The sequence below is a fragment of the Paramacrobiotus metropolitanus genome, unplaced genomic scaffold (genome assembly GCF_019649055.1).
Source record: "Paramacrobiotus metropolitanus isolate TYO unplaced genomic scaffold, Prichtersi_v1.0 Parri_scaffold0000059, whole genome shotgun sequence".
Classification (NCBI taxonomy): Eukaryota; Metazoa; Tardigrada; class Eutardigrada; order Parachela; family Macrobiotidae; genus Paramacrobiotus; species Paramacrobiotus metropolitanus.
This window is the reverse complement of record NW_026570279.1, coordinates 262664-403085: the sequence shown is the minus strand read 5'-3', so window position 1 is coordinate 403085 and position 140422 is coordinate 262664. Positions and strand designations below refer to the sequence as shown.

Sequence of the window (140422 nt, the reverse complement as noted above, 5' to 3'; positions counted from 1 at the left end):
CGTAACTTCGACAAAATTCCATAATTCGGCTCCTCTTCTAATTTCGATCCCATAATATTATTCAGCCTCCCGGCTAGTTGAAAATGCATTACGAACAACCACCCTGGTTTGCAGACTGCACGATTATGAAGTGCACTCGATCCAACTGCTCTTCAAATTTTTCTATTGGTCCTGAGTTAAATCGTGTACATACTGATGCTATACCAAGTTGAAGGCGAGCCGGAATACGTAATCTATCGAAGTATAGCTGGATGGTTGCAACTTGCAGTCGGACAATATGACGCTTCACATTGTGTCATTGGGGTATAATTTATTGATATATAAGCGAAATATAAGTGTCATGGGGAGAGATATTAGCGGACAACAGAACAGCACCAAATTCATGTTTCATTAATAGGAATTCGGTCATAACGATTAAAATAAGGCGACGATGTACCAGGGCATAACATCGCTCCATACGAACGGAGCAATTGCATTGGTAAATCAGCGGACTGGACGCACAGCACTTGTGCAGCTGTACTGAGCTTTTTGACAGCGTGAATTTCCGCTCGAGATTGGCGTATTCTTCGAAAATACAATGGCGCATCCCATGACGGTTGAAATATTAAGGGTATATGTTAATAATAGTGCTGCAATGCTGGTCACCCGTGGTATACTCGTAATATTTCTGACAATAATATTATATTATTATCAAAAATATTACGGGTATACCACGGGTTACTAGCACTGTAGCATATGACATGAGGTCACAATATGTTAGTAATCAGAACAGGTAAAAGTTTTTGGTTAGCTTACGATCCGGCTCGGGCGTGGAAATGGTTGAATATGATGCATTAAACGCTGCTTTCTTCGAAAATATATTGGCACTCGTCGAAAATATTTTGTTACAGCGTCGATTGCATAAGATTCTGCGTCGACGACGCAGAATCTTATGCACGCTGGACATTCGGCAACCATCTTTGGCACGATTGGCGGAGTGGATAGTTAAAATGAAGTTTTTCTGCTGTGAATACTATCACTTTTTATTTTTCTTACAGTGTCGATTAGTAATGAAAAGAGTGTTGCAACACCAACGAACTGCTCATCATCATTTCTGTAACATTGCGGATCTTCTTATCTGTAAGGCTATTGTAGATTAAGTGTCCCTATCGATTCTTTACGGCTTTGGCCACCTCCACAAACAAAGTAAATGAGCAAATCATTTGTTTCTTTGCTCCATAGTCGCTCACAGTGTTGTTTCACAGACTCGTTGTTCTTTTTTGCCGTCAATGCTTAAGCGCCGAATTAATAGTATTTTTTAGAGAGGCGCGAATTCACTGTGTCCTAACGCAACCGTTTACCGCATTTTCTACTATATGGAAGCAAAAGAAGCTCATTTACAGCTTCAACGATTATGCGTGCTTGCTGGCATTACGATGAATTTCGACTGTTCCTATAATTGTAATTGACAAGAAGAAAAACAACCTTACTTGTGCAGTGAAAGTACGGGTACACAGAACGTGCGAATCAGTCATGGATTGTCACCTCCATGATACTTTCATTGTTTGTTTTTGTAGCTATATTGCCAGGGTATAGTTGGGTCTTATGGCAGTCACAGAAGAAGCAAATCGGTGAATGGATTAAACGTATGATAAATTATTAGCGAACGTATTCGTAGAAAACCTTCTGCCGCTTTAACAGAACAACGCTAATCCCATCATATTTAATGATTTCAACGCTTGTGGCCAAAACGCTTGCAAAAAGATACCAAAGGCAATAAAGTGTTCTGAACTTCTGATTATTACTGACACTTTGAGACCTGGCATGCTTCTTCCACACTTGACTTACCACAGGCTCTTCGCACCGGGACGACAAGGTTTAGTGGTCATGACTCTCCTGCACTATTGTATACTTCCGTGGCACTGATTTATGACTGAAGCGAAAGCCCAAAGCAACACGCCGTGTCTGCACGGCTTAGTGCAACGAGATATACTGAATGTCGCAATATTCGTAGATGTCTTTAAAGTCGCCGCAACCAAATAGAACACTTTACAATCTCAAAAACAGTATAAATGATGCAAGGCACCATGTAATTAAGTTTACGGCAGGTGGTTACAGAATTCCCTGACGTTATTAACTTCATACCGGATATTAAATTTTTAATTAAACGTCATGTTATTTCCAACGTGGGCAGATCGTTGCTCGGAGCTTCCGGCAGTAGAACGCAACTTTCTGATAAACGTCTTCGGTTATTCTGCGTTATAGCTGAGCAGTCATTATGGTGCTTATACTGTTCTTCATGATGAACTATCTTGAATGACTTGTCCCCACGTACCAGATCATGATTATACGTGTTGCGGACAACCATTCTCACCCAAGGTTTTGCACTCTAAACTAACAACTAACTTGCTGTTTCTTGCTATTGACAGTGTGCCTTAGAATTTTTTTTAAGTCTTTCAGGCACTGAATAATTGTCTAGATTCCGCACTTTCGACGACTATAATATTACCTTGCTTTTGATAAACGATCTATGGCGTACCCGACAGTAAACACCACAGTCAACAACACCGCCTTCCTGGGCTTTACCCTTCGAGACAATGTGTCAAATCCGACCTTGGACAGTCAACGATTACGTGCAATTATATTACTACCCGAGTACTCCGCTTCCTTTGTTTTGTCGGTATTTGTGCTGGGATACTTCGGATATCACCGCTCCCTGCACACTCCCTTCAACATTTACCTCGTGCAGGTGCTGTTAATACAGGCAACTTCCATGGCCCTGGCAATACCGGGTACGTTTCTTTTGGCTGTTGGGCGTTCTTCCTACGAAACATTTACCTGGTGCGCGATCCACGTAATACAAGAATGGAACATCCAGACGATGACCTCCGTTGGACACGCACTCATCGCCATCAATCGTATCTGGGCTGTGACATGGCCAAGGTTTTACAGACAGCACCATAACAAAAAGATAGCTGTAGCTATCTGTACGGTGGCCAACGCTTTGTTTATCGTGTTACGCATTCCGGGAACAGTCGTGGGGCTCTCCAGTTACACAGGTGCTGAATCGTGCGATGACAATATGAGAGTCCTAGGACGCGTTCTGCCCATTTACTCTTCCGTGGTAAGAAGCCTGTTATATCCTTGGGTTTGGCTAATTCTGGCTAGTTTTCCGTATGTTCTGTGGAAAATATGGCGATCAAAGAAGCAGACAGTCGGTCTTGTCAGTCAATCGTTACACAATACCTTACCAGGTAATTTGATTTATCTTTAATTTAACCGTTTGGTAAGAAGGCCTTACAGTTAGCCATTTGTTTTCTAAAGATAAATGTGTTATTCTTGCAGCTGCACGAGGTAACTTGTGCTGCGGATTTCGTGAAGGCAGACATCAACGAAGTAAATTTATGGTGTACTTCTTTATGGTACTTACCATCCTTCTGACTTGGGTGCCTGGTGCTTTGTATAACTGGTTCTTTCAGCGCACAGCATTGGCAACTATGATGCTAAATATGCTCTTTTTTTTGTCTTGTGTAATTGACCCCATTGCGTTTTTCTTTACGGCCCGCCCCGTTTCTGTAAGCAGAACGAGAAACCGTCCGTCTCAATTGGGTGTCGTAGCAAACAGAACAGTTGGGAACTTCCTGCCGTGTCCGTAGCCGCCGCTTTAACCGAATCATAGCGTTGATCAATGATCTTGTCTACTCATGGTCAGCCTCTCAGTGCAGGAAAACCATTCTGCTTCAAAAGAGACCGTTCTCGCGTTGCTATTCTATTCACCTCGATTGATTATCTGTGGTAGAGTACTGTAGATGTTGTTTATTTCCCCACTGCGCTGATTTTCGCTTTTAAGTTCATTTCATTTATGTTGAAATAAAACATTCTTCAACAACTTTTGGTAATTGCAGACCTAGAAATCGAACGGCAACGCAAAACAAAACAAAACAAGATGCAATATTTTCACGATGCATTGTGATAAACTCAGCTACGAACAACCGCGCAAAGCAGGGCATTCCAGATACGGTTGTAATAGCAAAATCCACAACTTGACGAACTTTAATATTTGCCGGCGTTGCAGCGCATTTGAAACGTATACCGATTAAAAAGTATTGCCTCATATCAGGAATACCGGAATACAATGCGCAAAGGATTCACACTTTACAATATTTTTGCTGTATAGGCGTACCTACTAAAGAACATTTAAGCCAGTAAAGCCATCGCTCCCTTTATGGTATTCGAGCTTGCTACATTGACTGTTTTTACATCCTTGCTGTTTTTGCATCCTTTTACAAATTTCCATAATAACTCGTATCCGTTTTTCAAATTTTATAATCATTTTAACATTTTGAGCTCTGTTGTGTGGCGACACTATGGTCACATGCCGAAAAGGGACACATACCAATAGTACCGGAAATAACTTTTGAGATCCATGTCTGTGTACGTAACAGGCTTATTTTTTTCTCGGGTGATGAGTTTTGTATGGCGGCATTGGCGGACATTTATTTTCCGAGGTCACAAAGCGAAAGCGTCTCTGATATGAAAGCAGCATATCGTTCCCTTCTAAATTCGGTTAAGGTTTATCTGCTTAACTGGAATTCCACTGGCCAGACTGCAATGATTCATCATCATGTACGGCAGAAGTACCGCATAAGTGCGCCGGTTTATTACTGCAGTATCTGTATTTGTTGCTCCAGATTTTGTTAACACGATCATTTTTGCATCAGCAGCTAAGCCTTACTTCCTTCCTGCAGTTAGGTTCCTGTTACTTCGCATAAAGACAAAGAAATAATTTCCTGTTTTGATCGGTGCGCACTTGTAACGAACGACGAGCGTGAATAATTCATAAAAGAGAACAGACAGATTATGTATGATATCGCTTGCGCACGTGGTACGGCATAGACTCCGCGTACTGCGACGCCCTAGGCTGTGCAGCAACAAAAAAGAATCAGGCGGCATGACATCGATGCCCGTCGCGAAACGCCAGGATCGGGTCACGAAAAATCCAAAAATCTTGATGTTGATCGATCAGAGTTTGCGCATGAAAATGTAAATGGGAAGATCGTCTTTCTACCGTTCTAACTGTTTTGTTTTGATTTTCAATATGAACTACACCAACCATAAACTAAAATATAAAATCCGAGTTTCGAAAAGGTAGCGGAACTAGAAATGCAGTCCGCTATAAAAGAGATATATATTTATCCGTACCTCAGTATAAACGGAATGCATACACAGTAAATGTGTATCAAAGTGGAAGAGAATCAGTTTGTAATGACACTTTTGGAACACTTGTTTGAACATTTTTGAATGTTATGTCATTCAGAACCGAGCGCAAAAACCGTTTTCACGCCTGTAAAGGAAAACTGATTTATTTGGTTACGAGGCACAAAATGTGATACAACTAAATACCAAAAAAAGGCTTCGAAGTTCGAAGGCGCGAAAGCAAAAATTCTAGTCTGTATACGCATAATTCTAGTCTATATACGCGTATATGTACCAACACGCTTCCTGAAAGACCGCTTCTTGCAGCCTTTGCTCAAAGCGACAATTAGAATAAGGGGCAGTTCTTCTGCACTTGTAATCTGTTTTACTGACTGTGATGCGAAGGCCCTTTTGATTTTTACCGGAGATATTAGATTAGAATGCGACAGGCACACAGCACAACAGGCAAGACAGTTTCACCCTGACACAAAACCGAAACACATTCGCAATTATCCGAATGCAGCAGGAGATAGCGAGGAAGACAGCTTTCAGCATCCGATGAGCGGATGAACTTAGAAATAATATTTATGAGCGGCAACAAAGCAGGTGATGCAGAAGGAAGAAACACGACGCAAGCTGAGAGTTAACTGGGGCATTCTGACAGCACAAGAACGATTTATGCATATATATTAAATGCACCTGTGTGGGATGCAGCGCATAAATCGTTCTTGTGCTGTCAGAATGTCCCAGTTAACTCTCAGCTTGTATATATGGAACGTTTCGTACCAAAGAAAAAAATCGGAACGTTTTTTTCCGTCTTGTAGTCACTGTAGTCATCCGTAGACAACCTGTAGACAGCCTGTACACATCCTAAGGAAACTTAAGAAACCAGGTGGCTACAGTATGTCTACAGTGGTGTCTACATATGACTACCGGTGTATATAAGCAGAACATCGAGCTGAACTTAAGAAGGGCTGCCTGTATACAGTGGTAGACATCCGTAGACAACCCGTAGACACCCTGTAGACAGCCTGTATACATCCTAAAAAACCTAGCGACTACCGATAGGACTACAGGGTGTCTACAGCCTGTATACAGATGTCTACCGTGATTACAAGAAGAGAAAAAACGATTCACTTTTTTTCTTTGGTACGAAACGTGCCACAGGCGGTATTTACATGAGTCGGCAAACTGTCTATGCAGCTTGCGTGGTTGAAGTAGCGTATTATTAAAGTGATTTTCTGAATGTACTTATTTTTATGTATAAGCACATCCGATGAATATGATAGCTAATACAGGCGTAGTTGTGTAATTATTAAATCGTTGCATTTTAAATTTAACGCTTGATTTACTTGCAGTTGTTGTCTAAGTTATTTAGATCACAGCTGGAGGTTCCATTCTCCACCTAAACTGTTAGCAGTTCACCTTTCCGAAAACAGTTTAGATGATTATGTGGATCAGGATACGTATGCCTTTTGCATTATAACTTCTTCTTTGCCCAATTATACCTTTGTGTATATAGCGGGAGCGAACGAACGAATTCCCACTACCCACACGCTTAATCTCAGATTCGAATGTCGAAACCGACCACAGAGGTCGGTGAAGTATAACTTTACATCCGAAGGATAAACCAGAAGAACCATTCCGGCGACCGGATTCTTGAGTGGCAGCTAGCGACGATTCCGCTAATATGGCCCAGAACACGGCGCTGCGCGTGTTCGCTCCCGCTCCCTTTGTTGCCAAAGCTGCAGGAAAAAAGGGCACTCTGTGACGTCCTGGCAGCGCATTTCTAGCGGGTACCATGATGCCTGGTCTAATGTTGACAAATAGAATTTTTCAGAACGGGCAACGACGTCATGCTGTCTGGTCTCTTCTGGTCATCTCTTTATATGGCGGATGATCTCAAGATGGAAGAAACGTTAGCGGTACCACTTGACACTTGCGGGGTTGAAATCTCTGGTTACATGGCTTTTCTCTTTACCGTTAAAACCATGCCCATTATTCATTAGTCGCGTATTGCTCATAACAGGAAGTTATTTCCTTGCGTTATGGGAAGTAAAAGGATACTGGTAAAGAAAATGACCTTGATGCTGACGCCAAAACGGCCCAGTTAACTACATCAGTAACTCGGGATGAAAAGCCGCAATGAAATAGAGCAAACAACAGTCGTTACCGTTTCAGTCACAACAAATTTACCGTTTCAGTCACACAAGCCGGACTCGAGAAAATTTTGAATAAAGCTTAATAATATTATATTGATCTTTAACATTTTTGCTCTACCTGAAGGCTAAAGCAATAAACCAAACTACATATTACCTTCGCTGAAATTAGGGGCACTGTGCCAAACTTTTATCGTATCAAACCGGAAGATTGCACTCTCCACAGCTTTTGTTGAATTGCACGTGTAGTAAATATCAGCATTTGAGTGTCACCTTACAACGTGTGCAAGTGCCGGTAAATTTTTCTTTACGAATTGGATGGACAATTTTATTGGGAGTTGGGAATAGGTCCTTTAGGAACTGAATCTTGACGGGACTCAGAAATTGCCACTCTTTCAGCTCAATTTTATCAGCAGCGAAAATGTGGTTAGAAGGAAGAATGGTGTAATTTTGATGGAACATACAACATTAATAGCACTTGAAAACAAATCATCCTAAAAATAAAATAAAACAAATTAAAAAACTCCTTCCTCTTAAGAAACATCGTCTTAAAAAAAGTAATTTTAGGTAGCTTGAGGTTTTCATAATATTTAAGTGTCAAAACATTGAGTTTAAAAAGAAATTTAAAAATATTTGAGGAAATGAGGCGCTTTATCATTCAAAAAATTCGCGAAAACAAATCAGCCGCGAGCACAGCTAACGTTCGTGCAGGGATCATGTGCCTTCAGTCAACACCCGTGCGGACTTCAAAAGGTCACCCGTGCACCCAGCCACAATGATTAAAATAGTATTGTTATTTCCCATCTTTATGCGCGGCAATTTTTTGAAAAGAATGCAGCTTACTCCTGAATCTATATCAGCACAATTTTTCTCATACAATGCAGACCGAGATGATAGAATCTCCCACTCGAAACCTAACCAAGTTTTTTTTGAAAATATTGTCGAGCTCCGTTCTTCGCAGTGTTCCGCCATGACGACGCTTTTCTGACAAACAGGATGATTGCTAATATACTTCGAATTACCGGATGCAACATGAAACTAATTACAGGAAGCACAATTTGCAAAACTGGAGGAAACAATATGTAAATAACCAGGGAAACAAACCTGTAAAGACCAAGTGAAGCGATGGAGGGCGCAGTGTCTGATCGTTTCCTTTTAACAGTGACGTTCGTTTAAACGATTCGTACTACTGTTTGACCAGAATGTGTACTCGTGTTTTTGGTACTGACACCGCGCACTATCGTAGACTGCCCTGCAGTGCAGAATTGAGGACCTGTACAGCAGTTACCGAAAGAAACCGTGTCTAGTTCAAAATGTGGAAATGAACTGCAACAGAACTCAGTACAGAGGACTCAGGTAATTTTTTTATATATTAATGAAGCCTTTTATTTGAAATATTAGTGAGACGTGAGTATCTGTGACTAATTAGGTTAGAGACTTATTTATTAATGATGCTACAGTCTATCATTGCATGAAATACAAACTGCACATGCAGTTGACGGGTATATGGACGGGTTAGTCATTAGTGAAGAACGTCGACTTTTATCTGTCATCGACATGCGCATGATATTTGGCATGCGAACAGTTATCGCAGGCGGCTTAGCCATCGCAGCCAGCCAACTGTTATTCTTGAATTTTCCGCCTGTTCCTTAGCTTTTACTATAGACGGCAGTTAATTTGCCTTGAATGTCACCTTTGCTTGAATATTACCGGTTCAGTATTCCAGACAAGAGACGTATTCATTGGCTGTTAAATTGAGCAACAACATTCGTCGCACTGCTTTGTCAAACCCACCCAATCGGTAATGAGACGTAACAGAAGACGCACATAGTTATTGTGAAATTTAATTCTAGTATACACCCCTGTAATCTTTAAATTACACTATCACGGCTGACTGCAGCAGCTGGTTATAACAACTATAAAAGTAACGACAAATTGTTACAGACCCTGTTTAATGTCTACAGAATATCAATGTGCAAGAAAACATGGTAAACTGTTAAAACTGCGAGCCTGTAAAATGAATACCTTACTGTCCGAAAATTTAACGTGCAGTAACTGTAGTAACTTTACTAGCGCCATCACGACAGCTGCCTCATTGTCGCACGCCTTAACGGCTACTGTAAGTACCATTTTTATTGTTACGGTCACCTACAATCTTCTGTTCATAACAGCATTTCTCCAGTTTCCGAAAGTTCGCACGCCCTTCACGTGCTTCATTATCAATGTGTCGGTTTGTGATCTCGGTCTGGCGTTGTTCAGTATGTCGGGCTTTATCTGGTTCACTGCTTTTCCTGCGTCTAGCCCGAGTTACTGTCCCTATTACAACTTCTTCAATCAACATTTACTGGTGGCAATCGGCTACACAGTGGTGCTGGTTAGCACAGATCGACTTCTGTCTGTGTTTGCTCCCGTGTACTACAAACACAATCGTTCTCTGCGGTCGTCATCGATCATCTGCGTTGGTATGTGGATCTTTGTGATTGGGCTGGTGACGCCCATGGCCGTCATGGACAATCTCTGGTACAATACGATGACGTTGCCGTGCTTTATCAATTACGAAGCACAACCAAAGTATACACTTGTCATGGAATTTGTTGGCTTTGATTTTCCGCTGTTATTTGTCTTGTGCAGCTACATTGCCATCTTCACCAAGCTGTCACGAAGGCCACGTAAAACGAGAGTCGGTAAATTCGAAACTGATGCGAGATACATTAATTCTTACTACTACACATTTTTTTTGGTGTTCAGGTGCACTACCGACAGATGCGATGGAATCCGGAGCAACGGGATCAACCCAGTCCAGTATCGGCGTACCAGATAAACGACGTAACAGGCGAATGGCGGAAGAAGCTAAGAAATATAAATTATTCACGCTGCTGGCCATTTGCGATCTCGTCTGCTTCGTGCCGCCTACGATCTACTATTGGTCCGTAGAATTTTTTGATTACTGGAACGATAACCTTTATGTAGCAGCTACTTGTCTGCAGTATCTGAGTTGCATGTTTAATCCCATCATTTACCACTCCAGTTTGCCCAGCCTACAAAAAGCCATAAAGAACTTATTCCGTTGTTAATGCATATAATGCCCGATAGCGTTTATATGCAGAACTACTGAAGATAATTCGTGCGGCGGTGGCTTTTGGCTATGCCTACCACCTGGACACGCTTCTGTGTATCAATTTGTGATTTTAGTATTTTCAGTACAACAAATTAATCTTCACGTCGTCTGTCCTCGAGAACACATAATTATATATATATACGTTCTGTTTCTGCAGTTCAGTGCTGGACTTAAAGCTCAACGAGTTAGTCACAAGAGAAACTTAAGTTTATGCACATCCAGGTCATATTAGCAGTGCTTCGTCGCGATTACGCATTTATGACCAGTCCTAATAACTGGTTTGCTATTATCGGACGGGACGCGACATTATTGCAGTACGCACAATCTCCGTAATAAGCGGAAGTAGGGCATGGACCTATGAGGCTAAGCGAGGCAATTAAGAGCGCAGGGTCCATTCAGTTCCCGTTTTCAATGATATTCGCTTGTATAGCGATCCGTATTAATGCCTCCGTTGTTTGCATGACTTGCTTATCTTCGTATGATACCAGATGCAAAAGTTCTTCCAAGTGTGGATTATGACGAAGTACTTGGCTGACGGAGTGACGCCAAGCAAATAACCGCTGAATTCATCACAATCGATTGTACATCAACATGCACAGTTATTTTTTTGCGCTTCCTTCAGTCATCTGATCTAAGGAGAAATTTCCGAAGACTTGACTACCAACATAAAAACAACGTTAATAAGAGAACGAGAAAGTAAGCCACAGCTATTACAAAAAGGCGAGGCGGTAGATGAGTAACAAGCAGTCATACTGCGCACAAAACGATGCTTCTCTGCATAGTGAAAACATTGCTGCACTCTGATGCGTTCTAAAAAAGGTCATTAATTAATGTGCTCATTCGGCTACAGCGGCTCAAAGAGGGTGACTAAAAGAGCTGCACATAGTTATGTTCGGCTCGAAAACGGGGCTTTGCTGCATTCGCACGATATTCCCACACTGCGAATTTGAGATGCGCAGTGAAAAACTCACCAGTTTACGTAATCATTGGCTAAATCCAAGGCTTCAGACACGGCGCAGGTTTGCCCAACTTTTCTCTTTGTGTAACTAGCCATATGAGATCAGCGGTTTCTAGTTTGGCTTGCTTGGACAGGATTGGCCATGAAGAAAAACTTTGTGGGGTCAATATACATGACGAAAAAAAGATCATATTATGTATAATAGTTCCCAAGGGTTCGAAGAAGTAGTTTTAGATTGCACTTGGTAATTGGCATCCACGTCAGCAGAACAGTGAGCACCATAAAGAAGAACACTAGGAATTTTCTTGATTTATTCGCTGTTGCCCGCTTTTACAAAACCGGGCAATACCGATCTCCCCGGCCAGCTATTATCAGCAGCACGGCGCAGAGGCTCACAATAGTGAGGAAAATGAGACTTTATTGTGTGATAGCAATAAAGTACAGCACTGTGCGTGAGCAAAATCATGACTGAACAGGAATGAGCGGCTGAATGAGCCGTAACATGGAAAATGCCTATTAGCACTGGGCTGATCCAACACGAGCGAACGAACGCTGATTGGCCGAGACGTATAGCCGTATGCGTGGTAAGGCGTAGCCGAGCCAGAGTCGAGGCTGATACGGCGTACGAGAGCGAGTGAGACTCGGTGTGAGTCAGCACACCGGAAGCGGGACTGTCGCTGGCTGCCTACTCGTAGGCTGCCATGGCGACTGGCCCAACATGCCTCTGGGCGGGAGTCCGACCCCCTGCGAAGGACCGGCCTCATACCGCTCCAGTGCCCGCTCCGCACACGACCCTATTGGGGTCGGTGGCTGCGCCTCGGTGGTGTCCGATGAAGGTCTCTCGGTGCCGCGTTCTCCTCCGGACCTGTGGTGGCGATACAAGTCACGGCAGAAATCCGAAGGTCGGTCGGGTTTCTTGCTGGACCGGTTTAGGCTTCCGTTGATGAACATCCGTAACGGCAAACATGAAAGTAAAAATATAGCATTTATCTCTGTCTCTCTCTAGTTAACTTCTAATTAAACATCATTTCAGAATTAGCAAACAGTAAAACAAAATCAAAGTCTTTGGTCCGGGTGCTCATTCCGACAAGTAAGACGCCCGTTCCCGGGGTCTCCTGTCCTCAAGGTGTCCGGTTATCCAGGTCCGAGGCGTCGGTTCTTGGGATACCCGATGTTACCGGTTTAAACTTCGCCGAGGGTCGGGTAAGAAACGGGCGCGAAACTTACATCTGACCGGTTGACTTTGGGTAAGGTGTGGATCTCCGTGGCCGGGGGAGAAACGGGCTTGAAACTCACTTTCCGACCGGGATCCTCCGGTTAAAGTTGACTGGAACCTCCGTAGCCTTGTAAGACGGGCTTGGACTTCATCCAGCCGGGGCTCATAGGGTTAGCTGATGGGGGAGGCACTGTCGCAGTTTGCGAATACCGTAAGGTACCCTCTCTGGATGCAGGATAAGACCTATTGGGTCTTTTAATCGGTGGATCGTCCGGTGAACCGAGGTTCTATCTGGGCATAACCGTGATGCCGTGTCCTTACACCTATTGGGTAACAAGGACCGGTTGATGCCTGGTTTCCACAGGTTGAGTGGCTGGTGGACGTGGCTCGCACTGCACCGTGCAGTGTGAACCACGTTCTGGTCCGAACGATGTTATGGCCTCAGTGCGGGAGTCCGACCCCTCATCCGGTTGGCTTCAGAGTTTTGAAGTCCGACCCTCGGTGACCGAGGGTCAGGCCAGCTCCGGTTGCAGAATCAGAGTCCATGCTCAGCCTCGGTCGCTGAGTCTAAATCCGTGCTCAGCCTCGGTTGCTGAGTCTAAGTCTTTTGGCAGCTTCGGTACTCGAGTTAGAGTCCGGGTTGTGCCCTCGGCTGCACTGGCATTGAGGAATACTGATGTCCCGTCCGGCTGAAAATCCTAAGTTCGTCTCCTGTCACCTATTAGGTAACTCGGAGAGGATATTCGCCGGGCTTGAAGGGTCAAAGCAGCCTAGGTACTCGAGTTAAGTCCCGATTCACCCTCGGCTGTGCTGGCAGGTCGTGATTGCGCGATGTGCTGAATGTTCTGTCCGGTCAGAAGTCTCAAATTTGTCTCCTGTCACCTATTGAGTAACTTGTAGAGGGTGGGTATCCCAAGGTCAATTAGCCTCGGTATCCGAGGGTCGATTAGCTTCGGTATCCGAGGGTCGATTAGCCTCGGTATCCGAGAGTCGATTAGCCTCGGTATCCGAGGGTCGATTAGCCTTGGTATCCGAGGGTCGATTAGCTTTGGTATCTGAGGGTCGGTTAGCCTCGGTATCCGAGGGTCGATTAGCCTCGGTTGGCTGGCAGGTCGCTGTTGACGGTCTGATGGTCGCTTCATCCCGGCAAAACCCTTGTTATCGGTGTAAGTCGCCTATTGGGCAACTCTACCGAGGGTTTCACCGGTAAGATAAAGTCGCTACCCGGGACAGCTTCCGTGTCCGGGTTGCTTTTCTTCGGTAGCAGAACGTGGTAAGCCGCGAACTGCAGACAAATAGCGTTAGTTCGGGTGAAGGCCCCTTTTTGGGCCAATCGTGGTTGAAGGTCGAGGTTTGCAGGGCTGGTAGCAGATGTGGTTAATGACACGATCTGTGCCAATGGGTATTGAGCACTGGAGGATCCGAACATTCTGACGGATGCTGTCCGGAGGAAACCGCGAATAACGCGCCGGTACGGTGCGAGCTCTGAAATTCTGACGGCCGCACTCATGTTTACCGGGTCCATCCGGGGAGTCCGTTTCTTTGGATTCGGAAAATAAACCCTCAGAGGGTGCAGTTGAACTTTAGGCCACCCCACCAAGGGTCAGACTGGACTTGGAATTTTCGAAGAGGGTTGAGGTTCAAATACCGTATCCCTTATTGAGAGTCCAGTTGGGTAGCAGAACGTGGTTAATACGATCTGCGCTTCCGGTCCATTCTACCACTGCTTCTCTTATTGAGGGTCCGTATGGTAGAAGATGCAGTTAGAACGCGATTTGCGGGGGTTCTACTGTCGTGTCCCTTATTGCGGGTCCGGCTAGTAGCAGGAACGAGGTGGGTGCCGATAATCCGCGGTGGCAAGGTCCCTATTGGGGACATCGTCGTGACTATTTTCAGCTAGTTTTATGGTGAGCTTAACCCTATTGGGGTCCGGCTACCATTAAGTTCCAGTTCACCGAGGCTCTTTTGCTGTCCGATGTCTATCGGACCTATGCTGGGCTTCCGGCGTGCTTCGGTGGCCAGCTTCCGTCCGTCGGCGCGATTTTTCAGACGATGGTCCGGGGCCGGTTGAGCTTTTCTGGGGTCACTACCACCATCGGAGGTTGTACCGGGGGTTGTCTCGGTACGATATTCGGCTGAAGGCTGATAGGCTGAGGTGCCCTGTTGACCGGTAAGCTGACTGGTGGTGTTGACACCGGGGCTTTGATCCTTGTAAGCTGGGCAACGTACTGAGCTCCGTCCGGTCCGGTCGGTATGACCGTCGTCGGCGGATGAGTCGGCGCTAACTGCTCATTCGGGAACCTATTGGGTTCCGCATTGAGCGATGGTTGCCGAATATTTGCTTTTACGGTCCTCCGCCGTTCGTCCTCGCGGAATTCCTCGCGACGTTGTTCTCGGGCGTTAACCAACTTCGGGTTCTGCGGGGGTGGTGGGGTATGTTCCCAGCCTGGTTCATGAGTACGTTGACGGTAACGGTGCAGGTCCCAAAGATGCAACAGAGGCTCTCCATGCAACTGGTCTATCGCTTGTTGGTGACCAACCAGATACAGGTACGCGCTCAGGTTTCCAGCCACAACTTCAAGGAATAGGGTGTTGGCTTGATCGACACGGTGAGCTCTTCCGTCCGAAGACTGTTTATCCAGCCGGGTAAGAATGCATTCTGCGCAAGCGTGCCGGGAACCATAATTGCGGTTAATCGCGCCGCAACGTCTGCATTCCGGGTCATAGACTTCTGTCCGGTTCTGCGAGTAGAGCACTGAAGGGTTTTTGTTAGCCTCGGAGATCATTATGACACCAAATTCTATGGTTCTATACTATAACTGGTTCTATGGTTCTATTCTATGGTTCTATACTGTTCTATACTATAACACCGGGGTCCGGACCCCGGTGTTAGAGGTCCGAGCGTCGGTATCCGAGGGTCGATTAGCTTTGGTACCTGAAAGTCGGTTAGCGTCGGTATCCAAGGCTTTTGCAGGCTTCGTCCTACCTAATTGTCTGGGGTGGTCGCCTTTGGAGTCCCGATGGGTCGTTTCCGGTCCGGCGACGTCGATTTCCGACTGTTGTCCGAGGATTTAGGGTTGTTGCCCGTTAGTTTAAGGCTTGGAGCCAGGGTCGGTGGGGACTTACTCGGTGAACACGCTTTGTGGGTCACCCCCGCTTCGGTGATACCGTACCCTTCAATTGGCTCGGGCTCATCTGGCCTTGCCTCGGTTTCAGTCCAGCCATCCAGGTTAATTACTCCATTCAGTGGCGATTCGGCAGTTCCTACCCATGATGTCTGGCTATAATCCGATTGTCGGTGGTATCTCACTTTTAACCGACAAAGGTTGGAGTTTTCGCCGGAAAAATGGCAATTTTGCCCGGGCCAGACAAGTTTCCGGCCATTCTACTCGGTGAAATTGAGGTCAGAGATTCATCTCGTGGCTCATGTCCGAAAAATCAGGTCAGGGGGTGACGCCTTTGGGGTCACCGAAGGTCGCTTCTAGTCCGGTGAGGCCGATTCTCGGTTCTATCCGGAGAGACTAGATTGCCTTCAGGTGAGTTGAGGCTCTGAGTCAGAAATCGCAGGATTTCAACCGGTGAAGACGCCTTGTGAGTCACTCTCTGACTCGGTTAAAAGTCCGTCAGATTAATTATGGATCTATTCCAGCAACCATGTCACCCTATTGGGGTAACACCGGGTCATCGAGGTTTGATGACACCGCGGCAATTATCAGTGCCGGGTACATTCCTTCTTCAATCGCGGAAATGGTCGGCATGGCACCTATTGGGTGCACTTTGCCTGGGTCTGAGGCTTCAAACTTATAAAAATTTTCGGTTAGTAGGGCACCTATTGGGCGCTCCTAACCGACCTAAGCCCCGAAGTCCAGCGTTTTCTCGCCATTCGGGCAAGATGGGACCTTGAATTCGGTTGAGGATGGCTCCCGAGAAGTTCTATCCCGGCCATTCTTCAGATATCCAGGGCATTAATCGGGTAAGTTAGTTATTGGACCGTTGGTTCTCAAGCGGTATCCTCCGGCATTCAGCAGAGGTCGCGCATGTTGGCAGCTATTTAAGGTACCAGTCCAGTAAGCCCTTCTTATCGCCCCAGAGTGCTTCTACTTTGGCAGTCATGGCTGCAAATTCGGCCTGGCTCGAAGAGGGCATTAACGGCTCTTCTGTCTGCCGCTCAGTGCCCGATGCCTCTTGTATCGGGATAGACTTTACCGTCCCGTTTATTAGCTGGGCTACATCATCCTTCCGGGCTTCCTTAGCCACGGTGATCTTCTTTCCGTTGCCAGTTTGACTCGTTAGGGGTGCATCCTCCCTCCGCGCTTGCATTACTGCGACGATCTTCTGTCCGTTGCCAGCTCTATCCTGGCAGGGGATAAGAATTTCACCGGCGCACACATTCCGGTTTACCCGTGTATCCACACTGCCCGATGCCTCTGGTATCGGGATAGGCATTACCGCAGGGTTAGGCGGTTGGGTGTCCGATCAACCGAAGGGTCCGTTAAGACTTCGCATCTCGACCGGAGGTTCCTTTGCAGCAACTCCCCTATGCTGGTAACTGACGGTGTGGATTGACTTGCGCCGGATGCAGTTGAACGGGTAGCTACTCCGTCACCTTGCGCCCGAGCGTAAGTCTCCTTGTATTCGGCGACATTGCTTGCCTTCGCTGAGGTTCCATCCCTGGGCCCGTGGGAGGTAACCGTGTCTGCAGTTTTGGCAGACGATCCAGCCAAAGTTTTACCGGAGGATCCTTCCGTCCTTTTGACGGGCATTCCATACGCTGCGGATGCGGTGGAGGGTCCAGGAGGCCTTCTCGCATCCTAGGGGGTCGTGTTACAGTCTTTCACCGAGGCTCAAGGTCCGGTTGCCGTGGGACTTTAGTGGCGCCATCCGATGCGGTGGGTAAGGAGCCGTTCTTGGCACCCATCGGTCTGGCGACGTTTTTGACGTCCGACGTTTTGGTGGACGAAGTGCCGTTAATGTTACCGGAGGGTCCAAGGGGCACGGCGCCGTTGATGGCGCCGGCTGGTCTGGCGACGTTATGGGCGCCAGACGACCCGGCAGCATTGGTGCTACCGGACGACACTATTCCTTTTTGGGAACCATGTCGTCCTTTAAGGGTCTTCTGCAGAGGCTGAGAGCCACAGGAGCCTAATTTGGACGCCATGGTGGATCCTCGGGTCGGTTGACTCGGTTCATCCGGGATGCCAAACTTGTCCCGGGTGGTCACCGACCATATTCTAGGAGAGCCGACGGCGATATTGTCGCCAGTCGGCCTAAGGGTATCAGTCGCTCCGGAAGGTCCGGCAACGTTGTTGCTTCCGGATAAAAGGGTTCCGTTCTGGATACCATTCGGAGCCTCCAAGGTTCTCTTGTTAGGTCAGGGTTTACCGCGGCAGCTATTGGCGCCTGCAGTGATCCTCGTTATTGGTATTTTTCCGGCTCCTTTCTGGATACCAGGTTGTCCGACGAAGGTTCTCTCATCAGACGGGGACCCCTTGGCGCGACTTTGGGCGCCTATAGTGGATCCTCCGGGATTATTTTTATCCGGTTGATCAGTTGGTGGTAAGCGGTCAGCCAAGCCACCGGTGCTTACTGACCGTACTCGTTTCCCGTCAAGTGCACCGAGGCCGATCCACCGCCGTTATGGGGGGAATATGGCACCGGGGATACCGACTGTTGCATCTGCCCAGCGGGATTCTGATATCCGCCAGGTCCGAGGTAATTTCCACCTCCGTCCGGCTGGTTTCCGCCGGCCACTCGATTCCTTCTGTCGGGAGGCTGGTTCCGGTTGGCCCTTTTCCTCGGTCTCCCTGCAACTATTGGGCGCGGGGTTGCCAAGGCCGCACGGTTCGGGTTTGCCGCGCCTAATAGGCCACCGGCAGCATACTTTTGACGCCAATCCATATACCAGCGGAGGTTCGGGTTGAACGCCGGGTCGACGTTGGCGTACGCGTAGGTATTGCTGTGGTGATTGCCCACATGCAGTTACCGCAAGTAATGCCGTTCTCAAATGTCCACTGCTGGAGCAAGCCCTCTTGCCTATTCACGTAGGCATCCAGGGTCCGCTAGCTCTGATTGGGCCCGTGGTTTTTACCATTCTGGCCGAGGCTTCTCGCCTGATCATGGTTACCCTGCCAGAATCCGTTTCCGCACTCTCCGTTATAGCCTCGATCCTGGTCAGCAAATCCGATTCCTGGGTACTGGCCGATTCCACCGTAAGATGGCAGCGGAGCCCGGGGCTGCACGGTGAACATCCCTATTGGGGACGCAAGGTGCACCGCGTGTTGGCGTTCTGGGGCCAAAATCACGTTTCGAACATGATTTTCTTCCATCGGCGCCTTGTACTCCGCTTTTCCGGCGGTGAACTTCCGGATATATGCCAAAAAGTCATCGGTGGTTTCCGGCATCCTGATGTCCAGGGCCAGGCGTAACTCTGATTCGGTTACGTTCTTGCGTAAGTAGGTGAGGGCCAGCTTTTCCGAAAGACCACCACGTGCATTAATATTCATCATGGCATCGTAGTACTGCTCCTGTGTTTCTTGCCCGAAGCGGTACGTCCGTCGGTTGATCTCCGCTATGGCGTTGGCCTGCTTGTCACCCTCCGCAAACCGGTCGGTGAACTTATCCAGCCATTCACCGACGGTCCATCCTTCTTCGGGCTCGAAGGTCGATTGGTTTTCAAACCATTCGAGAGCCGGGCCGGAGAGATCATTTTCCAACGCGGTCGTGAATTTCACGTCCCGTTCATTCAGGTCACCGTCCGGTCCATAGATCCGTCGCATGGTTTTAACCCATCTATCCAGGCTTCCGCAGACCCCGTCAAACTTTGGTAACTGGGGCCGGTTGCTACGGTCGATCGCCCGACGCAATCTCTCTTCACAATCCCGGGCATTCCTTAATGCTGCTACGGTCGGCTGCGGTTGGGCTGCCATGTAGCCTTGTTGAACCACCGGGACGAGCAGCGGTTGCGCTGCTGGGTAGCCTGGTTGGGCCACCGGGAAGGGGAGCGGTTGAGCTACGTGGAAGCTTTGTTGGGCCACCGGGATCAGCAGGGGTTGAGCCGGCTGTAATTGAACTTGATGTTGAGCCGGGGCTGACACGGGTATGGAGCCGGATGGTTGCCCCGCATGTCTGTAAACCAAGCGGGTCGACCGAGTTGAGTCGATCTCCCGGTGCCAACGGTCTCAGATGTTCTGGGGCCGCCGCATTATGCGGCATCCGTCCGGCAATTTGCAGGCGGGGGTCAGGATCCGCCCGAGTTGGCTGATTCTGTAGTCGACGATAAGCCCCAGACGGGTCTCCGGGGGCCGGGCTGGCGGCTGATGACACTTGGTAATGTCTAATGGCCGGTTGGGATCCTCAATTAGACCTAATTGGGTCATATTGAGGGTCGGATGCCTCGGGTGCTGCTCTAAAAGCATCATCGGAGGCTGGTGTACACAGGGTGAGGTCCAGTCACCTCATTCTGAGGTGCGGGCCGGTGGATTCTTGGGTGTTGAGGTTGTGGCGTTGTTGGCTCCGATGCAGACTGCTGCTCCAAGTCGGAGATCCGCCGGTGTAGGGCGTCGATAGCCTGCCGAGTGTCCTTTTGTAAGGTGCCAAGGGCATGCCGGGTTTCTTGGTGCTCCCTCTGGAGTATGCCGACAGCCTGCAGAGTCTGCGCTTGGTTTTGCCGTAGGTTACCGAGCGCTTGTCGAGTTTCCGTTTTGAGGGCACCGACGGCTTGCAAGGTCTCCGTCTGGTTATGCTGCAAGGTGCCGAAGCTCTGCGCCGAATTCGCTTGCAGTTGCCCTAGGGTCTGCTGGAGAAGTGGCGAGTTCTGTTCGCGCCCTTCTGATGGGTTAAGTTTGCAGTCCACCGGGGTTCCGTACCGAGGGTCCGACTGAGGTGAAGCCCCGAGGCCGATATAAGGGACGTTCTGTCCGGGTGAAGGGGTCGCCTGTACCTCCACTAGCCTAAGTGGATGGTACGTTGCGGCCAGCTGGACTAACATGATGAGGGTCGTAGCCCCCGGTCTTCGTCGGTTCCGGTGGAGTCTGGTAATTACGGGTCTGAGCGCTCATTCTGACCCTCAGCTTCGGTAACCCTGGGAATGGAGATGTGATACCTGGGCCGGGACGTACAGACTATCCCTATTTGGGGACAGTGTGATGCCAACGGGTTCAGGTTGATCAACCTCGGTACGTCTGGCTTCGAGGGTCAAGGCTTCGATATGTCCGGTTTTGAAGGTCCGGTTGCGGTATGTCCGGGTACATTGGTTCTGGCGATCTGCAGAAGTCGGTCAGAGTCCCTAATTGGGGACGTGCGTCCAGCAGTATCCGGTTACCGCCGAAGGTGGGGGGCTTGAGCGGTTTTCGCCTCAGCCGGGTTGACCAGATATCCCTATTGGGGACCTCTGGTGCAGTCGAACCTCCGCTAAGTCGAGTCCCAGCCTCCGTTGAATCAACCGAATATCCCCATTCGGGACTTCCGGTTGAATCGAAAAACTTGTTTGGGATCAAAGCCTCCAAAGGTCCGGGGGGGCCCAGATCCAGTGAGGGGCAGAAATCCGGTGGGGGCAGAGGTTCGGTGGGGTGAAGGGTGATGTGGTGGGTGTGCTTGTACTACTTGTGACTCAGTACAGGTTGCGGTACAGTACGGTTACTAACGTACCTCCTATACTACTGCTAGTGACAGCTGTGACGTCACACGAATTAATCTTGTTAATTGCCGCCTACGTCACGATTTACGCGCCGCGTGCAAAATTCCAAAAAATCGGTGACTCACTACGGGCCTATAGCATAGGGAATTTCCCCGCTATCTTGATTGGTCAGATTTTAATATGTAAAACCGGCCGTCGTGACTTCACAATTATTTTTGAGTTAAATTATTTAATTTCCGCGATGGAAAAATTGCGGAAAAATCAGAAAAATTTAGAAAAATTAATTTAGCCGACCAAAAATTGATTTGGCCGGGGGAAAATTAATCCCTTAATTTTCTAAATTCAAGATAAGGTTCCGAGGGTGGTTCAGAGGGTGGTTCGGACCGTGGTTCGGAGGGTCTTCACCGAGGCTCGAGGGTCCGAACTGGTAAAGTTGGCTGACCCCTAATCTACCCAAAAAAGATGTTTTTAGGCCCGTTTCTCCGGGTGAAAAAGGTTTTTTAGCCGACCGAAACTAGTTTTTGTCGGTGGACAGTTAAAATTACCCGGCTATATCGGGTCTACCGAGGCTCTACACGGTTTACCGAGGGTCGGTCGACCCTGTTTACCGGTTTAATCCGGGTGAAACCGCTTGGTTGTCCGGTGAGTCCCGCGCGTTAAAGTTGCGGGTGCCACTTAAGCCAAGGGCGACCCCGATTGATGATGGTGAGAGGGTTCCGCTCCGTCCGTTCCGTCCGAGGATCCGCAAGGATCGTTCCGTCCGCCGATCTACCCGGGCGAAATCGCTCCGCCAGTGGTTCTGCTGGTCGTCCGCGCAAGAAACGTTCCGTCCGCGCTGGTGGGAAGGGTGCTCCGAGTCGTTCCGCCCAAGGGTCGCCGAGGGCGCGCTTCGTTCCGCCGCAAAAGAGACAAGAGAAACCAGACCGTTTTGGCTGGCGGCGATCAGATAGGGATGGCAACCATTCGGTTCTCCCCTTTCTTCTCGTCGGCCGTTACGGATGTAGCTCTACACCGTCTCTCAAAAGGTTCCACAGAAGGAAAAACCGAGATCTTCTATCATATCAGCAGCACGGCGCAGAGGCTCACGATAGTGAGGAAAATTAGGCTTTATTGTGTGACAGCAATAAAGTACAGCTCTGTGCGTGAGCAAAATCATGACTGAACAGGAATGAGCGGCTGAATGAGCCGTAACATGGAAAATGCCTATTAGCACTGGGCTGATCCAACACGAGCGAACGAACGCTGACTGGCCGAGACGTATAGCCGTAGGCGTCGTAAGGCGTAGCCGAGAGAGTCGAGGCTGATACGGCGTACGAGAGCGAGTGGAACTCGGTGTGAGTCAGCACACCGGAAGCGGGACTGTCGCTGGCTGCCTACTCGTATGCTGCCATAGCGACTGGCCGAACACTATAAAAACAAACTTATCGTTAAAACATAGGACTAAATTAGAACTTAGCTTGGGAAAAATTTCTGAAAGGTAGGTCGAATTACGTGGTTGATAGCTTGGTAACGAATGACGGACACGATCTGCAATCTTTTTTTTTACCGCCATGTCTTCCAGAGAACATATGGAAGGCTGGCCTGAATTACCCAGATCCACGGATCCAATAACTTTCTCATCACGGACGAGTACAGATACACTGGCAGTGTGCGCATAAGCACCTTCATATTGTCATCGTACGATTCAGCAGCAGTATAGTTGGACAGCCCCAAGAATGTTCCCGGGAGGCGCAACGCGATAAACAAAATACAGATTATCATACAAATAAATACAGCGACTTTTCTCGTATGGTATATAACCCTGGCCAGGCCACCGTCAAAATACGTCTGAATGCAATGAGGACGTGTCCAACGGAGGTCATTCCCTGGATACTCCATTCGTGGACTACGTGCACGGCACATAAGGAGAATGTTTCATAGGTAAAACGCCCAACAGCCAAGAGAAACGCACCCGGCATTGCCAGAGCCATAGAGGTTGCCTGTATCAACAGTACTTGTACGAGGTAAATGTTGAAAGGAGTGTGCAGTGAGCAATAATACCCATAGTAACCCAATACCAGTACGGCCAAAACCAAGGAAGCGGCATACAGATACTCTGGTAGTAATAATTATAATAGCGCGTAATCGCTGATAGTATAAGGTAGGGTTCGACGCATTATGGCGAAGGGCAAAGTTCACAAAGGTGGAGATACTGGCTGTAGGTAAGTAGAACGCTTGCAATCAAAAAGGCAGGAATTGCGCAAACCTGGCTGTTTATAAACTGCTTTATGGAACAGCAAATTAGACTTCGAATATCCCGAAACGTCTGGAAATTTTGACCGTTGTCTGTATCGTGCGGAATATTTGCGCATGAATCGTAGTGCGTCCGATCAACGCAGACGTGCTCACCGTCGCAATCGCTATTGTCAGGGCGGGCTTATGATTCAGCCCTTCTGTCATTGGTTGGTTTTGGGTTTTTTCCTGTCTGGGCATTTGCATGCTTTTTCACGGCCTGCAGCACAGCTGTGCTGGCTGCAGGATCCGTTTTCTTGGCAGTTGGTTTTTGGCTCGCGCGCAAAGCGCGGCGGTGTGTTAGATTTCTGCATTAAAGCCTCCATCCGGGTTTGCTTTTGTTCCGCTGTCGATGGAGGATGCGCGCTTAGCCAGCGCCATCTGATATGGTAGCAGCTCACGGAGACGTTCGTGTGTTGCACAGCGGGCTTGCCCCGCTCACGGGCCACCTCTGAGTTGTGGACCAGATCGCGTGATCGCGCCCTGTGCCAACCCCGGGTACGGAGCTCACCCGGATTTCCCGTCAGTCGCCGGAGCTGTGCCGTCACTCCCGCAGAACGCGGAAGAAACTGCCTCTCCCAGAAAGGGATGGAGATGTCGCCAAGCCAGAAGTGCAGCGATGGACGGACAAACCCACAGCCACACCGTACCGATGACGAAGGCCGACGGTGGACGCAACCCGGACCAGCAGGAAACCTGCGGACCCTTCACCACCACCAACAGCCATGCCAACCCCGATCCCCACGGCCGGATCGACCACCATCACCACGCCGAGAAATTCCCCCCCCCCCCACCAAAACCATGCCCGTCCTACCTGGGACAACAACCTTTCCCCCGGCGGAGCAGCTGATTTTCCCTACCCGGAGCAGCGTATTTTTGTGTTTGCAGGGTCATGGCCGTACCTGTGCCCCAAACCCCTGCGCGATTTTCCCCAGACGGTGACCTTTTCCCAGACGGATAAAATGCGGAATCTACCGATTTCCGCATCCGACCCTGGATTCTGGCGCGACAGTGCGTTGACCCAAGCACTGGACCGCCCGTGGCCGAACCCGAGCCAAACCGACCCAGAACCATTCCTAAACCGAACCAGATCCGAGCCGACCAAACCGGGACCGAGCCGACCAAACCTGACCGAACTGGATCCGATACCGGACCACGTGAGCCGACCGAACTGGAACCGAGCCACCCGGTAGTACAGTCTATTAGACATAGTACAGGGACCGTACCGGTCCCTGTATCCACTGTTCTTTTACGGCAAATCACGCCATTTACCTGCACTTCGCAGGAGCTCAGTGTTAGACCGTACAGGGATGTCAGGGCGGGCTTATGATTCAGCCCTTCTGTCATTGGTTGGTTTTGGGTTTTTTCCTGTCTGGGCATTTGCATGCTTTTTCACGGCCTGCAGCACAGCTGTGCTGGCTGCAGGATCCGTTTTCTTGGCAGTTGGTTTTTGGCTCGCGCGCAAAGCGCGGCGGTGTGTGTTAGATTTCTGCATTAAAGCCTCCATCCGGGTTTGCTTTTGTTCCGCTGTCGATGGAGGATGCGCGCTTAGCCAGCGCCATCTGATACTATCCCTGAAATTTTTGCGAATGCAGTATAAGAGATCCGGAAACGCGGTGCTCGGACAAGCCTATGCTGTATACATAGTACAAAAGTAAATCGTAAATTTGGTATCCTGTATGGAAATAACTGCTTTTGCAATTTCTTTTTTTCTGTAGTTAGACCGCAAAAAAATTGTAAGGCATTCTGCATTATTTACGCTGTATGCTTTCTTATGAAAAATCATTTTACTGCGACAACTACACATAGACTGCTGAAAGCTGAGTTGGCTAAGTGATTGCGTGTTAATGTTGTGCGCTTCGCTTGTTGTAATTAGGAGTAACAGGATGTTATTCATGGAAAAATAATAGGCAATAGGTATGAAAATAACGAAAAGCGAATCCGCGGAGACACTGCTGCACCGTTAAAATTTAAACACTGAGAAAACAATTGCATTTCTTTTTCCGGTTGTCTCGATAAGAGCTGCATGTTCTGAGGATGGAGAAAGAGTTTGCCGTACCAGTTGTGCTGGTAAGATTCCCGGCAACCTGGCTTTTCTCTGTACGGAAACAGCATTGCATGTTAGCTGTTACTTGTGGCCTTGTGGGTAACGTTAAACAGTTATCGGTTCTACTCACAGCGCAGGAAGTTATTTTCCTTGCGCTTCGGAGAAGTAGCAGGATGCTAATAGCATGAAATAAGGTCTGACAGCTGACATAAGAATCCTGTGTACGAGGCAAGCGACAACTCTTTTCCATCGCTTTAGTAAATTTTATAACTTTCCCTTCTGCGTCTTACCCGTCTGCAGGCGCTCACGTGATACTTGATTTCAGCCGTTTCACGTCGGTTTGCAGCTATAGTTGATTGTTCAAACTGATAAAGAAAATAGAGAAGAGCACGGCAGACGAGATTTTATCGCCGGCTCAGTAAGCGCTGATTACAGTGGATACGATATCAGTATCACGTGAGCGCCTGCACACGGGTAAGATGCAGCAGGGAAAGTGATAAAATTTACTAAAGCGATGGGAAAGAGTTGTCGCTTGCCTCGTACTGTTTTCAGCTTGATGAGATGGATTTTAATAAAACGGCACGTGCCTATGTAAATAAATATACTAAATAGTAAATAATGTAATAAATACAGTATATCGGAATAACCGACGTATTGCAGTTACCGTCAAAGAAACTACCGAAAGTCTATATTGTGCATTGTATTCGTGCTGTCTGTCATTGTTGTGTCTGCTGCTTCCTTTGAATAGTGGTAAATGTATGTATGTAAACGCAGACACACGCCTTTCAATAGCGACAAACTTTTCAGTTTTGCTCGTTTGTCCTTCCGGATTACTGGAATCTCATTTACCGAATTCACTGAAGCTGACAATAATTTTATAAAATTATTCTTCCTTATTACTCCTTTAGCATTTACTAAAATCAGCGCAGCATTTACTAAAATCACAAACTAATAACTAGTGTCGAGCGTTAAATGCGCTAAAATACGGCCGGAACGGAAGTCCAGACAAGAGACACATTCACAATTGTGCTGAGTGTGAAAATTCATTCATTCATTGGTATACATATAACATAGTTGAGAACAACATGCTTCGTATTGCTCGGATAAGCCCTTTCGGTGGTAATGTAGTGTAATGGAATACGAACACATGCAGGCAGAATGCAAATAAATCTCATACACACCCTGACAATTATTGAATTTCAAAATTATCACGCCAAACTGCATCTGCTGTTTCTAATACCTAAGAAGAAAACATAAAACCGCTACCAACTACACAAGCAGTGCTGAAAATGTTGTGATGTACAAACGCTGCAAAATCTTCGAACATGAATAGGTACCTCGAGCATCGATCATCGAACATGCAGCGACTGCCTTGACTCACTGTAACTACCAACAGTACGACCTTAATGTCCATAACCGGATACCGACATCAGTCAATGCAGGCTTATCAATACAACCGTATAGCCGACAGTGGCCCGAAACCAACGAAAATGTGTATTAAAAAAGTTATTGTATGGGTACGTGTATTGAAAAAGTTATTGTATTTAGCGCAGGACATTGGGGAACGGTAAACCAGATGTTCATCTGGTTTACCGGGCTTCATGAAGCCGATCATGCTGAGTATTGCCAAACCGAAATCGCAGATCGCCACGATGAGGAGATGTAAGAACGTTTGGACATCGTATAAATGTCGTCATAAATAGTAGATTGTACGTCACGGTAGAAAAAAAACAGTGCTAGCCTAATAGAATTTCAATGGAATCTTAATGACGACATGGAGCTACACTCCTGCTGGCTGCTCATATACGAGTACATGCCCGTCGATGTATTCCTACTTTTGTTGAACTCCCATCCATCAGAAAATTCAAGTTATTTTTATCAGGTTCGACGCGCATCAGACATGCCAAGCGCAAGTAAAGCGTAAACGCGTGGCGGGCCGTAATAGGTAATACGTATAAAGCTCATCGTATGCATAAATTGGCGTTTAATTTTTTGCTGCAGCTTAAGGTAGCGCATAAAATTATCTTCCTGACTTATACTGCAAGCATGTTGTTTGTTTGTTGTTTGGCCGCAAAGCTTCCGTTGTCGCGTGCACTGAACTGGCATTGACAAAATTAATTGTTACTACGTTTGTTGGCTTTTCTGCATATATTTTTGTACATCGATTCCGAGAAGACACTGCGCAACAACGACAACACCAACGGCCACGTACAGGAAAAATAATTTAACGGCATGTTTTGACAGCAGTAGCAAACAAGGCTTCCGCATGTTGTTTATTTTCCAGTGTGTTTTGTACGATTTATTCTTGTATATATACAATACTAGAAGCAGCACTGATTTTTAATCACAGTCCTGAACACAGACTACGAATTCATTGTGAATTTCTATTTCTGATTAGTATTCTCATTGTCGATGCTGAGTGCAGTTTTATCCTCTCGGAAGTGTTAACAATGAATTTTCTACGGTTGTTCTTGCTGTTGGTTGCGACAGCTTCGGCGCTGGTAAGTTATTAACTGGAATAATTAATTCGCCTCGTTTATATCTCCCTGTTACGACCATATCCGGTTTGAAAAAAGCTTGGTAAAAATGTTCACTCTTCGTTGCAGTTTGTCCATATCGATGCCAAAGACAATAAAGTAAGTATAACTATGCGCAACTAATTCCCTTTTGATACAATATCTTATAAGAATCTAGACCAGAACTTTTCACGGATGTGCAGAAGTAATATCTGACTATATAATACTGTCCGCCAGTATTATTCGGGAAAAAAGTTACCCGTCAGTTACGTGGTGCACTTTTACTCTCTTAACTATCATAATCACCTTTGTTGTTAATTATAGCAGCCGACCCAAGAGGAGATTGCAGAGCGGTTGGGACTAGCTTCCAAAGTAGTTTTAAAACAGAAACATTAAATGCCAAATGTATCACTATTCCTGTTACTAAGATATCGTCATTATTTTGATGTTATTGTCGTCATTATTTCGACTTTTCTGTACAAAATCTCAGTTTCTGGAGTAAAGTTACTGGTTAGCGTTGGCATATTAATGTGTTCTCCTGGATTTCGTTGTTGCAGCAGTGGTACTTAAAGCGAATGCACGGATGTAATGCATTCATCTGGAAAGGATTTCCGCATCTGTAAGAAAAAGACTACCAGAAAGAGAAAAACAAAATTCTGCCGGCAAACACTTTACCTTCCCACAAAACTTTTTTGCTTGTCGAATATGCTCGAAGAGATCGTTAGCAAAGAAAACAAGAAGACAAAATGACAACACCAGTCAATAACTGCCGGAAAAACAATTATAAAAAATTTATTGTCGACAAATCGTAAATTATTGTCCACAAAAAGACACATCAGTACTGTACAGGGAAATAAATCATGTTGCACAATACTCGTAATGTTGAAATTTAAAAACCGGTGGAAGTTAACCGCGGGGTTTTTGAATTTTTCGGCACCGATTCACTGAGTTATTGTACGTACAATATGTACACGAGCCGTGCACATACAGTACGAAGTACGACTGAGCGCTAAAGCGCCATCCATAAATTACGTCACGCAAGTAGGGGGAGGGGGGAGGTCCTGAAAGCGTTACTGTTTGTTACAAGGGGGAGGGGGGCTTTAAAAATTTTTTACGATTATGACTTCAACATGCTATATCGATGGAGGGGTTCTAATTTTGTTACGTAACGCTCAGGGGAGGGGATCTCGGTTTCCTGGCATTAGTGACACAGGGGGGGTGTCAAACTGTCCATTTTCGCGTGACGTAATTTATGGATGTCGCCTAACCCATTGCATGTACTGTAATCAGTTTAAAAACAGTACTTCGAAGTATACTGCGATCTTTTAAGAACGGTACACTGTACTGGTTTTTTAATTGCATATTAGGCGAAATACTAACTCCGTAGGCTTATAAAGCTTACGGGTTTAATTATTACAACATTGTTTTTATAAATTTGTCAGCTGAATTTCCGATGACAAATTTTCTTAGCTTCCCGATATTCCCCGTAATAATGAATATTTTTCGTTTGTTTTTGCAGTTGGTAATAGTAGCGTGTGCCCTGGTAAGTCTTTGTATCCAAGGCCAATACTGCTTAAAAATAGGCTACTGCATTTCTTAATTTTGACAGCAACGAATTGCACAATTAAGTCTATGCGTACCAAGGGCAGAGAATGGGACTGGAAAATGCATTTTCTGGCTGAAGGAGAACGCACATAATATTATACCAACATACTACTGTTACTGTAATGTTACTAGTACAATACTTACTACGTACATACTATTAACGTTGGTTCAATGGGTATAGGAAGATCTTCGATCCAGATGTCCTATAGTTCGCAACCCAATTTAATTTAATGCATTTTTTCTAGTATGCCTGTGTCGACGCCGGTGGAAAACGATGTGAGACAAAGGAGGCAAGCAACAGCTTTAAAAATTTTATATATTAATGCATATAAATATGATGACATGTGTGTAATTATATGAATTACAGGCCAGTTTTTTCCAGCCGCTAAATCGACTCAAATTACAGCCAGTGCCAGAGCTAACTTCTGAACGGTGGCATACAGAATGTCTATTTCTTTAAAAAATCTTTTGCTGCTTAATGATGAGTAAAAATGTCAAGTTTTCGCATTCCTTCCAGTACATCGTAAAGAAAAAAGTAGCTCGACATTTATGCATTTTAATGCGCAAATTCGTAAAAAGTTTGCTATCCCGCAGAAAGCGGTCAGAGAGATGAAACAACTGCGGCAGGATATGCATATAAGCCAGCTGGAGCTAGCGAACCGGATTGGTGTCAGTCAGGCAACAATCAGCAAAATGGAAAACGGACAGGACGTTACGGCGAGCCGCTTACTCAAAGCTTTTAAAGCCATGGGAAAGACAATCAACATTTGTTGAATTGGTTGTGCTCAACTGTTCTCACACCATAGCGAAATGAATGATGTAACGACTCGCACACTGCCTACTGTACTCAAATTTTAAAAAGATACTGAACGAAATGAATGTGTTTGTGTCTGATGGTACACTGTATTTTGATATTGGTTGCTTGCTGTTTAGTGATTTTTCTGGTTAATCGCATACAGTATGTTGTCAGCGGTACGTATAATCCGCGGCTGTCCACAGCTGCCTTTTGAACAGCTTTTAACTTGTGTACAATACTGTTCTGCGAATTTCTTCGTAATGCTGAAAACAACCCGTTAAGTGATCGAATTAAGTGTATTTGCAGTGATTAATCGATTTTTAAGTGTTCAAAACAAAAACTGCTGCACACACTACTCAGCAACACGCAACCGGCTTTCCACAAATTTAGCGGTTTACGGCCTCTGTTGTCTTACGCTCGTTAAGTCGTCTGTAAAAAAATAGTGCGCGTGCAAAGTATTTTAAAAATTTTGCACACTAAGCTGGTATCAAACCGTATCATCAGTATCAAGATTCAGATCTATATTGCAACGAATGGGATACACCAGAGCCGGCAAACCAGAAAAGACTGACCAAAACCAATTTTATATTCTGAAAGCCCGAAGTCGAAAACCCGGCCAGATAGTATTCATTTCTTTTAAATCCTCTCCCGCTTCGAGCGCCACAGCGGAAGAGTTTTGACTACCTTCACCAAATGTAACTAAATTATTATAATCCTATATATTAAAGCAGAGATGTTTGTTCGTCACGTTCCCGCCTCCAAAGTTTACTGATTGGCCAGAACCAGCCTTAGCTTTCTGACTGGCCAGAACCAGCCTTACGTTTCCGATTGGACAGAACCAACCTTTCGGCTTTCAAGCTTATAACTTTTACTAAGCTTTCGAAACCATAGTGTCTGTACCAACATTTACCTGATCAACCAGATCAACCAGGCCTACCTTCAGCCTTCGGCTTACTAAGGTTTCGAAACCTTAGTGCCAGTACAAAACTTTGCTTGATTAGCTTGAGCCACCAGATCAGCCAAAACTACCAGATCAACCAGAACTGCCAGATTAACCAAACTACCAGACCAGCCAGAACTACCAGAGTAGCCAGAGCAGCCAGATAAACAAAACTACCAGACCAGCCAGAACTACCAGAGTAGCCAGATCAGCCAGAGCAGCCAGATAAACCAAAGCTGCCAGATCAGCCAGAACTACCAGATCAAGCAGAAAATCCCGAACCACCAGATCAGCCAGAACTACCAGAAAAGCCAGAACCACCAGATCAGGCAGAACTACCAGATCAACCAGAACTGCCAGATCAACAAAAACTACCGGACCAGCCAGAAGAACCAGTGTAGCCAAATCAGCCAGAGCAGCCATATAAACCAGAGCTGCCAGATCAGCCAGAACTACCAGATCAAGCAGAACAGCCCGAACCACCAGATCCACCAGAACTACCAGACCAGCCAGAACTACCAGAGCAGCCAGATAAACCCGAACCACCAGATCAGCCTGAACTGCCAATTCCTCCAGAAGTGATGTTTCCAAACACACTAAGCCATCAACGTTAGTGAACGTAAGCTTTGGAAAGCTAAGTGCAACTAGGCTTTGGAAACCTAAGTAGAACAACAAACACAGAAAAACTTTGTAACTGTGAGCCACGCGTGAAAAATCCACGTTTTTGATCCTTTGGTCACCCAAGGCAACGCGTGCGGTATTCGCTTTATTTTGCCTTTGGTCAACGCGTAGGGTATCCGCCTTATTAAACCTAATGTTTTTTAAGCCTTTGGTAACCGAAGGCCCTTTAAGTGTTAGGTCACCAAAGGCCTTTTAAGCCTTTGGTCACCGAATGTCTTTTAAGCCTTCAGCCACCGAGGGCCTTTAAAGCCCTTGGTCACCAAAGGCCTTGCGTGCGGCACCCGCCTTAATAAGCCTTTCGTCACCGAAAGGCTTTTAAGCCTTTGACCACCAAAGCCTTTGGATACCAAATACAACGCGTGCGGTATCCGCCTTTCTAAGCCTTTGGTAACCAAAGGTTTTTTAGCTTTCGGTCACCGAAAGCCTTTTAAAGCCTTTGGTCACCATGATATTTAAAGCTTTTGGCCACCGAAGGCGACGTGTATGGTACCCGCCTTACTGAAACTTTGGTCAACGGAGCCTACGCGTGCGCCACCCGCCTTATTAAGCATTTAATCCCAAGAGCCCAGACGTGCCATTCCCGCTTCATAAGCCTTTAGTAACCGAAAGCCACGCGTGCAGCACCTGCCGTTTTGAGCCTTTGGCCACCGAAGGCCACGCGTGCGGTACCCGCCTTTTTGAGCCTGTGGTCACCGAAGACCACGCGTGCGGTACCCGCCTTTTTAAGCCTTTGGTCACCCAAGGCCACGCGTGCGGTACCCGCTCTTTTAAACCTTTGGTCAACGAAGGCCACGCGTGCGGTACCTGCTTTTTTAAACATTTGGTAACCGAAGGTTACGCATTATTTGTCCAAGCTTTTAAGCGTTTTGTAACAGAAGAATTTCGGTTTAGCACGTTTCTAGATACAGTAACTGTATTACCTTTTCAATAAGACTTACTTAGCATAAAAAACCGTATCACTTCCATTAGTTTAGCAAAATAAGCCCAGCCTACAAGAACCGCCTTTGCACTGCAGCGCGGCGCGTAAGCGCCGCGCGCTGTGCTTGTAATAATTGTCATCGTGGTATTTTTAACCAGGCAATGTTGCCACGTACACCAAATAAAATATAGTTAAAAAATGAAAGTATTTTCCAATAATTAAAATATCAGAAATAATTTAATTACAGTAGCAGACCGGTGGCGTTATTGCGACGAGAACGACTACATATCCAACGTTGTCATCGAGGACAATTTCTAAACAAGTGCCGACCAAGCAGCGACAGACAGAACTGCCGCCACTGTTCGGTGCACAAGCCCGTTAGTTGACCGAAATACCACTACATTCTAGTAAAAATAGCCCGCTGAGCCAGTGAGTGACCGAACTGCAACTGTGGATAGCTATGTGAGCGGTTGACCGAGCTCTCATTACTTTTCAGTGTAAACAGCTCGTTAGGGAACGAGTGACCGAGTTACCACTACTGTCCGGTGCAGAGAGCCCGGTAGGAGAGCGGGTGACCGCGCTGTCACTAACGTCCAGCGCAGAAAGTCCGTTAGCGCAGCGGGTGACCAGGCTACCAATGCTGTCCGGCGCAAAAAGCCCGTTCGGTGAAGGAGTGCTGAGCTGCCACTACTGTCCGTGCACAGATTCCGGAAGTTGAGCGGGTGACCGAGCTGTCACTACTGTCCAGTGTACAAAGTCCGTTAGGTGAGCGGGTGATCGAGCTAACACTGCTATCCGGCGCAGAAAGCCCGTGAGGTGAGCGGGTGACCGAGCTGTCACTACTGTCCGGTGCACGGAGCCCGGTAGGTAAGCGGGTGACCGAGCTGTTGCTACTGTCCAGTGTACAAAGTCCGTTAGGTGAGCGGGTGATCGAGCTACCACTGCTGTCCGGCGCAGAAAGCCCGGGTGGTGAACGGGTGACCGAGCTGTCACTACTGTCCAGTGTACAAAGCAGGTTAGGGAACGAGTTACCGAGTTACCACTACTGCCCGGTGCAGAGAGCCCGGTGGGTGAACGAGTGACCAAGCTGTCATTATTGTACAGTGTACATGAGTGACCGAGCTACCACTACTGTCCGGCAAACGGAACCGGTTAGCTAAACAAGTAATCGAGCCACCACTACTGAACGGACATACACCACTGGGCACACACCAACTTCCAGTGAAAAGAGCCAGTGAAGTGATAAGTTACCGAACTAGTGACCCAGTGCCCTATCACTGTTTTCAATTTCACACCTTATAGACTGATATTTCGGCTTTCTTTTCGGGTAGGGGATGCTTTATAGGTTGAGAGAATCATGAACTGACTTTCATATAAAATTCGTGTTTGCCCTATTGAATGTACCGATCATGTTTCGACGAATAGACTGATGTTAATCTAATAAATATTCATTCAAATTCAAATAAAATGGCCATGGACCACAAGAAACGCGGATGCGAAGCCGAGGCTGTTTCTTGTACAGCATATATAACCGGCGTACAGAGTACATACATAGCGCGGCGTTCTTTACCGGTTTTGCGGTTAATAATTCCAAACATGGAGCTGTATTACATGTTTTCAGTTTTTCTTGCCTACAGTTTGCTGGTATTGGTAAGAATATGAAATTTCATCAGATTTGTAAAAGCTTTACGTCATTTCGTGCCTGGGCGTAGCCTTTACAACAAATTAAGCGCAGTAATTTGGGTTGGTTCAACTTGATTGTATTGAACTTTGTGCTTTCTTTCCTCAGTGTGGATTCAACTTGATTGTATTGAACTTTGTGCTTTCTTTCCTCAGTGTGGACATGCCGACGCGAAAGGCAAAAACTGCAAAACCTCTCAAGTAAGGGCTTACCGTTAGTCGGTTCGTAGAAACACCTGCTCACGTTTAGTTCGGCAAGTTGTCCATTGGACAGCTACCGTGAAATGCAGGAGTGTTTCCATTTGTCACGATCAGTGTTGGCCAAGGTTTTAAAATATCAAACAGCATAAGTTAACCGTTTGCTGACTATCCGTAATAGCGGAAAATTTTTGTAGAATTTTCCCGCATTACGGTGGGGCCGGAAAACGGCGGCGTTTCGGTAAACGTGACGGTTAATGGGGCGGGAAGGCCGGCTAACGGGACAGTAACGGAGCAATATTTTTACAAATGGGCCACAGCCCAACATTGGTTGCTGAGTTCTTGTTATACTGAATTATGTGCATCGTGGCATGTCCGTTTTCATTATGTAATAGCACCAGAAGCCCTTCAGTTGTTCGCCAGACGGCAGACATACAGACTACGCACAGCTGTCATTTAAAATGTCAGCATCATGAGTCGCGATCTGCACTGAAAATCATATTCCTTCAGTATCCGCAACCATGCAGGGATGAATAGTGTGTTGCGAAAATTACTTGTTGTGGGGTAAAAAGACAATTCTGTCCAATCTGGCTTTTGGTAACACCGTGTGTCCGGGTGATCAGATCATGCCGAAACCGTGAAATACTATGCATCGACAATTACAGCTGCCGGTTTTGTTTACTGCAATAACTGAAGGCTCAACACTGCTAATTACCGAAGATTTGCGAAAATGAATGGGATTCATAGGATCAATCGTTTTATTGTCGTGGCGATAATAACAACTGCTTTGGTAGGTGTCTCTGAGTTTATAGTTGTCAACGCATTCTCGTAAGCATGACTGCACATATGCCGGTGCTGGGCATATTTTTGATTACCTATGTTTTCCCAGCTCTTCCCTTCCCATGCCGCCTCCATAAAGGTGAAACATCCGGTAAGGGCATCTGTAGTAGGTTTTTCCACCAATCTCTCTGACCGATACTAAAAAACAATAAGACCTTTATTAGGTGCCAGCTTTTCTTCTGTGTCAACATTTGACCTTTTATTATTATAGGATTCTGGAAAGCCTTCTCAGCAAAAATCACCTGGTCCCACACAGGAAGAGCTGACGAAGTTTCACAACGGAAAACCCATGACGCAGCAGAAAATTGCAAATTCCCTGCAGCACAGTGTTGGAGACCTAAGGAAGAAACCGGAGAACAGTCTAAATTTTGCCGGTAGAGATCAATTTTTAGGTACATTAAGGGCATTTGAAAGTTGAATTAATTGCGTTGTTAATCAGAAGAAATTTATTATGTCGTTGTCATTTTATTTATGACCGCCTCTGGCATGTACTTTTTCGGCACAAAGGCAAGGCTTCCTAAGTATAATTTGATTTTGGACATTCTTTTGTATTGATGTTGATAAAGATTAACGAGATTCAGAAGTTCAGTACGTTGTATGCACGCAACAGCGGCAGTCTCAAGCCGTACTAAGATGTTATCATGTATGTATTGTACGTGCGTGTCGATCACTCAAAACTGGACGCGTGTGTGAATTTCAAACAAACACTGCGTTGCGACAGCAACTGTCAGATTTATCACGTACAGTATGTATCAATTACTGTACTCGTATGGATGAAAATATATATATTATTATCAATACGTAACGGTTTACTACATAGTACCTTGTACTTAATAGTTAATAGTACCTACTTCGCGCAGCGGTCTGTCAAGGCATGCCAACGTTTCATTTTTTATGTTCCTAGTAATTTTTTGGCTGATTCAGGATTCGATTTTTAATATACGGATGTAAGTGTAACGGATCCTTCTTTGCGTGCCGTCACTGCCGTGTGAATGTAAGCCAACCCAGTGGCCACGCACGCAAAAATTTAAGTAGTACAGGACAGTGGACACAATGATGCAACCACAGTAATACGACGAACACGATGCGCACTTCGCTTCAAATCCACCGTTCGTTTGGAATTTTATAGTATACGGTAAAATAGGTATATACGCTCTTGCGTTCTTCATATTTTTACGGATTATCCACTGTAACTTCTGCCAGTTTAAATTAAAAGAGTATTATAATTGATAACTGTTATTTGGAATTTTGAAACGTTTAGCCTTGATTCTGCTTTATGAAATGACTGACGAAGCATTACTTATAACTCCAGCTTGCCTCCATCCTACGGCGTGGCTCTTCGAGATCTCCATCGAGCAGTTCGAGAAGACTTACCAAGAACACTCATATTCGACGACGTATACTGCCACGATCAGACTTGACACGCATCATGTCCAAAAATATTTTGGTGTTCCGGCATCATTTTGGAAGCTCTCGATAGTGACGAGCTATGGCAGTAGCAACGCGACCTACCAAATTGGACCAACTTGCGCGAAGCATTTACTTGCCAGCAAAGAATCTCTGCGCGTGGAATGTGCCGTCAGCGGATCAGGGTTCGTTCATCATTATTACAGTGTGGTGCTCAATACGTAATACAGTACACCCGAAGCAACAGCAGGAGCAGCTTTCGCTAGCTCAGCCCTGGTGCGATGCTTCATACTGCATTCCTCACTAAAATTAATTTTTATTTTGCAACAAGCCACGGAGACAATTTTTTCCGCGTATAAATTTTTTCTCCGTTATTATTGCACGTTTAGGCGCAGTCACTTTAACCTGCTTCATCCGGCTTATTTTTTTAATTTGCAGATTACACTTCGGAGATACATACGACGTGGTAATCGGTCCAGAAGGCTGGGCTCCTCAGTCGGATACGACGAAGCGTAACTTGTCGATTCCTTCGGAGCAGCGCAAAGCAAATGATGAGTATTGGCAAATAATTCGCCCGGGAAGCGTGGTTTACATGAGGTTGGCGTTCTACGCCACGGACACCAGCGGAGGTTCGTTGGGTTCCTGCCGGAATCATCTGGCCCAGAAATTCGGCACTTTACTGGACAGTGGGCGCGTGACTGACTGTACGGTGGTCTCGCGTGATGGCAAGCAGTTCGCCGTGCATCGTGCTGTTCTGGCTGCGCAGTCACCAGTCTTTGCTGCCATGTTCGAGAATAACTGTATTGCGGTGACTCTCGGAACGCTACATCTCAGCATACCGCTACATCTCAGCTCTCTGCCGGCTGATCCGAAAAGGCTGCGTTTTGAAAGAAGCTTGCGAATATACAAAGTACATAGCAGGCGTTTAGCACATCAGCACCAACAGATTTGATGTACAATAACCGCTAAAAGCGCGTGTAGAGCGAAGGGTAGCTGGCCTGCCCTTCTCTGTGACTTTTTTGAAAGGGAGAAGGGAGCTGCAGGACACCTGCCCTTCCCTGTGTCTTTTTTGAAAGGGAGCAGGGAGCTGCAGGACACGAATACCTACCGGTTGAAAAAGGCGATTTGGACCGTGCTGCAGGATCGTCGCAGAAGACGGTTTGCAGGGAGGAATGGGTCTGATTCAGACCGCTTGCCATTTTTATGGCTTTTGGACCGTTCTGCGAGGCTGCGATGTAGCGATTTGAGAGTCACCGCAATACAGTTAATAACATGACTGAGAAATCATCAGGGAACTGCACAATCAACGATATCAATGGGGTTGTCTTGGAGGCGCTCGTCAAATTTGCCTACACGTGTGCTCCGCTGGAGTTGCCGGCGGACCTTTTGCCGGACTTGTATGACGCTGCGGAAAAGTATGATATGGATGATCTGCGGAGCCACTGCGAAAGTGTGATGACGGGCGCGATCAACGTGGACATTGCATTGCGCTACCTCCTGTTTGCGAAGGAACGCGGTTTAAAGAAGTTGAAGACGCAAGCCATAAAGTTCCTTTATGACCATAGCAGTGAAATTTGAGCGCTAGTGGCATTTATATGAATTACGTATTGAACCATCGTGTGTTTGTACTTGACATCTTCATATCGATTCTTAACGGCATTAACCATCATCACTGCAATAACCGGACACTACTGCTTAAAACTTAATTTCTTATGTGTTTGTTGTAGGACTGCTTAACTGACTTACTACATGAAATGTGCGAACGCGATATTTTTGTTTCTATCCTCGTGTTCTTCGCTCTCGTGATCTTTTTAGAAATCCTGTTTCTTTTTCCTCTTTGTTTATGTTATGTACACTCCCTGTTTCATAAACTTAGTTGCGATTCTGACCAACTGCGGATACAATAAAAGATAAAAATAACAGTTCAGCCGTTCAGTTAACGTTCGTATTTCATACCATATTGATTCTACGACAAAATTTGACGCGCAATATCGCAAAAAGATCAACTACTTTTTTAATTTGCAAATGATAATTTTAACAACAAATAGCTGCTTGACTTTTTCTCAGATTCGAAATAATGCGTGACAAATTTCGAAAGATAAAGAAATTTGTGATTAACTAACAAGACACTTTGGAGTTTGGACTGGTGGAAGTTGCCAGAGGCGATGATTTCCTTGGCTTGATTGATAACTTCATTTCATGTTTGTTTTTTGCAATAATGATAACCAGCTGTAAAAGTAAAAAATCCGACACCATGTCTACGTACCTTCCGGTCACGATAAGACAAAATGTTGCTGATGGCAGACAGAATTTCTGTTTTACCGGGACCGTTAGGGTAGGAATGCGACAGTTGCCCTAATAACAGTACAGAGGCATATCCCCTCTACAGTGCATCAAGTTTCGTTTTGCAGGAAGTTTTCATTAGCGGTTGAATGCCCAGAACCTGCGGTTCGTTTCGAAACACAGAGTCAGAAACTTCCAACTGTACCTAAGATGATCTGATACTTATTTCAACATTTGCAAGAAATATTGAAATTCCGGTTTAGCTTAAAGCCCCATCGTATCAGCTGTACGACCATCTTCTGTGACAGCGGATCAGCCATCTCAAAGATCCCGAAGAAATCCCAAATTTTTTTTTAAAATGAATTTCAAAAATTTTGAAATTGTTATGCTCTTATGTCCTGGGTTCGATTCCTACTCTGCTAGTAGGTTTGATTATTTTTATCTCAGAAATCCAATCAGAAAAGAAGTATAAAAATTTTCGAAGTTAACAAAAAAGTTTTCCAATACCTGTTAAAGTCTCCGTTAATGAAGTTTAGCCACTACAGCTGCAGTACGAGTAATAATAATAGTCAATAGAAACAGACTAACAGCCATAGCGAGCCGGATTACGCGAAAGCAGATAATAAATAACGGAAAATGCCGTTTTTATCTTAATCTGCAAGCAGTATATCGGCTCATCACGTCATGATTCGAGCCAAATCAGCGAAATTTATTTTCGGTGACTTCCGCACTGAAAACACCTTCTCTATTTCTTTAACACGAATGACTTAGCAGCAGTGTTGAATGCTGCATATTTGAGTTAGTCATGGGATAGAAGCGTTTTTAGAAAATTTGAAAAACACAAAATAACTGGTATGGTTACTGACCTTTTCATAAAGTTTGTCGAGAATTGTCCAGTTGCGCAAGAAATCTTCGGGATAACCGACCATCCGCAGTGTATGGTTCAGCTTGTCCACCGCTGCGTCCTGCGTTGCGCGGTCCATCCATTCCGCTTTTAAAAGGACCGCATCGCGAACCCCTTTGGCAGTTTCCGATGTCAACGCTTTCGCCTATTTAGCAGAAATAACCATGAAGACCGTGTTTCGTAAATTAGCGGAACTTCCCGGTTTATAATCCCATCCCGAAAACGCTTCCGCAGTACTGCCATCATTATAGCAGGACTCCCACAATTACGCTTACGAAAAAGAACGGCCCCGGGTGACTAATTGACGAAATCTCGGAACCTAACAAATTTTCTAATGGACTTCGCATTTTGTTGTTAGAACAATCAGTAGACGTGCAGATGCCAGCTTGTCGGGTAATTTCCTACGTAAAGGTACAGTTAGCGATTAAAACCAGTGCTACGTCACTGCGTTTAACGCATTGTCTGATGCGCTCGCAGTTGGATTGCTCCTTACTGCACCGACCGTTTTCTAGCACATTCCGCCAGGCAGTTACGATTATGCTCATCAAAATATCTGGCATGCATCGTTATTTTGAATTTTTCGCTGTATTGAATCGTCAGAAATTACCAGACAAGCTTGTGCATTCGTACCACCCATTTATTAGCGATCGTTTTTCAGTAATTAAAAAGCCCTATGCTATTGCTGACCCTTTGTAGTGCGCTGTCTGGAATGTACGCCTTGAGGAACATCCCCGAGACGGTCAACGGCATGGCCTCTTTCACGAGCTTGACGCACTGGTCCGTCCGTTGATTGAGATAATGATGGACGGCACTCCACCATAACCAATCGGCCATTGTCGCCCGTCCAGCGTTGCCTTGCGCTTCCAGCTGCGCCATCGTTTTGTCCAGATGAAGAAGGTACGCTGTTCTGGTGTCGCCTAACGTTGTTGCCGTTGTGGCTTGGAAATTCACCTTGGAAGCTCTGAGCATGGCGTTGAAAAGCGACAGAAAGTTGGCTAGAAACTGTGAACGGTATGGCGCTGTTGAAAGGTCACTGAACGTTATGCGCTTCGAACCGTCTAGGTCTCCTGTTGCACCCTAAATAAAATTCATTAAAATGCCAAAGAACTATATCAGGAACAAGTGAAACAGCTTTTGATCAATCGACAAAAATCCTTTACAAAGATGATTTAATTTTTAAAAAAAATCAAATCTAAGGTGAAGTATAATATTTTCTTGAAACAAAATAATGATCATAATAATAATCGTAATAGTTGAAAACATAATAATTATTATGAAGAAGTAAACCCGCTGAATCAAGGCTGGCCTGTAGGCGCACCGCATTCAGCACGGCTTCTAACATGATGGCTCCCTCCAGCCGGCTTTCAACAGTGGACCATTGGACGCTCGTATTAGTGGCATCAATCAAACTCTGCACGAATGGAACCCAAGCTCGATATAGTTTAACAAATGTGTTATTAATGGTGTTGTTGACATGAGCGTTTTCCAATGCACTTGGCTCCCACCGTGCGGCCCGCTGCACAAAACGTTCGGGCGCCATTAGGTACAGGATCTGCTCGTCGCCGGACACGACATCGTCGGCAACGTACAGAAGGCCGAAAGTCTGAATGTTGTTCTGCTGCAGCCGAATGAGAGTGTCTTCCAGAAGAAAGGCGGTCACATTGGCATGGGCATCGAGGAGTGACCCTCCGCCCAGCATGTCGTCCACGGTGCGCAACAAGGTTTGGTAAGGGAATCCTGGGGCTATTAAATTGTTGATCATCAATTTTATCTTTTTGTGCTGCGATGTTTTTTCTGGCATCAGAAGCGTGTTTACTATACTTCTAGTATTTACGACGTCGCAAAAAAAAACGCCCTTGCTTGAAATGCCACGCATTGTAGTGTGCGGCTTGTAATAAGAAAGTTTTATGTGGACCAGGCGGTCCAGTGGGATCTACCGGCCGTAATACGTAAAAATTATTTCTGACATGGGACGTTGCTGAGGAAGTCCATAGCATAATAAAGTACACAAAGGTTCCGTCAAAACAGTATAGTATGGCGATAATTGAGAGAAATTTTTGGGAATTATATGCCGAATCCCGCCTGCCTCCAGAGTCCAGCTGTCGTTGTTTGCTATATTTTCTGTTTAAATTGAGCACGAGTTGTATAGCGTGCCCCAACCGTATAAGATACTTCGAAGTACTGAATTTCTGGCTCAATGTAACGGAAGAATACAGTAAGTAGCCGCGCTCTGGAGTGGACGGCTGTGCTTCTTATTCAATGCTATACAGCGGAAGCGTTTCTAATAAGAACAACATGGAAGTATGGAGTTTTTAATGGATAAATGATTAGCCAAGTTGACGCGTGCTTTGCTTACCAATATCGTGCGTTCGGTTGGTGCACTGGTTGTAGATATCTATTGCTTTCTTTTCAGTGGGATTGCTGTAGTTTCTACTTTCAAAGAGTTCTGAAAAATAAAATGAAGTCAGCACCAACACAATAAAGGCTTTTCTTGTATGCCACACGAACTGTAACAATGTTCGGTATTTTTGTTTTAAATCCGTTATGTCAGTAACAGAGTTAACCGATCGCCACCAGACCATAAAATACTGCACTGGAAACAAAAGCGCGATACTAAAGGTATTGCGTATCAGTCAGTGCCCAGTCAGCATACAGTGCACGCGTAAGCGTAGAAATCCACGCAGGGATCGACGGTCGCATCCATAGTGGAGATTATATCGCGGGCTGAAAGAATCGCAAAATAAATCACTGAATACCTGTCGACTTAGTCATTGGCAACCAAAAAAAATTCAAAAAGCAGTTTTATCAGAAATTTATTCTCGTATGATCGGCTCAGGAAATCACCGCTAACAATTGATCTCCGCATATTTACTGCATCTCCTGAATTATTTGCGGGTTTTATACGTACCAACGTTTTGGCATGGCTCAGATGTGCAAATAGACTTTGACGATTGCTGGTTGTCGGTTGTTGCTATGCTACCAACACCGAACCCGAATCCAATAACTAGCATGAGGAGCATTGTTTTCGTTTTTCTCCGTAACACATGGATAGGAAAATTGTTTGAGACTTCTTAAAAACTGATAATGTTTCTTCAGGGCTGGAAAAAGACTGAGCAGGTTCGGTTGCTAACATCCGTCGTTGCGTTGTAACCAGCAATAGTCACCAGAATGCTTTCGCAAAATGTAACGGTTCTTATGGCAGGAAGGAAGTACAAGCCCATACGGAAACAAGAGCACAACTATTCGTGAGAATTCACCGTTGAGATCGGCTTAAGCCAGATACGCGGCATGCAGTGATTTCTCACGCATAGTAGTGCTCTTGTTTTCGGATGGGCTTGTACTAACACGTATCTGCCACAGGCGATATTACTTCTTAGATTTGATTAATGTTTAAATTTCGCGAATGCCGTTCGTAACAGTACTGTCCATAAACCGTAAAAGTAGCAAAACGGGCACTATGTCACCCTTCTGGGCACGATTCGGCTGAAGGCAGACAGAATCTACATATTACCGGCATCGTTACGGCCGGAATGCGACAGTGGCACACTATAAACACGTACAGCATATCAAAAAATTCGTTTTAGATGGATTTTTTATGTAGCGATTTTAATGTCAGGAACACGTAATTCCTTTCGAAAAAGAACCGAGAACTCCAAACATTCTGCAAATTTTAAGAGGATTATAAATTTTGATACTGATACAGTGATATTGATACAGTGATACTTATTCTACATTTGCAAGAAATAATGAAAATTCGGGTCCGTTCGTATCAACTTTATGATCACTTTTTGCGACAGCGCATGGAACCCCTCCCAAATCCATGTAAAGTCCAATGGTATGTGACTGGAGGTCACGTTCGGCTTTAGAAGTCCATAAACTTTCAGGTTTTTGATGCAAGCGTCTTCCGTACTCGTATACAAGTTCGCGTGTCGCGTTAAATACCACTTTCGGCAATCATCCGGCGGGCCCGTCGAGTTCTTTATCTGGGGGTGTTTTGATTGTCGAAGAAAATAGCTGAAATTCTAAGGATTCTAATGTTACCAAGTGTATGCTGATCTGACGCGGACGTGTTCGGATATCTCCCTACTTGCAGCTTTCGCTACGGCATTCTACTGTCTTCCGGGCGCCGCTCCACGGCAACGTGTACATAACAAAATATAGAGACGAGGTAAAATGGAACCAGATGATACAGTTTTGTGGACTACGATTCGCAAGTTACTTTCGTCATTATCGTCCACTGAATTTGTTCCTTTAACACTGTTGTATGTAAATGTCGATTCACTTTTACTGTTTTGGTGCCGCTAATCCTTAACAGGACTGGCTGACCAGACTCAGACCAGGATCGTTTAACCGAATCTTCCGCTATTTGCGAGAAAGGTCAAGATTGTGAGTTTTGCATACCGACGTTCCTAACCGTCAGCTTACAACGTTTGTTTGCCGATATTCAACAAAACGATCTAGCGCTCTGTTAATTAAAACAATGCAATGCATCTGCTTATGGTGCATATTTGTCTAAGAATAAAACAAGAAGAAACGCCCCACCGTATTTGTTAACGTTCATTTGTGCAAACACACACGGAACCACAATTTCAACCCTGAAATGATCTGAAAAAAACATCGCTTGGTTCCGTGTTGCGCTGCTCAGTCAGCAATTAGCGAGTGCGCGGATGTTCTTGTGAATCGCGTTTTGCGTTCTTATTCGCGTTGTTTAAAATTTACTGTCTCACCAGGGCACATAGGGTCCTCCAAATTCAGAAAAATTTCATATTTTGTAAAATGGTAGTATACTATCGTAGTATGGTTAAAAAAATATTTTCATCTGCCATGGTCAAGAGGGCGTGGCCAGACAGCATTTAAAAGTTTGCATATTATCACATACTATGCAATGCAGTGAGTGGAGTTATTCGTAATTAGTTTTATATTAAATTTTTACTGTAGCACCGTGAACTTTTGAAACTGTTGAGGGGTGATGTAAACGAAGACCACGTGCGGCGACTCGTGTCACTGCTGCCTAAATACACATTTTCGAAAATCTGTTATGAAATGCAGTACGAGTACATATCTGCTAATTAGTAAAAGAAGTTTTTTGCACGGTTTACTCGTACATACAATACTAACTGATAAAAAATTTTCGAAAATGTGTACTGGCAGCAATGACACTAGCTGCCGCACGTGGGCATCGTTTACAAGACAACTGGACCGCTGCAAAAGTTCACGGTGCTACAGTAAAAATTCAATATAAAACTAAATACGAATAACTCCGCTCACTGCATTGCATAGTATGTGATAATACGCGAACTTTTAAATACTGTCTTGCCACGCCCCCTTGACCATGGCAGATGAAAATATTTTTTTAAGCATACTACGATAGTATACTACCATTTTACAAAATATGAAATTTTTCTGAATTTGGAGGACCCCCATGTGCCCTGGTCAGACTTGTTCAGTTAGCAAGCTACATATATGCGGCATTTTATTGTGTACAATGTTGAGCAACCGACATCCGATAGTTGAATGCGGTGTATTGTACTGACTGCTATAAGCATCTCATGAAACTTACAAGTATGAAGTAGTTAGAATCGCCGCCGTCTTAAACGACGACCGGTGAATTTGTGACTCGCGCTTTTGCTTACTAATGCGCGATGGTATTTTGCGATTACTCTGGCCGTCGATCTGTCATAACCCACGTCATTTCACTCATCGGCAAGAATTCCGACAAAGTTACAAGTCCTCGTCACTCACCCATACTGTTAATTAAGCAGCGGAACTAGGCGGCAAAATCATAGAAGACATTTACGCGTTCTCACAGCGCGTTGTACGTACTGCATCGTGCTTACTTAAGCTGATGCTTTTTGGATGTTTAGTGTTTACTTATATTTTGTTTATTGTATGATCACCATAAAGCAATTTCTCTGATTATTTCCACCATCATTCTATCGTTTATTGTCCATCGGCTGATTGACTTTCTTCTTGGAGCCAGTTGCTGTCTCTAACCGTCTAACGTTTGTTGCAGCAGTTTTCTCAGGATGGCTGACGAAACTCCAAAGGCAGCGCCATCCTGTCTGCATCCCACCGTCTGGTATTTCGAAATTCCGGTGGAGCACTTCGACAAATCGTACCAGGCACTGGTGACGACATATACAGCGATCATCAAGCCAGAAACGGTCAATGCCCACAAATATTTCAGCATTCCACCGACACCTTGGAAAGTGTCACTGGTGATGAACCAGTCTCTCGCAACCTCCACTTTCAGCGTTACACCAACATGCGAGAAGGGCGTATTATCCTGCCGGGAAAACCTGCTCGTTGAATGTACCGTTAGTGGCACAAGGTTCGTGTAACTCACGCAATTTTACTATTTATTTTGAACTTATTAACCGCGTTATGAGTCTGCTTTTGGCTCATATTGTGCAGTAAGAATTTTCCGTACACCGGACTCTGTGGTTCAAGTTCATCCAGCGGCACAGTAACTGCCTTGTACAGCAAAGTGCCTTGTACAGAATCTGTGATCGTGTGATTTATTTTGTCGCATTTTAAATTTTTAATTGACAGTGGTCGCCATGGAACTACATACAACGTGGTCATCGGCTCGACCGGATGGCATGGTGAGTCAGAAATATCAATCGGCCCGTCATCGATTCCGGTAGACGCCGCTCACGATCACGATTACTACGAAAGCACCCACTATGTTATCCGTCCCGGAACCGTGATTCATGTGAAGCTGGAGTTTTACGCGAAAGATTCGGAGAAACAATCGTTCGATGCTTGCCGAAATCGGCTTCTGCACAAGTTGGGCGACCTCTTACGAAGTGGCCAGCTAGCGGATTGCCAACTGGTTTCGCGTGATGGGAAATCTTTCGCCGTGCATCGTGTTATGCTGGCTGCTCAGTCGCCGGTGTTTGCCGCCATGTTCGAAGATCAGATAAAGGAGAAAATGTCGGGAGAATGCAGCGTCAAGGATGTGGACGGAGCTGTCTTGCAGGCTCTGATCACGTCTGCCTATGCGTGTGGCCCACTGGAACTTCCGGCCGAGAATCTCCCCGATCTGTTTGACGCAGCTGATAAATATGGTATGGATGATCTGCGGCTGCACTGCGAAAACGTCATGATCAGTGCATTAAGTGTAGACAATGCGTTGCGCTATCTTACATTTGCGAAGGAGAGAGGTTTGAAGGCTCTCAAGCAAAAGGCTGGAAAATTTATCGGTGAACATAGCGACAAAATTTAATTGCTGGGAGTTGATTCGCTTATGTATGGATCGCGTAATGTCTACCAGACAGTGGATGCATTAAATTATTTTAGATTTTCCATCGTTTCCTTTTTGTTAGCGCAGACACTTGTTGAGCGAATAAGTCTAGCTTACATTGTGTAGTTTTGTCGCTACAAATTTGGATCAAACCAGTTGGATGCAGTCCCAATCGAGCGTTTATTTTCTTCAGAAAACACCCTGTTTAGCCGTTTTTGATGTTGTTGTTTCTCCCGGTAAATAGGGAAAATGGAGAATTCAGAAAATAAATTTCTTCGGTACTTCCCCGACAGTATTGCAGTAGCAATTTCGAGCATAGATTTTTGCTTGTCGAGATAAGCTCGTAAAAACCTCGTTAGCCGAATAAACAACAAGACAATAGCAAGCAATAACTACCGGGAAAAAATGTGTGAAAAGTTATTCTCCACAAATGGCAATAATTTGCGCGTATGAAAATAAAAATATGAAACGAGTCTGTATGCCCTATCGTAATGTATGAGTCATTAGCACATGCCAACGTGCCATTATACGTGCCAACCTTGCTAGCCTTTTACCATTATTTAATACAAGCTATAGGTCCGCTTTCAGGGTGCACTCCCTTTTCAAATAATAACCTTCACAAAAAGGCACACGAATAGTGTACACTTTACAGGTATAAGCGTAAAAATCATGTTGCGCAACACTCGTACAGGTTGAATTTAAGAACCGGTTACCTGCAGGGGTTTTGTGTTTTTGGTGTTGAATTCTTTGATTTTTTTTTTTTTGGTTTCCTTCATGTTTAACAACAACGATTATACTACGGTTACAAATTCCAAAAACAACCAAAATCCTCCGATTTACTGTACTTCTGCCCGGCAAAGTGCCTAACACAGCGGCAGCATTTGCCTTCATTATCGCTAAACTAATGCGTTGTTCAAGAAGGCGGTCGATCGGCTTTCTCCAGTCTTTCCTTGAATCAGGCGTCCAATGAAGCTGACCATGTCTTTTGCGGCTTCTCCGAGCACTCCCAGCGTTTCCACCGCGAAAGGGTGGAGCAGATACTGTTCTCCGAGGGAGCGGTACTTTTGTCGCTTCCGATTTTCTGCTTGCCTAGCTGCTGAACCAGCTACTTTAGCTGTCCCTTTGAGGTGTGACTGTGCCAAAGTGTCTGCGCATGTGGCATCCCATGCCAGCTGTTTCCCGTCACGGACGGGAACCAGAGTAACTCCATCCGGCCGTATGCCACTATCTCCTGACATTCCCTTTGGCTCTAGTTCACTAGGAGTACCGGCCACGACTACGAGAAATCCCCGGTGAAGGATGCTGTTTACTTCGGAATGCATACCCCATCTACCTTTGTTGTACAAACAGGCCAAGCCGTGGTGACCATCCGGGGTCACTGGAAACGAGCATGCCTGACAATCATGATGAGCTACCACAGGTAGGCCAAACCTCAATCCGATGGCGATTCTTACTTGTTCATCGGAAAGTAGAGTGCCCAGGTTGGCAGCCGGTAACGCATATAACCAAGCTGCAGACTCTTTTTCGGAAGCGGCCAGCAAGAGTGCCATCTCCTTGTCGCTTCCGCTTTCCATGGTTTTCAGTCTCCAGCGTGAATAAGCCAATTCCACCACTGGCCAGTCCCAGTTCCTTTGAAATTTTCGAGAATTTTCCACTGGTAATTCGCAATGGTAGGTATCAGTCCATAGTTTGATGGCTTCGCTGAGACCCGACAACTGACAGTCAGGGAGAATTTCTGAGCAGATGGTCTGCACCGAGGAAGCCGAAGCGATGAACGCTGACAATGCTAGCTCCTCCGTACGCCGTATACCCAGTCCTCCTCGTCCTACTGGCATGGTCATTTGTGCCCACTACGTTTCACTGATATCCGCATTAGCGACTGAAACGTTGCTTTCTTCATTAAACTGTCAAACTCACGTAAAACATCTGGGCACATATATGTTTGACTTGTTCTTAATATGTACAGCAACTTTGGTGCACTGAGACAGTTCCGCAGTAAATACAGTGCTTGTTGGCACGGTAGCACTTTCAGCTTTTCAATCAACCTTTCGATTTCAGATATCTTAGCGCGTAGAAATGACGGAACTGCAAATACGGAAACCGGTGCGCCCAGAAGAGATAAATTCTCATTCTCACGTACTTCCCAATCCGGCCACTGCCACAGGAAACGATGTTTGTCAGCTGCACGTTCTTCTTCTGTTCCGCCAAAGAAAAATATTTCACATTTTTCATGGTTTAGAACCAAACCAATCGCTTTTCCCTCTTCTTCGATCCTCTGAATGTCTGCCATAACGACTTCCCTTTTCCGGCCAATGTTACGTCGTCAAGGAAGCCTCTTAGTTATCTTAGTTCGCTTCGAAGGCCGTTTAGCAGTGGCAACGTCCCCAGGCAGTATCCCAATGGACCAGCATTATCTCCTTGCTGAACTCCCCATTCGGAAGCAATCACATCTTCACCACATACCAGGTGGGAAACTGGTGCGTATGATTGGTGGAAGTAGGGGTAATATTGTGGTATGTCAGAGCGAACGGCTTCCAAAACTGCGGTCCTACTGATCATATTGAAAGCGTTTTTGAAATCCAGTTTTACCATGACGCGTGCCTCGGCGTGTTCCGTCTCCAGATAACTTCGTGTTGCATGTACGACAGCCTCAGCGCCTCCTTTTGTTCCATATCCTAACTGAACTGGTCCAAATTTTCTGCCCATTTCTTCCTGGCATCTAGCACTGACAATTTTAGACGCTAATCTACGCAAAACTTCACCAACTGCGATCGGACGAATTCCACCAGCTGGCTTTTTCAGGGCTACTAAATTTGCTCCAAACAAAAATAGACGCACGTCAGCAGGAACTTTGCCATTAACCAGAATATCCAACAGGCTGGTCATAGCTACACATAAGTCTCCTTCTACCGCATCTCTTCGCTCCAGCATGTCTTTAAGGTGCTGCGGTTTCATTCCCATAAACCCACCAGCTGAACCCGCTGGCATATTAAAAACGGCATCCAGCAGCTCTGTGGGGGTTACACGAGGGACAGGAAGAGCGGGTACAGGTGGCTCTGGAATAACTGTTCCAGGCGGCCGTGATGGGTGTTTCTCTTTTAGTGCAGCAATGGTCACTTCGTTCATTTCTGCCATTGATTCTTCGGACGCGAGGAACTTAATGATTTCCCTAGTCTTCCCGTTTTGAAACATCTGTGCAACGCGCTTGCGGAGGTTATCAGCGTCGCTGCGGTTTTCTCTGCGGTTCCTCGAAGAAGCACTGCGTGCAGGATGCCCACGCATCGCCTCTGGTTGGTGTTTCCCATCTGTTTCTGCCAAGCTCTTGAGGTTCCTCTTTACTACTCTACTACACTCAATGATTCTTTACGGAGGGCTTTCGTTTCAGGCAGGGCCAGGGCCTCTCTAGAGAAGAGCAACACAGCGCACCAGGATTCAGTATCATTCTGTTGAACACAGCGACGGACCCGCTTCAGAAACTCTTGTGTGCATAGGAGACGTGCTGCTTTGGGGATTCTCGCGGAAATGGGGACACGTGGGGTCGCTAAAATCTTGCTAAGGCGGGATACTGGCGGCTGTGCGGACATGTTTACCGTACTCTTCGTGGTCAAATGGTCTTTGGAGGTCTTGAAACGCATGTCGAGCGTCCCATCCTTCTTGCGTCTTAACGGTAGTTCCCCGCTCGCAGACATGGTAGAACCCAAAAAGAGGGAAACAGGCAGCAGGCGCACCACACAAAGCAAAATGTGGAAAAACAGGAGACTTACGAGAACTCCATAGGTGTGTCGCTTGATGTCTGCGGGACAGCTGCCACCACACAGCCTCTGGAGATTAGCAATCTAACAGACTTAGGTCCCGCAGCCACCCTCCATACTGAACAGCGGGAAATTTGCCATTCAGGGGCAAAATAAACAGGCCCAAAAAACACAATCTCTTATCAATAAAATACTTCAGTGTTAATACTATACGATAAAGTAAAATGTCGCTATTGAGTCTTAATTAGTACTTCACTGTTTTTTTCAATTTTCAATAACCGTTGGCTAGGCACTCTTTGATTTTTTGTACGTACTCTTTACACGAGCAGTGCAAATACAGTGCATATTGCCCGCTACATAGTACATACTACTAAGAACTAACCGGTGACTGCGATCAACTTTTAAAAAAAACAATGTTACCTCTCCAGTGCGATCATTTCTCTGAAATGCGATCTGTTACGACGGTAACAGACTTTTTCGATCACATATTAGGCGGAATGTTAGCTTCTGTAGGCTGTATTATAAAGAGTCCGGGTTCAGTAATTAAATTAGTTTGTTTAATTTGCTAGCTAGAACTTCTGTGGACAAATTTTATTAGTATCCAAATTTTCGTAAGGATATCGTAACAATGAGCATTTCTATATTGCTTTTGCAGGTCGTGGTAGTGACGTGTGCACTGGTAAGTTTTTGTATCTGTAATCGGTAATAATGTACAAGTGGGCCTGAAATGAAGTGGGCCGAGAATGCTAGAATGCAAGCATGCCGGGATACGAGGCTCCATACTGCGGGCCTGCTTGTATGCTGGGCTGCGGTATGCGGCGCTGTGGAAATGCCGAGCTGCGTATATGCTGGGCTGCATACTGCGGGCCTGCTTGTATGCTGGACTGCGGTGTGCGGCGCTGCGGGAATGCCGGGCTGCGTATATGCAGGGCTGCGGTCTGCGGCGTTGCAGAACTTGCGGTTGCGGGACTGCGGTTTGCGGGACTGCGGCGCTGCGGGACTGCGGCGCTGCGGGACGGTGGTACTGCGGCGATGCAAAATGTATTTATATGGTGTTGCTAGGTCTTGATATTGAAATTGATATGATGCCACTGGCTTTGAACTTTCGCGTATGCATTTTTTTCGTATGGTACTTTTTAAAGCAAAATGGCGTTAAAATTGAAAGAATTTTTGAATTTAATCGATGATTGCGATCAAAAAGCCTTCGAGTTTTGCATCGAGCACGGTCTTTTGAGATCGGAAATTGTATGTCCTGCTCATAGTGAAGAAATACTACGCATTACACGTAGAAGTGATCGTTCACTCTTCCCATGGACATTTCGGTGTAGTCAGCCACCTTACAGCAAGTATTCTGCGAAGACTGGCACTTTTTTTGAAGAATCACATCTTCCACTTCATAAAGCAGTTCAGTTGATGTACTTTTGGGCTCATGAAATTTTAACCAACGAAAATTGTGTTTCCATTTTAATTTTAGCGAACACACTGTCGTCCAGGTGTCATTCATGCTGCGAAATGTATGTGAAGCAAAAATAATTAAGGATTTGTCGGTTGCGAAAATTGGTGGCATTGGAATGACAGTCGAGATTGACGAATCGTTAATTTTTAAAAGAAAATACAATCGTGGAAGACTCTTGTCAAACGAAAGAAAACAGCAATGGGCGTTCGGGGGTATTTGCAGAGAAACAAAAGATGCTTTTATTGTTTTTGTCAATGACAGGGCTGCTGAAACATTACTGCCAATTCTACAAGCACATGTTTTGGAAGGCACACTAATTATGAGTGATAAGTGGCGGGCATATTGCCGCATTGAAGAAATGGGGTATGATCACCTAACAGTGAATCATTCTGAGAATTTCGTGGACCCGACTACCGGCGCATGTACAAATCGCGTAGAGAACATGTGGCGATGGCTGAAAGATTCTTTGCCATCAAATGGAACTACGGATAAGATGGCCGATTCGTATATTTGTGAATTTTTATGGAGAAAGAAGTATGACGCAAATCATGATGGTTTCGATAATATTATGAAGCATATTGTGGAATACTGTAATCATGAACTGGACGTTTCGAATGATGAGTAAATAAATAAAAGAAAGATCGTAAATAAAAGAAATATCTTTGTACTAGCGAATCCGATGGAGTGAGGAATAAGGTTAATAATAAATATAATCAGTAAAGTAGGAATACGATTTTGTACGATAACGATGCTGGCCTAACTTTTTTGTAAGATAAATTTTATACGTACAGTTATTTTCTTTTGTGTTTTTTGCGCTATAGTACAGTACGATTACGAAGTATCTGTATTGTGCATACTGTACACACTGCACACAACACGCATGCGTTAATAGTGAATACGTGAATATTTTATACGTACAGTTATTTTCTTATTTTCTTGTTTTCTTGTTTTCTAGTTTTCTTATTTTCTTATTTGCTTATTTGCTTATTTTCTTATTTTCTTATGTGTCTGTACATACTGTACTGTCTGTTGCCTGCATACTGTACAGACAACACGCATGCGTGGATAGTGAATACGTGAAGCATTATGTACACATAGCACGTACGTATGTCAATAAATATGCACAAGTAAATATGTACAAGTTGCATACTAGCAAAACTTTAATCGTTTAACTGAGTTTTGTACAATTGTTGTACGACGTATATGTAGCTCAAAATTAGTTTCATAATCCGATGTAGCAAAATCGAGATTTTTTTCCAAAATCCGAGGATTGATAATCCGTAGCTTATTGCCTTCTTTGAAAAATTGCGAATAGTCTGCGATTGTGTCCTGGAACATAACACCGCGAATTTTAGCACTTTGGTCTGCTATATCGAAGGAGAGGAACTCTCCAGCCTTTCCGTCTTTGAACCATTTCGTGGGTCCTTTTACATTTGAGATGACCCCATCGATCGTACAGCTAGCAATAAAAATATTTAGTCAGTTATCTCCAATCTATATTGTGGATCGTGCTATGTTCTAAACAAAAAACAATAATTCTTAATTTTATTAATAATTTCAAAGTAATTTCTGCATTGATAATAATAGTGATACTAATTAATGTTATGTTTTAACAGCAGTCGGTTAAGTGTATTGTCATGGTGCAGACCGACAGCATTACTTGGCTGATTCCAGATTCAGTTCGATAATCAACATTTCTTTCGACGTGCGAAAGTTTTCTCGTTTAATGCCAATCGGTTCCCATTCATCTACCATTTTTTGAATTCTGTCTGCGGCGGTATCGAGTAGTTGGAAACTTTGAATGAACAGAAATTTTCTAGAAAATTATAGCGGCCGTTATTATAGTTTCTGAACAGAACAGTTATTAAAGGATTGTAAATTTGTTATAGAAGTTTATTGTTATCTTACTCCGGTGAAGTGTGAATCACGCTGACGTTTATCAGTTTTGCGACTTTGGGAAGAACTGCTGCTTCGATTAAAGTATTTAGACTTCTGTCGATCTGGACATCTGCAGAAAACATGTCTGTGTAAATATTATCAAAAATACGAAAATCAGTAAATAAATATTATCAATATTGCTTCCGCACTCGATGTTAAATTAAATGCGTCCTGTATTGTTAACAGCCATGTTCCGTTAATGTGCCGTTTATGGCGTACGATGACCAGATCGCTTTGTAATACGTCCCCGTTTATGATTTGCTGCAAATACACATAATTTTAGTATGAAGGTGTTTTTCTTACGAGTATTCTAATGAATATATTTATTACGAGAATAAACCTGTATGACAGGCGTCTGGTTAGAAGGCAAAGCCGTGCACGATATGTCTTCTTCATCTGGTAGATTGATATCCTCGAGAGAAATATTCATTTTGGCAGCTTCATTCTATAAGTATATTTTTCCAACCAAAGATATGGTGCTTGAAACACTTCATAACACTTCACTTGAAACACACTTGAAACACTTCATGAAACACTTCCACTAGCATAAATTTCATGTAGATCATCAAGAATTCTATAATTTGTTGAGTGACCTTTAAGAACTAATTGTCAAGGTTACAAGGGAAGATATTTGAGTGCAGCGATAAGTACTTATATGAATACAGTAGTACTACAAGCATTACTAAATGTACAAAATGCACGTATTGCAATGTTTAAAGCTTACGTTAGGCAAAGCAGTTGATACTTGAAACGAAGAATGTATCAATTCCATGACTTGACGTTCCAACATTGTGATTGTGTATGTTGCAAATTTTCCACAGGAAGCAGATTTGCAAACAGAGTCAGTACAACGAAATTGCAGGGATGTGCTTCCATCCACGTGCACAAAATAAACATTGTTGTGTTTATGCCTCTTTTTGGCAATAAGGCAATGCTGTTGTCCGCGAGTAATACAAAGCAACACATCATGTTTTTTTGAAAACTGCATCGAACCAAGCAGTAGATTACGATAGTTTTCTGACCATTTGATTAATATCTGAATAAAAGCCTTACAAATATCAGATGAAAAATTCGCTTGTCCAAGCGCACTGACTGCATCAAAATGTAAGTCGTGTGTGTTTTGATTGCCCTGATATCTACTGCCACAAATCAAAGACTGCATAAAAATCAAATAATTACATTTGATTTGTCCACATTCTGTCGTAAGGTTATGGAGTACAAAATTATTGGTCGCGCCTTTCTTGTTGCACATGAACATGCGGAAATTTTGATTTCGACTGTAAACAGATAAATCCACGCAGTCGATGTATGTGATATTTAAAAGATCAGCTTTAAGTTCGTTCGCTAAACTTTTGTGTTCTTGATTTCCAGCTGCTAAAATGGCAGGCCAAATTAAATGATAGCTTTCTTTGCGATCAGTAGTAGCGTCAAGCACAATAACTTTGTGCGACTTCTTTTCAATCCGATGTATTCGATGATTTGTTTCAGTAAAGTAAGCAGTAATCTGCATTTAATTGTCTGCGGGTAAACAAGCTCGATATCCATATAAAACTTGCAGTAATAGCCAGGTAAAAGAATTTCATAAAAGATCGTTCGGACGGATTTCGTGATAAAAGTAATGAATACATCTCAGCTTGCGTACAAACAAGAAACTTTCTGCATCCGCTGGTCAGAATTTGTTCGGCAAATACGTGTTCGCCATCTTTAAGATGATGAATCGCATGTTGCAACTTAGAGTACCACAACATGGTTATTTGTCTTTGCGGAAAGATAAGCAGACAAATGTAGTGTAGTACTCGAATTTATTAAGTATTTTATAACATCATTGAATTGTCACAGCGCAACAGCTTAATCAGCTTCTGCTGTATGTACAATATGCAGCTGATCTGTGTATCGTACGAAGAAAAACTACGTATTTGCAGTGGCTATGATAATGTAGTTACTGTACGTGTAGCGTAGTCTAGCGGTTACGTTAATGTAGGATAGAGATAATGTACGTACTTATTAAATGAGGCGGAAAATCTGCTCCTTGATATCAGCATATAATTGTGCTTGTGGAATTTCGGCATTCATAGTCTATAATTCCAAAGTATAGGTTTTAGTCCGATTTGTTATTGACGTGCAGTGCGCACCACCGCAGGTCTGCATAATTATGATAATAATTATGATTTTCGTATTCTCTATGACGATATTAACTATGATTTCGTATTTGGACTATAGCATTTCGATTAATATTGTTATTGAATTACCATAATAATACTGGGAACCGGAAAGCACTTTCCACTGAGCCATGTATCGTAAAGTTCATTAAGCTTTGTAAGATACGCCTAAAATGGACATTCATATAATATGACCTTTTATAAACTTCCAATTAAATTGCTGTGCAGTTCGATGAAGCTACTAAAATTTGAGTGACCTTTGTGATGCAACTTTCTTCTTCTCGTCCGCGGCAAAGAATTCGTTGTTGCAAAGTTTCAACCGAAGCTTTGAGATAAATAATCATTGTCACTGGCAGGTGTTTAGCCGAGTAATTTTGAAATAGTTCGTCAAGCTTTTCGTACTCCACATTCTCCAGCAGTTCGCTTAAAAACGTAAAGTAGGTGTTTAAAATAAGTATGCTTACTACAATACTTTCAAATGTGTTGTACCTCGAGCGCAGACTTTCAGTAAAAACGTAACGCGCACTGAAAATTGATCTTTCAAATACAGTAATTGTTTCGGTGGCAAGATTTTTTTGGCGGTCCATCATGCTTTGCATAACCAGCTTTTGAAAGTCAAAGCCGTATTTGCGTGGATCTTTGTACATTAGATCCTGAAAATATATGTGAGCGAACTGAATTACATATTTATCTACTAATTATTTGTCTGCAGGTTAACCAGCAAATTTCGGTTGTCTTTCGTTTTCCAAATTTCAACTGGTTCTTCAAAAGCCTTAAAAGTAATGAACAATATTAGATTTACAGATAAAAAAATTACAGACAAATTAAATTACTTGAATACGGCAGTCTGCTCCCAGATATTTTATGAGATTTGTTTTCCCGCATCCAATATTTCCCTCGATAATAATCTGCATGGATGAGTTATATGAAGAATGGTGAAGTGCTTCTTTATGTTGATAACTTTACTTTAGTTACTTTTAGGCTAGTAAAACATAATACCTGTGAACTCTCCTATGTAGTACTCGTTTCTATGTATTGTAAATTTTTTTTTGTTAGATCGTTGTATCAAGGCAACTAGATTTCGTAAAGTATAAAAAATAATATAATAGAGTCAAAACACAGTAAGGGCTGTTTACAAAACGCAAATACTCCGTAATAATCTGTAGTAAAGTAGTTCTCTGTAGTACAGTATTAACGATAATTTGTAGTACGTGTAGTAAAGTATTTCTCTGTACCACCACTGTCCGCTACCACGACTACTGTCGTAGACACTACTGCCGTATCTCGTAACAGTCCATAAATTCAGGCCTGACCTTTCCAATACACATTTACACGCTTACCCTGTGTATAGTAAAGAAAGCAACTTCAAACAATATAAATACTGTATATAAATGGTAAGATAATAACTGGAAACGCATGGTTTTGTTGCTATGCAGTCAGTTATGTAAAGAACACACTAATGCTATGTAGTACTGATAACACTTTGTGGTACATATCATAAATTTGTGGTACTGATACAGTGTTGTCGAGTCAACTTGCCACCTTTTTTTTCAGTGAGTCGTATCCGATTAGCATACAGCTTACTGTAATACGTAGTACTGGTGGTACATAATACTGATAGTACCGATGTACTTAGTACTACTAATAGTACTTGTTGTTGTTGTTGTTGTTAGGATTTTACAAAGTATTCTGTATTTATTAATAGCCAAATTACTATATCCAAGGCGAAAGCCGCTGCGGCAGCTGCGACCTATTGTACCAATGCACACCAACGTGCATTTGTTAAAAGTAGGTTATAATTAATACAGCACTGGAAAAGGTTAATTAGTTTTCTTAACTACACCAGCAACTACTCGTTAACTGAAAATGAACTCTTCATTGAAAGGAAAGTTGTCCGCCGTATCGAAACATGAGGCTAAGTTCGTGCAGGAAGTCTGCATTAAGAATTTTAGCCACCAGGTTGAAGACTACGTGTCTGGTGATTTATTGAACTGCATAATCTACCATGCTCAGACCAACAGAACAAAAGAGATGGCTGTTTATGGTTCGTTGTTGGCTACAACAGCAACAATTTCCGCAGAGAAAGTTCTGTTGCAAATCACAGAGAACTACAAGAAACAATGCCCAGCCATTAACTTGCTTATTGTTTGCAATCCGGGGGGAGGAAAAAGCACAGCTTTGCAGGACTACTGTACAGACTTTCTGGATGCAATTTCACAAAAAAAGAACAAGAAGTTCTATGATAATCCGCATACATTTGGAGGTAACAGATTTGTGTTTATAAATGGACATATACAATAATTATCCATATACAATAATTATTATTCATCACAATATTTCTTTTAATTTTGTACACCATTAATTTTAATTTTGTACAGTTTAAACACGCCACTGTTTACACACACACTTCTACACTAACGAACGCACTTTCACAAACTATAACTTTGTTTTAGCTTATCGTACATTTCTTGCCGACACCAAAGGATTTGGTTCTGTCATAGCTGACGAAATAGCGGGAACACTCGGTACACTAACATTGGCAGAGGAAAACGCAGCAAGCCTGATGAACAAAGTTTGGGGAGGACAAAGCTTAAACGTGTCGTATAAAACAGCAGGATCGTTGAAGCTGCCTCGCAGTTCGTCTGCGTTTTTCGGTAGTTTGCATCCGCAGCCATTCTGTAATATTCTTAAATCTTGGACAGCCGGAAACGGCTTGGAAGACCGGTTGCTGGTCACTGCAGTCGATAACATCGTTACTGATATTCCGGAAAGCAGAGAAGCAAAACAGCGTCTGCCAAAGCCGGTGGTTGACTTGAAAGAAATGTTTATTAAATTGTATGAATATTTGGACAAACATCCTGGCTTATTACTCACTTATTCGGAAGAAGCTTTCGAATTTATTGCGAAAATATCTTCGGATGTAAAACGGATGCGCATTCTACACAACCAGAAAATTGCCAACGGTGAGTCATCTATGGATAGATCGGATTTTGTTTCGAAGTTGGAGGACAACATTCAAAAAGTTTCAATGCTGTCCCACATATTGAGCTCGTCCTATCAGAGTATGCTTACTATCAAGGCAATCATTATTCCCGATAAAGTACCATTGGAAACAGTGCAAAAGTCATACAATTTTGCTGATATCAGCGGAGGTGCCTTCAATGAATACGAAAACATCAGGCCGGCAACATGTGCTAAACCCACAAATTTCTCTCTTGTTCTTACACCGGGCGAATTTACAACATGTCGTATACATAATGACACATACGGATCCAGAAAAGCATTTGTGAGGCTGACAGAAACCGAGTTTTCTAATGCGGCGCTACAAATGCAAGAGGACGGTCTGGGCATTATAAAAGTTTTGTCATGTCCAACGGCAAAGAAGGAAACGTTCTGTATAAATGCCCCCTGCTGAAATTGACAAGCAGATTTTGATCGCTGCCGGGCTGATTTTCACGGTTTACGAAAGTGCCTACAACGCGGACTTTGCATTACCACCATCCAAGAAACGTGAACTCTCGGAAATAATTGAGCAACTAAAAAATCAAAATCCTTACAACCGCAAAGCTTCAACTGAACGCGGCACCAAACGAGTTGCGCCCGACGATGAATATCCGATGGGAGTAAACATCTATTGACCATCGATTCCTAATACTGTGCACTCGCATTAAGTTTAATAACTACACATTTACGCTTATGTTACTAGTCGTAACGAAAACGAGTCGTACCGTTAAAATTGCTTCATGCTGTTACCAGAATTCAAAACATGGATATTATTTAAAGGTTAAAACATAAAGATTAACAATAGTAAGCTCGCTAGCGAAAACCTACATATAACTGGAACGGGTGTTATTATATGTAGAAAATGTTTTCCGCTGGCAAATTTGTCAGCACATCACACATTCGCAACCTGTATCAGTTTCACAGGATGCCGCAGTTTCGTAGGCTACTGCAGTTTTGCGGCCTATCGCAGTCTCGCAGGATGCCGCAGTTTCGCAAGATGCCGCAGTTTCGCAGGATGACACAATTTTCAGATTGTAATGACTTGATATTCCAGGGTCCCACCCCCCCCCCACACCATAGACATTAACAAGTATCCATGCAACACTGTCCCACTAGTGCACTGATGCCCTGTAATCAATAACAACACTGTAATCAGTATTAAAATAAACGATGGCGTTCATCGAACTTCGCCATTAAGTATGTGCACGGATAAAACACCGAAAAATACATTTTGTTTTCAACAGTTAAAACACGTATACAAACTTGCAGTTACCCATGGAATATTGTTAATTCCATGATATGAGAGGAGCTGCTTCCCAGGGGGTGTCCTGTAGTTTTCAGTCTCATTTAATTTATTGCATTGTTCCTAGTGTGCCTACGTCGACGCGGGTGGAAAAGATTGCTTGACAAAGGAGGCAAGTAACAGTTTAAAAATTTTAATGACATTGTAAGAACTATACGTTAAGTATGTGTACTGATATATGTACCTGTATGTATGTATGTGTGTACACTTGTATGTATGTGCCGATATACATGTGTGTATGTGCATATCTATATACGAGTATGAGTGTATATACGTATAATACTACTACCACAGTATATATGTGCAAAGTTTCCTGTTGATAAGTCGATTTGAATTACAGTCACCGCTAAAACTAACTTTTTTGAACGGCGACACATATCGGTAGAATGGGTATTCCCTTTAAAGATAGCTGTCATTGACTGCTTAAGTCATGATGGCGTCGACTTTTCGCAATTCGTTTCGAGAAAATCTTAGTTTCAGAACATAATTTAATTTTGATCGCTTTAATGCGCTATACTGGCGTATGTAGCGAAACTACACTGAATTTGAAAATTTTTTTATCCTACAGAAGGCGGCCAGAGAGGTGAGCCAACTGAGGCAGAACTTGCACATGTCCCAGCTGGAGCTAGCGAAAAAGATCGGTGTAAGTCAGGCAACTATCAGCAAAATGGAAATGGGAAAGGACATCAATTTGAGCACCTTACAGCAAGCTTTGAAAGCGCTGGGAAAGACAATTAACATTTGTTGATCTGGTTGTGGTCAGGTGTTCGCACCATATGAAAATAACTAGGGTTGTGCAACGATTTCTACATTGTAAATTATTGTTTTGAAAGGCATCGAAGTTATTAAGCGCGCTGTGTTTCTGTCTGATGAAATTGTTATCGACAATTATGGGTTAGTGACAAATCTATGATCGGTCTGCATTTTTTTTTTCGAGATCAAAAATTCAATAGCGTGATAACAATATCAAGATCTAGTTACGGTTAAACAAAACAAAATTCTCAACGGTCCCGATTACTGAAGCGGCATTACCACGTTGAATTGCTAAAGAGATGTTCTGTTTCAAAAACTCAAGACTACGAATCTCGCCGGTTTGTTGCGAAATCCTCTTCCCAATTTCGTAAACAAATCGTTTGGCAGATGTACCAAAACTACCGAAAGTCTCGAAGCCGACAGCCGTAAATTCATATCGCCCCAACAGAAAAGTGTACTTTTTTGCTTTCTCAGCTTCAGCATGGTCTGCTGCCGCTCCGGCCTTTACACTGGTCTGATCTAAATACGAGCTGGCGACAGTATCAACACAAGTAACATCCCATGCCAAACACAGTCCTCTTGTCCATGGGAAAGTAGTGATGCCATCGGGACGTGTTTCGTTTTCATGATGCATTGAGGCTAATATCTTGGGAGTGGTACGTACTTACGATCCTCGGCTCTCCACTGTTTTATTAGAAAAAGTACAATACCGTTTGCGGACTTTTCAAAGAATGTGGAAAACAGCTCATTAAGTGAGTGAATTGATTACATTTCCAGTGATACGTCGAGTTATATGTGGTCACAACAAGAACTGCTGCACAACACATTCAACAAGACGCAACCAGCTTTTCTCAAACCGTTAAACCTTTGCAAGCGTTTATACAGCGTCTACGGACTGCATTGTTTTACTCTCGCAGTCTCGCTAATACCAGTGAAAATTTAGTGCGCGACGCGCATGAATGTTTTAATAGCAGTAGGCAGTACGCATTACATATTCTAGTATTAAAAAGTACGCTACTATACGAGCGCAACACAACGTTCTCTGCTGAATTCGTGGTTAATACTTGCAAACATGAAGATTTACTATGTGTAGTTTTTCTGGCATGCGCTATGCTATTAATGGTAAGTCTTGCAAAATAACGTGCCAGTTTTAAGAAAAGCCTTTTTTGTGTGATTTTCTACGTAAGCGTAGACATAGCACCAAACCAGCACAATAATTTTGCTCAAATGTATTGATTGTTCTTTTCCATTCTTAGTTTTGATATGCCGACGCAAAAAGCAAAAACTGCAAAAGCTCTGGAGTAAGCCGCAAGTTTTCCTTTGTAATGTCAATCGTAGTGCATGTCTCGTTCAGTTTGGCAATTTTTCGTTGGATGACTAACGCAAGATGCAAGAAGCTTTAAATTTTACTTTGTGAACCTTTAAATGCGCGCCGATTACCAATGAACATGCTACGCTATACAAAGTTAATAATCGACGTTGTCGCTTTTGGAAGAAACCATTGTAATTGGGTAATATGGTTTACAGGATGCCGCAAAAGATCTAGCGAAGCTGCGTGAAGGACAGCATTTAAGCCAGGCCGAACTGGCCAAAAAGCTGGGAATCAACGAGACCATCGTCCGGAAGCTGGAGAGCGGACGACCGACCGCCGACAGCGACCATCTTTTCCCCCGGGCCTTCAAAGCGCTCGGACAAACGATAACGATCTGTTGATGTCGAGTTTATTGTAGTTCAAGACAGGATGCTTAATGGGAAAATTGCTCGGAAAAGTTTCTCGTGAACATTTACCCCCGACACTGTTTGATTAACCTGCCGTTGACCGGTAGTTTTAGCGGTGCTATTTGTGCTAAAAGCCGGAATTTTAGGTTTGTGAACTATGGTCGCGCTTTACTTCAGAGCAATTTTTGATTCTGTGTCATATCTCATTCATGGGTTTGCATACGATGTCCTGCAAACTTGAAAGAAGATTTCAAAACCCCTGATGTGTAGTGTTCTCGCTGCACAGTAAAGATTTCCGCTGTGTTGAAGGCTTTATTTACTTTAAGGTAGTACAATAAACTTTATCGCTGCAACTGAATTCTTATTATAGTTTGAACATCGCAGGATGTTAATGTTTGCCGGTTAAAATTAAACATGTTCGTGTTGGAATGTTTCATTGTTTAGTACGTAATAAGGCCAAAAGCTTCAGCTGTTAGGCAGACGTACAGACTACGCGCTGTTGTTACTGTACTTAGTAGCTGCATCACGAGTCGTGGTATTTACTGAAGAATGATATTTCTTCCGTATTCGCACCTTACCATGGTAAACAGTGTGTTGCGTAGATCACTGACTGGTGACTGCGGTAATAAGCGACGTAATTTTGACCAGTCTGGTTTTTGGTAACAACACTGGTTTTAGTTGGCCAGAATGATCAGATCATACCGAAACGGAAATATTAAGCATCGACAAATCCATTGCCGGTTTTATTTACATTTACTGCAGGCTCAAGACTGTTAGTTACCTAAGATTTGGTACAATGAAGGGGAATCGTAGGATCAACCGTTTTATCGTCACCGCGATATTAACAACGGCTTTTATGGTAAGTGTCAGTGAGTTTATTTTGTCAGCACATGCTCTGCAAGCATATTTACAAATGTGCCAGTGCTGCGCAAATTTTTTAATTACCAGTGTTTTCTAGTTTTCGCCTACCCACGCCGCCTTCATAAAGGTCAACGGAGATCATCCGGTAAAGGCATCCGTGATAAGTTTTCCCACAAACTTCTCTGACTGAAGCCTAAAACAAAAAATCTTTATTAGGCTCCAGCTTGTCTTCCGTGACGTTCTCTCAGTTCTGACCTTTTATTATTGCAGGATTCTAGGAAGCCTGCTCAGCGAAGATCACCCGGTCCCACACAAGAAGAGATGATGAAGTTGCACAACGGAAAGCCCATGACGCAGGAGCAAATGGCAAATTCCTTGCATCGCACTGTTGGAGACCTACGGAAGAAGTTGGAAAACAATTTCAACTTTGCCGGTAGAGAGCAGTTCTTGGGTAGATTAAGGGCATTGGAAAGTTGAACTAATTGATCAGAAGAAACTGTGCGTATCGTTGTCATGCTGATCATCCATGACATGTACTTACTTTCGTGGTGCGAAGGTCTCCCAAGAAAAACCCGATTTCGAGCATTCTTTTGATTGGCGTTCGTAAATAATTTTATGTTGTGCGCACACAACATTGGCGCTCTCAAGCCGTTCATGGTCGTACTGAAAACTGGACACTTGACTTGTGAATTCGAAACAAACAATGTCTCCTACATGCCAGTTACTCGTGTTAATAAAATAAATAAATTACTAACGTACTAGACAGTCTATATATGACGATACCTACCCTTGGTAGTACTTTCTTCGCCTCAGTCTCGCTCCGGTCTGTCCGTGACAACCCAAGTGGTCTGACGCTACTGATATGACACAATGATCTCTGGGCCAAATCTCTGGGTCATGGTCCGCGTAATCGACGTAAAAAAGCATTGTACACCTAAATTTTCCGAGGAGTAAGGCCTGAAAACCTTAAAGCGAAAAACTGGTACGGTTACCGGCAAGCATATAGACGAAATCTGAATTGATGGGTGCGGCACTCAACGCGCACGGCGCACCTACTCGTAGTGTCTTCCGGTTTCAGTGCGCGGATATTTGTAATCTGTATGTACTTTGATTTTTTCTGAATCTGGCGCCTAATATCAATAAATCTAGATAAAAAATATTGAAAAAATCAAAAACTAGAAAATATTGAAAAAGTCAAAAACAGATATATGGAAAAAAAATTGAAATAGCTTGATTAAAAATCTCGTTCTAAGAACCAGTAATGAAAAAATATCTTCGCGAAATTTTCAATACGTAATTTTCAAAGCATTTCAATACGTATTAAAAACAGGTAAAACTCAGCACGTACCTAGAAGGCCAACTTCCACCAACTGAGGCAGGTTTGACGGAGACGCTTAATATTTGTTCGTGCGCGGGTGAAAGTAATCAGCATGCAATGGCATCCGAAAGAGTACTGTCGAATACGGCAGTTACAAAAGCATTACAAACTGCATTAACGCTACATCGCTCAAGTTCAGGATAGGTGCGTCCTGCTGTTTGACTAGAACACCGGAAGAAGTCACGTTATTCGCGTGCCGCCTTTGAAGTGCGCATTATAAAAACCCGTTCAAGCGTTCGAAGATACGCTAGCGTCTGAATCTAGAGTTGCTGACGGCCTAATGCCATGATATGTCGTTGCCGGTTTGTTGTATGCGTTTGTGTCAAGCGAAAAAGCAGATCCTTGGCGAGATTTGAGAGTATCAAGTCATTTTTAACATCGAAATCTGTCACGCAGCAGCCTCGTTTTTAAGAAGTACTAATTTGAAAACACTTTTGCTCTGCTCGCGACTTTCATTAATAAGCTAATAATAAGCTTTAATTTTATTAATAAAAGTCGCGAGCATAGCATTCATTTGCATTCAGTATTCACCTTTTCCAATGCCGCAGAGTGATGGTGACGGTGACGCAGACATTGACTTGCTACTGAACACAAAAATGCCGAGTTCAGCTCCGCCTTAGGGCAGGTTACGAGTACGCGCTGACTAAGCTTTGCACCTGCGTTACGCCACTTCAGTGAAGAGTCACGAGTGACGACCGTTCAAACTAATTTTAAAATAATCGTGTTTTTATGATCGTGGGGTCTATGTACCACTATGCGCTGAGTTACCTGATTTTATTGAATGCTTTTGAGAATTTTTAGCGTTCGGCATTATTCTGTCTCGTGAAATGGCCGGAGAAGCATTACCGATAACTCCAGCTTGCTTGCATTCAACCGCGTGGCTCTTTGAGGTCTCCATCGAGCAGTTCAAGAAAACGTACCAGCCATATACGACGACGTACACTGCTACGGTGAAACTCGACACAGAGCATGTTCAAAAATATTTTGGAATTCCGGCATCGCTTTGGAAAGTGTCCGTCATGACTACTCAAAGTTCAAGCGTTGCAACCTACCAGATTGGCTTGAGTTGTGCGAAGCAGGGGCTTACCAGCAAGGAATCTTTGCGCGTGGAATGCTCCATCAGCGGATCAGGGTTCGTTTCTGTAATTAGTGCTGAAAATGTATTGTACATGAAATAATTAGTGCAATGTAATTCCGAAACTGAGGAAACTGATGTAGGTCAGCAGCTCGGTCGTGGCTGTGCTGTGACTATGCATTGTCCGTACGGTGTTATAAATACGTTATGGCTTTATGGTCCGCGGTTCGTTAACTAGTTTGCAACACGCCATTTTGATTGTGTGGGGCAAGTTCAAAAAATTCTTCCCTATTATTCCCGCTTTAAATATTTAGTCGCAATAACCGTTTCAATTCGATAACAATTATTTAGTTTACACTTCGGAGATCCACTGGATTTGGTCATCGGTCCGGAAGGATGGGCATGTCATGATTTGTCGGCTCGAACATTGTCGTTTCCGCTGCCTCTGGTGAATACCTATGACTATAACAACCGGCAGTATCACTATACAATCGCCCCGGGTAGCACGGTTTACGTGAGATTGGCATTCTACGCCACCGAGTCCGACGGAAGCTCACTGGGTTCCTGTCGAGATAACCTGGTGGAGAAGTTGGGCACGCTTCTCGAAAGTGGACGAACCAATGACTGTACACTGGTTTCGCGTGATGGCAAACACTTTGCCGTGCATCGTGCTGTTCTGGTAGCGCAGTCGCCGGTGTTCGCTGCCATGTTCAAGCACGATATGAAAGAGAAATCCTCGGGAAAGTGTTTCATCAAAGATATCAGCGGAATGGTGTTGGGGGCGCTCATTAAGTTTGCCTACACGTGCGCTCCACTCACGTTACCGGCTGCGAAGTTGCCGGATTTGTATGATGCAGCGGACAAATACGACATGGCGGATCTTCGGGTACACTGCGAAAACGTGATGATAGGCGCAATCGACGTGAATATCGCCCTGCGTTACGTCAATTTCGCCAAGGAACGCGGTTTGAAGAAATTGAAGAAACAGGCTATCAAGTTCCTGTACGAGCATAGCGACGAAATTTGAGCGCTTCATAAATAATAGAATAACTGCATAGTGCATACAGTCTGAATGTATGCTCTGATTCTGATTGGATGGACGCTTGTAAGCTTTTATTGCGTGTGGCGATTTTTTGTCTTTACTGACTTTATGGGGAAGTGGACTTAAACTTCCTTTGGTTATCAAACTATTACGTTGTACTTTAGACATTTGTTGATGACTGGCATTGCTTGTGTTCATTAGACTTTTTATGACTAGTATGCAAAGTATTAAAAGCTCATTTTCAGGAGCTATCATCAATCATGACATTTTATTCGCCATTCAGATTGCAATTGCAAGGGAAAACAAGTGAATAAAGATACATATCAACTAAATGCTTACTTATCAAGGGCAGCAACGTGGCCGTCGGCATCGAATGTCGATGCGAGACAGCAGCGCCGAAATTTAAATTCACGGCATTTACCGTAATTTTCATTCCGACATACCGTAGCAGTATCTTATCAAGGTTTAAGATGTGCCGCATTTCATACCGACAGATGCCAACTCTTTCACGTATCTCAATCTTCTAAAAGAAGTGCATGGCAGCGTAAAACTCAGTACTGGTTCGTCCCGCATTTCAACGACTAATGTTCCAGTTGACAGATCGCCGTGGATAGAAGAATAAGATCTGTTATTCTTGCGATGTGATAGTTGTATTTCTACGATGTTATCAACGGTTTGGAAGGGTGGACCTATCAGTCGGAAGCTGAAGGGACTAACACTTTGGTGACCCCTGTGGACCAGGAGTATCATCATCAATACCGCTCCATCTATTTCGTAATCCGTTCCGGAAAAATACTTCGCGTGAGATTTTGTTCTACGACAGTAATCCTGACGAAGGATATCTTGGCCAGTGGTGGAATCGTCTAACAATCTAGCAGACAAATTTGGAAGTCTTACTGGATAGCGGGCGAGTGGCTAACTGCAACTTGTCTCACGGGATAGTACACTAAGTATATCGCAGTAAATACGTGACAATCAGTGTTGCGGAACAACTAAAACAAACGCCCACATAACTTCATTGATTGTATTTAGCTTTCTGTTCGTTCCCACTTCCATAGCCTTGATTCGCTGCTGGATGCGACCCGGTCCAATATCAGCATTTCACCTTTCTCTCAAGTCTCAGCTCTAACAAAGAAGAAAACAAACAACAACGATTTTTAACATTCAAAACTGAACTGTTTTTGGTATCCGCGATGCTCTGCTTTTTTATTCACGGTTTCTAACCAATAAAGAGGACAATAATAATGTTAGAAATGCGTCGTCTCTGTCAACGGTCTCGAACTCGTCTCCACGCTATCGGTTCGCCGCGGAGTACCCAGTTGGCAAAAATGGCAGGAAAACAGGGTCGACGAACGGGGCGGGCGATCAGTTCGATGAATCGGCGCCGGTATTACGGTTAACATAGTACAACATAGAAGTTCAGCGAATAACCCATGTACGCCGTCACGAATATGACTGGTCCCATCCGAATTTTTCAAGCTAGCATCGTCACGGTAAGACCATCGAACATCAAGCGGTGTCGCACAGGCGTATACGTAAAAAAACTTGGGGAAGCGTGTAATGAGATAGAGCAGTGCGCTGCTCTACAAAATGATGTTGTTCGCGTGTTGCGATAAGGATTTGCTATTAGCTGCTAGCGGACGTTCCACTCCGGGCATTCTGCACATGACGCATCTCCCGAATTCGGATCGTCGTTGGCGCATCAGGAAAACAATTAGGATGACAAGGAAAACGAGGATTAGTAAAACAGTCAGAAGGCACACCGCAACCTGCAAAGTGCGTAAACAATATTTTCGTGCTACACCAATACCAGTATTTTCGTGCTTTGCACCAAAGTGCAACTCCGTCTTGTAAAAGTACAAATAGCCTTTTGATTGAGTGAGTACTCCTGGGTAGCGGATTCGTTGCCAAAGTAAGCGGGACACCAAGTGCATTCACGGTTGGTATAACAGCCCACCGTAGGGGAATGAAATGAAAGTCAAGAAACGCTACCGACCCAATCGAAAGTCTCCTTCTATTCTAGAAGTACTGTAAATTCGTCGTTCTGAAAAAACCAGACGTACCAAACGGTGTTGTTTAAGAACTCCATTCAGTCAGCCACGCTGGGGGAGCGTAATGTGAGCCAGTTGTCCTTTGGAGGTCGAACACAAGACCAACACAGGAGGATGAAAAATTGAACATATAGTATGCGAGCGATAAAACGGCAAGAACGACAATAATAAAGCGCGCTGTTACGCTCACTGTAAGAATCCAAAGCGAATGGACTCGAAATCCCAAGCAGCCGTTCGCAGGAGAACATAACCAGAATCTGAAACATAGCACTCAAATGTAGTCTAGGTTGCTAACTTTCAAACTTTACCAATCGGATAAAATCATCGACGCTTCCGAAAACCGCGGAAGAATGAGCGCCTCCCTCTCCGTAAACCCGACCAATGTCCGATAAATAGGGAACCCAAGCCATCTTAAGATGTAAGAGTAAGCGAAAGCGAAATTTTCGTAAAATGTCTAAACCAGCTTGATATCATGAACCGGCAAACTTCCCTTGAACTAGCAGGGCCATAAATTATGCTCCATTAGAGGAAAGATTGTTCCATGAACATTAATTTTATTAAAAACTTGCTTTCACTTCTTTTGCATCGTTTTATGGCATTCTATAGCCAAATGATATGTATAAACCGGCGAGAAAACCGTTTGTGCGCGCAAAAGCCGGTTGGGGAGATATCAGTGAAATAAAAGTACAAAAGGTTGCGCGCACGGAGATGTACCAAAAGTGTAATTACGAGCCCATCCCCTTCGCAATTAGCATGAAAACGCACATTACCACGAAGGCCATTTTATGCCGAATCAGCTTTTCACCATGTTTTTTAAATCTTAGAATGAATTTCAAAAATTTTAAATGATATTTTAAAATTCAAAAAAATGGGAAAGAAAGTTGATTCGGAGCGCGCGAAAGCGAAAGTTTCGTCCAATTGCCGGGAATCGGTATCATGTACCGGCACATCTCCCTTAAGAAAAAAAAGTTAATTAATATCATTACGCAACGTAATAAATTAGGAAAAGGTGAATATCTCCAGCCGCCATGCTTTAGTCGCGCATGGAGGTGCATCTGTCCCGACCTCCGGCTCTCGTGAAGCATTTAGGTTATGTAGGATGAATGTGTCAACAGTGCAACAATAATGCTATCTGCAGACTTACAACGCTAACCAATTGGCAACTGCTGTACCAATAATGTAATGGCAGGCCGACGTTTTCCACGTAGACACACTGCGGGACTGACACCATGAGATTCAGCCCGTTACACACGGGGCACAGGATCAACAGACGGAAGAACACAGCGCGGCAGGCGAGGTACGTATCAAGAACTTGCCTGTCTGTGTAACGCTCCGTGGGCACCAAATTTTGTGCTGCAACCTTGTAAATGACTTGGATGGATGTTTCCATGGCCACTGATGCTTGTATTCGACGACCAGTTCGGAAGGCTGTCATTGAAGAGAGAAACGGACAAAGGCGAAACTGCGGTAGCATTCTCCATAACAAAGCCGGCAGCGTGTAATTTTTTTGACCACAGTAGTCTGATTCAGTGTTTTCGCGTTCAGTGTGAGCGTTAAAAAGAAATTGTTAAAAACTTAACAGATTAGGCTTGTTTTTCAGTCGTTTGTATGATTTATAGGCTGGTTTACTGTGTGTAATTGCTAGCACTTAACCGGTAACATTGCCCTTTGGTTAAGTAATTCTAATATAATATAATGTTATACAGTCGCGTATTAAATAGTCAGTGGTTTATTTGTGCAATCCCAACCACGCATGGAACATTAGGCAAATCCCTGTGACGGCTAAATCTGTTAACGTTTAAGCAGCGTTACTTTATATGATGCTTCCCGCGCCCGCGCTCGGCAAATGTGTATTGGAAAGGTCAGGCTTGAATTTGTGGACTGTTACGAGATACGGCAGTAGTGTCTACGACAGTAGTCGTGGTGGCGGACAGTGGTGGTTGCTCGGTCACTTACTCACCTACAGATTTTGCTCACGGGAAAATGGTGGTAGCTCACTTACATCCTACAAATTTTGCTCATGATTTTTGGTAGTTCGGTTACTCACTCCCCTACAGATTATGCTCATGGGTCTTCGTAACTCGGTCGGGACAGCGGTGGTAGCTATTTGACTCACATTGCCCTTTGGTTAAGTAATTCTAATATAATATAATGTTATACAGTCGCGTATTAAATAGTCAGTGGTTTATTTGTGCAATCCCAACCACGCATGGAACATTAGGCAAATCCCTGTGATTTGGTTGCTAAATCTGTTAACGTTTAAGCAGCGTTACTTTATACAAGGTAAGCCTCGCGCCCCGCGCTCGGCAAATGTGTATTGGAAAGGTCAGGCTTGAATTTGTGGACTGTTACGAGATACGGCAGTAGTGTCTACGACAGTAGTCGTGGTGGCGGACAGTGGTGGTTGCTCGGTCACTTACTCACCTACAGATTTTGCTCACGGGAAAATGGTGGTAGCTCACTTACATCCTACAAATTTTGCTCATGATTTTTGGTAGTTCGGTTACTCACTCCCCTACAGATTATGCTCATGGGTCTTCGTAACTCGGTCGGGACAGCGGTGGTAGCTATTTGACTCACTCTAGAGATTTTGCTTATGAGTCATGGTACCTCGGTCACTCACCTACAGATTCTGCTCACGGGACAGTGGTGGTAGCTCGGTTACTTACTCGCCTACAGATTTTTGCTCACGGAACAGTGGTGGTTGCTCGTTTACTCACTCATCTAGAGATTTTGCGCTCGAGACAGTCACTCACTCATTATTATGCCATCGCAAAAATCAGTCAGCGTACACTCTACACTCGAAGTACAGTAAAAACTGCAATAATGCATATTGTCCCAGATCCATGGTTACAGTTGTCCTTACTTTAAATGTCATACTTACTTAAATTACAGAGTTCTAGGCAATGTTGTTGTCAGGCTTCTCAAGTACTGTAAGCACTTAAGTAAAACAATACTTTGTCTGGATCGTTCCCAAATCTCAGGAAGACTATTTAGGGTCAAAATCTCACCCGTCCCCCACGGTGGTTGACATTCTAAGTATGTTAAATGTAAGGTACCGTAAATTTTTTCCTCCCCTCACTTCTTGATATGGTCCTTACGAAATTTCTGGATGACCTCGTATTCTAATCCATGGGGATTCATGCTTTCCTATACTTAAAACGACTAAGAGAGTTTTCAAACCTGGCAGTTCTAGCGACAAATAAAATTCAGCGTAAATACCTATGGAAAATAAGATTCATTTCAAGGCTAAGCTGGACTTAATCTGACCACGCGTTGAGTTTTCCATAATAACCCACGGAATTACGCTTTTTGACGGTAAGATTGTATGAATGTATAGATAATACTGACGAAGGCAGTCCTGGTGGAAATATGAATATTCCGGTATTATCGGGTGTGCAATGTTCGAGCTCGAAAACCCTACCAGTGAGGGACATCAAAGCATTGAAAACGTTGAGGTCAAAAGGTCACCCAGAACATGGAAGACAAATGCAGCTGCGGTGTCCCTGGTTAGCAGTTGAGCCAATATTTTTGCCCAGAACTTTGCATGTATTTGAAAACCGAAGCACTACGTTGTTAATTCGTGTAGGCGAAGCAATTGCCATGCAAACTGTGCGTTGCTTTTCGTTCTGTACAATATGTGTGCACTCATAAGCAAGCCGTCATTTATCAGGAAATCGCGCAAAGATTTGTCATTTTTGTGGAGACTTGGAAGCATACCAACTACCAAGTCATTTAGACGTAGAAAAACTCGCACAATTCACAAGCCTCGTTCTCCAGGTCTAAATACGAAAACGTTACACGCAGTTCTTCTAAAAGTTACTGTAACCTGCAATAATTTTAGCATGCCGCTGAAACAGGAAGAAGGCCAGACGCCGCACTCAAGCTGCCGGCACTTTACGGGGCTCTTGGCGCGTTCGACGCCGCATTTTGGCGCACCCCGAAAGGAAAGGCTCGTTACGCCGATGCATTGATGAGTGACGCGAGTCCGTCACTCGACTACTGCAAGCCAATCGTTCGAATTCTAAATACTGTAGGTACTGTAATGTGTTCGTAACTGTAGGTACTGTAATTATTTGTTCTTCTCTTTCATAACAGCATTATATTTTATCGTATTTGCCAACTTCTCCGAGACATCCGAGACATAGTGAACAGCAAAATCAACTGAGTACTGGTCAAGAATTTGCAACGGGCCACTTCATCCTGCGTTGTGAAATGGCTGGCGAACCGTCTCCGATCACTCCATTTTGTCTCCATTCCACCGCGTGGCTCTTTGAGATTCCCATCGAACAATTCGAGCAAACGTACCGGGCCTCCACAACGACGTATACTGTTACGCTGCAACTTGACGCGCAGCATGTCCAGAAGTATTTTGGAATCCCGGATTCGCTGTGGAAGATAACATTGATGATCAATTCGAACTCCGGTCTAGCAACATATCAGATCGGCCCGACTTGCGCGAAGCAGCTGCTTACCAGCAAGGAAACTCTGCGTGTGGAATGCGCTGTCAGCGGATCACGGTTCGTACTGTACCTGTGAAATATTACGATCCATAGTACAGTACATAAATACTGCAGAAACTAACATGCAAGAATCTACGCCAGCTTTCTAAGTTGCAAAACAGTGTTGTCACTTGTCATGATGGTCATGGCGCTTAATTCAGTAATTTGTTGGCAACCATTCTGGGGCTTCAGCAAGTCGTTTATTTTCTCCATTTATTACTGGTCATTGCACCCTTACCGTCTAATAACCTTGTTTCATACGCTTTACTCATGTATTCTTTAATGATTATGTATAAACAGTTCACACTTTGGAGATCCGTTCATCGTATCTATCGGTCCAGAAGGTTGGGCACATCAGTCGAATTCCGCGACCCCCACCTTCGCAATTCCAACAGCGTCGGAGCCAAGAACCGAGCAGAACATGGTGATTATTTCTTATAGAATCCGCCAACGAAGCATGGTTTACGTTCGGTTGACGTTCCACGGTGTCGAATCTGACGGAAGCTCGCTGGGTTCCTGTCGGAATAATTATGTGCAAAAGTTCAGCAGTTTGCTGGAAAACGGACAAATTACTGACTGTACACTGGTCTCGCGTGATGAAAAATCGTTCGCCGTGCATCGTGCTGTTCTGGCTGCGCAGTCGCCGGTGTTTGCTGCAATGTTCGAGCATGACATGAAAGAGAAGTCGTCGGGAGAGTGCGTTATTCAGGATGTTGATGGAATCGTTTTAGAGGCCCTCATCAAGTTTGCCTACACGTGCGCGCCACTGGAGCTGCCGGCGATCCACTTGCCAGATTTGCACGACGCTGCGGATAAGTATGATATGGATGATTTGCGACGCCATTGTGAAATCGTAATGATTGGCGCTATTGCTGTTGATAACGGGCTGCGTTACCTGAACTTTGCCACCGAACGCGGTTTACCGAAACTGAAAAAACAAGCCATCAAGTTCCTGTATCAGCATAGTGACGAACTTTGAACGCTCAACAGTTAGGTTGGTTTGGTTATGAGTTCAGACTGGATGGAATTAATTTGCGATGTTGATACATTTGGAGATTCGTGCGTGCTGTGGGTTGTTGACTTTAATTCGCTTTTATTAAGTCTGGAGTAGAATCTAGACTGTCTCGTTGTTATAATGCACTCTGATAACTACTGTAGAACTTTGGTGGTTAGCAGCATCGTTTTTTCTTTTTAATAACTACTGAGTAGCTTGTGTTGAAATGCTATAACGTTTCGCATTGCTTGTGTAGTAAATGTTGATACGAGTTTAATACGCAAGAACTGTTGATTACTAACAATAAGCCATTCTGATGGCGCCATGCGGACGTACAGAAATTTCGTGTCGAACGCATTTCATGGATTTCAAAGTTATTTCATGGATTTCAGTAACGGTCAAACTTTTGCGGAGCGCAGCTGGTTATTGCGATAAATTGTAGTGTAGTGAGAATTTATTAGCACAAGCCAGTCAAGACAGAGTTATTAGTGTAGTTAAAGAAACCGCATTCCAGGTTAGGAATTACTGCGCATCTTTGGGGGCAAACAGCCACTCACGCACCCCAGTGTTAGAAGGCCAGTTTTCCGCAGCAAACATCTTATCAGACTCATGAGCAAATGAACCAACACGAGCGAACAAACTGTTTTTGCCACCTTTTTTAGCAGTGTAAATAGACACAAATCGAACTGAGATCCCATTAGATTCAATGGCATTCTTGAGATCCTTGCTGTAGTCATCAAGTGCCTGGTGTCGGGTCGGATCCAAAGGGGGGATGCCATGTAGACAGAAGTCCTTTTTCTCTTTCTCCTTGTCAGCCTTGCTGGTGTAGTGGCAATCAATATAAGCGCTCATTACGCTCTACCTGTACCTTTATGCTCAATTTGTCGTCAGGATTCTACACTCTATTTATCCAAGCACTAACCATGGTAAGTAGTATAGTAATACAAAACAAGCATGAATATGAAATTACCGATGTTGTAGTGAGATGAGCAAATAGCTGATGATCTGCGGCTGAATTCAGTCGATGGACTGAATCCGACTGACTAACTGTTTTCCGTATACGGCACTTAATTTTCAGTCTGTAAACTACGTAGTTTCGCATTGCGCAGAGGCCGCTTACATGTGCAGACGTTAAATACTTTATACCTACATGTGCAGCACTGCAGATGTACATGTGAAGACGTTAAGGTCGTGCGTGCGAGCACATGCAAGGATGCAATATTAAACGATGATTGTCAAGAGCAGCTGTGCCGCTTGGTTTAGTGTTTTCGTTTAGTACCGTAAACTCAGTAATGTGCAGCCTACTCGGTACAGTACGTTGTTTTGCCCCAGGTGTACTGTAATGCCAAACTGCCGGTCGATGTGCGTGGAGGATCGCGGCTTAGTACTGGCGTCCGCGAAAGTTGTTACGTGTTACAATATTTCCGCAGTGCGAGCGATGCATTCACCGTCTCGGATATTACACCATTACACCGAGATAGTAATTACAAAGTGTTCTAATCTTACAATATAAAACTATGCTGTAATTTCAGCGTAATATTTAAATCTCAAAAGTCGTTGTCTGTCTGCATGATTTCGGAAATGGCTGCCACAGCATTACAGATAGCACCCACTTTTCTCCGTCCTTCCGTCTGCCTCTTTGAGATCCCGATGGAGCGCTTCGAGAAAAGATTTCAGCAGCTGTCTGCGAGAATGGAGTATACGGCAACCGTTAAACTGGATACGGATCATGTTCAAAAGTAGTCCGGAATGTCATCGACAATGTGGAATGTGACAATACACACTAGCAACAAGCCAGACGCCGCCACTTACACGATTTACCCAGCCTGGAAGAGAAAGCAAGGGGTTACTAGCAATGTTCCTCTTTCTGTTGAATGCGCCATCAGTACCACAGGGTGCGTCATACATAAAATACTCTAATTAATTGAATTCGTCGTCTAGTTATCGATTTTAGTTGCTTGCATGAGCGCTGATTTAATTACTAAATAGCGGTCGGTTGATTTTACGAATCCACATATTATTATAATACGCTGTACGGGATGACCGTCAAAAAGGTGGCAAACTGTACGTTGCGGAAGGACTGAATTACTTTTTGGTTTTTTAATGACAATAATGCCACCCATAATGAAACTTGCTGCAGGAAATTAAGGTTTCATTTGGCAGCGTGCTGGCTCATTATCATAGCAAAAATGTTATAATACTATAACAGATTGTAACTGCTTGGTTTTGCTTCCTTAGAGCTTAGAGAGCAATACGGACACCCGTACGACATAACTATTGATCAGAAAGATTGGGCTTATGAGCCTAAAGTTCCGCCCCGAGTGCTACAGATTCCACAGGATCAACTTCAAGGCCATATCCCCGACTGTTATGTCATACGTCCTGGAACCATCGTGTTTGTGCGACTGGTAATCTACGAAAAAGATTTCAACGGGGGCAGGGTGCTCTCGACCCCTTCGGATCACCAAGGTCTGGCAGAAAAATTCGGCCGTTTGCTGGAAAGCGGGCGTATGGCCGACTGCCAGTTGGTGTCGCATGATGGAAAAGAATTCCCTGTGCATCGTGCCATTCTCGTTGCGCATTCGGCAAAGTTTGCGGATATGTTTGAGAAGGAACGACAGAGCAGTCGCTGGAAAGGTATGCCATGGAAAATATTAGTGGAGTGGTCTTGGAGGCACTCATCCGGTTCGCTTTCACCGGCGCTCCGCTGAACTTGCCGGCTGAGCATCTGCAGGATTTGTATGATGCCGCGGACAAGTATGGTATGGACGATCTGCGGGGCCACTGCGAGAAAGCAATGATCGGCGCGATTAGCGGGGGTAATGCATTCAACTACTTGGTTTTCGCGAAGAAACGCGATTTGCAAGATCTGAAGGTGGCTGTCGCACAATTCGATGGTCAACATGGCCGCGAAATCTGAATGGAACGCCTGCAAGAAAAAAACGTTCGAGTGCAGTAAAAGTGGACTTCGTATTCAAGTAATTTAATGACAAAGTTTCTATAATATTTCTTCACTTTTACTCTGTAGTTGTTCATCAGAAATTGTTACACAAAATGAAAAGCTACGAAGCGCAACTGAATGAAAACAATTTTCAGGATTTTAAAAGCCGGCTAGCTCGACTTCCTGTAGTTTTAACGGGAAACTTTTATAACATGTAGCCGTTAAAAATATGTGCCAGCGAGATGAGATCGACTATTAAATATTTACAGTCAATCATTGACTGTAAATACTTAATAGTCGATCGGCTACTGCCAGGACGGTTTAAATGTAAACAGCTCATATGGGGTCGGGTGCTCATCGCAGTCCAGTCGTGCAGGCTAAGTTCATCAAGCGTCCTCGTAACGCAAGCTGCCGTAGCTTTAATACATACAAATACAATGTGTATTGCGTACAATACATAAAGGAGTAACAGGAAAATTAACAGGTTAAATACAATGTGTATTGCGTACAATACATAAAGGAGTAACAGGAGTAACAGAAATTTTCCAGGGAACAAAAATCATGGGTAACTTTCCACAGAAAGGTGAATGACCTTTTGCAAAAAGGGATGACTTCTCCATCTTTTGCTGCAGTAGACAGTAGTACGCACTGATTTGCTTCTATATTGCTACTCCGAATCGGATTTATGTCCTTCGTAAACATACTTTGTCTAATCAGCGTTCCCAATAACCTTTGTCATTTTTATTGTTTAGTAGTTTAATAATTATACGCACACGTGCCTAGCACAACCGGGCTGACGTACTTAGGGATGGTCTCATATCTGTAGCGTATCCCGCTACGGTACAGCACCGTAGCTAATTTCGTTACAGTACAGAAATGGGACAGTTTCTGGTGCGCGTCACCAAGATACAGTACAGGCTACGCACATCGAAACTGGACTCGTTATCGGTTTCCTGTATCGAATCTCTAGCTTTGGGCCCGTATCGCTGTATTTGTGTCCCATCGCTTCGATCACATATCGCACTGTTTACCAGTTTTTGTGTATGCTCTCGGTAAGAAATTCGAGGTTTATTGGAGGAAGTCTTTGTGTTGATTGTTTTTTATGCCATCATTATAGTTAGTTCCTAGTCTGTATTGTAAAGTGTTGTTTCCTGGATTGAAAGTTTTTGTTTGGCATTATCGTCCGGAGTGAGTCATGAGCCAGACCAGTCCCAAACCATCCCTGCAATTTGTTCTGGCCAGCATTCAGAATCCTCATTTTTCGAGTGCTGCTTCTTTCTTCTGTTCAGCATTAATTATGTGTAATGGACGGAAACAAATTTTTATATTCGTTAGCAGTCATAGCAGCGTAGAGTATATGACGGAGTTATATGCACTACGAGTCTACGATAGCACCTAAGCGAGCTCGGTATCGTATCAGTAACAATTATTGTTTTCACTTCCATTCCGCTTCTCTGTACCTGATTCTTAATAATTTTGTTATCTAAAACTTTTGTGCATTCAGTATGATTTTAAAATTAACAAGAAATAAAACAACGTTCATTTCATAAAACCTAAATAACTCACGAAAAGAAATCGCCACACAATGACAAAACTGAAAAATGCTCACATATGAACAAAAAGATACCAGGGAAAGCCACCTCTGGTAGAACTGGCTCAATCGGTACCAAACTTTTATCGCGCGACAATCGCGGTCATGATCGCGACAGCGCGATGGCCGCGACGCCAGTATATAACCGCGATGCACCGCGACGCGCCTTATACGGTAGGTGGCCATACCTGCCGCGACGCCGCGATGGCCCCGACGCCTGTATATAACCGCGATGCACCGCGACACGTGTTATACCGTAGGCAGGCATACCTGCCGCGACGCCGCGATGGCTGCGACGCCAGTACATAACCGCGATGCAACGCGACATGGCTTATACGGTAGGCGGCCATACCTGCCGCGACACCGAGATGGCCGCGACGCCTGTATATAACTGCGATGCACCGCGACATGGCTTATACCGTAGGCAAGCAAACCTGCCGCGACGCCTGTATATAACCGCGATGCACCGCGACACGGCTTATACGGTAGGCGGCCATACCTGCCGCGACGCCGCGATGACCGCGACGCCTGTATATAACCGCGATGCACCGCGACATGGCTTATACCGTAGGCAGGCATACCTGCCGCGATGGCCGCGACGCCAGTATATAACCGCGATGCACCGCGACATGGCTTATACCGTAGGCAGGCATACCTGCCGCGACGCCAGTATATAACCGCGATGCACCGCGACACGGCTGATACGGTAGGCGGCCATACCTGCCGCGACGCCGCGATGCCCGCGACGCCTGTATATAACCGCGATGCACCGCGACATGGCTTACACTGTAGGCAGGCATACCTGCAGCGACGCCGCGATGGCCGCGACGCCTGTATATAACCGCGATGCACCGCGACGCTGCAAATGCGCAGGTGAGCACACTCGAGCGATAAAGAGGTCCTCTATTTTTAGGAATTCAGTGTTGCTCTAACCGGTCTCAGCGGTAACACCGGTCGGGAACAAAAACTAACAGTCTCTACATGGTGTCTACAGGTTGTCTAAAGATGACTACAGTGACTACAGGAAGAAAAAACGCGTTCCAGTTTTTTTCTTTGGTACGAAACATTCCATGTATGCAACTTGATAATATGCATTAAGAACTCCAACTTGCATTATTAACAGCAAATTGCGTCAAGAACTCCAGGCTGCAGATCAGGATACTGTACTGTGCTAATACTGTGTTAATACAGTATCCAGAACTACAGTCTGGAGTTCTTAATGCATATTATTAAATTGTTTGCAAACTGCAATGTACTAGTAATGGAATAGCTGCTTTCTTAAAATAGCGCGCCTCTTAAAACTGGGGACTGTTGTACATTGCACGAAGCGGCATTTAACGCTGTCCTACAATGGGGTAACGTTTGAACTAAGGCTCCGCAGACCAAGGGGAGCAACGCAACGAAAGTCTGCGGCTGGTACACTTAATTGCCTGCACACGCGTAAAAAGGCTAATTATGGTGATAAGGTCAAGTTAAAGTGAAAAGGTCTTGTTCCAGTATAAAAAAATAGCGCGATTCTATTCGTCTGTACACGTACTGCGTAGAGCATTAACTGTACTGCGGTAACTCTCAGATCGCTACATCGCAGCTTCGCAGAACGGTCCAAAAGCCATAAAAATGGCAAGCGGTCTGAATCAGACCCATTCTTCCCTGCAAACCATCTTCTGTGACGATCCTGCAGCACCGTCCAAATTGCCTTTTTCAACCGGTAGGTATTTGTGTCCTGCAGCTTCCTGCTCCCTTTTAAAAAAGACACAGGGAAGGGCAGTCCAGTTAGCCTATGCTCTACACGCGCTTTTAGCGGTTGATGTACATCAGATCTGTTGGTGCTGATGTGCTAAACGCCTGCTGTGTACTTTGCTTATTCGCAAGCTTTTTTCAAAACGCAGCCTTTTCGGATCAGCCGGCAGAGAGCTGAGATGTAGCGGTATGCTTAGATCTAGCGATCTGAGAGTCACCGCAATACAGTTATTATCTCGTGCCAAATCATCGAAAAAAACCCTACCATCCTTTTTGCCGTCCATTATGAAAAACAAAGAGTCGCTTTCAGTTAATTCGCGATGGGTTATGTTGTTTCACAATTTATTGCTGCATTACGTGGACTTCTACAGTTTGATTTCACAATATTTACTTGGACTAGCAGCGAGTAGAAAGCTTAAAAAACTACTGGAGGAGCAAGTACAATATTTTTTAAATAATCTGCAAAATCTCCTGACACCACCAAAGGCAGAGCGCACAACCCCAGAGTCTCTGGGCACTGGACACCACTATTTTGAACGATTAATTTTTGGTTGTCACGAGAGGAAAAAAGCTTTTTCGTCTTGTGGCCTGGCTCGTCTTTTTTGATGCCACTCGGGCCTTTATGGTTTATGGGCCTTTATGGTTCGCGAATACCTCGGTTTTAATCGCTCAGCCGTCCAGCCAGTACGGGCTTTGAGTATACGTACATGCTTAGCTTCGAATGGTGTTAATACCCAGTGACTCACTCTCTCAAGGTTTTCCAGCCATATTTGTTCTGTAACCTGCGTGCGGTAGGTTGAAGGACAAACATGATTACATTTACAGGCGATGAAGCTTAACTGGCAGGTAACCTGCCATTTAGGCATCATCGCCAAACTGTAATATACCCGCACTGCCATTGCCTCGCGGCTCGCGATGCCATGATGCAGCACGTGGACAGGAATACGACCATTCACTGTATGTCTTTGAAACTCTTGAGTAACCGTATGAAGTGGTGTCCTGAACTGCCGGTATTCTTAGCTAGGAAAGTGCACCGCTGTTCCCTAGGACTGAAAGACGTAAGCGAAGCTAGAAGTATTTGGAGAAATGTCTATAACTGGGATGAACTGCAAACTGTACACGTAGGGATAGTGAGGTACCAAGCAATTGTTCCTTTCACTGGCTGTAATATCCGTGACTGGAAGGCTGCACATATATGTGAGATACTTTATTAGATATTCATTTGTAATATTTGCGAACAAAGTATGTACCCTGTGGCGCAACACAAGCATCATCAGCAGTTAGAAAAGAACTTTCGCGCCGGTGTGCTGGATTTTCTTCGCTGGGTGTGAAACTTTGGACAGTGCCATTTTTTATTTTTGAACGAGTCGCCACAGAGTCTTTTTCGCCAACAGTAGCATGGATTGATGGTATACCGAAAGGAATGGTTGTGTCAAAGGTAGTTTACTGAATAAAAGGTAGTGCGAGAATAGGTAATGCACGGAATGCAAGGTATCCTAGTGCAAAGACCGTGTACGGAATAAAATATATGGAGAGGTAGTGGTCACGTAAAGTATGGAAAGGTAGTGGTCACCTAGAGTATGGAAAGATGGGTCACCTAAAGTAGTGGTCACATAAAGTTATTTTTGGCGGCCACGATTACGCAATAATTCATCTGTGACCGTGACCGACGTGACAGAAAGTCCTGTTATCTTGAACTTAGAGGGCCTTCACTTCGCTTCGGTCGAGTACACGGCAGTGTCGCAAAAATGGTGGCCAAAGACAACGTGGTGCGAAAATTGTTGTGCGGAGCCTGGTGATGGTGAGAGGTGCTTGTGGAGACTTTGGTGGTAAAATGTGGTTTGCGGAGCTTTATCCAATACACCATTGTTTATTAGCCAAAGCAAAAGAAACACGCATAAACGCTGCGCTCCGGACAACCAATGCACACCAGTGTTCATTTCCTAGTTTTACCACAAATTAGTTCTCCTATATGACGTAAAAACGGGTACAACTGTACAAGTATAATACTATTCATGGTTCGGAAGTATATACGTTAAGAAAAGCGCCGGTACGAAGGATGTTGTTCAGGATTCACAGTTGTTCACCGTTCAGGGGGTTCGAAGTCGGAGTTTCTAATGTACATACGAGTACAATTTTTTGGCTTTAACTACTACGAACACAGTTAGTTCTTCATACAATTTTTGATGTGAAACATCCGATTAGTTTTGGAAATAAAATAAGGTCATGTCTACGCGCGAGAATATCTTGCAGAATATTTTCGACCACTAAGTATTTATGGCAAAAAATGGAAATTGTACGGTTTTTCTGTTCATTTCTCGAACATACGTCTACGAACGTCAAATTTATCATTTCTTGAGATGGCGAAGTTAAGCAACAAAACCGACAGTTATTGTAGAGAGCAATATTCGCAGCTAAACTGATCTGTATCCGCTGGGCAGATGCAACCGCCGGCGTATTTTTACAGTACTGCTGCTTTTGCTGTGCAGTTATGACCTCTCACCGTGGTTTACATTCAAGGATTAGAACCCTACGATCTGGGAAGAGGCGCCAATATGCCGGTTTCGAATATGGTTAAAAACCAGTGGCGCATTTCATCCTCCCTGGCGTAGTTGGCGTTTCGAATCTGCTTGCCCAATAACAGGTCGTAGGCAAAACGAGTATACATATTAGGCAGTTATTTCCTCCGGGTGATTGTCCGTAAACCGGGTCGTACTCGATGTTGATATGACCCTTGCTGTCCAGATGGGCAAACAGGAAATGCAACTGTAGTTTCAGCAAGTCTGGGCACTTGACCCGTTGAACAGTAGATCCGGACAAGACCGGGGATGTCACAGCTGTACAACGCGCAAACATAGTGGTTGACACCGTTAAACATGGACTGCACAAGGTTTCCTCCATGCATCCGCATGTGGAAACTTGACCTTGCGAAGCACTGGTCGTTATTTTAGCACAGAGCCAACTCTGCAGGAAGTTCTAGGCCGCCTTTCTGAGGAAATTGTATTGAGCAGCAGATAGACCCATGCGTTAAGTAGTCTTAGCTCCAAATCCGAGCCGCTTGTTTTCGGCAGGCTGATATCGTTCCTTCTTGCGGAGGGACTGTTCGAATAAGCGGGAGCCGGTGTGTCGGCAGGCTGGGGCGTGGCTTGGACTGGCTGCGATGACGTTTGAGCTGTCTGATTGAACCGTTGATGGGGCCTTCCTTCCAACAGCCGACAGCGGTGCTTAATGGTTCCGCGAGGTGTGACTCTGAACGTCGGAAAATCAGGAGCGACAACGTTGCTTACAGTAGGATGCTCTGGCTCTGGCAAATCGGCTTCCGCTGCGGCTTCGGGGATGTTCAGCTGCCCTGGTGAAACCCATCACAAGCTTAAGACGCACCATCGCCTGGCAGTCACTTTTCAGAGTTATCGTAATGCTTTTCTTTGTGGGAATTGAATTCCGCCAGTGTGGGCGTTAAGCGCCAGCTTTCTTTCAGACCAGCTTCACTGAACTGTAGGGGAACGTGTCATGAAGCGGATGCGTCGTTGATGTTTTGGCATTGCCGCCAGAATTTGTAAAGACTTGATGTGTTCGCTGGCTCCCTTGCTCCACTGTTTCCCACTTTAAGTTCTGACGCCATAACGGCTGAGAGTTGTGAAAACTCGAATTATCACAAAATGTAAAACGCCGGTTGGTCAGATTTTTGGTTTTACATCACTAAAAGGTGACCTTGCCGTAATTATTAGTTGCCCTGTCGTAATGAATACTCTTTTGTTAGTAGTTTTTTGTGCGTGGAAAAACTCCCGCGCGTAGTCAATGCTCATAGCGCGGGAGGCTCTCGCGCGTAGCCATTCGATAAAATATGTAATGGCGTTATCTTTGCTACGACAAGACGTAATTAGCCGGCAGTCGTTTATCGAGAAATAGTAGACTTCGCGAGGTTTCATTGTTTTCTATAGTGCCGGCCTGCCACGCAAGAAAACCCTCCTGACCCCCCATCCCTTGTAATTAAACTTAATAACGTAACAAAAATCGAACCACTCCCACACTTTCCTATTACGTAAACTTGAATCGCGCGTACCGAAAACACTATTGATCCCAATTTTACGTAAACTGCATATGCAAATTGCACGTTATATTCAAGGGTGCGCGTTATACAGCATTTTTTTGGTTAGGCATGCGTTTCGAATGCCTTTAATGTAAGCGTAGAAAAAATTCCATTTTTTATAATTTTTCCACAGACTGTCAATTTTAAATTGATCGTACCATTAGAATTAGTGACGGCCAGTTACTGAAGAACGTAAAATTACGTAGCACTAGAAGAGAAAACCCCCAAGAATAAATCAATACACCGTTTCCTGCAGTTTGTTAATAATTGCTAAGAGAAACGTATTGCTATCGCATAGCGGTATCAACGTTTTGGTTGGGTGCTGCTGCGACTACATACCGTAAGGATAAAAAATAACGGTGTCCTGGAAAGCTCCCTGAAACGCCCATGTTCCAACGGTTATTCTATCGACCGGTTACTTGTGTAAACTGAATAGCGAAATTACTTAAAAGTTAAAAATACTGCTTACGATTAATACCCAGCAGAAAATCGATTAAAAAGAAGGAGGGACAGACAGAAAAAACGGCAATAACAAGGGATAACCATTTATGTGGTGTGCAACACGCCCAGACACAAAGTGAAAGCAGTTCAGTGACACGATGCAGAATAGCCGTTGAGACTCGAGTCTCGAGCTGTCAGTCCCGTATATTTACCCGTATATTTACCCCCCGAATTGTTTTTTCAAAAAAATTTGTCAACTTTATTAACTGGCGGTATGCAAAAGTCACAATTTTTCTATCATAATAAAAATGTACTAATTCCACAGCCTCAGCCGACAGCAGGAATAGGCGGCCTAATTATACAGACCATTTCATCTAAATAATAAATTAGCCGATACTGGTGCTGTTCCCATGGCCGAGGCCGCATTCCCGCGTTGGATTTCAATGCTAAACCGCTGGCGCAGATAATCAGTTGCCCGTATTTCGCCCGTTTCTTGGCGTATCATCTGCCCGAGTTCGGTGACTTCACCACTTTATCCTGCTCTGAGCGCGCCGAGGTTGCTCCCGTTCGGTACTACAGTACTAGTAAAAAGTAACACAAAAATAAATTAATACGAATAACTTGTACTCACTGCATTGCATAGTATGCGATAATACGCAAACTTTTAATTGTTGTCTCGCCACGCCCCTTTGACCATGGCAGATGAAAATATTTTTTAGCCATATGCATAGTGCATACTACGATAGTATACTACGATTTTACACAAAATAAAAATTTTCTGAATTTGGAGGGGGAAAATGTGCCCTGGTGAGTAAGCCGAAGCCAAAAAGAGCTTCTCAATGTTTTGAATTCCGAGAACACCCTGTGCGACCGGCAAAGAAGCTTGCATCCATATGGCGTACAAAATTAAGTTTTAGTTGTAGAACACCTGTTTTTATTGTTTGCCAGTTGAACCCTTCACTGGGTCTTCCAGAGCGTCTTCTGCTTTTATCTTCTCTGACTTCTCAAGAGGGTTTTCAAGATGTATAGCTCGGCGCATGAAAACCAATACGTTTAAAAAAACGTTATGGATTTGTGATTTGTATTGGTACACGTACATCAGGGAGAGTGCGATCATGTAACTCACAGAAGAGCGGATTGATGATTGACAAAAAATTTAAAATCGTGTCGATGATTAGGTAACACAGTACCGTTTATAAACTATACGCAGTGGATTCCCGTAATGGCAAGAAGCTGCAAATCGCAGATAAAGCTGTATATCACATTCGCATAGGAAAGTGTGAAAGAAGCAATCGGTTGCTACTGTAGTGTAATGTCGAATTTAAAAACTTGGTGTACACGGTACACTAATTTGTTTCAGTTTTCTCATTCACAGTACGGATTAACTGGTCTTAGTGGCGGTATATTCCGCTCTAAAAATATACCAGGTTTGCAGTCTTGTATAAAACTACGTGTACTCGTATGGAATTCAATGATTCGACATATCGGTCGAAAAGAATGCTTATTTTTTCGGACACAATTCCAAAAGGTAAACAAGTGATCGTTTTATTAGTTTGTGAAATGCCTGACTGACTTGATATTTGCTTCAAGATTTGCCAAGATACCGTCTGACATCAGTGACAGTGTTACAATAGTGTACAAGTCCTTCGCGAAACTAAAAAGGCAACTTCAAGGTTAGTTATTACATGTACATAATACAGTTGCCAAATGATTTTGTTGATTGAGGTGTTACATCAGGCAAATATATATCATTAATTGTAAAGCCGCATCCGCCATTAAAAACCTGGCAGCCTCTCAAAGAGAGGCTCTCATGCACCTTTATATCAAGCGATTAGTTCAAACCTGCCACAACTGTCATTTTAAAAATGCTCATCCTGTCACCGCATGCAGATTCTCATTTTTGTGTTAGTATAATAAATAATATATCGCAAAGTTTTCGTTCAGTGAAATTCTGAGAAAACTGTTCTCCCATCCGCAGCGTTCAAGCCGTTTTCCGTGCGTTGTTATTACGAACTTTGCTTGTAACAAACGGGTTGTCTGTGGCCAAGAACTTGCTATAGGTCAAAGGACTGGGAACCGACTCTGCAACGGTCGACTACGTCATCACTGTCGCAAACAGAATGCACTGCTGTGCTATTGCTTACCATAGGTCCACAGATTTTCTGGTCCCTTTTAAAAGAAATCCTCAGCTCCTTTCTCCTCTAAAGCTTTCTGATATTTTAACAGATCATATTGAACTTAGAAACCCAAACATGAGGGGCTAGAAATAGAAGAGAAAACAAATATGCTGAGAAAATTGACAAAAACCGCAAAAAACGCGCATCTGTCACCATGGCAGCCGCCCTCCCGTGTATGCGAGAGTGGTGACGTCAAACGGTAGGTTACCAGACCTTCTCACACTATAGTAAGTACTTGCTGTGGCCTATAGAGATTTGAGCGATAGGGAGTGTTCACCGCAATCAAATAATGACCTGTGTGAGTAACTAGCAAGAAGCACTTCCGCCATCGCACAGATGTCTGTGACAATAACTTGCAAACCCCGGAGAAAATTAACACAACAAAAACTTTTGTTTTCTCCGTAGTGATCGTAAGTGACGTCACGGTCAGCTATGTCGGCTTGCGGTTCGGTCGATAACCCTAGAGTCTGAATGTGTTTGTTTCACTGTTGACATTTTGAGGTTTGGTATGGGGATTATCGAACTTTTATCAGAAAAAATCTGAAAAAGTCTGGAAACATAAAAACCTATTTGCGGCATATACAGTGTCACGGAGCATCGCGGTTATATACAGGCGTCGCGGCCATCGCGGCGTCGCGGCAGGTATGCCTGCCTACAGTATAAGCCGTGTCGCGGTGCATCGCGGTTATATACAGGCGTCGCGGCCATCGCGGCGTCGCGACAGGTATGCCTGCCTACGGTATAAGCCGTGTCGCGGTGCATCGCGGTTATATACAGCCGTCGCGGCAGGTATGCCTGCCTACAGTATAAGCCGTGTCGCGGTGCATCGCGATTATATACATGCGTCGCGGCCATCGCGGCGTCGCGGCAGGTATGCCTGCCTACAGTATAAGCCGTGTCGCGGTGCATCGCGGTTATATACAGGCGCCGCGGCCATCGCGGCGTCGCGACAGGTATGCCTGCCTACGGTATAAGCCGTGTCGCGGTGCATCGCGGTTATATACAGCCGTCGCGGCAGGTATGCCTGCCTACAGTATAAGCCGTGTCGCGGTGCATCGCGGTTATATACAGGCGTCGCGTGCATCGCGGCGTCGCGGCAAGTATGCCTGCCTACGGTATAAGCCGTGTGGCGATGAATCGCGGTATATACAGGCGTCGCGGCCATCGCGGCGTCGCGGCAGGTATGCCTGCCTACAGTATAGGCCGAGTCGCGGTGCATCGCGGCTATATAGGTGTCGCGCTGGTTGGTAATCTTGGTCCGAAACACGACAGTGACAACTGGTTTCAAGTTTGGTACAAATTGAGCCACTTCTGTACTGACCTCTGGAGGTGGCTTCACGTACCGTATCGTTTTTCTTTGTATTTCAGGGTATGCGTAAAAACCGCGCGCAAAATTTTTGATAGATATGAGACGCAGGGTTGGTACGGGTTTTGAGATACGGTTCGCGGGACACAATATCAGGGAGTTGTAAATACGGGACGCATTCGGATACGCAGCATACCCCCGTCCCGAATCTCTGCACTGATAACCAGGTGCGCGAATCGGAAATGGCCGTACCGTATCGGGTATCTGCTGTTCTGGGACGGCGGTGTACTGTACCGTAGCGAGATTCGCTACAGATATGAGACCATCCCTTACTTTTATGAATTAACTCTGTTCGTCGATGATATGCAGATAGACTATGTACCACTGAGAAGAAGCGATGATCGGCGCAATAAATTGTCTCAATGCATTAGATTATCTATGGTATTCCCGGCGACGCGCTTTTTTATGGTCTGAGAAGCTAATAACTAAAATATCCATCGACCAACACAGGCGTTGAATGGTAAAGATGTGCTCTATAGCCGATAGTATCCGGTGGACTGCCTCGTTGCTTAAGCGCTATGTACCTGCAGCCCTGCTCACAGCGAGCAAGATAACTTTGGGCGGAGAATACAGTACCAGTTCCTAGTTTGTGGTTTTAGGCTGCTGTTAATTATCTACGTATTATCCGCTAAAAAAATCCTGTTTGAATAAAACAAAACAATAAAATTAAACAAAACAAACGATAGAATTAAACAAACAGTCGCATAAACCATTCATCATCTTGTACTTTCTAACCAATGAAAAGCAGATGAAAAGTTTTAAAATGAGGAACATAAAGAAAAAGTGTTGCGCTTTTAATGCTGCTGCTTTAATGAGAGCTATGTTTTCTGGAAATTGACACGTGCAGAGCAAAACTATGGAAAACTGCGCAACCAGAACGATACGATGCAGCAATCTCTAACGTCACGTGAAATGATTGTGCAGTCGGTTAAGAGATCGCCGGGATTTCCACAATTTTGTTTCAATACGACGATTCTGCTGCATAGGTGTGTAACCGTCCAAAACGACCGGTCGAGGTCGTTTTGGAAGGTTACATAGGTGCAACCGCACACTTTAAATTCTTTATGTAGAGCGCCCGTTTGAAAGCGATCGTCCTTGCGCACGTTATTTATTGAATTCTGTTCATCAAGCAAAGGTTTCAATTAGTAAGGATTAGGGAACAGTAAGCAGCACGCTCGTGGCCCAAACCTCACTTTTCCGGACCAAAGGTCAAACGGGAGGGAATCTACCCAAAGCTAAAAGACCAGTTGCCAATAATTGTGGACACTGAAATATTGTAATGTTAATTATGAGGAATGCAGATAAAAATGTACGAAATTCAAATCACCGCTCTCATTGCTTTTCTGGTTCACTTTCGCCTGGGTCGTTGGTTACCCATTTCCTCTTTTTCCACGCGTCTAGACTTTTGTGGGTTTCATTTTATTGCCCAACGCCTATTACCGAAGCCTAACAAAGCGTGCCGGGTTTTATGCTTTTCGGTGATTACCGGAAAACTAATAATGGTCTTGTGACGGTTCTCTAGTCGCTCCGATTTTTATTACTCAGTTGTCTAAGCTAACAAAACCCACGCGTCAATACTGACGAATGTACTTTGGAAAAAAGAGTGAACAAGACAGGAGAATCATCCAATGCTGTCACCTTACAAAAATTTAATATTATCGAAAATAACCAGAGCATCATCTAATGGAAGTTTCTCCTCATTGTTAATAATCCCGAACAACAAAACATCCAGCCGTAAATGTGATCTCAGTCTCCAAACGCCAGCGAAAGTTCTACAGTATTTTGTGTTTATAAAAAAGGAACAGAAAAAGCAAGAGTTGACGATCGGCCCGCACTCAGTCAACAGTGCTTGGGAGGCCGTTCACGAATCCTGATCAAAGGCAGAAACCGACTCATTCGTATAAGTTCATAAATTTTTGCAGGAAAAATAACCATTCTTTCCGCACGGGCATGCCAATCCAAACCCATACACGTCATGGCGTCCAAGCGCTCAGATTTCGCCGCCATTCTCGCCGATGAACTTGGCGGCCGCCATTTGCAGATCCTGCAGACGGCGCTCTTTGGCATACAACAGATACTGCAGCGCATTATCCACATTGATCGCTCCAACCATTTCTTCTTCGCAGCGGACCCGAAGATCATGCATATCGTACTTATCCGCAGCGTCGTACAAAACCGGCAAATCCGCAGCCGGCAGCTCCAACGGAGCGCATGTGTAGGCAAACTTGATGAGTGCTTCCAGGACTGAACCATCGATATCCTTTATATCGCACTGTCCCGACAATTTCTCCTTCATGTTATTTTCGAACATGGCAGCAAATACCGACGAATGGGCAGCCAATACGGCACGGTGAACGGCGAACTCTTTTCTATCACGGGAAACCAGTTTACAGTCGGCAAGGCGTCCATTCTCCAGGAGAGCACCGAAGCGTTTTACCAGAGGATGTTGATACGGCGGCATCGTATCCTTAGATCCGCCATCGGAAGTTTTCGGGTAAAACGCCAGTCTCCCACTAATAATGGTGCCAGGATTGACCACGTAATAGTATCCACTTGGAGGATCAGACTTTTGGCTAACAGAAATCGTCAAAGACCGACCCGACATACCGACTTCATTCACCGCCCAGCCTTTCCGATCGATAGTCACACTGTACGGTTCTCCGAATTGTCCACTGAAAGGAAATAAATGCGTGTAAGTTGTACGGTACAACTTGTACCACCTTCTAACCGTAGTTAATTTTACTACTAGTTTTTGGTACAAATAAGCAGTCAACCAGACTTTGCCCATCTTTTGGTTGGGATGAAAATTTCCCCCATCTTTTCCAGCCCATCCCATTTTTAAGATGAAATGGGGATGGGATGAGGACAAGCAGCGGATGGGCTGAGATGGGCTGAGAATGTTGAAAGATGGGATGGGATCAAGAAAAGCGATTTTTAAATAAAGTTTTAGAATTTTCATAATCTTTTTCGCTAAAAACTCTAGGAAATTTATCTTTTCAGCCGAAAAAATCAAAAAATTTCCGCGCTCCGCCCGGATTTTAAGCTATTTGCTGTTTAAGCTTCTAAATTCGCCTGGAATTTTTGCGTTGCGCGTTGATTTCTACGAGTTAGAACTTCGTTATTATTCTCACTTTACGTAATTTTGAACAATTTATAGTACTGAAAAGTTTTTAAAAAATGGGCTGAAAATGGGGCCTTAAAGCTGGACAGGGCTGGTGAACTAAGGTGGCTGGAGATGGGCTGGGCTGGGAGTTGCGTGCGACAGATGGGGATGAAATGGGGATGGGAAAAGTCGAAGATGGGCAAACTCTGCAGTCAACCAAATGATTACGCACCCTGCTCCGCTGATGGAACATTCAACACGCAGCGGCACTTTGCTGACAAGCAGCTGCTTGCTCAAAGCTGGTTCGATCTTGAAGGTGGCGGTGTTCCGGGACTCACTGGTCACGACTGTCACTTTCCAGGATGCCGCCTTCCCAGTCGGAATACCGAAATGTTTCAACTTCCTTCGCGTCAAGTTTTATAGTTGCGGTATACATCATTGCCCTTCCGAGACGCGTTCCTTCGAAGCGCTCCACTGGGATTTCGAAGAGCCACGCGGTAGTACGAAGACAAGTTACGGATTTCTGCGATCCTCCGTCAGTCATTCTTGGCGATGGACAAGCGAGGAAATCTTAGAATATTAAACGAATCTCAGAATGTGCTGCACCACTAAATACTGTCGCCGTCCGACGTCCGTACTAAGATGCTGTTTCACGAGAATGACGAGATGCTAACTACCACAAAAAAGCAAAAAGTACTGGAATGTTCAGGCTTCGACTTCGCGAATCACCACGTGCCGCAAGTTTAGACTTAAGGAGTCATACAGACTCATAATCGTTTGGCGCCATAGACGGCGGCACGCGAGAAAGTATCCGTTTTTATTGGGTTACACAAATGAAAATTGGTTAAACGTTAAATACGCTAAATCACACAGTACATTATTTCAGCACATAATAAACTTCCTCCAGTCTTCTCTCGATGCAGAAGGTTTCCTGAGCGCAAAAAGCATTACCGCGAGAAAGTGACTCGCATCTGGTACGATTCGTACCGTACGAGTACCGACTACTTCGAGTAGGACATGCATGTGACCAGTGAGTAGCAGAGGGGAAGCATTCGGTGCTGCTCGGTTGTAAACAGAACTGTTGGGTGCCGACAGCCGAACGAACCTGAAATTTCCAGCACATAATTATTTGCGACGTTGAGACCAGAAAACTCATAACTTTTCGCATAAAATCAGTCAGGATTACTTTAGCTATTGCTGTTTGCGTTTTGTTTTGTAGCATATTTTGAGATTATAGGATTTCGTAGCTTATTGACGGTTTTGTTCGTAAGCGGGAGAAATGGCTGACCTAATTCGTCTTCGCCCTACCGCGTGGCTCTTTACGATTCCAGTGGAGCACTTCGAAGGAACACGCCTCGGAAGAGCAATGATGATGTATACGGCTACTGTAGAAATGGATGCAAAAGAAACTGAGAGACATTACGGGATTGCGGCGGGGACGGCAGCGTCTTGGAGAGTAACAATCGTGACGAATGAGTCTCAGATCGCCTCTTTCAAGATTGACCCAGCTCTCAGCAAGCATCAGCTTGTCAGCAAAGTGCCCCTGCGCGTTGAAGGCTGCATCAGCGGAACAGGGTTCGTCGATCTGTTTATTTGTACGAAAGCTGAGAAAACTTTTTTATGGTTACGCGTTGTTGCAAGCATATGCTTTACAGTGAACAATTCGGAGAACCGTACATAGTGAATGTCGATCGGAATGGCTGGGAGGTGAAAAAGACGCTCACATCGACCCGTTCTCTGTCGATTCCTTTGGGCCACATGTCTGACGAGTATGAATACTATTACGCAATTAACCCAGGGACGATACTGTGTGTCAGACTGGCGTTTTATCCCAAAACTTCTGATGGCGGATCGAAGGACCCTGTGCCGGCGTATCAACATCCTCTGGTAAAACGCTTCGGCGCTTTACTGGAGAGTGGACGCTTAGCCGACTGCAAACTGATATCGCGCGATGGACAAGAGTTTGACGTCCATCGTGCCCTGCTGGCTGCCCATTCGTCGGTATTTGCTGCCATGTTCGAGAACAACATGAAGGAGAAATTGTCGGGACATTGCGAAATAAAGGATATCGATGGTCCGGTCTTGAAAGCGCTCATCAGGTTTGTCTACACATGCACTCTGCAGGAGCTGCCATCTGCTAGTCTACCGACATTGTACGACGCTGCGGACAAGTACGATATGGATGATCTGCGGGTGCGCTGCGAAGAAGGAATGGTTGCATCGGTCAACGTGGATAATGCACTGCAGTACCTGTTGTTCGCCAAGGATCGTGGTCTGCGGGATCTGAAATTGGCGGCTGCCAAGCTAATCGGCGAGTATGGCGACGAAATCTGAGCTCCTGGATGAGGTAATGTGGTTCCATAAATATACCGTATGCGTGACTGGCCGCAATCTTGATATCTGTCCAAGCATAACCAAAGTTTTTGACCCGTTTTTCTTATCTTTTCTTATCTTTGACAGAAAACTGTGGACGCCACGTCGCCACCTTCAAAGGCCAAATGCTGTCGAGTTGCTGGTTTTGTTTTAATGGTCGCAGTTTCTATGATTGTCTTATGTACGTAGATATGTACATATTCGTATTTACTAGCTCGCGTAGTTTTTTGCTCCCGATTAAGCTGGGGATCACGGACGGGATTGTTGCGGCAATTATGATGCGATACTTTAATTCGATGATATTCATGGCAGTAATTTTGTGAGGCGTACATTATGCACATATTTTACTAGTAATTCTCTTTTCGAGGTGTATCTCACAACGATAGAGTTTTGTTGTACTTGCAAAAACAATGACAATCACAACGGTTTATAATGACGATGAAGAATTGCTACTGAAACAATACCTTTTATTCTTACTCACAGTACCATTGCTTTTCCAGTGTCGCCGCGATTTGAATCGTCCTTTTATAACTAAATTAACCAGACAGCAAACCGTTTAACGCAGAAAAATTCTGCATGGTCGCGGCATACTCGTACTGTAATAACACACCGTGTAGGCGTGTACAGTAATAATATCTATATAGTATATACTGTCCTAGAGACACATCCATACTACATTAGTTTATTTCAGTAATAACATCCATACATACTGCATTAGTTTAATCGATAATTTATTGATGCTGGGAATGGGTATTGGCTGCCGGCTGGTGGCACTGGCAGCTTCTGATGATGGTTAGCAATGCCACATTAAAGGTCGGATACGTGCTGAAAACTACAGCAGAAATCTGAGAACGGGAAGGCGCGAATCTACAGGTACCACGAACGAAAAGCTTTTTGGTACAGGAAGTAAAGTATAACGAGAAACAGCACAGAATGATCTTGACAGTTTTTTACAGAAATGACAGCACTAGCAAGTAGCAGCCACCGACAACGTAAGAATTTATACTGTAGAAAACAACACAAGCATGGTTTGCACGGCCACAAGTTAATGCAGTCTGTTTCCAACGATTTGTCCATCATTTCTCGGTATTGTCGCCTATCTGCATTTAATAATTAAACACAAAACAAAACGCGGCATTAAATTTACCGTGGCAGTGTCGCTAGCGTCTATCTGTACACAGCGAAAACCCTCCGTGCTTGGCCTCCACAAATCGGATCTGACTAAAAAAATGAGACGAACAGAGGCTATATACGTATGCAAGTGGTTACAGGCCATGTAAGGATAACTCGATTTTAATCAACACAGTTAAGGTGCACTCGATATATTTCATTCGGTAATAGGGCAAATTTTGATGTGAAATATATAAAATATACCAAGGACAAGGAGCCTGTAATAAACAGAGCAAAAACAAGAGAAAATAGTATGTTGTAGTAAGGCAAGTTGTAGTGTTGTAGTGAAAACAGCATGTTCGTTATTCGGCAAATGCAAGTGCACATATCACATATGCTTGCGCAGATTTACACTTATTACTGTAAAATGTGTAAATTTTAAACATTGCACAACACCTAAAATCGCTGACGTCATTTGTGATCTTCTGACGTGCATTCACTGCGCCCAAGACAACTGCCGCGTTTCCTCTTCCTATTACTACATTTAAACGATACCGTAAACAGGCCGTTCAGCGAGGCTCTCCTGTAGCATCACGGATCCTCCAGCCAACGTATGCAGTAATAATTATCCGGGGTTGTTAATAAGCCGTGTGAGGTCGAAATGGCCATTGCGAATACGGTCGAAACCGACCGAGTCCGTAGGCCCAGAATCTGGACGCGTTGGGACGCCAGACGCTGCGCGAACGGACTGGGTCAAGTCCGGTTGTGGACAGTGAAGGCCTGTACAATGCCTCAACGGTTCCTTAAATAATCCGGCCGTTAAGGCACCACATGTCTTTGGTTGTCCATGTTCATGCACATATTTTCCGGTATTTCCGGCTGCCGGAAACAGCATGATATTGTGTAACGCTCATCTTCGGCGAGCCTGGGTCACTTCATTAATGTCATCGCGGCGAGCATTAATGTCATCTTCTGGCTTACGTGATTGATGTTTCTGAAAATGAGATAATTCAATCTTCGATTAGAAATTTTGGACAAGACCATTGACTCGGCTGTGTGTATGTGGAATTTCGGATGGTTCGGTGCATTTTCTTTTGTTCTCCAGAGGTGCGAGTAGCCGAGCTGGAAGTTTCCTGGTTTTTCTTCGGTTTCGTAATTGCAGTTCTTTGCTTTATACGATATTCTCATAACTCTTTTTTGTCTCTTCAATTCTCTTTCCAAACTGTAAGTTGGAATTTTCTTTAGAACCGTATACTTTAAATAAATCAGTAAAAATTAATAACGCAGTGGATAAGCGCCATTAGAACAGATATTTAACAGCTGCTGCTACCTAACAGCAGCAAACGCATGTGCAGCATCGTTAGACTTGTGTAACACGAGTAATTCACTAAACTGCCGCTCCATCAAATTACAACACAAAATCCCTCAAGATAAAAAGGAATAAAACAACAACCGCATTCGCCGCATGTATCAAAGACATTCAGTCGTTCAACCGTCGTCCAGCGCCCCAATTCCGGGGCCGGGGCACCGCGCCCGCATTATTATCATCGGCGGGGGCGTCTGCCCGTGGGCGCGCCGGTGGCGGCGCTCCAAATCCTCCCATGACCCGGGTGTTGGGGAACCAGCGGTACAGGAAGGACGGCGTCCCGATCAGACTGGGACCACCCATATCCTGCGGGTACTTGAAGGTCAGGAAGTAGTACAGGTGGCCGACGAGGATGCCCAGCAGATCAAACACTCCACTGTAAAAACAGAGAAATCATTAATATTACTGTACTATCGCACTTCTGTAGCCAACACCATTAAAGAAGGTATCCTAACTATCCTACCAGGCGATTGGAAAATTTTCTGGTTAATAATTTAGAAACTTGTACACTTTTGTGGTTTGATTATGAAATATTAACATAGTAATAACTTATTTTAAATATATGTTATTATAATAAAAGAGAAAACACGGGAGAAGGATACGTACCCAGCGCCCAGGATGAAGTTGAAGCCGAAGAGCACCCAGGGCAGGTACAGGGCCTTGAAGCGGGTGCCGAACCAGAAGTTGACGATCACGTCGCGGTTGAGCTGGCACCACACGTACAGGACACTCAGCACCATCGGATCCATCAGAAACTAATGAAACAATACTTAATTAATGCGAATAGAAGTACCAGTGCTCCGATGTCAAAAACTCATGCAAGTGAAAATTCTTATGTCTGCTGCTTTACGAAAGCTGCATATTCAATATTTAGTAGAAACGTAAATACCTTTCTGCCCGAAAAAAGGGCGAAACGATGGAGCCTCAAACAATAATCACATGTAAGATTCGAAATAAATAATGGATACTAATTATTGAATTATTAACAGTATATAAGAATAATAAATCAGTCAAAAATAGGAAAATCGCTTTGTAAAAATTAACCGCACCATTCAGAATCGCCGAAAAATAAGTGATTTTCATGGTTGTATCACTACAACTACAAGATATTGTAAGAATCCATTCGCCAATAAACGAGTACCGTATTTACAAATGTTAATCCGCGTTATTTCAAAAAATACACTTTCGTAATGACATGTAAGTACTCGTGACACAATAATTACGACAGTCATTTAATTTCCATGGTAAACAGACCGTAGACTGCATAGTGCATACCACAATCAACAAACAACGTGACAATTTTTTTCCATGGATAAATAAATCCTGGAAAAAAACACTTACCCCAAGATCAGCGAATAATCCGATCAAAACAAGGCACGCCCAGTTAAATATCAGCATAAACAGATAATCCGCTGGTCTTCCAACAAAGTGTCCTGGAACGTTTCAAAACAAAAACAATCAATAAAATGATTAAAATTCAATTACTGTAATATTTCAATAGCATTAATTTTGTGATCTGAGCCAATTGTTATTTGGCATACTGTATGCAGAAATGAAAGAACCTTCATTACCTGATTCTAACTGTGAAGAATAATTGTACAGAAAATACAAATTGAGGAGATAATGGAATCCCGTGCGCGGTGATATGGGGAAATAGAAGAGCGCCGTGATGGGTCGCCATAACTGCAATCAACGTCAGTTTTAGCAATTTCATATTCAACAATCAACGCCAGCGCAAACAAGCCTCATCTTTCAACGCAGTGGTTACCTGAAAGTGGCGGAAGGTAGCTGCGAAATCCAGGAATAAATACTGCGGATTGATCAGGCCAAAACGACCGAGCAGAGGCAGCACCACGGATCCCGTGAACCAGTATTTGGTCATCTGCGGGATACTGTGATACCACAGTGATAATTCGTTCGTCGCCATTCTGCAGAATCCCGATGGAAGAGGCAGGAGATTATAAACCGAACACTCCTAAGATTCTACTTGTTTTAATCACGATCAAAAGGATAAACTTCCATAAGAGTTTCCCATAAAAAACAGAAGTGGAACAGCGGAGAAAGAAAATTTCATGAAGAATCGCTGAATCAGAAAATGCAAAATAAATCGTGTTGGTTGGAGGAGCGAGCAGATGTACACGTGGACCAATCGCACCGGATCACAAGTCACGTAACCGTACGCCAGTATGACACCCCCGCGTTACAACTATTCCGAAGTCCCCCTGCGTCGTTACACATTTGATACAGGGAAACCATACCAAATCAGCCGAATAATTCTGCTCAGTTTTTACCAGAATTTTCCAGTCAGAAATTCCAAGTTACGTAGTATCTTTACGAATTAATCAAGAAAGATTTTTTAATATCCTGGTATTTCAAAGAAACAAACGTTATAATATTTGGGAATTACGCTTGTAAATTAGAATGTGTATCACCGGAAATGCAAGGTATAAACGCAGCTTCCGGAAACGATTTCCCTGTACGACTGCCCAGCCGTGCGAAATTTTCCCGATCGTGATAAATTTCCATCAAGCTGCTGAAAGTGCGTTTTTCACTTTTTGGCACTCTGAACGAGAATTTGTTCGGAGTTTTCTGACTGGTCGATTTCTATCGTTTGTCTTCCTATTGGAGTATTTTTTTTAAATTTTGCGGTAAAGTGCCCGTAGCAAAATCTGCGTTATAATCCGACGGACTAGTGACTAGTCGTTATGTAGGTCATAGGTGAGACAGTGCCTGTCTTTATTGCGAGTTGATGCCGAGCTGTGATCTGCGTGGACTTTTCTGCAACGATGAACAAACCGTCTCCCGATCAGTCGATCCCGGGCGCCGTGTCAAACTCCGGCGAGCCAAGTTTAAACGGATGGAGCGGCACCCACCAGGAGGGTCGTAGCGTTAATATGGATACGTTTTGTGCGCATGGATTGCCTCCGCAACTCAACGGAGGATGTAATCATAACGCAGGTACAGCAGTAAAAAAATTAAACGTTAATTTGTGGTTGAGTCGTTAAACTCCGGTTTGCGGTTGAGGGGAGCCGCGGTGCTATACAAAGAAGTACCGCTTGCGCTAAGTCATCATACCTGTATTTTAAATTGATGCCAAATTAGTTTATGTTTGCTCGAATTTCGAAAGATCGATCGTCAGTTTACGGATTATCTAGAAAATAATTTGCTACTACTATTTAATAAATTTTTCAAATAATTTAAAGTTTGCGCTAATCTAAATTCTAGGAAGTACCTTCGCCAAAATACAGTCTCATGAAGCGATATTGGAAATAATTAATTATGAATTATTGCATGAGCACCAGAGCATGTGAGATCAGCTGTTGGATGTTTATCAAAAACTGCCATTTATTTATTATAATTTTGTCGCTTTATCAGTTTTCAATTTTGTGGTTCTTATCTTTTACGCCAGCCGTCGTTTTCGCGATACGTACTCCACTAAACAGATTGCCATTTTAACGCAAACTCGCGCTCTGATAGACCATAAATGTGGCGTTTGAAATTTTATCTATATTTTTGCTGTGTATTACAAAAAGATAAAAATTAATATCATGTATAACTTTCGCTTCACGGTTATACTTTACCGAATTTCTTTGGGATACTTTTGCCGTATTGAATGGTGTTCGTTATTGTTCCTAAGCACACTCGACGAAATAATCGTTTAAATTAAAAATTAATTTAATTTAATATTAATCATTATAACGAAGCGCAGAGTGCTTCTTGTAAATTTAAATTGTAAATTGTAAATTTTCTTCTTGTAAATGAGTTGAAATTAAATCATTGTATCATTTTGGATAATTCTGTAAGCGATTAAATAATGCACTAGTATTTTCTAATTTAGCATACGCGGTTATACGGAAAAATTAACAGATTTTCGCACATTTGGGTAAATAAAACAGGCGTCAGATTTTAACACGGCCGACTGTAAATTTTCTTCCTTCACATGTTCCGGCCTTTATATATGCTGAAAAATTCATTTAAATGTTAATGCGCTGTATGAGAATCGTATTAGCATTTTTGTCCGGTGAGAATCCGCGTGTTGTTGTGCAGTGTATCGCACTGTATCCTGCGGTGCAGCGCGTTCATAATTAATCACGCTTCACAAAAAAATAAATAACCGCATTTAATTTTCCCACCGACAAACATCCGGTTGGAACACGAGTGTGCGATAACAATCAGCAACCCGTCTTCATAGATCACCCGCACCAATCAGCCACGAAAAATCACCGGTCAGGTGACAGAGTGACGACTGTTGCCGTTGAATGGCGCTTTTTTCTCTTACAAGTTAATTTACTCTCGGTCATTTCACCGCGAAGTGTCAGCGTAACAGCGCAAGACAAATATTTATGCAAATAATATATCCAGGCAAGGTTGCCGCATTGTTTTTTCGCTGAGACGTTTTTTTGCGCCGTTTTCCGTGTATACTCGAACACATCAGCCGACACTGATGAATCGGCAGTTTCTAGCAATTGATAACCTGTAATCTCTCTCTCAGTGTGTTGGCGGTTTCTGACGAGTCATGCTCGAGCACAAATTATCGGAAGCAATGAAAATTCAGTTCCGATCGAGGACACGCCATCCACCCGTATGATTTTCGCCGACGTCATGCTGAACGGTATGCAGTATAGTCGCTATAGTGCCATTGCGGCATGACGATGCTGTTGTACAATACAGTGTACAGCAAATGCATGATACGTGCGTGCGCTGTGTGAAAATATGCTGATATTTTCACTCTGATTGCACCGCAAATTTTCGGGCATTAATAGCGTACAGTGTACAGAGGTTTAATAAATTGTTATGCGGGGCAGTTTGTGTGATAAGAGATTACTGGGCCGTGATTGCAGTGCGCGTCCCTGATGGAGTGTGCGATCTGCGTTTGGACGGGAGGTCATTTTTGTATCGTATTTGTTGCGTGAACGCTGTCTAGTTATTGGGTCTGCCTGCTCGTCTATGGATGTATTATTTCCGATTTTAATTTTGCTTGGTTAATTTTATTGTCTGATATGGGTACGTGCGGCGTAATTAAGGAATTATTGTGGGAAGTTATTGTAGCAGAATTTTTTAAGCATCCCGAAGTTTATTTATTTGTGGTTATTCATAGTTTTGTACCGGTAATTTTTTACGTTTTTTTCCTCTGACAAAATCTCGCTAGGTTTTTTGACCCGTTGAAATTTTCGCGTCAATTTCTTCTTGATACTTTAATTGTTTTCTTCGTGATCGTTTATTATGGTGTTGTAAATTCGATTCGATATTTTTAGTCTACAGTGATTTATTTGTTTTCGTACCGGCTTTTTATCGATCTTGATCTTTCAGATTATTGATTTGTTGTTAGTGTTTTAAATTTTAATATTTTATCATGAATTATCGATTTAAAACCTTTTTATTCGTTTGATATAATATTTTTTAATAGATTTTGCCTTTATTTAGAAAGCGTGTTGACTGGGGCAGTCCAAAAAAGCGTTAGTTTTGAAGCCTTTTTCTTGGATTTATTCAGTAGTCATTAAGTTGGCAGTTGTCGCGCAACGCGCAATTAACGGCGGACTTGTTTGGCTTTGTCGTTTTAGCTTCCGGCAGTTTCGATTTATTTCTGAGATTCTTTAAAAAATATCTGCTAAGATGGTACTGGCAGGCGTGATGTTTTAATGTTTTTATGATAATCTGTTTTGAGTTTAAATTTCGACATAACTTAAATCGGATATTCCGACAGCTGTAAATAAGCATTGTTGAGTGTTGTCGGTTTCTTTCGAATTTTGTTTATGCAAGCAGAATTCTTGATCGGCGTGTAAACACGCGTAATCACGGTTTCAGGGAGTTGTTTTTTTTCACATGTAATGACGTTTGTCCGATCTTGTTACTCACTGATCTGGCTTCGATGTATTCATGTGTAAGATTTCCTGAGAAACTTCAAAGGATTCGTTTCTCACGCCAACAGATTGTTGCGAATTAATGTGCGCCTCGTGCGTAGATTGCGTCATTACTACGATCGGGTTAACTGGAATAATTTTCGGATTTTGTTTCCCAAAAAATATTTGCTGAATTCTTTTGCCATTTACTTTAGTTTTTAGCACAGTGTAATTTAATGAAAAAATCGTTTAATTCGTTAAAATTGCCAGCTCACCGTCAGCCTACAAAATATCCAGTTCGTCAAATTTTGAATAGAGTGTAAAAATTCTGTCATTGTACTTCGTGCACTGGAATAATTTTTCTGACTATTAATTCTCTGCTCAAAAATTGCGGAACTCGGATTGCATCATGCGTAACATTTAGCTAAAAATCAAGTGCGTAAAATTACAGGCTTAGGTTTAAAAAACGCTTGACCTCATTGCGAATGAGTTCTAAGGCAAATTTCTCAATGTGAAAAAAATAAATTGTGAAGATAAACCGATTTGTGAAAGATGCTGTAGTGCGCATTGGCATAATTTGAAGGAGAACAAATCGATGCTAGATAAATTTCAGTCATTTGATTTCGTAGAACTGTTGATGATGCGAATTCGTACGTAATTGTTAGGTCGGAAATGCGAGCGTTCCACGGACGTGGAGATGCCGGAGCTGGAATCGCCGGCCGCACCCCACGGCTGCTCCCAAGACTGTGTGGCCTGCCGCGACCTGAACCACACGGTGGAGCTGCCGCCCAACTTCGTGCCGCGGCGGATTCCCGTGCCGCCGGTGGTGCTGGTCGGTAGACTCCCCGACAACACCGTCAACAACTGGCCGCCCTTTGGATGCAAAGGTTGGTAGTCTGTGTTTGCAAATCTGTGCACTTGGACCGTGTCATGTTGGAACTGGGTGATGGGGTGTCAGTGTGCGCGATCGTAGTGTAGGGTATAAGGAACTCCTTGTAATCTGAGCTTATCTCCCAAAAATTTTATCACATAAGAAAGAATAATAATCGGGAGTACAATATACATTCCCTTCAAGTTTTTTGTGGACGGTTTTATGGTTGTGTTGTAAGATTTTTTATGGCTTGAGCCGAAACGTTTTGAACTTCTTATTGGGATTTTTTCGCGAATCAAGTCGTAATTTCTTTCATTAGTGTGTTTGTTTTGTTAGCTTTAAAATGAATGTTTGGGATATTTTTAAAACTTCCTGATCGGTTTAGTGTTCTGGATAATTAACTGGTTTTAAAGGAATTTGTTCTCTGATTTTGGTAGCGTTAAATAATGTTTATTGCAGTTTTATGCACACTGAAAAGTGCCTGAAAATTTTAAAAGTCCCTGATAAAAAAACATTAGGACCAAAAATACTTGGTTTTTGTAATTTTAAATTATTTTGATTAATTTTAATTTAGGTAATAGTAATTTTAAAAATAACAGTTGAATAAAAAATAATAATCTAAATTAATTATTCAGTTTTTACACGATTTCGTTGCTCGTGAAAACTGGTTGGCTGGTTACTGTGCAAACGTCCCTGAGTGGCTGCGTCTGGGGGTGTGTTCCGCTTCTGCATTGGCAAATCTCTCGCGGCGCATGACTAACCCCTTGGCCAGTATCCAACTGACAGTGAATTGCAGTGCAGCAGTTCGGTAACAGTGGTGCCTCCCGCTGCATAGGTCGCGGCCTGCCCCGCCCGCCCTGCACCGGGCCCATCTGCTTCCGGCGCCGCGAACAGGCCGTCGGGACCGTCGTCAGCGAGCAGCCCCTCCCCCCGCCCAACACCCTGCACTGCAAGAACGTCCAGTATCCCGTGGATGCCTTTCTCGTCATGAACGAGCTGCGGAAGGCCGCCGGTGGCTCCCTCTGCGATGTCCGGCTCCAAGCCGGATTGCAAGTCTTCCCCGCCCACCGCGTCGTGCTGGCCGCCAGCTCCAACTACTTCCGCGCCATGTTCACCACCGGGATGAAGGAGGAGAAGGAGGAGCTGGTCAAGTTGGAGAATATTTGTCCGCGGATTCTCGGGAAACTGATTGATTTCTGCTATACGTCGGAGATTACCGTGGGGGAGAGGTGGATCTGTAAGATCCTGCCGGCGGCGGTCATGCTCCAAATGCCGCATGTAAGTGGCTGTTTTGGGTAAAATTCCAAATTCGAATTTGCGGGTGTGAATTAAAAATATTTTGCATTTGTAACTTTATGGCTTTTTCAGAAGGCTGTATTGATGTGACTGCTGATTGTTAATGGAATATTGACCGTAGTAAACAAACATATAATTGTTATTATATTATCACATTTCAAAATTTATATTATCGTATTAAATTATTTCAAAAAATATTTACGGTGATTTTGGTTTTCACGATGCAGCCTAGTTACATGTTTGCAACTTTGCATTGGCGCATAAATGAGATGAATCAGGCATCAGCCGTTGTACTACGAAGTCTCGAGAGAATTATGGGCTGGTACGGATCAGACTGATTGGTATTTCAAGATTATTTCGAAAAAGGTTTACGGTTTTTATTAGGCAGTTATATTTGAACATTTTTCAGATTTAGGGGCTGTTTATTTTTTGCTAATTTTGCGCGAAATTAGATCCATTCAAGCACTTGCTTGCTTTCGCTTTTTTAATTATTTCGAAATATTATGTTTTGGTCGATGATCGCTCTGCCGTTGGGTTGCAGCATTTTATTTTAATCTTTTGAAAAATGTTAGAAAAAAATTCACAAATTTTTTTTTTATTTTGTACTGAGATTGCAAGCCGAGGCTAGTGTTAAAGTTGCAGGTACATACTGCTTTGGTGAACCTTCAGTATGTTAAAAAATCTCGCAGTGTGTATACAGTCGCGAATGTTATACGTGACAGACACATCCGTTCAGATAATTTAATTTTTTGTTATTGTAGTTTTATAGAATTATGTTTAAGGTGATTGATTGCTGCACGCACTTTCTGGAGACACATTTGGATCCGTACAACGCCATCGGCATCGCGGAATTCGCCCATCAACACGGCTGTGATGCGCTGACACGGACAGCGCGGGAGTTTATCGACAAGAACTTCAGCGAAGTCAGCCAGAATGAGGAATTCCTCCAGTTGTCCGTGTGCCAGCTGATTAATCTGATCAAGCGCGACGAACTGGTCGTCCATTCCGAATCGGAGGTGAGCCGGCGAATTTTTGAGATTTTTCAGCATTTGTTATGCACATATTCAGGGAAATTGCTGCAGTTGAAATTGCTGTGATTTTCGAATTTGCCTTCAATTTTTGGAGGCGGTTTATTTAATCATGTATTTTGATAAAATTATGAACGTAATGGGAAAAACCTAGTGGAATGGCACTTATCTATCCCCCAGTTGGTGATTAATATTGCAATTTCAGTGCAACCTGCTAATTATGAAGGTGTGTTTCAGAACAGCTGAAGTAAGAATAGAAATTATTTAAATATTTAAAAATTGTCTGTGATTGAATTTTTTAGATCATCTCCAGAATTAGCTACTGAAATTCGGTACAGTTTCCTTAATTGTTTTCGTATATTATTAAATATTACTAAAGAAAGAATTCTTTTTCTACATTTTTTGTATAATTACCTGGAATGTTTACGTGCAAATGGGATAAAAGCGTTTTGCGGCTTTTAAACGAAAATGAATATTTCATGTCAAATTGTATCGATTTTCCCGGCAAACTCCAGCGCAGCCGGCTGCGTCGGATGATGCTGCATTTCTCCAGTGAGACAAGAGAGATAAGTTTCCGCTCCTGGGAGTATTGGCGTAATACGACGCTGAGCGTGAGTCGGCAGTAATCGGAACTCGCTGGATATCGCGTTGAATATTAAAAGGAAAATACATTTACCAGTAATAATAATATCGGCGATGGTTACGCCGTACTGATTAGCGCGCACAGAGTGATCTCAGCATAATTCTCTACAATGCCGGGCGCGGAATGCGCGTGTCTCGGGGGAAATGTAGACGGATCTGCCGCGGGCTGATCGGCCTGTCATTTTTAATAAATTGTCAGCCGCGCGTTGCGAGCTTTTCTTGGTGGGCACGCGTGCTGATCCGCACCTCGTGTTTCTTTCGGCGAAACGACAAAATACACGGTCGGGGCCGTTCACGTGAGGGCCGCGGAAAGCTTTCTTGGACAATGATGATTATTCAGTGAGAAGGAAATTAATTAACGGACCGCTGGTTTCTGCTGATTAATGGCGCGTCAGCAGTAAAATTATGCGGACGCGGTGTCTGATGACTGTGTGAGTTTTTCTGAATGGGGCGTTGTGATGCAAATTTGCAAGTTCGAAGTGCCGGTTTTGTATGCAGTGCAACGAGTTCGAAGTTTTCTGCAGGCAATTGGAGCTGTGATCCCTAACGAAATTCGTATTTAAAGAGAGTTGATATTAGCTGAATATATTAATAATATTTAACCGTATTAATAAAGAAATAATACGAAAACTGATATGGAAATAATGTAAAAATTTTTGAATTCGAGCGAGAGTTCGTATAGGTATTTGTGTTATTAATGCGTCAAATATATTTATAACGATTGAGACCATGCAGCTGACGCCGCTGTACTACGAACTCAACCACAATGTGACCAAATGCTGACCACACCGATGCTGAGTAGAAAAATTAATATTTAAGGATAGATTCAGATTGTCAAGTTTAAATGTCATTTAATTATTTGTTAATTATGTTTAATTTATGTGCAAGATAAGGCGGTTTTATTTAACAGAGTGCCGCTTAGGAATAACAAAAAATAAAAAAGAAATAATAAAAATAGATTTTTTGCTGATAAGTAGTCATCAGACAAAAAGCAGATTGAATACGAATATGAGCCGGGTTATTATATATGAAGTATTTTGTCTATCAGGTGTACGATGCGGTAATGCGATGGATTCGTTACGATGAGAAACACCGGCGTCCCAATCTGGAAAAGATTGTGTACGCGGTGCGCTGTTATTTCCTGCCGCCCAGTTTCCTGGAACAGCAGTTGCGCTCCTGTGATATGCTGCGTAGTTTTCCCAACTGTCGGCAGTATCTGGAGAAAATCGTTAAGGAGCTGACGGAGCACAAGAAGTGCCACATGCCCAAACGCCGCAATCCCGACCTGCCCATGGTCATCTACGTGGTCGGCGGCTACCTGCGCTATTCGCTCAACCGTCTGGACTCCTTCTGTCCCAAATCGCAGGTGTGGCGGGGATTGTGCAATATGCCCACCTTCCGCAGTGGCGTCAGTAAGTTGGCCAATCTTTTTTATTATTGCATGAGCCCGTGCGGAAATTCAAAATCAGCATTCATATTTTTTTTCGATTTATTTCCTTACTTTCATCAAGGTATATATCTTGCTTTCGTCAAGGCTTTGCGTATTGTTTTGGAATTTTTCAACAGTGTTGTTTTTGGGCTCATAACTATTTTTAAATCGGCTTTAAATTCCGGAACATTTTGAGGATAATCTGAGCTGTTTTTATATTTCTGCGTTTCAATGTTTTTCAGCATTGCGGTCTTTTAAGATCTGCTTTATGCGTACAAAACGTAGTATGATGGCAGATACCTTGGGTGATCCTGGCTGCTCATTATGTACAACTGCATCATATTGTTCAACAAGTTAATCTAACAGCTTGATTTAGAAAATCTTTTTTCCTTAAATTGAATTTCGGTATCTCATTTTAATATTTACAGGTATAAGAAACGTTTGCAGTAATTTTAATTATCCTTTTGTTATTGTTATTCGCGGAAATTTTTTAGTATTTTTCAACAGTGAAATTCTTTCTGGGATTCCGGAAATTTTTTCTTAGTATACTTAAAAATAGTTAAAATACGTTGTCGATACACTATAAAAACGTGCTAAAATAAAATCAGCCGTGATCTTTAGTTGAAAAAAAATTATATTATTTAGGAGTTGGTGCTTTTTCTCTAATTATTTCTTGCTTGTCATTATTGGCAGCGGCTGTCACGAGAAGCAGGTATCTCCGGGGCAGTATAAATAACGGTTAATTTTAACTGGAAAACAGTCAGCCGTACCTGTAAGCTGTTTGTTGCATGACAGCGTCATTTCTGCGGAATGCGCTAAACATGTTTTCCTTTGCGTGGCTACAGGTTCGGCCTTCGTACACGGTCTGTTGTACGTAATGGGTGGGCGGTGCACGCTGCCGGAGGGTAACTCCGACTCCAACGCGGTGGACGCGTACGATCCCTTCGCCGACGCCTGGCGCTCCTGTCCGCCCATGTCGGTGGCGCGGAATCGCGGCGGGGCCATTAATCTGGATAATATGCTGTACGTGGTCGGGGGATCCATGCAGACCACCTTCCATCGGTCGGGCGAAAGGTGAGCTTATAAATGTCGTCCGAAGTTATTTGTAATTAAATATTTATTTTTTGGGATTTCGGTTTATTATTTCTGTAATTTTGTTACATTTCGTTGAGTTATCTGATTGTTGCTGTTATTGTAAAACTATTGCTAAATGTCCATAGAAAAGGTAGCCGATGATTTCCTAACGATTTTGGCGATTGGTGGGATTGTATTTCAAAAAAGTTGTCAGGCTTCTTTTTTGCAAGATTTTCTTATAATTTTAATTGCATTTGGTAGGATTCTCTCACGCTGAATTTTTGCCACTACTCTACAATCGTAAGCGTAAATTAACCAGTATTCTTGCGCTGGTTGATTTGTGTAGCAGCAGTTCATTAGATTATTATAAATTCCCAGACGTATGAAAATAATTTTCATTAGACGGAAATCATTTTCTGCGTGTAAAATTTTTATATTTCTATGGAATTCCTAATTGTCCTTGGTCCGATTTTGTTTTTCAGAAAGATAATGTTTGCCGTCTGACGCAAACTTTTTCATGGTAATTTCCTGGCGATTTTTGCCTTTGAGAAATTTTTATTTATTGAAAAGTGTTTGTCTTATGCAAATAATTACCTTTCGCTTGAGAGGTTTTCCGCCTGGTTGTTTGCATTTGTTGGCACTGATTAGCACGGGTAGTTTCCGCGTATCCCCGCTGTTTTATCAGATTGTATTGACAGCGGTCGACGATAGCACTTGTGAATCGCGATGGCGGGAAATCGCCGCGAGTTCACAGGTTATTATTGTTCTCAGCGTTTCTTGTCGTGTGATATCTAGTGCGATGTGACGTTTGGCAGCCGAGTGTGTTGTTGGTGCTGAATCAGCGTTTTTGCGTTGATCGGCAGGTATAATCCGCTGGACGATACCTGGTCGCCCATTGCCGATATGTTCCGGATGCGGCTGGGATTGGGTGTGGCCAGTCTGAATCGGCTGTTGTACGCGGTGGGCGGATTTGACGGAGCGGAACGGTTGTCCTGCGTGGAGTGCTATGATCCCGATACGAATATGTGGAAGTTTGTTGCGCCCATGAATACGCAGCGCAGCGGCGCAGGTTGGTCACCGATTTTGTCAGTTTATCATCTGTTTCTTTGATGCAAATTGTGATTGCTGTTTACTGACTGTGATTCGTAACAATAAAATTTTATAAGTACTGTAGTTTATTTAACTGAAGAATTTAATTTAAGAAAATTTGATTTTATTTAATAAAAGAATATCTTTTTATTTTATGAAGAAAATTTTGAGCGAAAAATTTAGTTTTACGAAACGTTGCGAGTAGGCGTCGATATCGAACGCGGAAAATGTATTTCAAGATGCCCGTTACACCGTCCCTGCATTAAGAGTTGAGCCGCTGTACTACAAAATTTCACCTTCATTCTATGCGAATTCCAATTTTCCACTCAGAGCGCAAGTATCAGTATATATTTATTTTTTGGAGGAAGAAATTATTCATGCCGATTTAGCTAGGGTATTAAAAAATTTTGCAGTTTCAAGCGCTGTTTACTTATACTTGATTATTGTGCAAACGTTGATGCAATTATAAAAATACAATTAAAATATTTGAAAATGAAAACATGTCCCAAGCTTTTGTACATATCAGCAAGTTAGCAATATGGTCATGTAAAAGGCGCATTACCAATTTCTAGACTACATTGTTTTCATTAAATTAAAGTTATCTTTTTTATTTTAAATGTGTAATAAGCTTCGATTTCGTGAAGGCCTGTTGTTCTGTTATGCTGTGGACAAAACAGTATTCATGAAAAAAAGTTTTCCACTTTTCCACTAGTTTTGTTTCAGTAATTTTCCCGACTGCAATTGCGTTCCGTAGTTTGCGCCAATATGGTTATTCATTTATTTGCCTGTTTATAATTACTTACTTATCGCTGTTTATTAGTTTGTATAATTTTTTCTCTATTTATTATTATCTAATTTTATCTTTGTTTATTTTATCATTCATTTATATATTTATCTATCTGTTTTTGCATGTCGCTGTTAATAAATTAATTGTTTATTTATCTGTTAATTAATTTCGCTGTTTATTAATTTATCTACATTTTTTACCTGTATATTGATACCGCTTATTTATTACGTAAGTTGTTTATTTTGTATACCTGTATAATCGTTGTGATTTCTGTGTGGCTGTATTGATGTAATTTGTGGCTGATTGTGTAGGCGTGGCCAGTATGGACGGGTCCATCTACGCCGTGGGCGGCTACGACGGCCGCAACCAGCTGGCCAGCGTGGAGCGCTACGACCCCGAGACGGACCGCTGGGAGTTCGTTGCCCCGATGCGCGTGGCCCGCAGCGCCTTAGCCGTCGTCTCGTTAGACCGGAGACTGTACGCCATCGGGGGATACGACGGCCAGGAGTTCTCCACCGCCGTGGAGAGCTTCGACCTGGAGACGGGCGAGTGGCGCACCGAGACGCCGCTGCCGGAGGGGCGCAGCGGCCACGGGGCGGCGGTGTGGTGGGGCAGTTGTTGCTACGAGAACGCCGAGTGTGTGGGCTAAATGAAAAAGGGGCGGGGCGAAGGATGGTGCTCAAGGGGGGAGGATTCCAGGAGGACGTTGATGGTTGTGGTGGATCTCAGATGAAAAATGGAAAAACAGATGCTTAGTGCTTTCGCAGAGAGATTTAGAGGATTATTTTGCTGGTTTGTTGTAATTGGATCGGTTGGTCTGATTTTTATGCGCGGAGGTTGTGCGCGATTTTTTTTCCATAATGGAAACGATTTGAGCGTGTTGTTTTTAAGTCCCGGGTTGCTTTTTTTTGTCAGTGCGATGGTTTGATTGCTTTCAGGTTTTTATGGCGTTTTTTCCTGTAGTATACACGGATTAATTTCAGAGAGAGATATATATTTTGTAAACGAATTGGTATTTGGCTGTGTTAACTTTCGTTGAATAAAATGCGAGAAAATTACCTCACAGATGTGACGGTTGTCGCGATATGCCAATATTTTGGGTTTTGGGACATTTTTTAATAACTGTTTTTTTGAAATTATTTTGTTAGAAAATTCAGTAATAAATTTTTTCCACGAATTTCCTCTTACATTTTTCGCTGCGACTGTGAATTACCGAACGGAAGCGCCGGTTGGTAATTCCTTATTTATGAATGAGGGTTTGATTACGTATATTGAATTTTATTCTTTTTTTATGTGAAATGAAAGGCTCTCTGTTATGTGTGCCGCAAGACAGCAATGGGTAAACGAACTGCAAAAGCACTGTAATCTAAAACGTTTTTATGATCTGCAATATTTTTACTTATACATATTTTCATAATGTGTTTCTACATATACTCGTATTTTTTTTAGCTCTTCAGTTTTTTAGAAACCTTTTATAAACTAATTTAATTATTACTTCCGGTGCCGGCGAAAGCCAGTACCCGTAGCTTTGATGCAGAGTATTTTTGAAGCATTCTGAAAGTTTACTCCTAGAACCACCTTTTTACAACCTCTGGCTCCTAATACCACCTCTTGCCCACCACTTTGACTCCGCATACCATCGTTTAATTGTTTAAAATTTTAAGAAGTGGAACTTTGTGACATCAGGAAACGAGATCAAAACCTTTCTGTGTACCAGCTGGAAAAAGATTGTAAGTCGAAGGCATTTACGAGTATCGCTATACTACCGACGCTATGGAAATAACAGTACGAACACAAACCGGAAGTCCTTTTTCTCCCTGCAACCTACAACGCTGCGAACATCCGATAATGGATACTGGAGTGTTCGGAACAGACAGAACCCTTAACTTTAAAAGCTAGACGAACCGGAAAAATAAAAATTCAGCATTATAGGAAACACAGAGCGTCAGTTTGTTTTGGACGTGGCTGCACATGCAAACCATTCGGATGCCCTAGATATCACTATCATTTCATAATAATGCAATTGGGAAAACAATCAAAAGTTTTGTATGTGGAGTTAACAGTGGTGTACAAAAGGTGGTACTAGGAGCCAAAGGTGGTTAAAGGTGGCATGCGGAGCCTTCACCAGTAAGCTATTCCATTTTTTATCTGTCCTAAACTCAATCTCAGGTTGGCAGCTAATAAATTTGACATTTACGAAAGCAACGGGTCACGGGAGCGTTCTTCCTTCTACTCTCGGGTTTGGGTAATTTGGTGCATAAACCTTTGTGTCCGTCTGAAACAGACTCGGTTTAAGCGCTGTAAGACAACTCTTTAACAAGCGTTGGATTTCAGTTAAAACGAAGGAAACAAATATCGAAGAGATACGTCGACGATTCTTCGTGGCATTTTTTCGCTGTTTTGTACATCATATGTCGGGGGAAGGGGAGGGCTATGTAGAATAGCGGTTATGTAGAATAGGAAGGGGAGGGCTATGTACAGTATGTAGAATAGCCATTTCTGCCGTCGGGCATCGCGCAACAGCGGTGCTTTCTGCTCAAGGATCAACTGTATTGGCTCTGTACACGACAGTCGCTGGGCATGAATTCATTAGTTTATGCTACCATATCGATGGCTTTCCTGACTTACAAAATTACCAGTTTGCTACTGTTAGCAACATGAACCTTTCAGTCGCTAATCTGTCCATCACTGTTTCCGTCTCTGCTGGGAACACCACTTATGCCAGTGCCAGGCTGGACATTAAAACCATCGCTCTTATTGTCACTGTCGGTGTCATTTGCGCTGTTACTATGGCCTACAATCTGCTCTTTATCGTCGCATTTATAGTATCGCGCCGTCCGGACGCCCTTCACCTATTACCTTCTCAATATTTCCCTCTGTGATCTCGGATTAGCGGTCTTTAGTACTGTATAACAGGTTTCATCTGGTTGGCAGCGTTCCCTTTGTCGGGTGCTGCGTACTGTCCGTATTACCTTTTCTTCAACGAGCTCTTCTTAGCTGGGACTTGTTATACGGTGCTGCCGGTCAGTCTGGACCGGCTACTGTCGTTATTTGCCCCTGTATACCACGAAAATTACCGATCTCGGCGGTGGACATCCATATGCTGTGTGCTGCACGCTTTCGGTAAAACCGTAAAAGTGCATTGATTCCGTTATTTTTCATCTGGTTACTGTGCCATTTACCAAAATTCGACGTTTCGCAGAAAATTTACCAATATGGCCTTGCTCTTCTGACAGCGACCATCGCGCATACGTTTTTTGCAGTACATAATGCTTTTGCAAGAAAATATCCCCCGCATCTAAAGCGCATTGTTAATTTTCGCTAAGTGACTATCCTTTTTCCAAAAAAACGTCCATGTAGCGAGTAGACATTCACCTTATTGTTGCTTCCGCAGCGGTAGTTCCGCTTCTTACGTTTTGTTTAGAAAAATTTGAAAAAGAAGACGTAATGCATAGCTTCTCTCATTTAACATCGAAGGATTTTTTTGCCGCATGACTGCAAACGGAACTCAATTAAGGTTGAGATACACTTCTCCAAGTACATAATATACATGCATAGAATGTATGTAATTATGCATGGATTTTGATGCTACTTGGTTACTCGTCAATAACGTCTGTGTAAGAAAAACATCTTAAGCAGGAATCTCAGTAAATTACCCCAAAAATGCAATAAGTATTGCGATTTTAGCATAAGCAAGGTCGCCATTCACTGTAGTTGTCTTTATGGTCATCCCAGAAGGATTAGTCTAATCAAAGCTAGCAAAACCAATTTTGTACTGCAAAACATGGCGTCGTCAGATTCCTTGAGGTAGTTAACTTCAAATAAGATATGAAATCCAGGAACTGTTTTCGTACTATCTACATTACGGGTAATTCCTTGAAAAGCGCATCCGGCTGTAGGAAGAGACACTGCGACGGATAACTCTTATTATCCTGCCTCTTCGGCCTACGATAATCATGGTATGGACGTATACGCTGGGATTCGCAGTCGCATCTTTGCCGGGAAATCTTCCTAGGAATCTATCTTGAGCCAGCGCCCTAACGGTCCACAAGAAAAAATTCCAGTACTTTAAAACCAACGTGCTGTTGCATGTTAATGGAAGCCCATCTCGCATTTGCTAAATAAGTTACTGCAGCCGCTGCTTAAACATTTTCTAATTCGTTTTCTGGTTGTACTGTAAGTTATACCTGACGTTGTATATGGCGTGTCTGACAGTCAGCATTGCAGCTAGCCTAACTGTCTTTATTAAATCCTCCTTTTGCAGTACCGTCTCCAGACCAGTTTTAGATTTCCAAGGTTTACGTGTTATTCCTAATATCGACAGCTTGTCGTTTCCTGCCTCTGTCCGGGCTTATGCAAAAACACCCACGATCAGTATTACTAGTACTGTACTCTCGACTCACGATGTCTCCGTTTTGTATGGTCTTTCCAGGCAACACTATAGGGACTCACGTAATTCAATGAGTTCGGTCTTTTAGGCCTAATGAACCGTCTGAACAGCTCGAACCCTTCTTTGGGTACTCCAGTAATCGCAATCAGACGGTTCTTTGGAAAGCCAGACTTATTCTTTTTCTTAAAGTCCCAAATTTGATTTTTGTTTTGATTTAAATTTTAATTAGTTTTCTGAACTCGTTTCGACATTGCGAAATAAAATTCATTATTGTCGTCGTGGAACGGATTTAAGAACTGAAGTTTAAACTGTGATATCTGACGAAAAAAAACTGAACCGTTACTGTTCAACGCGCTCGAAAACCGATCGTTAGCCGTTACATTGACGAGTATTACAGTCAATCACGCTCATTGGTGGATTTATGTTCACCTGATTCAGCGAATTTTTTGAACCGCGTACAGTGCTTGACTGGCTATACTTTACAAAACCGGGACATATTGAGCCGAGAGTACAGTACGTAAATCCTAAGTTGAAGTGCTTATTCACTGCTTAAGTTGGCTTACGTTAAGCACTCAGTGTTTAAGTTGGCACTGGCAAAATTTGTTGCCATAGGTCAAGGTCAAACAAAACACCGTAAATTCATTAAAAACAGTAAAACGATATCTCGATTTAACTGAGAGCATAAAGAACAAGCGCAGTGTGGTATCGAGTTCCTTAATTAAGAAGGTGGTCAAATTTCGCGCGAAGCCAACGGTGGCGCTTTCTGCAAGAACAGTTAAGAAATTCACCAAAAACAGTAAACGATAATGCGACCTAATTGCAAAACAAGGTAATGGCAAACACAGCGAGGTAACGGACGGTCTGGTCTATCTTCACGAGAAAGAAACGTTGGGGTTTACTTAAGAAAAGCTGCGTCCTCTCGCAGAGCAGCGTTTTACTGCTGATGTTGACGGGTAAGGGTGCCTGAAAGACATCCACACAGACACTTGCAATAACGTGTGTAATAGTGCACTGACGGTGAGTGTGAAATGTCCAGTTGATTCCTATATTATGGGCATCTGAGAGCCAAACTTCAGCAGAAGTTGACTTCACCATAAAGAAAAAATGAAAAGGTCGCCTTCGCTTAATACTGCTTTGCGATAGCGATAGGTTCAAGATGCATTGATTCAGGCGTAACTGCGTCATTGAAATCTAATAACTTACTAACCGTGCTGTGATTATTTGCAAAATTCGAGAATCGGATTTTAGTTGTTTTGTAGCTGTCCAGCACAAATTTTGAAAACAACAACCGCATGAATGTACAGTTTTCTTTTGCCGCCGCTTGGGGAATTCTCGCGATCCTTGAGTTCGCAAAGTCAAGACTCTGAACACTGTGCGTCGAGTGAGCGACAGCATGATTCGCTTAACAGCAAACCGTGGAAGGTTGCCAATCTACGCGCAACCTCACCGTCAACCGTGGAAGGGTGCCCTGATTGACAGCGGCAAAGTTAAACGTGGATTGCCAGCCTTCCGCGGTTACCGTTAAGTCAACTGTGCAGTCGCACGAGTGTTGACTTTGGTTTTCAAAGGGTCTTTACTTGGCGAACGCGCTACCGATGTTTGCCCCATCCTCGTACGTACGTATCTACAGGGTGGATGCATATTAGGCTGACGATCTGCATGACTGGTCGTTAAAATTACGGATATGGAGGAGATGCGCAGCCTCACCGAATTACACATTATTGGATATCGGTTCAAGTGCTGTTTTTCGACTTTACGGAGTAATTACTTATTGTTGTATACAAGCAACGCTTTCTATTACAACAGCTCTATGCAATCAGCAGATGCATCATGCAACCTGCTGTAGTTGTGCAAACTGGAAGTTGTTCCAACATGACGTTTGGTATTGATCTTTGCCGTTACGTTACGGTTGCTGACTGTGCTTTTTCGGCAAGATCCAGCGATGTCACAGCATTCCGTTCATGGGTGATGTGATCAATATGAACCCGCGCCCTTAATAGAACAATACAGACATACAACAGTTGACATGCGCTTGCTGCCGAGTTATTTTATCCAGTTAAAGGGAACACTCTTATCGCTCTTTGCCAAGCACAAACCCAGTGCCAAACAGCGACAACTTGTTGTAGAATAACATCCACAAAAGCGGTTCCAGGTATATCTGTGCGTACACTGCTATATCGATAACATTCATATCCACATGGAAGCAGATTGTGGGGAACACTATCGTTTATGCAATCACCTTGCCAATGGATATTTGGCTAATCACGAGCTGCATGATGTTATTACGGTCAGTGTTAACGAGAATCCCCCATATAGCTACGAATCGCCGCCAGGGTCATTGTGTTTTTGCGGTTTTGCCATTACTCTCTTGAAGGATTTAGCGTCTGAAATCGGTCCGAGGTAATGCAGTTGCTTTAGGGACGCCTTGTTATGGCGTCTTTACAAACACTGATGCGGTTTGCTTAATTGTTGGCTGACCTGTAAACGCAATACATTTTGTCGGTTAGGCTATTCCTGATTCCTGATCGAAACCGACCAGAATTTAACACATCTGAATTCGGTGCACCCGTCGAGGTGGCACAGGGACGTGCCGATATTAGTGTGTGTCCGCTCACTTTGAGCCCGTTGCGTATTTTGGAATACGATGTCATTCCCATGTACTTAATGCGTAAATACCATGTTGCAGTGCACAAGTTCCATATTGTACATAGTGATGCGGCCTCTATTCTGGAAGGTTTGGCCCGCATTTTCTCTCTGTCTGCCTGGATTGAAATCGGGGTGATATCCATGATATTCGTGATCACGCTCTCCGGGATTAAGTTTCTAACCAATCGTACTAAACGCAGCTCTTCATTCTGCTGCCAGATGTTGATGTCCTGGAGTGAGGCGCTGTATGATCTTTTCTGTGTTACCCGTGGTGGAGGTACCAACTATCGTTTTTATTGATTTATACTTCTCTCATTTTCCAGATGCATTTTGCGACTGCTTCGATTCACGCATTTTATATTTAATTCTGCGTTTCCAGATTTCCACTTGACCGGGACCGCTGTTCTGACCTACCGCATTCTACAGCTGATTTACGTGCCATGGAATATGTTCATGTTTGCTATCATAGCAACATCATTAACCGCAGCACTTAGCGTCAGCACCTGGACGTTTCCCTTTCGTAGCGCGGAAGAACTGTTTCATTCGGATTTCAGGTTGCTCGGTCGCGAACCATTAACATCTAACAGATCCTCCGAAAGTATCATTGCGGCAAAATGGAAAGACAAGACTTTTGTTGTACCATCCTCCCTACCCGATTCCGTCTTGATAAACCGTGCTGTCAACACTTCTCAGCCTCTTTCTGTGCTGTGTGCATTTTATGAGATTCCACTTTGCGCCAACAGCGGACTCGTTCCGGTGTTTCCATGGGACGTCTCGCGCTGGGTGTCAATAATTCAGAGCAGGAAAAATCAGCCGTTTATGAAAGGGATGAAGCAGAAGTAGGGATTAATAATTAAAAATTTCACGGTTTAAATTGTTGCTTTTTGCAGTTTCAAATTAAGTATGCTACTTCTAGTTGTTGATGAGGTATCCATAAGATTCACTTTTATAAACTTGCACCTCAATCTGCAATTTACATAATAAATTACTTTCCGAGTTTATGACAAGGCTATTATGGGACACGTAGATCTGCAATTTTTTGTCGCTTTCACACCAAAGACTTATCGCCGCTCAAAAAAATTAAACAAAATTGAAAATGCTATACGGTGTCAGCGTATAGTTTACTAACGTAACAGGCGGGATTTTTACTTGAATCTGCAGTAATTTTCAGGATGTTCATGCTGCAACAAACCGGAATTCCAAAGCATCTTATTGAAATTCACAAGATTGTCACTTACAAGAACAAAATCAATGCGCATTCGGAGAGTTTTGCGCGGACACCGGTACGCAGCGTCACTGTCGAACGTCCTTTGACGATGCAGAAGCTGGAAAAGATTTGGACAGTGTTTTTCCTGTGGATTTCTCTGGCTATAGCAAAATTTTTGTTGGAAATTTGCTTAAAATACAGTTTCCAGTCCTTCAAAACAAACCTGCCGATAACACTGCAATAATTTTCCATTTTGGTCATGATTATCACTTCCGTTAATTTCTTACCGTATGTGCTATCGATACCGTACAATACTCAAAGTGTAGATCTTCAGATTAACCCAGGAAAGCCGGTAACAGAAGAATACGAATTTCATTACTGGAAATGTGGAGCCTCGAATTAAATAAAGAACTCAATTAAGAACAACCGAATTTTTAAGATTTTTGTGACTAGGTCAAAAAGGGCAATAGAAAACCATGTTGAAGTGTAATGGAAACCATGTTGCACCGACATGTTGCAAGGCCTTTCATAAAAACTCACAGCAAATTTCTCGGAAATAATTATGATCTTTTAAGAACGGTAGTGGTTCTTTTAGCTCTTGCAGGTTTCTTGGGTTTTACCTAAGAAACCTGGAAACGACGCGGAAGGCAAGAACTGCGAAACCTCTCGAGTAAGCGCTGCTTCGGGTCGTGGAGAAACATTTGTCCAGTTCTTTTAGGCAGTCTCAACAGGAAAGCTATAGTGAAACGCTGGAATGTCTGCATATTCCTAAATCCTGGGATGCGCGCCGATTGCCCATAAAGATTTTATACAAAACAGGATTAATGATCGTCATTGCCATTTCTGCTAAGTTAAGCTATTGTGTGCAGTTTTGATGTGCAGGATGTAGCTGGAACGCATCAAGAAATTAATCGGTAGAGAATGGCGCGGATATCTCTAATTCAATGCAACGTTAGTAATAATTATACAACGAAATTTACGCTCCTTTAGTCACGTAGCGGCCTCCCTAAGTAACTGACAGTCAAATCATGTCATTTCCCTACATTCGCCATCCAAGTTTCTGGATTTTTACAGCCGTCTGAAACCTTGCTATGGATGTACAAGTTTTTTAATTCTATCTTAATAAACACTGGGTGGATTAACATGCCCTTTAAAAAATGATCATGACAACATGTAACTGCAACAAATTTCAAACGCAGATTAAGGTCCTCCGACAAGAAAAACTGGCAATGCTATTCCTTTCACAATGCTATTCCTTTCGCAAAACCGGCAATGCTAATGTTGCAATTCATTTGCCTACTGCTCTTGCCGCGTTCCGAATCAGCTCCTTTTTGCCAGATACGGCTCAGTAACGAACTCGAATTACTTTGACACTAACTTGGATCCAGCTATAACTCACACATGATTCAAGCCAGTTATGGTACATCCAAGTTATCAACTCATTGTATATCCTGGTCTATTGTTAAGTCGGAAAATTTGCATTGTTTCCCTAAAAATCTGGAATAAATCCCTTTCCGGTGATCGGATCATGCTTCCACACGGCAATGTTTTATTTTTATAGTTCTGTTGCTGTAGTTAGTATTGCTGTTAGACGGCTTTGAACCCAAACCCTTGCACATTTTCCGTAGCATTTCGATTCTATATGTTCCATCATAATTCATGCTACAACTGCCGTAATATCTTACCCTTTGTAACCTTATTGTTTTTTTTCTATTGCTGCAAAGAGCCAAGAAAACATTACAATACGTTCTTTCTAGTGTGATTATGTTCTGATGCAGTTATATTATTTGTACCTAAAATAATTGCACAAGGTAGCCTGGCACTTTCGCGCTTGGCATATTCGTATCGCAAAGACGCTACTTTCGAAACTCGAAAGAGAATAAAAGAGCGCTTTAAGCTTTAAGAAGACTAATCCGATTCAGGGTACCAAATGCGGTTACATGCCTAAAAATGTTCAGCTTCGAGCAATCGAAAACGCGGTTTTGCACCATTTGTTTGCATTCTATTGCCAAATGAATTGTTTACAGTGGTCTGAAAACCGATTAACATAAATATTATATCAGCATGACATCTGGTTAATGGTTACTACTACGGCATTAAAAATGATCGATACGTGCACTCTTATAGATCAAGTACAAGTACACGGCTCTGTAGGGAGTGTGTGCCCTGATGAGTGTTCATAACAGCTTTATTCCGCACCATATTATTCAAGAAGAAGGCGCACGAAGCAGCGATACTGTTAGACGGAGCTGACCAGTAATTATCCAGTATCAAGCGGAAATTAAATCCATCTCGTATAACCCAGGTTCTGACGTAACAATCACCTACCGGTTATTATGATGTAGACAGTATTTTTCCCCAGCAAAAACTGTTGCTTTTGGACTGATCACTTTTAGTCGGTTGCGAAAACAATCGCCACTAAGTAATAATTATTATTTAAGGACGAATCCAGAACACTTCGGCAGCGGCGCTAGTAATGCTTCGCGTAGCCCTTTAAAGACGAATGCAAAGAACAGCGGATCCAGGAGGGATTGCAGATTGAACAAAAACGATAATACTCCGTATAAGACCGGCTCATCCACCTGCATGAAACTGGCCACGGTAAAGAAAGCGACATTCGGCACCCAACACACACATAAACTGACGGTTAACAGCGTCGTTATAAAAAACGCGCGTCGCTGATCATCCGACAAGGCTTTCTTCCGCAAGCCCGACGACCCCGTTGACCGATTCTGCGCAGAGTTCGAATGAGTCGGCCAAGCGCGACGCGGCTTTGTCGCGTTAATGCCTAACGGCACCGCGACGATGAATTTTACCCGGCGTTTGAGTTTGTGTTTAATTAGAAGATACGGATAGGCGACAATGACGAAAACGATGGGCAAATCATAGGCCACAAACTGCATCATCAGATTCCATTCGAACTGCGCCGCTACGTTAACCAGACACGGGTTGTCAGAAAGCGGTGCCCGAAAGTACAGGGAATCGCGAATAACGCCCGGTAAACAGATCACGTGCACGTATATCCAGAGAGCGACGACGGTGGCAAAGGCGGCGCGTAGGCTGTGGTGATTGCGGTAGGAGACCGGAAAGGTCACGGCCCACAGCCTGTTGACAGTGATGAGGGCGTGCGAGTTAATGGTCACCGCCCCGAGGATCAGCAACGCGTAGATGTATACATTGCAGCCGGCGAAGCTCAATGGCCAGGTTGGGTAGAGGGCGCTGATCACGTCCAGCGGATTGCAGAGGATGGAATAAACCAGATTGGCGAATAACAAACTCCCGAGGTACACGTTGAAGGGAATGTGCAGAGATTTGTTGGTGAGGAATATAAATAACACGTAACCGTTAAGAATGATCGCCAGTGGTGTGATAATTGCGGTACTTGTTGGACCTAATGTCCACGCGGGGGACGACGACGAAATATTTGAGGCGTTATTGGACAATTCCGTATTATTCATTGTTATAACGTATAAGTAAATGTTACGTAAATATTTTCATCATGTTATTATCTGATAACGGCAGTGTCGATTTGCTGTTCCACCTATAAGAAAACGTAATACCATCATCCTCATAAGCAGAAAGAGGGAAATGCCAAGTCAACAAGCGGAAAGAGAAATCGGCCACAATGAAAGAGATTAAGCTAGGAACACCTGTTAGGTCGCGGCTCGGAAGTAATTAAACCGGAAGCCGGGTGCGTTGTTATTTAAATTTCAAGGGACAAGCTAAAGCAGCGTATACCGAGCGCCAAGGAACACGTCGTGCTGGTATTGGCCAACGTCATCTGTGGCTTGTTAAACCGGTACCAAGATGGATTACCGTGTCTGAACCCCGCAAAGTGTGGGATAAGCGGATTGTCCCGGTTATAAGAAGCTTGATTGATAGGTTGTTCAGGCAGGTAATAAATATACTCTACAAGGAATTACAGATGGAAAGGAAGAATATTTCTAGTCAGCTGGCTATTACTTGATTGGGTCGGGATCAATGGCGTTCCCTTATTAAATATTCATTATTCGTGATTTCCTGTACTTTCATTATGAGGTCGGTCGGAGCAGCCACTTCGGTCGAAGCGTGCATAAGATCTAGTTTCGGATATTTTTTTAATTTTGACGGTAATGCGATCGGATGTTTTGATGTTTCAAGTGTAGAGCATATGACCGCGGGAGTTCTCTTGTTATTGTTAGTAAATATTCCGGTTTATTGGCAATTATCGGGAAAACAAGTAGTGCGCACAATTTTGCCATCCAGTTAACAGCGGTAACTCATTAGATAGCATTGAATTATGCCTGTTAAAAGTATTGTCCTTAAAGTTGTACACATACCGTAGATGCTTTGTGGAAATGTTTTTACGTTTATGACATAACGGTTTTTGGTGCTTTTTCGATGTTCAAAATTTCATAATTTTAATAGGTGTAAACCTGTGAATACATATCGATCTGTACTGGCTAATGCCGAATAAAAAGCATTTTTATAATAATTATATTACAATATAACCGTCCCTGCAGGCTGTGCTTGTATGATACATACACGATACATGATACATGTGCGTTGTACCGTTCAGCTTTTGTGCTTGTTATTATTGCGAGTATCTTGCAGAAGAAGACAACTGTTGTACTTCACGTAATAAATTTTATCGATTTTGCATGAAGAAGATTTAGTGCCATAACGAACCAGTGTACAGTCCTAAGTGGAAAATTTTACCCAGGCAAAATTTATCCAATCTTGCACACGGTTATTGCCGTACAAGATCATGCGTAAAAGGCGTAGAGCTTGTTTCGCGCATTTTGAGTGTTTCTTAAGAATAGTTTTCGATTATTCTTTAAAATATTAATAATTTATCATTTTATCAGGCTAACGATATCCAAAGTACGTTTGTTCGTCACAAGTCGGAATGACTCGGCATGCTAGTCTTGCTCTCACGTAACAACTACTGGCATTGTCGTACATAAAAGTATCTTTCTTGCTAGGCCATAATAATGTACTCTGTAGTTGTTTTTGTTGTGTAACATACAGCTGTTGCCAAATAAGTGCCAACATATGGGCTTAATACACATTACACAGCTTTCTGATCGATGATAAATGTGAAAATGTGATTAATCTGCTTGTGTTATAGCAAAATTAAAAAAATTTTAAATGCCCCACAGGCTTTAAAGCAACCTCAAAATCTTCAGCGTGGAGGAACAGCGTATAAAACGACTAAAAGTCTTTGTATATTGTAAACGCGGAAGCCGGCAAACCATATCGGTACTTTTTGAAGAACAGCTTTTGCTTAGTTTTACAATGAACGCAATTTCACTAGTATTAGTCGCAATTGTGACCGCCGCGGTGAGCAGGAAACTCTAAATATAAACGTTCCAAACCGTTTCCACAAAGCTGCTTATTTTAGGCGGCACAGGAGCCGGGCAGCCCTACGACCTCCATCGCAGCCTGGAAAGATGGCGCAAATATTAAGGTGCGAGCGAAAATTCCGCACGGTCTATCGTTGGTGATCAGCTGCCCGCAACCCAATCCTGCCTCGCCTACCGCCAAAAACATGCCGGTACAGACCGTCCACCTAGATAGCGCCACCTACTTGGCGCCGACTGACGGACCGGCAGAGTGCAGCGGAGATAGCGTCTTCTCGCAAATGGCGGTGACGTGCAGTATGCAGAAAGACACCAAGTGTACCATCACAGCGGAGGACCCATCGGAGCAGGAGGGATGTCAGGAACGTTGGCTGAAAGTCATCTATCACTGCGGCAATATCGGAGGTACGGTCCCGAAAGTGTGAAGAATGCACACAGATTTTTTCTGAACAATTTAATTCACTTTCAGCATACATTTTAAACATTCGCCTGCTCCCACATTATTTACCTATGATATTGTGGGTGAAGCGTAGCGCGATTGCATTAATGTTTAACGGTTTAGTGAAAGAGGGTTTGTTGTGGATATTCGAAAAACTTGTTTCGAAATCTGGATGGATAAACGAATAATTTGGTTGAGGGAGTTTAATTCCAGTGCTTTCTTTATAGAGTCGACTGCTTCCTTGCTCGGTATGATCGTTAACAATATGCTCGATGACTGAGAACGAGCGCGAAGAGCGGGATAAAGATTAAAGATGGGTTGCTGCCGGTGTTTACAGTGAGGATTGTGATGTTCTTTTTTCTTGTGACGTACAGACGTAGTACGTGTAAGCCGGGTCACTATAATGGCCGTTAAGTTGGATTTTCGTCCTGCATGTGTACTTACCATTTCCTGAGGATCATAATATTGATAATAAGCATTTTCACATTAGCAGCATTTCATCGATAAAATTATAAAAAAGGTCACAACTGCTTTATGGTGAATAATATAGGTAATAAGTACATTACATGCATACTCAACGGAAATGTGGTTTCTCTCGTATTTTGCTGACGAACGCGATATGCATTATCGTTTACTTTTCGATGAATCGTTAGGGTTTCTATATTTTGTGCGCATATGCATAGCACGGGATTCCTTTGTTCTTGCGCATCTTACTAGAATAGTTCGCACTGATTAGCGGATCGATTTCCATTTACCGAATTAGTAGTGCAATGCGATACACCGGTTTACAATGCAAGTTGAAAATAGATTTATTAATGAACACACTCCCTAACAACAATATTTAGCAGCCCAGTATCCAGTGGTGGTATTTCGAGGAAAATCCTTTACGTCTGACTGCGACGGAAGCGGAAGTCATTAGCACCCATACCAGCGCGCGATGGGAAACCCTATAGCGAAAAGTGAGAAGGTCATATAAACATTAAGACCCAGCTACAAAAAGCGTGTAATCACAGCCGCCAACATTAATTGCCAGCACGCTGCGTTTATGTCACCACCATAGCAAAAGCGAGAAGTTTCGTTAAATAACAAAAAAATGGTAAACAACACAACAATTCCGACATTTGCACCGGCCAAGGTCTCTCCAGCTGCATTAACATTATGGCTATCCACAACACTGGTTATCGGAGCGGTTGGTGTGGCGTTGATTTTATTTCTGCTAACGGTGCTTTTTGTACTGGGCAAACACCGCACCGGTTCGGGATTCTTGTTAATCCATTCGCAAATCGTGGAGTTAATGTTCTGCCTTGTGATCAATCCACTGCACAACATCCCGCTTTACATGGTTCAGATGGGCGTGCGGCCGCTGGTCTTCGATTGTAACACGGCGCAACTGGTCCGTACCACTGTTCTTTTCGTCAGCAATTGGTCGGCGGTTTTCTTGGGAATTAACCGTTTCGTGGCGATCTGGTTTCCGCATCGATACCAATTTATCACCGCAAAGGCTGCGCTGGTGTTGTCGGTGACCTTAACTTGGGCTATCGCGCTAGCATGCAGTCTGCCGATTTATTTCAATACCATCACCACGGGCGGGATGCAGGCTACTGGGAACTGTGGACCTGTGAAGATTCCGCGGGCCGTCTCGGAGCTGTTGGGGATTATTAGCACGTATGTTCCGGTGGCTTTCCTGGGACTGATGTATATGGTGCTATTTATTAAGCAGCAGTGCTCAGCTGGAAGAAAAGTTGTTAGTTTGAATGGTACTGGGCGGCAGGAGTGGAAAAGAGCACGAAAGAGGTTGGTGGTTGCCAAGATTTTGTGTTGCTCATTTGTCTGGTACTGTATCTGCATGCTACCGCCCCCGGTATTGCTGAATTTTTTCCCTCGATTATGGGCGACGGAGATACGGATTATTTTGTGGACACGGACACTGTTGGTGATGGGTTATGCCCTGAATCCAGTAAGGATAAACAAATAATATTGTATAAAACACGACAATTTTGTACTGCAGTTTTTAAGTTCTTTTACCGCTTTTTGTTTTATTGTCGTACTTATAAATGTCAAAAAATTGTAATATTATAAATAAATAAAATATAAAAAATAAAAAATATAGTAATAATAATGTCACTAAAAAAAATTTGGTATTCGGTTTTTTATAATTTTAATTTAAGAAATTTTACGAATATTTTTTTCTTCTGTTGCAGTTGTTTTTCTTCGCGATGAGTAAAGAATACCGTGCCAGTATCAGAACGGTGCTGCGACGCATGGGTGTGTTATCCCGGGGAAAAACCGCCAAGCCAGAACAAATTGGCCTGGATTCCGTAAACAGGAGTGAACGCCGTCTGAACTGCTCGGTAGAGACGTCTAATGATGGCAAGCTCGGTAGGACGCGGACCTGGTCAGCTCATCAATCAAGAACACGGACTAATACAACTAATTTGCACTAAAAATACGAAGACATATGCGTAAAACGCCCAACAGTAAAGCCTTTGAAAGGGCACCGTTTCTGTGTTCAAACAGTGACGTATTGTTTGAGTTTGAGCCTGATGTCGTTAGATGCTGTAATCAAGCATCTAAGGAGTATGTCCTGTGGAATATGACTGCTGGTACAAAACAGTAATATACTACTGTATACGTAGATATGTCGAAACATCACGTTTAGCACAATAACTCTTATTTTGTTTCGGCAAAGAAGAAATGGATCCAATCGGTAGAGTTAACATTACCTGCTATCGAAAAGGTGCTGTTATGAGACGTTAGAGATAAGAGCCGCTCCATAATCAGAAACGTTCTATTGTAACTGTTTAGATACTTATTTCGTAATAAGGTATAGAAACTGATAAGTTATCATCGCTGAAACAGCTTTTCAAGACGTCAAGCGGCTTTCACTTATTACGGTTATTGCGCTCCCTCATATGTACTGCGCTTCGCATGCTTGGAAAGCTCGTATCAGCTCGTATCAGTCGTCATTATTTTACAGTTACTGCAAAATCAGCTTGGTTTTAGCGACTTTATCCTTATTCGGTCAATGTCCGCGTGTTCTCTGCATCTGCCACCTTTGTTCCAGACATTCCTCTTTAAATAATATTAAACTGCAATTACACTGACGTCATGGCAGATGTGGTTCCAGCGGAAATATTTGGTGAACGTTGCCAGTATGAATACGGTAATGCTGACTACATTGGTCGTGGCATGTTTGGCGCCGTGTACAAGGCGCATGTGGTGAACCGCCTAGATTTTAGCGGAGACGAAATTGTGGCAGTAAAGGTGATACACTTACACCAAAATTCACAACTTTCAAACAACCCGCAGAAATGGCAGCGGGTCCGCAGCCGGCTGCAGCTGCTTCTCACCCTCAAGCACAACAACCTGGTTCCTTACCATAAAGTGACGATTACCGGAGCAACGGGAAATTGTCGAATTAATGATGGATTTCTATGGAGGTACTTAGTTGGCATGATTTATAAATTGTTGTTATGTTCATGCATTTGTCGGTTTTGTGCATGGATTTAGACGAGGGGTACCGATTCGAGTAAGCTAGACTACAGAGTATGTATACGGGAAAAAGCGGTACTTGGAGCATGTGTAGAAGTATGTATACTACACACACTATACACACCACATGTATACGAACTAGTCTCGTGTTGCGCATGCGTGCAGTACAGTGAGTACACACGTCGTAAGAGCTCTTTTCTCGTAATACGACATGTCTCTACAACCGATCGCTTTTACATTAGACTCTACTCGTACATGTAGAATCGTAGATTAACCGGTCATCCATGCATTTGAATTCCCTAAAGTTAAGATTTTCGAAGGAAAATTGTTTAATACAGACACCGCTTTCCGTTTATATTCTCTGTACGAAACGCAAAGAACAATCTAACACTGAAACAATCTTTAGGAAAAAGCTTTGGACCAGTTGCCGATAGGCCCTTTGTAGAAGCTGCGATCGGCAGTTCATTATGTCGCAGAACGGAATATCAATACTTGCGATTTGCGTATTAATAATGTAAAAAATTAAAGGCAAAGCGGTGAGTATGGCATGCAAAACTGCGATTTGCGTATTAATAATGTAAAAAATTAAAGGCAAAGCGGTGAGTATGGCATGCAAAACGTTAATCTTCTAATGTTTTTCTCAGGAAATTCCAGTATTTGGGCTTTGGGAAATGGCTGTCCCAAATATGTACTCGCAACCGTAGTGTATAGCTGTACCTATGTCCTAACGCGGAAAGTTTTAAGTATTCATACTTAAGTATAGATGTGAGAGAAGCAGAACAGAATATTAAAAAGAGCTTATATATGGCTGTTGAATTTATAGGTGGCGATTTAGCTATGTTTCTTCAGCAGCTAAAAGACAATGGTGGACTGCTGGAGCAAGGAAATGTCATACGCTTTGCACAACAAATAACCTGCGGATTACACTTTCTTCATCAGCAGAACATCATTCACGGAGACATTAAGCCAGGAAATATCCTGATAAAAAATTCAGAAAAACATCAGGAGATCGTGCAGATTGGGGACCTGGACGATCTAATTCAAATGCACCGAGACGCAACTTGTTACCAAGATATAACACAGCTACGCGGAACTTCCCGCTACATGTCGCCGGAGATGCTGAGACGCTTCGCCGAGATTCCTGGGGAGATTCCCGGGCGTAAAACGGACATGTGGAGTCTGGGTTGTGTTATTCTGGAGCTAGCCAACAGTGCGCTGGGTTTGCCGGGGAAACTGGTGCAATACTCCAGCGAGGTCGGTGCTGTGAATGATGTTGTTCCAGTGTCCAAATTGATCACCGTAATGTTAAACGGCGCAAGGCCGTTTATTGATGAACATATTCCGTCTCTTCCGGCTTCATGTGCGAGGCGCTGTTTGGTGCGTTCAGCACGCACCGTATCGGGGCTGATGAGTTGCTGCTGCAGCTCTTGAACCCAGAGGAAGGAGTATTCATTAATGAGACCATTACAGATACTGCGTTGATTCGTATCGACAGCCCTGGCTTTGCTGTACATATTAGTTGGAGAGGTACCGACGGTTCAACGGCTCCAGTGTACGGAATGAATTTGTCGTTACGGTACAACTGTTGAATACTGCGACGATGTCACTACGCACCAGGCCGCTTCCCACCGCTTTGCAGGACAAACAACTGTGCTACTTTAGTGAGTATCTTACGGGACTAGGAAGCCAACTCATCTTCCAGTATGTGCGCTCTGATGGAATGATCGAAACTATCGCGTGGAATGTATCCAGACAAACTTGGCGAACACTGGTCTGGAATACTACCGAACAAACGTGCAGCGTAGTAAATCCTCACAATGGAGGCCCCGCGTGATTTTTCGGTGTCCTGTCGGCATGGGGAACGTGGTGTATTTCTAGGCGAAGAATAACGGACTGGCTATGATGGATACTTCCGATGGCAGTGTGCTAGTCATCTCAAACACCCTCATTTACCGAACAGTAAGTGCTTAGCAAGGAGACAATGAGAATTCTTGAAAAATTACCGATATATTCCTTTGTAAAAACTTAGTTTTAGCTCTCCTATAAGAGGCATAGACATATACGTCATGCGTTATGCGGACGTATACGTTATGCGGTAAACTATGCAAAAAGGGCTTTGACTAATTTGGAAAGAAGTCGTTTTGTGCGGTGTACGCCATAACATGGGACGAAGTCGCCGTACTATCGCAGGATGTAACATTAATTTTACTGTAATAGTTTTATTGGCGCTGTCTTTTTTCAGGATACGATCTATTTCCGCTGGAATACCAATAAAAGATAAAATATTGTATTTGGTATCTACATCTGATTCTACATATTTTTTATCAGCTCCGTCACTAAGCCTTATCTGCTTCAGTACGGTGACGGATGATTGGGAAAATTTTGGAAAATTAGCGGGCGCTGATCGCAGAACGAATTTCGCCATGGTGGAGCTGCAAGAAAAAATCTACGTGCTAGGTGGCTTATTGGAGGATGGGAAAGCCGTAACGGGATCCTGTCTAAGATTTAATATAGCGACGCGTTCTTGGACATCTATAGGAGCGCTTCTAGGGAAACGGTACAATCACTGTGCATTCGTGACCAATGAGTTCATACAAGTATTTGGTGGGAAAAGCTCCGTGGAAGACGAATCATCTGTGGGAAATCTATTGGGTGGTAAATGGCGGAGCGATCATGCACCACTGCCAATGGAAAGTTATGACGCGGAAAAAAATGTGTGGAAGGAAGTTGGGTTTGTTAGGTGATTTTGCATTCCCTGCAGTAGACAATTTCAAGCTCAAGTTGAGCGTAACATATTGTCGCAATTTTATGGCTCAGTGCACAATTTTACACGGGCGAGGTATCGCACTGGATTTGGGCTCCTTGCACGGTGGTCGACGACGAGCGATGACTGTGTGGAGTCACTGTGGACGGGCGCTGGTTCTAGCTATGATAAAAATAAAATCATCAATTTATTGTTGTTGATTTTTAAATATCGTATTGACTGGCCATCTAATAAAATGAGGGCAAAAACTTATGTTGTCAGTAAAAGGTGCCAGAAACAGAGGGAATGCGGCGTCCATGCCATCGTTGTGACCACCGCATCGGTTTATGTTTTGCCAAATCGAGCAGAGAAACCCGAGCCGAGCAGAGAAACCCGAGCCGAGCCGAGATAAGCAAAAGTTTTAATAGCAGTAGCGGTAAAGTGGCGTACCAAAAAACAAGTCGCGAAGCCGGTTGATAACTCAGTTTTTCTGATTATGTAAGAAGAAACAATGGCGGATGTTACGGTTACCGAAATTATGATTTAATACCAGAAATTCAGTAGCCATCGTCCTAGTTCTAAAATGGGATTTATTGTCTTTGTGCTACGAGGCGGTGACTTTTGTAGCAATGGGCAGTGGAACAGTAAGACACTTGGTAAAATTCAGGTATAAACCATAACATGATGGAATATATGTACTCCGCCTTTTTCATCATTTCAGTCACTTCCGCTGTATAAATCAACATTTCAATTACCCAACCAAACTGACAGCATCCGTCGCGAGGTTATTACACTTAGCAAAAACCGTTGAGGGCTTGATGTATAGCTACTCGTTAAAGTCAGACATTGCTGATTCCCCGTTAAGATTTTCGGCAGTCTCAGTAAACATTTCTTCGGGCACCGTTAGTTTTTAAGTGGTTAGCGGCTGTTCTGAAGGGCGATGGCTGAAATGCTGTATGTATAATTATCAGAGTATATCTTGGGATCGTATGTATTTATACAGCTATCTCCCAAGCAATTATATGTACACAATTAATATGATGTCACATCGTGTAATAAAATTGTTATCATCATTTTAGTGTTTGCTTTGTAGTAGTGGGAGTTTGCAGTGCACCAACCAGCGTTTCGGTACAACTCAGTACAACACAAGCAGCTGATTTTTAAAGCATAATTACCATCATCACAAAAGCCGGCAGGATGTCTTTTTAATATACGGGCATCTTAAGTAAGCGCCTGCGCGATTCTGAATTTACACCATCAGCTACAATGGAGTCGCACGCACCGGGAGATACGTATTATCGTGCAACCGCTACATTGGCCACAATAAATTTATTTATTGGATCAATCGTCTTACTTGCAGCAGGTCTGCCTCAAGGTAGGCTTCCTTTTCTTTTCAACACTATTTTACAAGACGCACAATATGTTTTGTCGTGTTTATCTACAGTACTGACCGAACAAAGCCACATCGTTTACACGCCAATAGTCCTGGGAGCTTGGCTTATCGTCTCTAGTCTTATTGGTGTTTTTGGGTTGTGCTGCAACCACCAAAGTTGCCCCGGTACTTTAGCCCCCTCCTTCGGCAGCCGCCGTAATGCTGGTCGATGGTTTGTACACACGTACATCGCATTCACAGTCATGAGCATCTTTCTGGCGGTTGGCGCTGTTATATGTACATGGTGCTGTCGCTTTGGCGCTGTCCGAAACGTCTAGCATTATTGGCGGTAATCTGGCAATTGCCTTTGGAATATTTTCTGATATTTTTGAAATTTCTGTTATCATCCATGCGGTCAGGATTATCCGTCCAATGACTGCGCCTGGTATAACGCCAATGGGATCTGCCCCGTGCGCGCCTCAAAGCGTACTTCTACTGATCAGCGGTTATCATCCACCGGCTACGGGGCAGTCTATGCTGACAGAAATGTTGTCTCCAAACATTTATCCGTATATGCACATGCACAAGATCAGATCACCACGGACAACGAGCAGCTCTCGGAGGTCCTTCGCGATCGTGGCACTGTTCCACAAGTTACCGGATTTTTCAGCATGATCACAACTGCTAGCGCCCTCCCGGAAAAAGTGAGATCGTAGCGTGTTGCGTTGATATGACTCCACATATCAACGGAGCACGTTAGTATGTCCGCTCTCGCATTGGCCTGTCGAGCATCTATCCGCTCTGTGAGTGGCCACGTTTCACCCAACCGTATTTGCGCAAAACCACTAGGCGTGATCATAAGAAAGACGCTAATTGGCTCAATATTAACCAATTGGGAAATTAATAGCCAAATGGCACGGCATTTTAAAAGCAGCAAATGCCAAACAGTTCTTGCAAAATTGTTTATTAATAAAAACAATTAAAATTTGTTGGAGTTTTTGTTGCGACCCAGTTTTCTTTTTTAACTTAATTGTCCATTTGGTGTTGGTGGTTTATGTGGACTGTTTTTTTTTAAAATTTTTTCATCCGTAAAGGAATACGGCGCAGATTGGACAAGCCTGTGCGGAGCTCCGCTGACGGAATAGCACCTTAAACCAGCATCGACTCATAAACCATCTACTCTGTGGTTGTTTCTAAAACAAAAAAGTCAAAATTACAGTGATAAACGCAGTCAACTTACCTTTGAGGCGCTGTTTGAAGAAAAGCAGCTACAAGGAGCTCCTGTATGTTGAGTCGTTGTAGTCCCAGTTACCTGTCCATTCAGACATTTAGAAGACGCCATCGCACAGTTCTTACTACGTAAAGCTTGAAATGTACCTTTCATAATAATGAAAATCATCACGAATAAAAGGAGCTCCTACGTTGAATTCCAGGCGAAGGTTCTTCACTTGTGGAATGTTTGCAGTGTGAGGAGTTAGGTTTATCGCTCCTACTCTGAACATCAGCTGTACTGGTGCAGACGTTGGAACTTCGACCTGCCTTTACGTGTTAGACTGCATGTGAGCTCAGCGCTGCGCTGCACGTCACTTAGTGTGTGTGAGTGCAGTGGCCCGAACTTGTACGAGCAGGCGCTGTACGAATTATTCCCTTAGTGTGACCCTAACGAGCTGTGCATAACGATGTTCTTGGGACTCACTAGCGGAACTTCTTCGTTTTAACGGAAGATTTTATTTCCGGCAGGGGCGCTACAACATCGGATGCACAATTGGCGCACTCCGAGACTGTGAAGTATTAATGTTAATGGAGGCCAGCTTTTTCTCGCTTTAGCTTATTTACGCGTATAAAAGGGTCGATTTTGAAGTAAAGAAATCTAAGCAGGGCGCAATCCGAGGGAAACCGAGAAACGGCTGAAAAAGGCGCCGATGGGGGAATCGAACCCCGGCTACGTCGTTAGATACGCGTAGGCAGCACCACTGCACCACGGCGCAATACGTTGAAATCCTTTGAAAGATTTTGTCGCTGTAGGTGAGTCGCTTCTCGCTTCACAAAACGTAAAACCTAAATATGTTGTAATATGTTGCGATATCCCAATTAAACATGAAGAAAATTATCGCGTACGCGTTCTGTTTCATTTTGCGCGCCGGGATTACGTATCAAATTGCCGGTTAAACGTCAACGATGCACTTATACTCGTATAGTCACCCTCTTACAGTAGTTTAAATAAATTAAATTCAGTTGCCATATACAGCACGGCATAAAGAACCTCAAACAGGATTTTCCAGAGAAAACGATACACGGCTGCCAATAACCTACGGTTCATCAGTGACTCCAAGCCGCTGCCTGACTAGCGGTCAATATTGATTACTGACCAGGACAAATTCTTTGTAAAGCCAACCGGTAAATATTACATAGGCAGTTGTTCGACATTGCCCAGATGTACATTTGATTCAAGATGAACAGGATGCGAATGTTCAGGTCAAGGTCAGCATTACTTGCACAGGTCGACCTTTGCAAATGGCAATTGCTATAGCGAATACCAGTGCACACATTAAAATATTTGGAAAGCCTGGCGAGTACCGCGTATACCATGAACGTCGTCTTCACTTCAACAAAATTTTTCCTAATAAAATTAGCCTCCTGCAATTCATTGTTGTCGTGAAATGTGCAGCAGAGTTACTTTACACTGGAACTATTCAGTCATTCTTGTAAAACGGTGAATTGTGTACTGACGAGCTACCGGCCACTGTAGAATTAATATTTATGCATTTGTACGGACCACATATCCTGCACAGATGGAGTGGACTGGCCGTGCACGCCTGGAACGGAGTGGATGTGATGATGGATGGGCGGTTGCGGCACGGTCGGGTGGTGGATCAAGTGCAGCGGGGATTAATGGTAGACCTGCCTCCTATGCCGCAGCCGGTTCTGGTTCAGTTCGGCAATGTCTTCGATTGTTCCCATCGCTGGACATCGGAAGAATTTCCGAGGGAAGCGAACCCCAGTAACGCTTTCTTAGCAGTTTCGACGCCAGTGAAAGTGCAAGTGCTGATGCGCTCGCATCCTGCTCGCATTTGGACATGGTTCCCAGCCGTGTTATTGACAAGTGTGTCGGGACATCGCAGTACAATATACGGCCTCGTTGAAGCGCGAGTAGAAAGTGGGACCGTACGAGAGCTGCTGCCCGCCATGCAGATACGTCTTCCGCCATCCTCGACGGATCTGTACCAACGACGCATCAGTAAAGATTTTTTTGTCATCAGATCATGCCCACTGCCTCCTGGCTATTGGTCGCGCGTCACACCGCAAATAGAGGCATGCTTTAAGCATGAACTGCAAGTGCGTAATATAGCTATACATGTAGTCGGTGCGTCTAGCGACAGGATTTTATATCTTGGTCGTCGGGATGAGAGGAAAGCTGTGGACTGGAAAATGGTAAGCAATGTATGGCAAAGCTCACAAAAGTAAAAGCCATGAAAAGCTGTGAAAGTGTTCATACTAGAAATTTTTGGATGCTTAAATTGCACATATTTGAAAATTGAAATACGCCTCATTAAAGCAATAGTTGATATTTATGATGTCTTCGCAAATTTTATGGACAATAATATCAAAAAGCACGTTGTGTAAAGATTGGAACCTACGCCTGCTAAAAAATAATAGCTATAATTTCCGCATTGACCTACGTAGCCGAATTTAAATTTTTATTGTGTAGATGTGGGCTACTGTAATACTATAAATTGTTGAAATGCGGCAGGATACGAAACTCCAATGTGTCTCTACTGCTGCAGAGTACGCACAAACTGCACAACAGGCGTACAAACTTTACGAGTACGAGGACCATTGGGTGCTGTGAACATACCCTGCACGATTAGGCTGCGATGAACAGCCGTAGCTCGCAACGCCACTGATATCACAGTCTGAATGCAAACGGCTTAACTTTAGCCGGCTGTTCATCGTAGCCTAATCGTGCAGGGTATGTTCACAGCACCCAATGGTCCTCGTACAGCAGGGACTCCTTTTATAGAACGGTTCACCGGTCAGCGTTTGGTCATGACAGGATCGTAACGCAAGATCCGAAAAACTTTTTTTTCGTGAAATTGTAGTTATAGATTAGTCTAATAATATTGAAATCTAACGAATGTACAAGCACCAGCCCGAAGCGCGCATTTCTTGCTTTATACGTTTTGGCATATTAAGAGTTTCTCTTGCAGAATCAGTATTTCGATTCCGCTACGGACGATGCGTCTGATAATTCACGTTCCCATTACGTGAGTATGGTCTACCGGTACAGCTTCCGAATGAGACCAATGAAGCAACGAGTGCAAAATGGACCAAATAGAATGAATTGCCTATCGCTACCTTCGGCGATTTTCGTGTACGTGTTCCAGTGTTTAAATGCAGTAGAGCAACAACGTTGTCGGCGCACTTGTGGTATGTGGGATGCCATTTTCACGTCCCACGAGCTGCAGCAGTACATCTATGTGTCGTGCAATAACTGCAGTTTTCCACCGGGATCCTTGTATTTTAATGTAGAGGAATATGCCATGCTCGGTTGCTTAGCTAAGCTTATAACGTCCGCAACGAGGGCCGTTTGTCTCATGGGCACTGCTGATGTATCACCCAACGGTCTTTTGGCAGGAAGATTGTTATTGGGACACCATCTTCGAAAGTCATTGATTAGAAAGTTTTATTTTGTTAACTGTAAATTTACTACGGAATGCGGAAGGGAATTTTGGAACCACTTGAACGAGACGGCTGACGCATACCGTACTGTTGGGACATCGTGTTTTGCAGAACGGATAGTGTGGGTCAACTGTAAGTTCCGGGATCCCGTCTTTACGTTGAAGCTTCTGGAAATTCGTGGGGCGGAAGCGGACATCCCATACGCCGTCATCAATCCACATTCAGTTAATGCTGGGGATCTCTGCAGTTTACTGGAAATGCATCTGGTTTGTGAAGGAAGATTGGACACTGCGGGAATTACAAAATGGGTTAGGGAATCTATTGCGAAGGACAGCCGGCACCTTAGTGTGATTTGTCAGGTACTTTTTCTGCAGCGTAGAGTGAATATTCTTTACTCGTACCTAATTTACAACATTCCCTTTCGAAAATTGCCAGACTTTCGAACTGGGATCTAAAATTGCGAATAGAATTCCGTTTCCGCGTCAAACCGTCCAACCAGCAGACCAAACAGCCAGAAATATAAAAGCAAACAGACATATAGTTTCGCTTTTCGGTATAAAATTATAAACAAGCGTTTATTTAAATCTCGATAAGGTTTGTAGTACTGTGTTGCATAAGCGTACAGTATTCGGTCAATGCTCCATTACCGTAACGTATTATCCGTTTAAGCAAAAGAAATGCTGTGTTAGCCTAAAGTGTATGATCAGTGCCGTATAATAAGAACCGCTTTGTCTTGGAACTAAAGCTTGCGTAGCCTTTTGTCATTGAAATTTTAGTCCGTTGGTCTGAAACATGTATACAGACAGTATGGTCGGCTCTGAAAAATATATGGATAGAATATACGGTAGTTATATTGGTCCCTTAAATCTGCACAAAAGAGAATACGGTCAACTTCCATTAATTTTAAAGGTAATACCTCTGACGCTCTCAATAAATAATAAATCGCTCGCAGTTCCAGTAGAATGAATGTCAAGAAACAAAGAAAATGGACACCTTGAAAAACAGATACGCATCTTTTCCTAATACCTACGTAGTAGACAAGCATTGTAAACACCTAATACATACTCCTATAACACCCGTACGCTCGTTCGGCTGACCACATTTAGTAGGTGAATAACCGTGAATGGGCGTGGTATAACGGAAGCTACTTGTTCTTTCTCAGATTCTGAACACCTACCAGAGCCCTGATTCGCGGCCTGCCGCGAATTACCAGGGCCAATTGTGGACATGGGAAAACATTACCAGCCTGCATGTTGGCCAACTGTCCCGCACGACGATGTTCATCATGAACCAGTGCCGGCTTATGTCCCCAGAAAAATTGTGGATAAAACGCATGCCAAGGAACGAATTTTAGTGATAGCCTGGAGAGAAATGGAGTGAAGAGATGGTGAGGGCCTGAAGGATATAAAAGTAGATTACGTTCAAACAATTCGTTTTACTGCTGGTTTCTTTGTGACTTCAGTACATACGAGCAAAATTAACTGTTTTGCATATGGTACACAAAGTGGCTAGTACCGCTTCTTTACGCTCATTTTGCTGAAGTGCAACATGAACCTTCACCACATGGATTTTTCATTTTGGTTAACTTTTTAGGTCTTGCTATTGCCATAGTTTTTTGGAAGTTTACGGGGCACCATGGAAGAAGCGGCTGAACTGAACGAGATTTTTTTAACTGTTGAGCGGTTATTTAATCTTGTTAATCTTTGGACAGCTTACGTGAAGTTTTCTTACACAATTCGACCCAAAGGTTAAAATGTTTCATGTTATTACACAGTTTATGTATTACCAATGTGTTTTGTGTGCCATTACCTTCTCGGATGTGCAAGGTTAAAAGATCGTTCTTTTTGATTAGTTGTTCACTCGCCTGTAGCCATCAAAACAACATTGAGAATGTTGAAATTTGAAATTTCTGAAATTTTAAAACTTGGAATAGCGGTTCTTTTACCTTTGCACCCTGTCTCGATCCTGTTTCCCATTTGGTTTTTTTGTGGGAATTTATCTAAGCTGATGTTCGAAATTCATGAGCGAACTTTTTACTATAAAAACTACTTATTTTTGATATTTTTGATTGTCAGGAGATTTTAACACCAAGTGACCGATTTTAACACCAAGTGTTGAATCCCAGTACAAAATGGAGCTTTACGGAGATTTAACAGTAAAATATGGTTGCTGATCCA

The 140422-nt window shown here is 43.6% G+C and overlaps 14 protein-coding genes and 2 long non-coding RNA genes across 20 annotated transcripts; 10 read left to right on the top strand and 6 right to left on the bottom strand.

Annotated features, from left to right (window-relative positions):
* Positions 1–2509: 2509 nt before the first annotated feature.
* Positions 2510–10408, top strand: LOC129593097 (lysophosphatidic acid receptor 4-like). The gene is made up of 4 exons (XM_055489287.1): positions 2510–2771; positions 9506–9854; positions 9966–10018; positions 10083–10408. Exons 1-4 carry the CDS (start codon positions 2510–2512, stop codon positions 10406–10408), a joined length of 990 nt encoding a protein of 329 aa, XP_055345262.1.
* Positions 10409–27813: 17405 nt separating this feature from the next.
* Positions 27814–28753, top strand: LOC129593063 (uncharacterized). The gene is made up of 3 exons (XR_008691053.1): positions 27814–28080; positions 28186–28215; positions 28420–28753. It is a non-coding gene; the product is annotated as an uncharacterized LOC129593063 (long non-coding RNA).
* A 7036-nt stretch (positions 28754–35789) lies between these two features.
* Positions 35790–42933, bottom strand: LOC129593096 (uncharacterized). Its single transcript, XM_055489286.1, has 7 exons — positions 42857–42933; positions 42705–42794; positions 41667–42091; positions 41036–41425; positions 40311–40493; positions 35997–36091; positions 35790–35892 (listed from the first exon to the last, which is right to left on the bottom strand). Exons 3-7 carry the CDS (start codon positions 42045–42047, stop codon positions 35790–35792), a joined length of 1152 nt encoding a protein of 383 aa, XP_055345261.1. The 5' UTR covers positions 42048–42091; positions 42705–42794; positions 42857–42933.
* LOC129593062 (uncharacterized) lies at positions 36964–38989 on the top strand. Of its 2 annotated transcripts, none has more exons than XM_055489249.1 (3): positions 36964–37346; positions 37600–37865; positions 38453–38989. In XM_055489249.1, exons 1-3 carry the CDS (start codon positions 37036–37038, stop codon positions 38737–38739), a joined length of 864 nt encoding a protein of 287 aa, XP_055345224.1. In that variant the 5' UTR covers positions 36964–37035; the 3' UTR covers positions 38740–38989. The 2 variants fall into 2 exon arrangements, with proteins under 2 accessions (XP_055345224.1, XP_055345222.1); XM_055489247.1 differs by having other exon boundaries at positions 37600–37969; positions 38443–38989.
* Positions 42934–46197: 3264 nt separating the features above from the next.
* Positions 46198–47799, top strand: LOC129593116 (uncharacterized). The gene is made up of 2 exons (XM_055489304.1): positions 46198–46679; positions 46901–47799. The coding sequence occupies exons 1-2, from the start codon at positions 46375–46377 to the stop codon at positions 47574–47576; spliced, it is 981 nt and encodes a 326-aa protein (XP_055345279.1). The 5' UTR covers positions 46198–46374; the 3' UTR covers positions 47577–47799.
* Positions 47800–52092: 4293 nt separating this feature from the next.
* LOC129593095 (uncharacterized) lies at positions 52093–55693 on the bottom strand. The gene is made up of 7 exons (XM_055489285.1): positions 55465–55693; positions 55081–55185; positions 54890–55001; positions 54711–54810; positions 54463–54618; positions 54095–54261; positions 52093–52370 (listed from the first exon to the last, which is right to left on the bottom strand). The coding sequence occupies exons 1-7, from the start codon at positions 55528–55530 to the stop codon at positions 52093–52095; spliced, it is 984 nt and encodes a 327-aa protein (XP_055345260.1). The 5' UTR covers positions 55531–55693.
* A 1027-nt stretch (positions 55694–56720) lies between these two features.
* Positions 56721–57750, bottom strand: LOC129593076 (deoxynucleoside kinase-like). The gene is made up of 6 exons (XM_055489264.1): positions 57733–57750; positions 57618–57671; positions 57389–57552; positions 57157–57322; positions 56990–57067; positions 56721–56816 (listed from the first exon to the last, which is right to left on the bottom strand). The coding sequence occupies exons 3-6, from the start codon at positions 57544–57546 to the stop codon at positions 56745–56747; spliced, it is 474 nt and encodes a 157-aa protein (XP_055345239.1). The 5' UTR covers positions 57547–57552; positions 57618–57671; positions 57733–57750; the 3' UTR covers positions 56721–56744.
* An 8943-nt stretch (positions 57751–66693) lies between these two features.
* LOC129593094 (uncharacterized) lies at positions 66694–68018 on the top strand. Its single transcript, XM_055489284.1, has 2 exons — positions 66694–67048; positions 67343–68018. Exons 1-2 carry the CDS (start codon positions 66744–66746, stop codon positions 68016–68018), a joined length of 981 nt encoding a protein of 326 aa, XP_055345259.1. The 5' UTR covers positions 66694–66743.
* A 7025-nt stretch (positions 68019–75043) lies between these two features.
* On the top strand, positions 75044–75601 carry LOC129593093 (speckle-type POZ protein B-like). The gene has a single exon (XM_055489283.1). It carries the CDS (start codon positions 75044–75046, stop codon positions 75563–75565), a length of 522 nt encoding a protein of 173 aa, XP_055345258.1. The 3' UTR covers positions 75566–75601.
* A 16026-nt stretch (positions 75602–91627) lies between these two features.
* Positions 91628–93816, bottom strand: LOC129593118 (speckle-type POZ protein-like). Its single transcript, XM_055489306.1, has 2 exons — positions 93262–93816; positions 91628–92598 (listed from the first exon to the last, which is right to left on the bottom strand). The coding sequence occupies exon 2, from the start codon at positions 92529–92531 to the stop codon at positions 91917–91919; it is 615 nt and encodes a 204-aa protein (XP_055345281.1). The 5' UTR covers positions 92532–92598; positions 93262–93816; the 3' UTR covers positions 91628–91916.
* Positions 93817–94205: 389 nt separating this feature from the next.
* Positions 94206–95613, top strand: LOC129593119 (TD and POZ domain-containing protein 4-like). Its single transcript, XM_055489307.1, has 3 exons — positions 94206–94604; positions 94685–95376; positions 95490–95613. The coding sequence occupies exons 1-2, from the start codon at positions 94309–94311 to the stop codon at positions 95361–95363; spliced, it is 975 nt and encodes a 324-aa protein (XP_055345282.1). The 5' UTR covers positions 94206–94308; the 3' UTR covers positions 95364–95376; positions 95490–95613.
* A 2066-nt stretch (positions 95614–97679) lies between these two features.
* On the bottom strand, positions 97680–99989 carry LOC129593066 (derlin-1-like). Its single transcript, XM_055489252.1, has 5 exons — positions 99647–99989; positions 99450–99561; positions 99220–99311; positions 98485–98633; positions 97680–98254 (listed from the first exon to the last, which is right to left on the bottom strand). The coding sequence occupies exons 1-5, from the start codon at positions 99803–99805 to the stop codon at positions 97993–97995; spliced, it is 774 nt and encodes a 257-aa protein (XP_055345227.1). The 5' UTR covers positions 99806–99989; the 3' UTR covers positions 97680–97992.
* A 425-nt stretch (positions 99990–100414) lies between these two features.
* LOC129593059 (kelch-like ECH-associated protein 1B) lies at positions 100415–112992 on the top strand. 4 transcript variants are annotated; one of them, XM_055489242.1, is made up of 9 exons: positions 100415–100836; positions 102371–102490; positions 104384–104605; positions 105386–105867; positions 106668–106901; positions 108604–108967; positions 109830–110058; positions 110922–111127; positions 112246–112992. In XM_055489242.1, the coding sequence occupies exons 1-9, from the start codon at positions 100665–100667 to the stop codon at positions 112581–112583; spliced, it is 2367 nt and encodes a 788-aa protein (XP_055345217.1). In that variant the 5' UTR covers positions 100415–100664; the 3' UTR covers positions 112584–112992. The 4 variants fall into 4 exon arrangements, with proteins under 4 accessions (XP_055345217.1, XP_055345218.1, XP_055345219.1 ...); XM_055489243.1 differs by having other exon boundaries at positions 100416–100836; positions 105425–105867; XM_055489244.1 differs by lacking the exon at positions 102371–102490 and having other exon boundaries at positions 100416–100836.
* A 9617-nt stretch (positions 112993–122609) lies between these two features.
* LOC129593092 (5-hydroxytryptamine receptor 1D-like) lies at positions 122610–123635 on the bottom strand. Its single transcript, XM_055489281.1, has one exon. The coding sequence runs from the start codon at positions 123633–123635 to the stop codon at positions 122610–122612; it is 1026 nt and encodes a 341-aa protein (XP_055345256.1).
* A 1736-nt stretch (positions 123636–125371) lies between these two features.
* On the top strand, positions 125372–126479 carry LOC129593117 (uncharacterized). Its single transcript, XM_055489305.1, has 3 exons — positions 125372–125499; positions 125561–125924; positions 126186–126479. Exons 1-3 carry the CDS (start codon positions 125455–125457, stop codon positions 126236–126238), a joined length of 462 nt encoding a protein of 153 aa, XP_055345280.1. The 5' UTR covers positions 125372–125454; the 3' UTR covers positions 126239–126479.
* A 4397-nt stretch (positions 126480–130876) lies between these two features.
* Positions 130877–134492, top strand: LOC129593074 (uncharacterized). Its single transcript, XR_008691056.1, has 4 exons — positions 130877–131409; positions 131693–132190; positions 133287–133568; positions 133638–134492. It is a non-coding gene; the product is annotated as an uncharacterized LOC129593074 (long non-coding RNA).
* The last annotated feature ends 5930 nt before the right edge of the window (positions 134493–140422 follow it).

Coding starts and splice junctions, on each gene's coding strand:
- LOC129593066 (XM_055489252.1), bottom strand. CDS start 99,805: ATGGCGACGAACGAATTATCACTGTGGTATCACAGTATCCCGCAGATG. Junction 99,562..99,646: donor CTACCTTCCGCCACTTTCAG/GTAACCACTGCG, acceptor CGTTGATTGCAG/TTATGGCGACCCATCACGGC. Junction 99,312..99,449: donor TTCTTCACAGTTAGAATCAG/GTAATGAAGGTT, acceptor GAAACGTTCCAG/GACACTTTGTTGGAAGACCA.
- LOC129593117 (XM_055489305.1), top strand. CDS start 125,455: ATGAACGCAATTTCACTAGTATTAGTCGCAATTGTGACCGCCGCG. Junction 125,500..125,560: donor TCGCAATTGTGACCGCCGCG/GTGAGCAGGAAA, acceptor TGCTTATTTTAG/GCGGCACAGGAGCCGGGCAG. Junction 125,925..126,185: donor TCACTGCGGCAATATCGGAG/GTACGGTCCCGA, acceptor CTTTCTTTATAG/AGTCGACTGCTTCCTTGCTC.
- LOC129593093 (XM_055489283.1), top strand. CDS start 75,044: ATGGTTTACGTTCGGTTGACGTTCCACGGTGTCGAATCTGACGGAAGC.
- LOC129593118 (XM_055489306.1), bottom strand. CDS start 92,531: ATGTCGGGTCGGTCTTTGACGATTTCTGTTAGCCAAAAGTCTGATCCT.
- LOC129593062 (XM_055489247.1), top strand. CDS start 37,036: ATGACTGACGAAGCATTACTTATAACTCCAGCTTGCCTCCATCCTACG. Junction 37,347..37,599: donor TGTGCCGTCAGCGGATCAGG/GTTCGTTCATCA, acceptor TTTAATTTGCAG/ATTACACTTCGGAGATACAT. Junction 37,970..38,442: donor TCGAGAATAACTGTATTGCG/GTGACTCTCGGA, acceptor AACATGACTGAG/AAATCATCAGGGAACTGCAC.
- LOC129593119 (XM_055489307.1), top strand. CDS start 94,309: ATGGCTGACCTAATTCGTCTTCGCCCTACCGCGTGGCTCTTTACGATT. Junction 94,605..94,684: donor GGCTGCATCAGCGGAACAGG/GTTCGTCGATCT, acceptor TATGCTTTACAG/TGAACAATTCGGAGAACCGT.
- LOC129593076 (XM_055489264.1), bottom strand. CDS start 57,546: ATGTACAAAGATCCACGCAAATACGGCTTTGACTTTCAAAAGCTGGTT. Junction 57,323..57,388: donor ACTGAAAGTCTGCGCTCGAG/GTACAACACATT, acceptor TACGTTTTTAAG/CGAACTGCTGGAGAATGTGG. Junction 56,817..56,989: donor CGGTTCCCAGTATTATTATG/GTAATTCAATAA, acceptor TTGGAATTATAG/ACTATGAATGCCGAAATTCC.
- LOC129593096 (XM_055489286.1), bottom strand. CDS start 42,047: ATGCTGGGCGGAGGGTCACTCCTCGATGCCCATGCCAATGTGACCGCC. Junction 41,426..41,666: donor TAGAAGCCGTGCTGAATGCG/GTGCGCCTACAG, acceptor AATTTTATTTAG/GGTGCAACAGGAGACCTAGA. Junction 35,893..35,996: donor CTCTTCCTGTGTGGGACCAG/GTGATTTTTGCT, acceptor ATTGTTTTTTAG/TATCGGTCAGAGAGATTGGT.
- LOC129593116 (XM_055489304.1), top strand. CDS start 46,375: ATGGCTGACGAAACTCCAAAGGCAGCGCCATCCTGTCTGCATCCCACC. Junction 46,680..46,900: donor TGTACCGTTAGTGGCACAAG/GTTCGTGTAACT, acceptor TTTAATTGACAG/TGGTCGCCATGGAACTACAT.
- LOC129593094 (XM_055489284.1), top strand. CDS start 66,744: ATGGCCGGAGAAGCATTACCGATAACTCCAGCTTGCTTGCATTCAACC. Junction 67,049..67,342: donor TGCTCCATCAGCGGATCAGG/GTTCGTTTCTGT, acceptor ACAATTATTTAG/TTTACACTTCGGAGATCCAC.
- LOC129593059 (XM_055489242.1), top strand. CDS start 100,665: ATGAACAAACCGTCTCCCGATCAGTCGATCCCGGGCGCCGTGTCAAAC. Junction 104,606..105,385: donor GCCGCCCTTTGGATGCAAAG/GTTGGTAGTCTG, acceptor AGTGAATTGCAG/TGCAGCAGTTCGGTAACAGT. Junction 105,868..106,667: donor TCATGCTCCAAATGCCGCAT/GTAAGTGGCTGT, acceptor ATTATGTTTAAG/GTGATTGATTGCTGCACGCA.
- LOC129593095 (XM_055489285.1), bottom strand. CDS start 55,530: ATGTTGGAACGTCAAGTCATGGAATTGATACATTCTTCGTTTCAAGTA. Junction 54,811..54,889: donor CGCATTTAATTTAACATCGA/GTGCGGAAGCAA, acceptor TGTTTTCTGCAG/ATGTCCAGATCGACAGAAGT. Junction 54,262..54,462: donor CTGAATCTGGAATCAGCCAA/GTAATGCTGTCG, acceptor TTTTATTGCTAG/CTGTACGATCGATGGGGTCA.
- LOC129593097 (XM_055489287.1), top strand. CDS start 2,510: ATGGCGTACCCGACAGTAAACACCACAGTCAACAACACCGCCTTCCTG. Junction 2,772..9,505: donor CATGGCCCTGGCAATACCGG/GTACGTTTCTTT, acceptor TGTTCATAACAG/CATTTCTCCAGTTTCCGAAA. Junction 10,019..10,082: donor GCCACGTAAAACGAGAGTCG/GTAAATTCGAAA, acceptor TTTGGTGTTCAG/GTGCACTACCGACAGATGCG.
- LOC129593092 (XM_055489281.1), bottom strand. CDS start 123,635: ATGAATAATACGGAATTGTCCAATAACGCCTCAAATATTTCGTCGTCG.